At 37.2% G+C, this 144,179-nt stretch overlaps 1 protein-coding gene across 8 annotated transcripts; it reads right to left on the bottom strand.

The window, feature by feature from the left end:
• Positions 1-16,291: 16,291 nt before the first annotated feature.
• Positions 16,292-102,256, bottom strand: LOC131030418 (dehydrodolichyl diphosphate synthase CPT3). 8 transcript variants are annotated; one of them, XM_059209227.1, is made up of 5 exons: positions 101,167-102,256; positions 97,438-98,114; positions 33,168-33,242; positions 32,707-32,838; positions 16,292-16,861 (listed from the first exon to the last, which is right to left on the bottom strand). In XM_059209227.1, exons 1-2 carry the CDS (start codon positions 101,960-101,962, stop codon positions 98,020-98,022), a joined length of 891 nt encoding a protein of 296 aa, XP_059065210.1. In that variant the 5' UTR covers positions 101,963-102,256; the 3' UTR covers positions 16,292-16,861; positions 32,707-32,838; positions 33,168-33,242; positions 97,438-98,019. The 8 variants fall into 8 exon arrangements, with proteins under 8 accessions (XP_059065210.1, XP_059065212.1, XP_059065216.1 ...); XM_059209230.1 differs by lacking the exon at positions 16,292-16,861 and adding an exon at positions 31,208-31,623; XM_059209231.1 differs by lacking the exon at positions 16,292-16,861 and adding an exon at positions 31,697-31,712.
• Positions 102,257-144,179: the final 41,923 nt, after the last annotated feature.

A 144,179-nucleotide genomic window follows, 5' to 3' on the forward strand; every position in this document is an offset into this window, starting at 1 on the left:
GATGTTCAATTGGAATTTTCTTCATGTTAGGATATGTTAAAATGAGGGGGAGTTATATTTATACACAACTTACACCTTTTCGGGTTGAAATTTTGAATAAGGTTGACATCAGGGAGAACTTTCACTCTCCACATTTTGTCAACCACTACATATTCAAATTTGGGCCCAAAAAGGTTGGACTAGCATGCTAGGCATCATAGTCTTGGCTTTTCGAGCCAATTGTAGGGAAGTTAAGTAGCGAAACAACTTCCTACAATAACCTTGAGAGGATGGTAATGCAAGAATTTTACATATCGTTAAAACAGTTACAAAAACTTAACAAAAATAAACATAATATCATGAATACCACAACACAATAACACAGTGATTGGGGAAAACCCTTTCGAAAGAAAAACCCCACACTCCAAAAGCAGCTCAATATATTATTCAGCAATCAATAACAGATTAAAATATACTTAAAAATAAATCTCTTCATAGGAGTACCACTAATCAAAGAATCAAAGGTAACTCAATAGCCATAACTCTTACATACAACCTCTATCTCATGCACCTCATATATAGGAGATACAATTCAAGAAATCGTCAAACGGTATTACAAAACCATGGGCTAAAACCACCCAATAAAGTAGAGTCAACCTTATCTCCATTCTAGATGCCCTATGACGTGTCAAAACACACATCACCACATGTTTCTCCCTTTTACAACTCATTTATGTGTCCGGTGTAATTTTATATTTCCTATTATAGGAGTCCAAACTTCTGGAGGCCATAACTTGTGAAGCGGGTCTCCAATTGATAAATTGTTTGATACGTCGAAAAGCTTGTGAAGTAATATATCACCTTGTAACCTACTATGCTAATTACACCCACTTTTCAAGGCATTTCAGAAGGTCTAAAGTCCTCAAAATTTAATTTAAACCTTTCATCACACCCTTCGAAAATAAATACTTTAATATCTTCAAAACTAGCTGTGATCTTGTGACGAAAATTTACCGACATTCTTATCTAGCCAATCTGAAGCTTTCAGGGGAATTTTGCAACATTTCATGCTCAAACGAAAACTTACTATAAATAGTAACCTCATGTAAATGCAAGGTTGAGACACCATTTTCCCAACAAAAACCAAGGCCAATGAGGATGGAATTATTCTAGGCTTCTATAATTCTATCAATGGCTTGAGCACAATCAGTCATGAATTAGGGGCATGAGGGACAACCACCAAAGTGAGCCAAAATTGAGAGTGAAATTGTAGAGGGATAAAAGTTATGACACTATGTACATTGTTTCCCAAATTATATGCATTGTTTCTTAGGTCAAATGCATCATTTAAAGTTTTAGAAATGTCAAATAATAGATTGTATACCTACCAATATACATTAAAATGTATCATTCTATACATATACTTCTCAAAACATAAAATTATTAAGAAAAAGGATTAATTTCAAGGATGTGGGTGCCACCAAGTGTGATAGAATGAGAGTGATAAAAACTAAAAGTATAAAATAAGAACAACGTAATGAAAGTACCAAATTTCACATTCAATCAATCACTTTAGTAGAGCATGAGATTAATGCATTAAACATTAAAATAACCAATGTTACATTCACCAAACCTCATATCACTCCATCATTCTTAAATATGCTTTAATAATTTGATATATATTGGGTTCTTAATTCATCATTGTGGTGATGATGTTCATTGGATACAAAATTGATAGGATTTGGATTCTTTATGAATGTTACCTAATTGATTATAGATAGGTTTAATTTATTGATTTTGAAGAGATTTGATGAATGGATAGGATTGAATCTAGGAACCTAGATTTGATACATGATTTGGCAGACTGGCGAGGATATTAAGTTTCCATGATATTTTCTTTCCTTTAGGATTATTAGTCTTGTGTAAATATTCTTACACAAATAGATTAATATTAAGTGCCTAAGTAAAATTAATACTATGTACAATAAATAACTATGCAAAAGAACCTTGCTAATAATAGCCATTTTAGTGTTAAATTTGATGAATTATAATGCACATGTTTATTAAACTTGGCCTTATCTATAAGGTTTTACCTTGCTAGCCCATATAATATGTGTTAATCCTATACATCACATATTTTCCCACCCTTTTCAAAATTGCATAAATGACATGTGTCCTAAATAAAAATGTGGCCATGATTTCATCCACTTAATTTGTGTTTCTTTTTCACAATTTTGAAGCTCACACACATTCAAAATTAGATAGTCACATGATACTTTGCACCTAAAATATTTCAAATTAGCAACTGGGATGGAATAGTTAAAGGAAAATCCCTATCCCAAAATTAATATTTGCAATTGATCAAATATGAAAGCATATTTAAGTCAACTTTCAAAAAACTTAGTTTTCCTTAGACCGATTGACACCATAATTGACAATTTTAACACCAATGCAATGAATATCTTATTCAAAATTGAAATACTAGTAAATAACAATAAATATCAATAGTGGTATTACCTCATTTTGTTGTATATATACATAAGCATAATGAGCAACCTGCGTATAAAACTAAAAAAAATAATACACTTGATTTCACAAATAGACATATAAATTTGAGAAAATATGAACTCTAGTTTATATTAAAAAGATGAATTATAAAAGGACCAAAACAAATATCAAAATAAAATTTCTTTATTGTTACCTTGGCTCATGGTGAATGTTACAAATGAATTTAAGTATACCAAATCAAAGCTTATTTGGAATGGAACATTGCATGGCATTTGTAAATCAATTTTAATCATTCAAAAATATTTCACAACATTCATTTAGAGCATTTAGACTAAAGCGGTTTAAATTAGCAATAAAGATTTTTGTCTCACCCTAATGTACTCAAAATATTTTCATGTAGATTGTGGAATCATGAATAAGAGGCTTGTCTTAGTTTAGGAAACTATCACACTTCAATCTTAACAAAGGAAGTTCTTAAAGATGCTCTTTAACATTGGTTTCACCACAATCTAACCGTCACAATAAAGATAAAAGATTTGAGAACAAGCAACCATCTAATAGATATGGATGTCTTTTATTAGATATGATTGTGGAAAAGCTAGATATAATCACAACTATAATCAAATTTGAACATTTACAATGTAAAATCTAAAAATTCATATATTTTAAAATTTAACATTTTTAATTTGAAATTTAATTTAAAAATCAATCTTATGATATATCTCTAATGTAAACCAACTACACCAACTATTGCCATTATGATAACTACATACTCTCTAACACCATATTTAATTTATCATTTATTATACTCCATACCCAAAACTAATTAACATAAACCCTAATTAAAAACGAAATATTTAAGCTTTATCCATACCTAAGTTACATATTCTTCTTTAGTTCATTGATGGCGATATTATGGAATAATAACAAGTCCAGTGTGAACGCAATTCGGAGCACTCATTGACCAATATGAAGTCATCGGGAAGCAAATTCATTGAACCAACTTTTCTTCTTCCACCCCAAACATCATCATCATTATCAATGGACAAAATTCATTTTCACTTCTTTTTTTTTTTCTGCAACTTGTTTCCAGCTAAAAATGTTGAATATAAAGCCGCGTATTGGTAAAGCAGTAAACATCAAGGAGACCGACAGCCACTTCATAATTTTGTTTTAATTAAATGTAGCCCGTTTCCGGGAATCCACGTTTGAGTATTGAATACGTTTTCATTCACTATTTAATAGAGATGGGTAGAAAATTGTATTTCACAGATGGATACCGTGATATTTAAGTAAACTCATATTTATAAAAATAGTTTTCTTATCACTTGACTTTTAATCTTGTTGATCAATAAATACTTATGAAAGGAACTGCTAAATTGAATACAGGACAAGAGTTGTTGAGTGTAGAAATCTTTTTCTTATATTATTGTTCAAATTTGTTCTAAAATAGATATTTACTTAAGCACAATAAATTTCTATTTAAATATATAAAAGAATATATATGTCAAAGTGTATGTACTATTTATTTGAATCAGAAGGTGAAATGGAACAGAAAATTGTTCTAAATATACTCAACTTATAACCACCTTCTTCCAACCTAGTAATATAATTATTTTTATTATTAAATTAAATGACTTTTAAGGAAATCAAATGTAACAAACTTTTTGTTAAATACACAAGAGAAACCATGTTGAACTCATCTGGTATAATATGAGGTATATAAATTCGATAAGAGTGGAAAATATTTAGAATCTAAGTTCATCCTTTTGACCAGATTAGTTTAGAATAAATAAAAAATGAGTAAATGTTAAAAAGAAGAGTCCAGAATTCTTATATTGAGTGTGAAGTGGAGAATGGTGAGTTTGGAAGTCGTGGAGAATAAGGCTTTTTGTCGCTTTAACCTCAAAATATCTATGGACTTGTCAATAGTCTTAAGAATCTTATATTGTGGGCTACGAAAATAATATTTAAGATTATGACACCTTCTCTTGTCTTCTGTGCTTAGCTGCCTCTGCTTGGATGTATCCTACATTGTTATATGCCAAAAATAAATCTGTCTGGTTTTGAAAAAATATATAACAAAGATAAATATATTTTCATCGAAAAAGTTTACTTATTATATATGCAAATTAAATATATATATTTTAATTTTATAAAAAATTAAATAAGTTTATTCATTAGAAAAATATTTTGAATGTCAATTGGAATAGAATAATATAATAATATAAAACATTGTCTATCTATTATAGATTATATATTTTGTGTACCTATGTTTTCATTAAATGTATAAAATAGTAACAACATACTACATATTATTAAGTCACATATAAAATAATAACACATACATATTATAAGATGTTGGAATAATATATGCTTTTTTACTTTGGCTGTGAATAAAACATTTTAAATCTTACCAATAATTCTATAACCATACTTGATGTTTATGTTTATGCATTCTTATCTTTCCATTTATTTTCAGGAATAATTCATATTCTATAAATTCTCTTTTTTATTTTTTCAAGATTCTTTGAAGAATTCACTTTGTCAAATGTAAAATTAATTCTTTTAATAATTACGAAATAACAAATATTCTCTCTAATAATGATTAGAATTATTCTTGCTTTTCTCATGTAATGTTTTTTATAAGCCCACTACAATTGCTATGAGATGGTTCCTATTATTATTCTCACTTTATCAATTATGCATTTAGGTAGGATAGTGATATTTAAGGTCGAAAAAATATTATTTAGGTATAAAAGATGATTATTATATAATATAAATAACATTTCCAAAAGATTAAAAAATATATATTAATATTATAATTAATATTTTTTTTACATAAAAAATATTATATTTTTTTGTATATAGTTTAATATAATTGTTAGGATAATGTTAAAAAAAATTGGTTTTTATTTAATTATTTATTTATTAAAGTTAAAAATTAAATTTTTATAAGATATTTTGATGAATATATTGATGTTGATTGAATTGAATTTTTTAAATATAATTCATAAAGTTAGGTTTGTGTATTTATCATTAATGTTTGTAATAATAATGACATGATAATATAATATGTTTAATTATTAAAAAAAAATTATGAAATGATTAACCATTGGATATAGATATCTTTGTAACAATAAATTGATGGTGTAATTGAAGGAGGTTATTATATAAGATGAAACTTTTAGAAAAGAAATAGTTTGATAGAGACATATACAAACAAATAAGGTGTGTTTTTTTTTAAAAAAATGATTATTCTTTCTCTATAGCGTAATCATATTGTTTGATTTTGATTTGTAAAATCTCTTTAACTATTGCTATTTTAGGCTCTTGAAAATTAGATCTTGTTAATTTTTTTGCATAATTATTCTATGTGCATATTATGTAGCAAGTTAATTTCACAAATATCTAGCCATTTATTTCTTTACATTAAGCTAATTATGTCTTAATCATAAAATAGTACAAATAGTAACAATGGATGGTATAATTGTACAAATAAAATTGTTGTTAGCATTATATAACTATTAAAATTAAATATATTTTGATTGTAAATTAGAATAAATTAGTACAAATTGTGCTACATACTATTAAATTAAAATTTTTATATAAAATAATAACTTATAATTGAAAATTCTATATATTTTTTGTTTTTATTGTAGATAAATAAAATTAAATATTATCAATAATTGTATAACTATTCTCATTGTTTTTAAAAATACATATCTATATTTTTATTTATTTTAATATGTAATTCATTTTCCATAAATTATTCTCAAAATTATTTTTATCTTTGAAAATTATCTGAAAGATTCCAAAGGAGAATTAATTCTTTTAATAATTGCCAATAACAAATATTCTCTATAATGCTTAGAATTTTTAAAATTCTTTGAAAGCTTTGAAAATTAAATTTGATTCTTTTAATAATTGATAGATAACAATTATTCTCTATAATAACACTTAGAATTATATGATAATGAGGTCTTAAAATGAAATGAACTTTTATAGAGCTCCAAGTTAAATTATTACATTTCTTTTTTCCTAAGTGTTTTTATAGGCCCATTATAATTGGTATGAGTAGGTTCCTAATACTATTCGAACTTGACAAATCATGCATTTAGGAAGGATGTTGATATTTAAGGTGAGAAAATATTTTATTAATATTTTAATTAAAAATGTTTTTTTTTCAAGATAGAAAAATAAAGTATTTTATTAAAAAAAAATTAAAAGACATTTATTTTATATGAGTGTTATAACAACTCTAAAAATAACTTATATTATTTATTTATTGAATGAAAAATTTAACATTTTCATGGGTGTATTGAAGATTGAATTGATTTATTTTTAACAAAGTGTAAAATAAAAATTAGCTTTGTATATTTATTATTAATGTTAGTAATAATGATGATATGATTATATGAATTAATATGTTTAATTATTATAATTATATTTTTAACAAATGATTAATTATTAGATATCTTTATGTGCGGAGTGAAATATTGATGATGTAGTTGAAGGAGACTATCATGAAAGACAAAATTGTTAGAAAAAAATAGTTTGATAGAGACATATATAGACAAATGTAGTATATTTTTCATTAATCATTATTCTTTCTATATAGAATAAATATATTGTTTGATTTTATCTCAAGTCTAATTCTTACAATTTTGAATTAGTTAAAAAAACAAGTATTGTTTGATTTTATCTCAAGTCTAATTCTCACAATTTTGAATTAGTTTAAAACACAAGTTTGTAAACCTTTTATAACTATAGTTTTTTCACACTCTTGTAGATCTTGTAATATTTTTTTTGCATAATTACTTTATATTCATACTTATGCAAATAGACTATTGATTTCTTTTTTACTTTTAAAAATTGATTATAATTTTTGATAATTAAAGCTGCAAAACAAGGGTGTCGACCCTGTATAAAAATAACCCATAGGCAACTTTTAAAAAATAGGCAACAAACCAAGGGTGCGACCCTACACTAACTCGGGTCGAACAAGTCATTAACAATAGGACCCAAGACCACTATTAGCGAAACAAAGCCCAAACAAATCCTCAACAACACACTAGCAAGACATCTAGGAACCTAACTCAAGAGCGGGAAGAACACCCACAACTCGAGGAAGAGTTTGGGGTGGGGGGGAGGAGGAGGAGGGAGGGGGGTAAATAATTACCTTCCTGCCTCTAACAAACAACAGTCCAGACAATACTACTATTAGGAACTACATTGAAATCAAGGAGGAAAATCCCCTTAGAGGGCCTGTCAGCATTTGGAGCAAACTGTTGACTAATAGGTTGTTGCAGAACATGAACAACAGGAGTAAAAATTATTTAATGCTACATGTATAATAATGCATCTCGCTTCTAAATTAATTTTGATTTTGATTTGTCATATTTTGTAAAAGAACAACTGGTATTTAATTAGAGGGGTAGATTTGATTTAAGCCTAGAAAAATTTACAGAACCCAACATTGTGTAACTCTTATGGAATCTCTATTACTCCTATCAAAATATTAAAAAAAAAAGATAGTTTCATATATATCTTGTGGGAGTCAAATGAAATCATCCAAATATGTCATTTTGAATTTTATTTTCATGTGGAGTTACTTGTAATGCTTATAGAATTTACTTACATAGGGCAACAACTTAAAACCCTGGATTTTGAAAGACCCTACCCACTAAATTACTGAAGCACCTTTATTTTCTAGTTGATCACCCTTTTTAATTATTGTTCTTGAATCAACAACTTTTTAGGAATTATTGTAAAACTATCTCCCAAAAGACCTCTTGGGCTCAAATCCTTCTTTTTAATTTTATTTCTTGCAGATGGTGAGCATAAAGAAAGTTACAACATATGCAAATAACTAGAAGTACGACCCTCAAGACCACCCTAATAACATTAATCTCCCCACAAACCACTTCCATATGCCTCACATATGAATAAATCGTGCTTCCATCAAAATTAGTCCTACCCACCAAAAGGTAGTCCTCAATATCTTTGATTTTCTTCTCTCTAATGAGCACCTTTTTTTTCTTGAGGTAGACAAAGTTCATTTTTTTCCTTTTACAAAAATATTTCTAATAAAATTGAAACTCTAGGTTAACGTAGATGATGTGGAAATACAAATTTATGTAAAACAATGAGAATATATTCTTTTAAAATAATATATAAAATAATTATTATAATAACTCGATATGTGTATTTAAAGGTAAACAATTAGGGTCACTAACCAAATCAGGGAAATACATAAACTAAATGGGATTCTCTATTTGGACAAGGAAAGCATCAAAAGGAAAGTTGTGGTATTTTTCTAAGACCTTTATTCTAATACAACATTATTGATTGAGATAACAATAAAAATCCTCAACAATACACTAGCAAGACATCTAGGAACCTAACTCAAGAGTGGGAAGAACACCCACAACTCGAGGAAGAGTTTGGGGTTGGGCGAGGGGGGAGGAGGAGGGAGGGGGGTAAATAATTACCTTCTCGCCTCTGACAAACAACAGTTCATCCAATACTACTGTTAGGAACTACATTAAAATCAAGGAGGAAAATCCCCTTAGAGGGCCTGTCAACATTTGGAGCAAATTGTTGACTAATAGGTTGTTGCAGATTATGAACAACAGGAGTAAAAATTATTTAATGCTACATGTATAATAATGCATCTCGCTTCTAGATTAATTTTGATTTTTATTTGTCAGATTTTGTGAAAGAATAACTGGTATTTAACTAAAGGGGTAGATTTTATTTAAGCCTAGAAAAATTTACAGAATCCAACTTTGTGTAACTCTTCCAAAATCTCTATTACTCCTATCAAAATATTAAAAAAAAGGATAGTTTCATATATATCTTGTGGGAGTCAAATGAAATCATCCAAATATTTCATTTTGAATTTTCTTTTCATGTGGAGTTACTTGCAATGCTTATAGAATTGACTAACATAGGGGAACAACTTAAAACCCTAGAGTTTGAAAGACCCTACCCACTAAATTACTGAAGCAACTTTATTTTCTAGTTGATCACCCTTTTTAATTATTGTTCTTGAATCAACAGCTTTTTAAGGATGATTGTAAACATGTCTCCAAAAAGACCTCTTGGGCTCAAATCCTTCTTTTTAATTTCATTTCTTGTAGATGGTGAGCATAAAGAAAGTTACAACATATGAAAATAACTAGAAGTGTACGACCCTCAAGACCACCCTAATAACATTAATCTCCCCAAAAACCACTTCCATATGCCTCACATATGAATAAATCGTGTTTCCATCAAAATTAGTCCTACCCACCAAAAGGTAGTTCTCAATATCTTTGATTTCCTTCTCTCTAATGGGCACCTCTTTTTTTTCTTGAGGTAGACAAAGTTCATTTTTTTTCTTTTACAAAAATATTTCTAATAAAATTGAAACTCTAGGTTAACGTAGATGATGTGGAAATACAAATTTATGTAAAACAATGAGAATATATTTCTTTAAAATAATATATAAAATAATTATCATATTAACTCAATATGTGTATTTAAAGGTAAACAATTAGGGTCACTACCCAATTCAAGGAAATACGTAAACTAAATGGGATTCTCTATTTCGACAAGGAAAGCATCAGAAGGAGAGTTGTGGCATTTTTCCAAGACCTTTATTCTAATACAACACTATTGATTTAGATAACAAAACTTATTTGTTGGATTTAATCTTTTATATTGTCTCAAATCATGATAATGAGGCCTTAATAGCCCCAATTATATGGAGGATAATTTTTTTTAAATTCCTAAGCTTTTGAAGGAAATAAGGCATTGGGTCTAGATGGTTTCCCATATTCTTTCTTCTAATTATTTGGGATATTTCTTCCCGAGATACTATGGAGGTTGGGAAAAGGTTTCTCTCTTCTAGAAAAAATCATTAACAAACTCAACAATATTATATTGGTTTTAGTTCTCAAAAAAATGGTACCTCCAAATTCTAAGCATATAATTTTATGCAACTATGTACAATATTTTTTTAAGAACCCTTACTTGAAGCTTGCAAACTATTCTTCATGATCTCATCTCCCAAAAACAAAGTAGCCTTGTGAACATATGAGAAATTCTAGATTATTTTATCACCATTCATTGATGGTATGATGAAAGAATAAGTATCTGGTAGAATACTGAGAGGGGGGGTGAATCAGTATACTGAAAAACTAATACAAACTTTCCAATCTCAAATTCAAACTCACAAAGTAAACTTTCACTTATCAAGATCAATACTCAACATCAACCTGTTAACTGTTATAACAACTTAACAATAAACAACTTCAATCTTGTAAACATCAAAATGTTTAATCATATCTCAACATATTCAATCTCTCAATGCTTCCAATTATCATGCCTTGTCAGAATAGTTAAGTAGTCAATCAAATCAACAAATAAGATCATAACCACAAAAACATTCACCACTTGACACAAATGTTTATACGTGGAAAACCCAAATAGGTAAAAACCACGGTGAGATGAGACTCACAAGGATAGCTATTTGAACTATTCTGAAGTTCGCCCTATTAGGAGCCAAGCCTGTTAAAGCTTTTACAATATGTCATGTTAAGAATTGATTCTGTTAGGAATCACCCAGTTAAGGGATTTACAAAATGCCTTGATGAAAAGCAAAATACCCTATTAGGAGTAACCTCGGTAGAGGGTTTGAGAATCCAAGCTAATGGACCACCTTGTTAGAGGATTTAATAAGTAACTAAGCTTGTTAGAGCTTACCCTGTTAGGGGATTTCAATTTTGCTGTAATTGTTAGAAAACAACAGGTTTTCTTGATCTGTCTGAATAGCACTACATTTTCTTGATCAAATCCTTTTAAGCTTCAATCTGCCTTTACACAAACTGCAGATCCATTCTCCAGTTAGGCAACCACACACTCAACTAGTTTTCAGCCAACACTTTGCCAACACTCTTACAAACAACTTCATCGACCTTAAATACAAACAACACTGGTTAAAGGTCGAAACCTTGTTAAAGGTTACCTCACTAGAGGATTTAAAGAACTCAATGAACTTGAGTCACCTGGTTAGAGGATTTGCAACAAGCATGTTAAAGCTACCTGGTCAAGGGATTTTCCTTCTGTTGAAATGGTTAGAAGTCAACAGGAAAGCTCTGATCTGATAACAACACTACTTGCTAGGGCAGATCCTTTTCAGCTCCTCTCCTCTACAATCACACTCTGCAGATTCCACACTCTGGTTTGGCGAGTATCTCAACATGAAGACACAAACACATCATTTGCCAACCCCATCAATAACAAACATCATCGACCTTATAGACAACAATTAGGTTGGTAGCATAAACCCTAAACCCTAAACATTTTAGGTTTACAAATATAAGCGATCCAATCTTGAACTTTAAATCCATTACATAGAATGAAACAATCTAAAATAGATCTCCAGACATTTTGCATCGTCCAATCTTCAGCACATCTGGAAAACAGTAACCCATCACGCGCTTCTTCATACACCGCTCATAACATCACGCATTCCCGAGATAGGCATTCAATGCATTCAATCTTCACCGCAAGATCCTCAAGGAAATTCTTCACGTGCACACAGCTAACGTGGCATCCTGATCCTTACCCTTATTATTCACAAAACACCATCAGTTGCACCGCACAGGTCATATCGGTAACCCTAGAGCTGAACAGAGACTACCAACCGGCAGTCACACTTAGTGAACCCTGACACCTGTCCACTCCATCCCGGTTGACCATGACTGCTTCCAATCTTCATACTGGTGCATATCGGTTCACCTGCTTGAGCATATATTGACATCAATCACAACATACATTGTCATCGCTTCATCAGATGCCAACAATATCTTGCAATGTTTTCTGAAAAAAAATGTTTCATTTGACAAGTACACTCACACCAAGCACTAGCTACCATCCACAAACTGGTGGTCAAATAGAAATAGTGAATAAGTGGATTGGGGAGTACTTAAAGAATTATGTTTCAAATCATCAAACTACATGGATCAAGTGGTTGCACTTGGGTGAATATGCTACTATACCTAATATCACATGTTTATTGGTATGTCACATTTTAGAGCTTTATATAGTTATGATGCACTTCCTTTTGTTGATTTATTTCTCTTGAAAAGTAAAGTACCTACAACATGTGATTTGATAGATCAAAGACAATAAATATTAAGGACACTAAAAGATGATTTGCATCAAGCACGTAATTAGTAGAAAACTTATGTTGATCGAAAAATAACACAAAAAAGTTTTGAGGTGGGTGATTTGGATTTTTGAGATTGCAACCATGTAGGGAGACTTCTATTCACAAGGGTGGAACCGAGAAGCTCAAACCTCAATACTATGGACCCTACAAAATTGTGGCCTATTAGTTGGAGCTTCCACGAAATAGAAAGATTCATAATGTTTTTCATGTCTTGCTTAAAGAAAGTTGTTGGTCAACCTATTGCGCCTTTAGGGGATTTTCCACCCTTAGATGATGAGGGTAAGTTGATCTTAATTCTTAAAGATGTGATGGATACCCGAGTCAAAAAATTTAAAAACCAAGAGCATCACTAAATATTTAATCAAATGGAAGAATCTACTAATTGATGATTCCATTTGGGAAGGACCTAAGATACTTGAGCATCCCAACTTGTGTTGCTTGAGGACAAACAATTTTTAAAAAGGCAACCTTGTCGTGTCTCATTTCTAATTAATTTAATTTTCTGGATAAATTGCTTAATTCAAATAAAATAATATATTTCTTGTAAGACCGTTAGGTTTGACCTTGTTTTTTTATTAAAATAAGAAGCAAAACATGGGTGTTGGCCTTGTAAATAAATAGCGCATAGGCGGCAAAAACAGGCAACAAAACAAGGGTGCTAACCCTATACAAGATCAGGTCAAATAGACCAATAACAAAGTCAAAGGACCATTGAAAAAGGCATACCAAACCAATTACAACACAATAGAAAAAAGCTATGAACCCAACTCAAGAGTGGGGAGAAACAACCCCAACCCGACACAGAGTTTGGGAGGGGGAGGACTTACCTTTACACCTATGACAAACAACAGTCCAGGTAATAATATTGTTAGGGACATCATTATTAGGAAGATAAAGTGAGGGAAACCCCTCAGAGAAACCGTTCACACCTGGAGAAAACTGTTGTTGTAAAATAGCAGACTCACCAAGAGAAAACATATGTTGTAGAATAGGAGCAACAAGCGAAGAAACCACAAGGCCAAAGGGGGTTACACCAGTAGCATCCAAGGGGCCAACGAAGGCCACAACAACAGTAAGAGGCACAACCTCATCCTAGGAAGAGTCCACATTAGCATCCAAAGAATCATCAGAATCAAGAGCCATGATAGTCAAATGATCAATGCTAGCATCCTTCCACCAAGCAACAACACCTTTATGCCGAGAGAGCAAACAATCTACTAGTAGAGAAACATCTATGACAACGAAAGGGGAAGCCCACGTAATCTAGCTATTAAGTCCATGACCTATCCCCAACCATAAGAACTACATCCCCAAGGAGAGACATAGAGATGTCAATGTCAATTAAGGTGCAAACAAAAGTAGAATGACTCATGGAGGACGTGGGATCATCCACCTTCAAGAAGTGGCCAATAGAGCTACCAATGCCCTCATTAAAAGAATGTTCCCAAAAATGAAGAAGATTGGAAAGGCGAACCCACACCGGACACACATTAAGTGGTTTCATAAGAGGGTTAAAATAAGTTGTCCAGGGTTTGACAAAAAGGGAGTTGACTCCCCAAACCCATAGCTTGCTCAACAACAGGTCACGATCCTCAAAAGAAACAAAGGAAGCAATAAAAAAAATCCGAGCACAAGGGAAGAGATCAATGCAACTAGAAACCAAAGGTTTCCAAGAATCACTCACCCTACAATGAAGATCATGAAGGGTAGGCCAAAGCCCCACAAATCTGCACACAAACCCACAGTGTTGGTAGAAGGCAACATTCTCCACCACATCTTGACCACAAACCACCACAGGGGAAGTCTTGGTACAAGGAAGATGGTGAGATTTCCTCCTAGAAGGAAGAGCGGAAACATATATGGCGATACGGGCGAAGCTCCACTCACCAGAAGACCTAGGAGGGATGCTAGCACTCGGATTAACCCTATCAAGACCACCAACATCAGAGGCAATGCCAAACCCACCAGTAGTTGCATGTGGAGGCAGTGAACCCTGAAGAAGGCCAGAGGCATCTACAGTAACACTAGGAGACCCAACATTAACCTTGTGCAGGCCCACAACAAGGAGTTGAGGTGCAAAAGGGCACGACACACTTCGAAATCACCCTAACACCAGGGAGTTGAGACACATAAGGGTCATCCCCAAGAACAACATAAGCAATTTTTGAAAACTGTTGAGTGGGAAAAGGCACAATAGCAAGCATCACTTGCAACAACAAGTAGCACTTACGTAATACCCTTCTTAGATTTGACCTTGTTATGTAACTTGTGATTTTTAAATTTTGGACCCAAGCACCCATTTAGAATTAGGCCAACAGTTTTGAAGAGTTGTTTTGATTTGTTTTTTCTCCAAAATGAGGCATGAGTCTTTGGGTGCCCATGTTTGGGTTGCAACATACAAAAATTAAGCATTTTCATTGGGGAAATTATCTCATCTTGTGGTAATTTATCTAATAAAGCACTTTGTGTTCAAGTTACTTCTATGGACAAAAACCCATAATTGAAGTCAATGGACAAAAACTCATTGGTTGCAAATATCAAAGAAATAAACCCCTTTGGTACATGAAGGTTATCTCATTCAGATGTTACAATAGAGCTTCAAGAAGTAATTCAATTCAGCTAATTTAGTTTTATGTGTATTTTCAAGTTTAGAAGTGGTATTTGTGTTGCCAATTTACTATAGGGTTTGTTGTCATCTCATGATATTGTAATGTTATAACAGTCCTATTTGATACAAAAAGTCATATTTACATCATTATATTAAGTTGTGAACACTTAAGATCATTTGGTGCAATTTCAATGTTGACTAATTGCTAATTTGCATAGCAAATTTTCTAAGTTGTATAGAATTTGTGAAGTTTGATTGATGCAAGTTTTATGTCAAACTACTTGCTCAAACATTGGTGAAATTGATGAAATTTGTAGATATTTCAATTTATGTTAAAAGTAATTACTTATGTATTGAATATCAAAATTTGCATCAGAACTTGTTGGCGTCTATTAACTCATTTAAATTGGTAAGATATTTCATTGGGGGATATAACAAGTCTCCCCTCTAGTAGACAGATCTCTCATATGTGTGAATTTGAATATCTTTTCAGATTTTTTTTTAATGTAGAGACTGTTAAATGACTATCAAAGTGCAAATATATAAAAATTGAAATCCTAGTCATTACAATTGAGTCCCAAAGAAAATCTAGCGAAAATTCCCAGAGAAAAGGCAAATAATGTACGGACCCGAAAATTACATGATAGATACTGTTTGAGTTTACAGATCAGCTCATAGTTCATAAGCTCGACCTTTATATTTACCTGAAATTTGCACTATCTGAATAGTTCTTTTGTAGAATGCCCATGTTTCCTTTAAAGTTGAGTACTGCCAATTTTTGTGCACTTAGCTACAAGTATGCCATAATTTCTTTGTTTCAAATTAAGAGCTCTTCCATGTATTTTAAATTAAGTGGGAACAAAACCAGGGATGCTTAAACTAGCATCTGCTATTAACAAACGATTGTTTGTATCGGTTACATGTATGTAACCATAGAAAACCCAAATTTAATCCTTCAACCTCATGAGGATTCCTTAATATCCAATAGAGCCAATTATTTTGTAAACTGGATACAAAATGCGTTATCTCACATGCTACTCCAGCTAAACTACAGCATCCAACACACCTGCTTTCTTTGTCATGAACAGCACATTAGAGAAAATTTAACAATGTGAAGCCACCTCATAGTAGGTGCGCCAAAAAGCAGTGATTCCAGAGTTTTCTAGGCCCAATGTACAACATCAATGACCAATAACACTGTCTTAATTCAACACACAATGTAATGAACTCTCTCTCCCTCTCTCTAATCAACCGCGGCTTCCTTTTATTTCTAGCAATTTAATAGCTCTTTTTATGCTTTTCCCAGGGTTTACTTTCTTTGGAAAATGTTTTTAATCTGGAGTACATTTACCATAGTTAAAAAAATAGGAATGTTAGAGGATATATCAGCTACAGGAGAAGACACTGTTCCTTTGCCTCCAGGGCTTGTGCTTAAAACCTACTTAAATTGATCGCAAATTTAGTCTAGAGTCTATTTTGAATAGAAATTCCGCGTGAAGCAATGGTTGTGGATTTTTGTTGCAGTCTCTTCCTTGATTTGATAACTGTAAACAATGTGAAGATAAATGAGTATAAAATAAGCAAACAGGTCACTTAGAAACCAAATAAGTGTAAATAGAAGCTATGCATGTGTAAATATTAATCTAAGAGTCTAATATTAAACATTCTGTTTTTGGTAGTTTTTGATAGTTTTGTTTTTCAGCTGGTAGTTTAACTAATTCACTATTCTGTAAATAAACTAGTAAATCTTCGTTTCAATATACAATAATTTACCATTCTATTCTGTTTCATGATGGTTTACAGATCACATAGAAACCGAATAAGTGTAAATAGAAGATATGCATGTGTAAGTATTAAACTTAGAGTCTAATACTAAGCATTCTGTTCTTGGTAGTTTTGTTTTATTTGTGATAGTTTAACTTCAGCACTATTCTATTAAATAAACTTGTATATCTTTTTGCCTTTCTATTCTGGTTTTCCAATTCTATTTTTCAAATTCTATCCTTAACAGTAATATCAAAGCACAGGCAATATAACCATTCAAATTTAAAGCTCTTTGATGCAGCATGCATTGCTCCTGTCTAACACAGCATTGATTTTGGCATTACCAAAGAATCTTTCGTTTTTGATATTACATTATAATACAATAAGAGTTGGCCCTTGCACACACCCAAAAAAAAAAACTTAGCAACTAAAGAAGAATCAGTTCAAACAAGAATATTTGATGCTTCTCGAGACAAAAAAATCCAAAAATTGGTGAAATCAGAAATAATATCCAAGAAATCAAAGGATACGAAGAAGAATTTAGAAAGAACTTGGGAAAAACAAAGAAAGAAATGAGAAAACAACCAGTTTGAAGAGATCAAATGTGACGAATTGTAAAACCTGTCATCCATGGCATTTGTGGATAGGGATAAATTAAAACATGGAGATGTGTTTCATGTTTCGGTGATGGCAGTGACAAAAGATTATTTTGCAGCATGTGTTAGAATAGTGTGATTTAATTTCAATCCCTTTAAGTGGATAAGAGATAATATTATTGAAACGTTGTAGAAATGGAGGATGGGAGAAATAAGGATGCAAAATTAAGTGTTAATGTAAACTAGCAACTCCAACTAGTGGAAGAGCTAAAAGAATATACAAATCATTCAAAATCTAAGTTAAATAATAATGCATGGAAAACTCTTCTCTTTATAATGAAGGAATGAGTTCTATTTATAGAGAAAATGGGCAAATGAAGGGTTGAGATTGAATTGTTTGAGGAAGGGTTAGGATGGCTTGAGGAAGTGTTGATCCTCAATCCATGTGCTCTCTTTTAAGCCAATCACATATTGACAAGTGTCAACAAGGGAAGGCTTGAGAGGAGAGGGAGATAAAGCATTAAATGCTTGAAGACTTGAAGGAAGCCATCAAAGGCTTAAGAGGACTCTAGAAGGAAGTCATTAAAGGCTTGAAGAGTTCGAAGGAAGCCATTAAAGGCTTAAGAAGACTTTAAAAGGAAACCATTAAAGGCTTAAAGACTTTAAAGGAAGCCATTAAAGGCTTGAAGGTTCTAGAAGGAAACCATTAAAAGCTTGAAGACTTTAAAGGAAGTCATTTAAAAGGCTGAGTTGATAGGTTTTGGGATAACCTTTGGTTTAGGAATGTGCAAACCATTAAAGGGTGATTAGGCTAATAATAGGGGTTTAGACATGATTAGAAGGAGGTTAACTTGCAACTTGCATTGTTTAGAAGATGCAAGTGGGTGAGAGATTATAGGAATTTAAATAAATATTTATTTATTCAAATGTGAAAAATGGGATTTAAATAAATGTTAATTTATTTAAATACGAGAGGGGGGTTAATTAAACAAATATGTTTTATTTATTTAATTAATTGTCAGAATATGGTTAAGTGAATTAAATTAAATTAATTGAATAATTTATTTAATTAATAAAATAACATAGTTAGGATGAATTAATTAAATATTAATTTAATTAATTTTCGAAAAAGGAGAAAGGATTAATTAAATGTGAATTTAATTAACAGTTGGATAAATGGTAATTAAAAAAATATAAAATTCATTTAATTAGGTGGACAAAAATAGGTGTCTATAATTATTTAAATATTTTTCAGATGATTTGGAATATTAACTGTAATGGCATACATGAAGGAAGTGGAGCATGATGGTCCCAGTTATAAGTTAAAATAATGGAATTTACACCACTTTCTCAATTCTAGGCATCAACAACATTTTTGCATTTAGCAATAGGGTCCCATGTCGATTGTTGGAGATGGCTATTCTTGGGAGGTATGCCCATGTGATGTAGTGTGAGCCAAAGAGGTATGCTCATGTCAAGTGGGGCATGGATTTTACATGAAATTATAGTTTTGGTAATTCATTGTTTTGAGAAATCATTTGTAGTTTTCCTCTTCTATTTTTCTATATATTTGAAGCATGATATAGTAGTTTTATGGGTTATTTGCACATACATAGGTGTTATTAGAATAAAGTCTGACTAAAAAGAGAAGTGTGTCGCATATATATATTTTTTTTAGAAAATTAAAATATACGTGAGCTTCCCTTTGGTAGTGGAGTTTTTTCTTACAAGAGTCTCTCTATGTGCATTTGGTGTTATGTGTCATAATTCAATAGTTTGCTGATTTTTATTTATGGATATATACTCTCACATAATCTCATAATGATTAATCCACTGTTGCATTGAAAAAAATCAGATTTGCAATTCTCTTTGTAGAGATTTCATTTGTAATGGTTTAACTTGTTTTAACGACATTCAATATAGTGGAAGCTTTCAATTAGAGTGGTTTTGCAAATTTGTGAAGTGTTTGGAAACCATGGCCTCCACCTCCCCTTGAAAGATTTGATAGGTTCGATGGAATTGAATACAAGCTTTGGAAGTTGAAGTGGAACTGTAAAGTGGAAAAATCGAACCCTAGTCGTTCTCCCCTCCCTAACTCTGAGGAGAGAGAAAGGGAGAGTCACTAGGGTTGATGGTTTTCACTTAGGAGAGACTTTACATTCAAAAGAGGGGTTGAAACCCACAAGATCCAATCCCACGCAATGCAAGATTGGATTCTAAATGAGTTTCAAGGGTTAAGACATCAAGGATACCCTCTTTTGTAAAGAAATGTAGATAGAAAGATTGAACTAGGAATGCATGAAAAGTGAGAAAGATTCGCTTATAAACAGAGATAGGAATGTAGGATGAAGCTGCGGACCTGGAATTAGTAGTAAAATGTCGAGACGGTGCTGTTCTGCAAATTTGAGTGAAAGTTGACGGGACGATGGCACCCGGCGTGCACACGGTCCTCCGAAAAATCCGCGAAACGAAAGTGGATCTGTTCGTCTCTGCACAAGGATTCCAGATCTTCAATTACAGCCGCGTACCTACAACCTACACACAGAAAAGAGAGGACGATTGGGGGGTTAGGGATGAGGGGTTTGCCTTTAGGTCAAACCTCGGTTTTGGAATTAACCAAGAAATGAGAATGTTGTAAATGTAAATGTTTGTAATGTAAACAAGTACTGATACCTTGTTGTAAGAATGTTTGTATTCTTACATGCGAAGGTGTAATGTATGTAGTATGTAATGTGTTGTAAGTGATCTCCTCTTCAATGGTTGAATCCTTGTCTTGAATGCAACACTTAGCCTTGAATGGAGACTTAGAATGATCAATTGCTTGAAGGAATGCTTGAATGCTTGAATGCTTGAATGTTTGAATATTGCTTTCGCCCCTTTTCCATCTATGTCCTCCTCCCTTTTTGAGAGAGGAAATGTAGTTTATATACTTGTCAATTAGGGCTGATAGACTGATTTTCCCGACCTTAGGCCGACCTAGGAAGATTATTTTCCAATTTGCAAACTTAAAGACCCGAAGCCCCATAAGAGACTGGGCCCAAAATAGGGCCAGGGACCAGGGCGCTGGGCGCCATGGTCCCACCTCCAGGGGCAGCAGGGTGCAAGGAGGATCAGGCCAGGGTGCTGAAAAATGCAGTTTTTGGTGTCATGAACAAGTTTCGGGGTCTCCATTCAGGGTCTGTGTTGCATCGCCATCGTGAAGACCCAAATGCAGTCAAAATTGCAAGTGTCGCAATTTTAGGACACTACATTTAGCCCCCACTTTAGCGGGAGTATAAGCGTATGCTCATACTTCCGGTAAAGTACAAGGAAACAACATTGAAAAACTTTCACCACGTCAAGGAGGCAAGATACACCAAGCCCCCAGTGGACTAAAGATCTTACGACTTTGATTGACAAAGTAAAAGGGAAGATCACGAGGGAGAACCATGACTATCAGTAGTAAGGTTCCCTCACTATGAGTCATGCAAGAAAGATATCAAAAATTTTCAAGGCAAAGCTAAATTTGTCAAGAAATTTTCAAGTATCTTGAAGAGATATGAACGGGATGTATGCCCCCCTACGTTAAAGCGATCGCACACGCCTCACCGGGGGTGATTGCTTTAAGGTAGTGATACATATAAGGAATGAGAAAGGAGCACGTTATCACAAGGATTTAGCCCCCAAGTGTGAGATAAGCCCAAGGATAATAGACACAAAACACAAAGCACAAGGTGACTTCGCTTTCCTCGGGGTCAGTATGCTGTATGATAATTCATGTATATCATATGTATGTATGCATAATTGTTCTTCATTCCCCAATCAAGGAAGGTCACCTAGAAGAAGGGAACACATGTGTCTTTTGAGTCAACATGAGAGAGACCAAAAGAGATCTCAATGTTTTGCATCGTCCTCAAGTAGACAACACTAAGGACAACAAATAGAAGAATAAGAATAACACATAGAAGAAGTAACAAAAGAGAGGAGGAGAGAGTCTGCTATGCTAATGAAACTAGTCTAGCACGTCATCTACCCCCCGATCTTGCTGATCAATATTTCGGGAAGGTAGGAAACACGCTAGAGGAGGAACATCCAACACAGCAGATGGAGCTATCACAAGATCGAAACAAGGGCTATGTTCATGTTCCGAGCCACATTGTTCTTGTCTAGGAGCTAGGATAAGTGCTTTAGAAAATGCGTTAGATAAATGGTTATCAACATCAACATATTCATATTCACTATCAGAATGAACAGGAGTAACATTTGCATCATGAATAACATTTTCATCTATATCATCATCAAGATTTATAAAAATAGGATCCTTAACTCGCACAGGATCAAGGCCATCATGCATCTTATGTTTAGGAGATTTCGGCTCAATCGTCGGCTGAGGAGAAAATGGAATAATACTAACTGAAGGTGTTTTTGGGGATTGCAAAGTTTGAGAAGCAGCTGCCTGAGCTCTAAGACGACGCTTTCGTCGACATTCACGTGCAGAACGATTTCGTCTAGTCTTAGTAGGAAGTTGCGAAGATTGAGGAGGAGGAATGTTCTCATCCTTATCACTTGGGTGTTTAGGTTGTGGTCTCTTAGGTTGAACAATAGGAGAAGAGGGAGGTCTCTTCTCTCCATAAGAGGAAGGAGGAGGAACTGCTCCATATAAGGGAGGAATATTTGGTTTAGGAAGGAGACCAAGCCCATCATGACGAGGAGGTATAGGTCTACTTTTAGAAAATTTATTAGATATAGGCATAGTCACATCCATAGGGATGGGTTGGGAATCTTCTTGAGGAAAGACATTGGTTTTATCTTTCAAAGGAAGAACTTCCTTCTCAAGAACGATAGGAATATCAAGTTTGGGTGTTCTAGGTTCACTTAGAGATAGGATCATATCTTTTTTCCACTTTTGATAAGATTTGAAAAGATGATCACTTCGCGAAGGAAGAGATTGGAATTGTTTAGGCCAAAAGTAATCAATAGGAACGCTAGAAGTTCTTTTAGCTGGTTTAAAGAGACTATGATTGACAGTAACAACTTCACCATTATGGGGAAATTTCAAACACTTGTGGATAGGAGAAGCAATAGCTTTCATGGAAGATAGCCAAGGATAGCCTAGCTTCACACGAAATTGTTCAGATGATGGAATAATAGCAAAGTCCACATCAAGGGATTTGTTATGGACCTCAATAGGTAATGTAATAGAACCAATTGCAGGAGAAGAAAATGCATCAAATAGTTTCACAACCACATTTGTTTCATCATAGATCACTTGATTCAATTGCAAAGTAAAAAGAAATTCTTCAGTAATGACATTAATCATACAAGAAGGATCAATAAGCACTCCACGGCAAGGTGTATTCTTGACTTTTGCAACTACATATAAAGGACCATCAGGTGCCCTGATAGTTTCACTGGAATCAAATGTGATGGAAGGTTCTTTAGGGATTTTCTGCTGCTCCACAAAGTTAATCACATTAGGAGTCATAGACACAAGATCATCAAGTGAGACAGAAGAATTAGTAGTATCAATCGCATTAGAGGTATGAGAAGGCAATGGATCAGTAAAAATCTGAAGATTTTGGTTAGGAGGAGCTACAGATTTGTTGCCTTTATCATTCACACCAGAAACAGAGATAGTATTATTATCAATCAAATCTTGAATTTTACCCTTTAAAGCAAAACATTTTTCAGTATCATGCCCAAGATGACGATGAAATTGACAAAAAGATTTGTTATCAAAATAGGGTGAATTAATCTTTGCAGGGTCTATTTGCCTTATAGGAGGAAGAGTAAGCACATTTTGTTCCAATAACTTATTCATAATACTATGCAATGATTCATTCAAAGGAGTGAACTTTCTTTATTTCTTGAAAAACTTAGAAATAGGAGGCACACCTGATGCCGCATTCACATTGTTGTTGATGATGTTTTCATTGAATTTAATGGACTCTCTGTTCGGTTTAAACTTCCCAAATGGTTGTTGACTACTATCACCCTTATCACTCGGAGCCATAGGATTTGTTTGTTCCATTTGACTCAAAGTCAGTTGATAATTGTGAAGAGTTGCGCACAACTGGTGGAAAGAAGTAAACTCAGAAAACAAGAGTTTTTCTCTAATATCTTTTTGTAAATTAGAAATAAAGATTCTTCGAATATCATTGTCAGGCACTGGAAAAGAAATTTGAGCATACAAATGCTTATATCTACCAATGAAATCAGTCACTTTTTTTTTAACACCTTGTTTACAATGCATTAAATCAATCAAAGTAACTTTAGGACTTATATTGTTTTGAAATTGTTGAATAAAAGCATTGGCAAGTTGTTCGAAAGAAGTAATAGAATAGGAAGGCAACGAGCAATACCATTGTAGGGCTTTATCTCTTAATGTTCTAGTAAACAGTTTTGCAAGCAACCTTTGGTCATAAGCAAAATCGGTACATATTGTTTGAAAGGTCTTAACATGTGTTAGAGGATCACCCTTACCATTATAAAGCTCCAAATGCGGAATTTCAACATGTTTAGGGGGGATAGCTCGAACAATGTCAGGAGAAAGTGGGCTCGCAACATCAAATGTGGGCACACTAAACTTAGATTGATTCATAGAGGCAATTTGTTGCTGTAAAGAAGAGACGGTTTGTGCAAGATTGTTAATGGTCGCTTCAGTCGAAGAGTTCATATTAGACGTGTTAGATTGTGATGGAGGTATTATGTTGTTGAAAGAAGGTATTGATTGAGAGTAAGGTGGTGGGACACTATGATAGTTAGTCATAGGAGATTATTGGAAAGGAGGAATACTACAAGGAGGAATGGAATGGTTAAACGAATTGCCCCCTTGCGTCATGTTCATTTGTGGTGATATAATAGGAACACTCATTGAAGGAATGAATGAAGAAGTTGGATTGAATGAAGGCAGAGGGTTGATTGAAGAAGAGGGATTGCCCCCATGACTGGTGATCATAGGGGGAATATCTTGTGTTGAAGTAGTCATTATGTTTGATGTAAAAGTAGGTATACTAGCAATAGAAGTTGTCAAAGAAATAGAATGATTACCTTGAGTAGGAGGTTGTGTATAACCTAAGGTTTTGGCACAACTTTTCATAGGCATCACATTCGAATCCACAATGTGTGCAATACCACGCAAAATATCAATTCCATTCTTATCACTTTGAACCATACGTTTTAGACCCTCAATTAATGAAAGAGCTTCGCTATCGGGGTTTTCTTGAGACATCCATTGTCGAAAATCATCAAATTGGTTATCCAATTTCGAAAGTTGTTCTACAGAAACCTCATGGAGAGCTTCTTCATCATTAAGAGGATTAGAGGAATTACCCATGTCCTCGTTAAAAAGGCCATTCAAATTAGGTTCCATCTCCTCGGTAATTACACCTTGGAAAGACTTAATTCTAAGGCTTCGTCTAACGGGAATAGTGTAAGTAGGGCTTATTGTTGTAAAACTCATGCACTAAAGAGAGAGAAGATTTTGAATTTTAGAGGTAGCAAATTTCAATAAAATCAGCCAATCTCCTAGATTTAAGCTGTTAAATACAATCAGGACAATTTCCCGAAATTTCGGAAAAAATGTTCGGGACCGTGGCGAACGGAGTGCACACGGTCCTCACAACTTTTTTCGAAATTTTCAGGGATGAAAGTTATGATGATTTTAAAGCTACTCTGAAAAAATTGAGTGATTTTACGATCTGTAGATAGGCCAAATTAAAGTTGCAATCTCAAAATTGAACCCTACCAAGATTGTTAAAAAATGCAAAATTTGAATTTTGAAAAAGAGAGGGAAACTGAAATTTTGAATTTTATGATTTTAGAGAGAATACTGAAAGCAATGCAGGCTTTGAAATTTAAAAGTTGACTCGATTTCATGCAAAATTCGAATTTGAAAGTGGAAATCAAGGTTGTTGCAATTAAACACTTAATTTCAAAAGTCACAAACTGCAAAAATTTGAATAAAGCACTGAAATTTTGAATGAATGCCAACACACTTTTCAGATTTAGGACTGTAAGAAACACAATTTTGATAGGAATTTTAATTTCAACGATTTTTGAATGATTAAAAACCTCAATCCAAGCAATCGCTAGACCAACTTTGACTTTAATTTTGAAAGTGTTAAAATTGATAAAATCAGCCAAAATTCTAGATTTTAGCAGAAAAATACAGTAAGATCTAGCTCTCGAAATTTCAGAAAAAATGTCGGGGACGATGGCGCTCGGGGTGCACACGGTCCTCGCAACTTTTTTCCAAATTTTCAGGGATGAAAGATATTGTGATTTTATTGCGGAATCCAAAGTTACAGCCGATTTGGAGGTGTTTTGATCAGTGAAACTATCAGTCAAAGGTTGAATCAAGGAGGTTTTAAAAATTAGGGTTTTGACACTTAACCACTTAATTTTCAAAATTAAAGCACAAATATGAATTGACAATTTATAATAGAAGGGTAGATCTGAAACCAGCATTAACAATTAAACATTTCACAAGTTTAATTACTAAAAAGAAAATTTTAGGGTTTTTGTGCAATTAGCCTCTAAAATTTGCAAAAGATCAAACATGGAAATGTAATCAAGGAAACAAAATTTTCAGATCTAACCATGAATAATCAGAATGAGGATGTTCACGTCGGGTTCACCAAAATGTAAAGCGGAAAAATCGAACCCTAGTCGTTCTCCCCTCCCCAACTCTGAGGAGAGAGAAAGGGAGAGTCACTAGGGTTGATGGTTTTCACTTAGGAGAGACTTTACATTCAAAAGAGGGGTTGAAACCCACAAGATCCAATCCCACGCAATGCAAGATTGGATTCTAAATGAGTTTCAAGGGTTAAGACATCAAAGATACCCTCTTTTGTAAAGAAATATAGATAGAAAGATTGAACTAGGAATGCATGAAAAGTGAGAAAAATTCGCTTATAAACAGAGATAGGAATGTAGGATGAAGCTGCGGACCTGGAATTAGCAGTAAAATGTCGAGACGGTGCTGTTCTGCAAATTTGAGCGAAAGTTGACGGGACAATGGCGCCCGACGTGCACACGGTCCTCCGAAAAATCCGCGAAACGAAGGTGGATCTGTTCGTCTTACACAAGGATTCCAGATCTTCAATTACAGCCGCGTACCTGCAACCTACACACAGAAAAGAGAGGACGATTGGGGGGTTAGGGATGAAGGGTTTGCCTTTAGGTCAAACCCCGATTTTGGAATTAACCAAGAAATGAGAATGCTGTAAATGTAAATGTTTGTAATGTAAACAAGTACTGATACCTTGTTGTAAGAATGTTTGTATTCTTACATGCGAAGGTGTAATGTATATAGTATGTAATGTGTTGTAAGTGATCTCCTCTTCAATGGTTGAATCCTTGTCTTGAATGCAACACTTAGCCTTGAATGGAGACTTAGAATGATCAATTGCTTGAAGGAATGCTTGAATGCTTGAATGCTTGAATGTTTGAATATTGCTTTCGCCCCTTTTCCATCTATGTCCTCCTCCCTTTTTGAGAGAGGAAATGTAGTTTATATACTTGTCAATTAGGGCTGATAGACTGATTTTCCCGACCTTAGGCCGACCTAGGAAGATTATTTTCCAATTTGCAAACTTAAAGACCTGAAGCCCCATAAGAGACTGGGCCCAAAATAGGGCCAGGGACCAGGGCGCTGGGCGCCATGGTCCCACCTCCAGGGGTAGTAGGGTGCAAGGAGGATCAGGCCAGGGTGCTGAAAAATGCAGTTTTTGGTGTCATGAACAAGTTTCGAGGTCTCCATTCAAGTTCTGTGTTGCATCGCCATCGTGAAGACCCAAATGCAGTCAAAATTGCAAGTGTCGCAATTTTAGGACGCTACAGGAACATCTATTGGAAGAGAGAGATCCATGAAAAATTGTTGAAATAAAAGCTAGGCCCAATGCAATGTCTAATGATGATTAGAAAAGGTCGAACAAGAAGGCACAAGAAACCATCTAGTTGTGTCTTCCAAATTCCTTCCTCTTGAAAGTCTCAAAGGAAAACACCACATTTGCATTACAGAAGAGAATAGGTGATATTTATCAAACCAAAAGTCTAACAAATAAATTGTATTTTAAAAGATGTTTCTAGTCATTGGAAGTCTTTTTAGGCCAATCTAGAAATACTTGCTTGATAAGCTGCATCAGAAGGTTAATCATCGGACTCATCATTGGCTATCCACTGCTGCGAGGGTGACTCTTCTTCAATCTGTGATCCAGGCTCTTCCTATTTACACGATTTTTGTTCAAGCGGCTCCTGTGTATTTTCTCAAGGAATTTGATGCGCCAATTCCTTTGGAGTGGATGTTTGCACGCTTCTAAGTGGAGTTTAGTTAAGTTGGAGTCTGTGTCTCGAGCAAAGAAAGAGAGTGGCCTTGGTCTTCATTTGGAAGTTTTGAATGGGCAAGTTCTTGCAACTAAATCATATTGGGGATGGTGTACCAATCCGAATCAAGTTTGGGCTCACATTCTCACCCATAAGTATTTAAAAGGAGTTGACATTTTGGATGTTCCTTATTTTCCTTTGGAGGGAAGGGGTTCTACAATTTGGCACTCTAAAAATAGGAGCTCAGGTTATTAAGAATAGGCTTTTTTAACTTGCAACAACTACTTAAAAGCTCTTTTTTGGCTTGATTCTTGGGATGGTCATCCTCTTATTCTTTCCACATATCTGCACTTGCAGCCACTCTATGATACTTTTACTGCAGCTAGTTGGACTACGTTCGTGAATTATAAGACTATTTAGAATATAGGACTGGCTATTGGTTATAGATGGAAAGATTCTTGTGAATGGCCACCCAGTGGGTCGGAGGGGGCTAGCAATGAGTTGACTCAGATTCTTGCTTCTCATGAGTGCAACTCCTTGGTGGGGCAGGATATTTTGGCCTGGGTGGAGACTCATCTAGTAAGTACTATGTTTATTTGGGGTACTTGGACCTTGTTAGATAGCTATTTGGAGGATTAGAAGTGCCTTGGTAGAAATAGGTGTGGAACAAGTTTTCTTGGCCCAAGTGCAACTTTTTATGTGGTTGGTGGTTCAGGATCGATGTCTTACTCGAGACAATTTATGCAAACGAGGCTTCATTGGTCCCTCTATGTGTGTTCTGTGTCGTAATAGTGATAAGTGTGTCTCTCATCTATTCTTTCAATGCTCTTTCTCTACGGAAATTTGGCACTTTTGGTGGAGCATTTGGCATCAGGCTTGTTGGCATGTCTCCTCTTTGGCTATGTTTTGGGTCCACTAGGGTAAGCCCCCTGTTAAGACCTCATTTCTTCAAGTCATCTGAGTTCTTGGACCCACTCTCATTATCAAGCATATTTGGTTGGAGAGGAATCGAAGGATTTTTCATGATGCTAGGATGGTTGTTCAACACTTGTTGAAAATTATTCACTCTCTTTGAGAGACTGTCTCGACAAACTAACTTTATTGGCAATGTCGATCCTGGAGATGTTGATATCTACACTTGGTTAAATTTTACTCTTCAAGGAAATGAACCTTCTCTTGGAGGAAGAAATGGTAGGTAGGTCATGAGGAATACATACAGACATCCTTTGTGAAAGATAAATCGAGAAGGTGGGTCGACCCCTCAAAGGAGTTTTGGAAATTAATACTAATAGCTTTTCTCAGGGAATCCTAGTCATGTTGGTATTGACAAAGTAGGGCTTGATAGCGTTGGAGATGTTCAGTTTCTTTTTTCTATTTACAAGGGTCTTCATACGAATAATTACATGGAGGCTCTCGCCATTTTCTATGTTGTAGAGTGATGTATTCTTGGTTGGATTAAGATTATTTGTGAATCCAATTCTTAGGTGGTGGTAACTTTGCTAAACAAGTAGCAGCTTGATGATGTCAATTGGCACTTAGCTTTGGTTATTAGATAAATTCTTAGGTTGTGTGGCTCTTTGGAATCTTTTACTTTTATTTACATTCCTAGGGAGTGGAATGCAGTAGTAGATTGTCTGGCCCAATGGGCTTCTGATCGAATGCAAGGTTGGAATCTTGTAGATAGGGGGCAATTATTTTTAGAATTGTCTCACATGTTGGATCATTTAATGGATACAGACAGTGTTGTATAGTGTTCTTTTCTCTATCGGACGGTTGGCTCTTCTTGTCTTGTACTTCTCTTGTTTTGAATAAATTTTTACCCTTTTAGTTCATTTTTATTTATTGTTGTGTTTCATTATGATAGAATGATTTAATTATGTGTAAATTTTGTAATAATAACAATCTACACTAAAACTAAAATAAGTCAATATATATTTGAAAAAAAAAATTTAAAATTTAAAAATAGCATATAAATATATAATATCTAAAGTAATAAAATAAAACAATTGTAATAATATAAATAAATATAGTATAATAATTTTTAAATAAAAATTTGAGTTTGTGTCCATATATAAACAAAATAATTCTAAAGTAAAATAAAATTACTTAAATAATTTAGGTTTCAAACCTACAACTATTGTCTTTATCTTTCAAGCTCAACTATCCTCTATACAACCAAAGGGCTAAGAAATATTTTTATTTTATTTGAAAGAATTATTTTGGCGCTTGCAGGATTTTTCATGTTTTCATATCAACAGATTTCACAAGTTAATTTTTTCTTTAAATAAAATATTAATATAAATATTTTTAAAATAGTTAAAAAATAATAATATCTTCCTAACTATACATAAAAAATTAAAATACAATTGATATGTACCATAAATAAATAAAATAATAAGATTAATCTTATTTAAATAAAATAAGATTGATATTTATGTATTCTTTTAGGAAGATATATTTAAAATATATATTGATAAATTGAAATAATTAAATTAACAGTACTATATTTTAATTCTATATATATATGTCAAAAGTTTTAAATTGCATGTTTAGAGTTAAGTATTTCAAATGTTCAATAAATTTGCCAAATTATTGCAGATTTTTTCCCCAAATTTTTACCAAAGTACCATGTTTTTAAAATTTTTGGACGTGCCAAATTATTGCCCAGTCCAAGTTTTTCAACTATGACACTAAGTACTTCTACATTAGCAAGGAAAGTAAGGTTGACCATTATCATCGTTAGGTGATGTCTTGATGTAACTTGTAATCCTCTTTGTTACACAATAAGCATGTCTACTATGATGAAACGTACAAAAAGATTGTCAATATCTTTGGAGAGCCATAATGGACACTATGAAGATTGAATGAAATATAAGGATATTTCATTAATGATCTCGGAGATAAAACAGAACTAAGAATATAAGTCTTGATTGCATGTTTTCATAGAATAGGGAACTATAAAAATTCATTACATATATTCCAATAAAGTAAAAAACTTATATGGCAAAACAAGTCTTTGTTCTCTGTTTTCTCTAAAGTGCATTATTTTAACAGAAAAGATAATCTAGATAGATATTTCAACAACTGATTATCAATAATATCTAGCAACAGTTTGTCAAATATTCCCAGCCACTCTTCTTTAAATAACAGTCTTTTTATCTGAACATCACATGAGGATTGCAACACAACAGCACTGGCATGCACAAGGGGGTTCCAACTAATGACAATATGATTGCAAAGCTGTAGAAATCATATTTCCATGGATGAGGTAAAATCATTATAACAAATTGCATGCAAAGATGGAAAAGACTGAGAACCTTTGGTTGGTAAAATTTTGAGTCAGTTATATATGTAAAAAATTATTCTAGAAATAAATGTTGCATGCAGTATGTTGGGTTGTGGAGTGATTAAGATGGAACCTCACCATGCAAACAGGCTAGGTTCAAACTGTAGTAGGTATTGTAACAAGCAATTCCTAAAGAAAATGTGCTGTATTAAGTTGTCCTTTGGTTGCATCCAAACGACAACTTTTTTCAAAGTGTGATGCCAATAAAATTTCAACCTGGAGCTAGACGACGAACTTGTAAAAATTGTGCACCTCCTCCTTTATGTATCTCAATATGCAGGGCCATTAGGTATGTCTAACAATGAACGAATAATAAATAGGTTAATGAAAAATTTATTCATGTTCCTAAATACATATCTCAATATGCAGGGCCATTAGGTATGTCTAACAATGAACGAATAATAAATAGGTCAATGAAAAATTTATTGATGTTCAATCTAAATACAATAGACAGTTTTTGAGTAGATCCTCCACACAATAGGACAACAAAGATGGTTTTTGTAAATCAAAAATTCTGAAATTTCAGCTAACTGTTGAAAATATTATTTATTAGCCTAGTAGCTTTCCTAAACAATATGTTCCTACTAATATAAATTAATGCACTTTCAATTCAAAGGAAACTAGAACATGTCATATTGCCAATTCAATACTCGTATAAAAGAAGCAAACAACCCAGGAAACAAGCATTCATCATTTCTACTTATAAAACTATGGTCCTTTATGAGGCACTAACTGTCCTTCGATTTTATTATTTATTTAGGAGAAAGGCAGTTACTTTCATTTGAAATGGATCATTTTACTCGTAAATGTGAATCTACACCAAATGACGAAACTGGGGTCCATGATGAGGCACGTGGATCAATTACCATTTCTAGAGCAGAAGATCTAACATTTAAATTGGCATACAATACACCATAAGTAAATACTAAAAATACACCAATTGACCAAACAAGGATTCACAATGAGGAACTTGTCTGTATTTCATTCTGTTTATAATTTATTTTTCTCTCTGAAGTAGAGATTTAACACTTCTTTTGAGGCAGATCACTTCATTGTCACTGAAATTTGGAATTATAAACTATTAAATTTGAATATTTTGTGGATACTCAACTTGTGTGAAATTTTCAGTCATGCCGACGGCCAATATAAGTGAATATAGGGGCTTACCCAATAAAATATATATCACTTTTCAGACATCATGACCAATTATTTCCAGCATTTTGAAGAGAAGACATGAAAGGAATTGCATCATATACTTCAATTCTCAGAATATGATATAATCTTCCAGGCATTAAGCACAAAACTACTTTTGCAAATTCTAAGGCAATATATGAATTCATAGAAATGGGAGAAAAGCATAATGAAGGTAAGCAATCACCTCAGGTGAAAAGAGAAACTTTAATACACCAGCGAAAATGCCATATCCATCACCATAATTCATGTCTTCAAATGGAAAATCATCAGTTAAACTACAGCCATCCACATAAAGCCACCGTCCATCATCCATTTCCTGAAATTCGACAATGCATTATTCCCTTTGTGTTATAAGAAGATCCAATACAATCCATGAGAAAACAACATTGAAGTTTCTTCTTTTCAAATAAACCATTTACAACTTGCATATAGTTATACTCCCAATGTTAGAGTAACCATCCTCTGAAATCGTCTAAGATAAATTTCAGTATATATGATCCCACTGGGAGTATATGGAAGTTGTAAATGGTTTGCTTAAAAAGAAGACACTTCAATTTTTTATGAGTGTATTCCTAAAGGTACATTAAGCGTTCTCTAAAATTGTCTTAAGACAAATTTCATTATATGTAATCCCATGGACTATACCCCTTTGTCATTGCTATCCAAAGTGCAGCTGCCGTATTACGACTTCCACTACCTAGATTTTCTCCTGTTGAAACCCTATTAGCAAGATGAATAGAGAAGTGACGTTTAGCAGCGCAACATTGATAGACACATGCATAAGCAACTTATTGAAATCTGAAAATCAATTAAGAGAGGAACAAAGTTTACACTAAATAATATTCATTACAATACCAGTTTGTATTTGAAGCAACATTTACTTGTGTCATACTGATCTACACTCTAAACATAGGTGGATTGAAAAGGATCCATTTATTCAAGTGCTTGGTTAAGAGGTCCAAATCTTGGGGTTTAAAATTTGAAAAAAACATAAGGTAAATAGAAATCATCTTTTAACTTTATATTTCTGGATTAAATAAAGCTTGAGGAACTTTATATACAGCAAGACACTAATTAAATGGCTAAGCCTTCTGCAACTAAATGACAGTTCAAAAACTAAAGTCTGTGCAGAGGATCAACAGAAACTGATGCCTAGAAAAGCATTTATCACAATGTTGGCTCTGCATGTTGACTAGAATCATATTCCTCAGCTGTTGTGCGCTAGTACAGAGTAAATGCCAAGCTTGCAGATAAGAGTTCAGTGAAGCAATTTATACTTTCTTAAACTTCAAAATCTACAATTAGGCAGAACTTTTACAAGGAGCCATGTGTAGCATCAGCCCCTTCTGCCTCATTTAAGCATACTGATATAGTTCCTCCAGTAAAGTTGGACAGACAAAGGCACCTATTTCACCAGAAATGCTACAGGAAGAAAGTGAAACAGTAATTTGGCTTCAAAAGGCCATTTGGGCTATTTCAGAGCATCGATACTATTGTTTTCAAAACACACATGCCCTGATTTGAAAAACTATTGAAATGGAAAGATGAGGTTGATAAGCGCAATTACTCACTGAATCATGTTTGTCAATGAAATGGAATTTGAATAGTAACAATGCTTTGAGATCCAGAACCCTGATTTTCCTGATTGGCTCAATTTCTTGTGTGGATATTGCTTATTCCCTCTTTTTCAAGGGGTTTTGACCATGTTCATTTCACATTCACACCTAATGTTGTTCTATATTTTCTAAATCTTTTCCAAACCCTAGTTCATTTGATTAAGAGTTTTCAAGGTAAAAACAAAAGTGAAGGATTGATAGAGGTCCAATAGCCAGAAAAATTAGTAAGGTCAAGAAAAAGATTAGGGTCTTCAAGTAGGTCAAAGGTAGTTTGAGAAAACCTTTACCAAAAGAATGGCAAATAAATAAGAGTAGTTTTCTAATAGAAGTCTCTATCTCAATCATTGTGTCTGTTTATTTTTCCAAGCATGAATTGGTGTGTATCCAGATTTCAACAAAAGAAGTCAATGACAATTCAAGGAAAATGGCTTGAGTAGTTCAACCTGGCCGCAAAAAGATTGAAGAAATTCTAGAGGACATTGCTATCAGTTTGAGAAGACTTGTGTTTAATAACAAGAGTAGTGTTGGTCATCAGTGTGTTGCTACAGATGTTTTAGATAACAAAGAAAATGGTGTTGTTATAGCTGCTCACCCATCTGTTCCCCAAGCACTCATTCTTCCTTCAAACATCATACTTCATGCATGTAATCGCTGGTAGCTGCAAAATCCCTATTTTCGAAGACAATAAGTTTCCACACACAAGACCTAAGGGGAGGGAATCTAATTTTTACTTAAATTTTAGGAAAGTTAAAATTTTAATTACATTCCAAGAAGAAGAAAGCAACCAATCCAGTGACCACCCAGTGACCACCCATGAAACATCATGGTTAGCATAGATCAAAACACATCAAGCACTTGTGTTATCTCATGTTCCATTATCAATGAACATACAATTCATGGAAATTCCTAATCCACATCTTCCTTGGTGTAATCAAATTGATCTTCTAGCTCTTATGCATCACAATGAACTCCTTCATGGTTCAAGAAACAAATTCCTTATTTTTTGGGCAGTGCTTCACAACACCCAAATAAAAATTTATTAGCTTTTTTTTTCGTGAGGGGTGAGGAAAGCAAGAGAACGTGGCAATTTTTTATTTTCCTATAATTTTAAAAAAATAAAAAGTTCATACATTAAAGCTATTGATGTAAGACAAGACTTCAGACATCAGGGCTTATTGATGTAATGGTCTGCAGAATATATATTATATTATTTTTGATTCAGTAATTTCCTTTACCAAGCTAAGCTTTTCCATCCAATACAGTAGGGGTGCACTTCAGTTGGTCCATTAGGTGTATGAAACACCCAATGAGATAAATATATAAAGGATAGACAAAAATATGCCTAGGGATGTTTTTACCACTTGAACCCATCTTCACCTGGTACATCGGGCATATGAAACACCCAATGGTATAAATATACAAAGTATAAGCTAAAAATATGCCTAGGGATGTTTTTACCACTTGAGCCCATCCCCATTCAGCCTTAATGATGTTCTTATAGTATGTGTTTGTGTGTGTGTGTTTTATCACATTAGAGCCATAGCTTAGATAGTATGACAGTATTTAATAAGTAGGTTTGGATTAAGGGTTTGGCTGATTGCATTTGAAAACGAAATTGTAACAATTTCTAATCCTTGTTAGTCATTCAATATACCATGCATTCTCTCATCTAAAAATTTGGATCTGATTGTCCTTGATAACCAGTCTTGGCAAAATCAATGTGCTTATATAAGTAGTGTTATCAAGTTGATCAAACTATTTCCTGCATAACCCCATAAGAGAAAAGCATGCATACAAGCTTATAGATGAAACATGATGCAAGGATCTATTGTGACGTTTTCACAACATCGCCCCATTGCAAATGGGGACCCCCTTCTTTTTAGGCACTTTCGGTCTTTTGGCTTTGTTTTTTGGGTCTTTTCGCAGCAATCTCTCCAGTCTCTTTGCTTTGCAAGTGTTTGGGGGGTTGAATTGGTCAACTCTGCTTTTTGTTTGAGTGATTTTGGTGATGTCTAGGGCCTGTTTTGACAATTTTAGGGTTTTTGCCTATAGTCCTAGATTTAGGGGTTTCTGCTAGGGTTTTGGAAAAACTGAACATGGAACTAGAATCAGGAACCTTCGAGGAGCCTCCCACTAAAATTTGAGCAAAAACAGAGCAAATTTCTATTTTTAGAAAGTTCCTATTTTTTGGGGATTTTACGGAGCCCCGGAATGTCTTCATTTTACCAAAAATCAAACTTACTATTTTTAGCAATTTCTATTTTTAGTAAGTTCCAATTTATAGTAAGTCATTCCTGTGTCCTGTTTTGGGGTCTAACGCTGACGTTCTAAAAGTTTCTATTTTTGGAAAGTTTATTTCAAGCAAGACCATTCAAGCAAGCAATGAAGATCAAGCATTCATGACTACTTCTAAATCCAGAAGGTTTAAAAAGCAGATAGAATCAATCAAAATTGGCTAAGTATTGGAAGCCCATTCCTGAAGTGCAAGGCTCGAGAAATTTGTCTTTGTCTGCGAAATCACCTCAAATCTATATATGGTAGCCTGATCCGAAAGAAGCTCAGAAATTCACCAAAGTCAGGAAGAAGAAAAGAAATCATGAATTCCTCCACACATGGAAAAATCTGCCCTACTCCTCGGGAGGGCGCCAAAGAGGAGTGGTCAAGGAAGGATAGAAAAGTTGCGGATTCCTTCGCTTAGGTAGATTTGCGCCCCAGCAACTAGGAGGGCGCCAAAACAAGGGAGACAAGGAAAAGATTGCAAAACAAGTGAATTCCTTCCCCAACGAAAAATGTCGCCTAGGAATGATGGAGGGCACCAAAGTGGAGTGGTCAGGGAGGAATTAAAAGATTCATGAATTCCTCCACCTATGTAAAAATCCGCCCATGAGTGAGTTAAGGCGCCAAAATGAAGAATACAAGGAAAATGTAAAAAATCATGAATTCCTCCCTCCTTGAGGAATTGCGCCCTAGGCAAGGAAGAATGTTGAAATGGCTAAGTCAAAGAGAATCAAGGAAAGGATGAAATTCCAAGACAAGGAATTCCATGCCTAAGGTGGAAAACTGAAAATTTGTCTAGGGCATGAAAATTCCGAGGCAAGGAAGGAATCGAAGATGAACAAAACGAGAAAATTCCCCTCGGAAAAAATTTTGAAAAATCCATTTTTGGGCATCAAATCACATCCAAATTTCAAAATTCTTTCAGATCTGGATTCATGGGATAATTTACTCTTTCTTGGATCCTGGAACCTAGAACCCTATTTTTGAAAAAGTTCCTAAAACATAGGAGATGGTGGCAAATCATTAAAAATCTCCTCCAGAGCAAGGAAAGTTCAAGAAACTTCAAGAAAATTCTTCATGGATCAAATTCTTCTCTCCTGAAGTTTTCTCTCTCCAAGGTTTTCTCGCCAAGTGGCAGCCGAGTCAACGCACACTGAATTAATGAAGCATCTCTTTGCATGCAGCCTTCACATTTATGGCATTATGGCAGATTCATTCTGTATGCAACCGTCACGTTCAGGAGATGATGGTGCAATTATGGCATCAAGGGCGATTTTTGCACGAGGGTACATTCATTGCATAGTGGTCACTTTTTGAATGCAATGGTTAATTAATGCTTTATGGGTGCCATTTTTGGAAAGATTGTAAATTGTAATTAATTGTATATGGGCTTGATGGGGTATTTATTACTGATTCCCACCTTGTTGCATCTTGAGTGGGGAATCTTCTAGGGTGAAACCCTAATTAGGGTTTTACATGTAATCATGGCCTGAGGCCTATATAAAGGGGTGACCCCCACATTTGTAAAGGAGGGAGATTTGTATGAAATTGTTGCGATAAGTTTTGAGATAATAACAGTGAAAAATCATTCTCTGATGGTGTCCACTTAAGTTATTTTTTCAAGACTTGCATGGTTTCACCTTCCTCACTTGGAGTAGAATTTTATTTTCTCAGTTGTTAGATAAAGTGCTTTGATTTCAATGGAGAATGTAATGGTGTCTCATGAATTTCCATGGTTCATACTTTTTGCACCTTGTTGATTGTAAGTTGCAATGTAAAGTTAGCCTGAGCCACTAAACCTGTGCTAAATTCAGTTGTGGACAGTCATTTGGATTACGCCGTTTTGGGTATTCAAACGCACTTTATCGATTTGAAAATCCTTCAACGACCTTAGAAGAATGCACCGGTTCTTGCGGAGTTGTAGTTAAACTTGGCGAAGCAAAGCTTGGTTTATTTGGAATTTGTCCACCAGAGCACTATCCATTGATATCATTGCACTTAGGAGTAGATTTAGATCCTCTAACCCTTCCCCCTTTAATTTCAGTCCATTCCAGTTCAGTCCATTTGAAGCAGAAGCATCACAGAATTGCCACATCTAATTATGAAGTTCCAGCCACAACAAAAAGTGAAAGAACGACCGAAATGTAAGGCTCATTGGATTACCAGCAATCCCATCAGCCAACTGAGTCACCTCCGTTGCACGAAGGAACTGTTATCACAAAAGTTTGCACCCTTGCTGAGCTATCAACTCAACAACCTTGTGAAACATGGAAACAACCCCGAGGTGTGGGACCCTGCGCAAGGGGGTTGAATCTCTGGAGAAGGTCGGCTTCCTTCTCTATCTAGGTGCAGGTGTTGAACCAACTCAACACTTCAAAACTTACTACTACGCCTATCCTAACGACTTGCGGAGGAAAGGGAAGAGAGAATTGCTTAAAATGAAATGAGGCGATGCACCAAGAAGAGATGGTTCCTCTCCCTACCGAAATGACACAAGCAATTAACTGAAACACCCTGGAAATGCACAAACTTCAATTGCATAAGTGGCCCAAAAGCATGTATGGAGGTTAGAATTTGCTAAGTGTCAAGAGGGGAGAAGGATTCCCACAAGTCACACTCAGAAAACAAGTTAACACAACACATATGGAGAGAAAAAGCCACAAGATATGCACCTATGATGAAGGTAAGAAAGCATACACAACATACATAAGTTGAAAAAAGGCAAGAATGGTGATCTTTAATTAATTCAAGGCCAAAAGCCAATCTTACAGTTGCAGAAATGCAAAAGATTACAAGTCTTCAAGAGAAGAGAAGAGCATAAGAAAGCTCAAGGCAGCAGGGAGAGAACCCTTTACAATGAGGCGTAACAGCCTTATATAGAAAAATAGGTTACAATGGTGATCATGACTCCTGCATGTCAGTCTGGAGGTGCAGGGAAGTGCATGCACTTGACTTGTACATGCAAGCAACCTAGCCATACCCACAAAGGGCAATCCTGTGAAGGTGGATTGACTAACCTTCCAAAGTCAGGCATGACATAAGTCACCAAGCATGGTCCCGTACCTCCCTTGATGGAAATCTTGCCAAAAACATTAAATGCACCCCTGTGGCTCCACAAAAAAAGTGCACAAGTCACCAAAGTTGTCGGAGCATTTAAAGCTTTGAGTGTCGATCACGCCATCCGGAAGTGTTGCAAGTCACCGTAGTTGGGGAACTTCGGAGACTGGGGTCACCGTAGTTGGGAAGACTTAGGAACCTGGGAACCTGGGGGTTCCGGGCTAGAGGAACTAGGAACTTCGGAACCTGGGGGTTCCGGAGTTCCGGGGTAGAAGGACAAGGAACTCCGGAACCTTGACTAACCTTCCAAAGTCAGGCATGACATAAGTCACCAAGCATGGCCCCGTACCTCCCTTGATGGAAATCTTGCCAAAAACATTAAATGCACCCCTGTGGCTCCACAAAAAAAGTGCATAAGTCACCAAAGTTGTCGAAGCATTTAAAGCTTTGAGTGTCGATCACGCCATCCGGAAGTGTTGCAAGTCACCGTAGTTGGGGAACTTCGGAGACCGGGGTCACCGTAGTTGGGAAGACTTAGGAAACTGGGACCCTAGGGGTTCCGGGCTAGAGGAACTAGGAACTTCGGAACCTGGGGGTTTTGGAGTTCCGGGGTAGAAGGACAAGGAACTCCGGAGTTCTGGGGTAGAAGGACAAGGAACTTCGGAACTTGGGGGTTCCGGGGTGGAAGGACAAGGAACTTCGGAACCTAGGGGTTCCGGAGTTCCGAGGTTGAAGGACAAGGAACTTCGGAACCTGGGGGTTCCGAGGTGGAAGGACAAGGAACTTCGGAACTTGGGGGTTCCAGAGTTCTGGGGTTGAAGACTAAGGAACTTCGGAACCTGGGAGTTCCGGGGTTGAAGGACAAGGAACTTCGAAACCTGGGGGTTCCGGGGTGGAAGGACAAGGAACTCCAAAACCTGGGGGTTCCGGAGTTACAGGGTTGAAAACTAAGGAACTTCGGAACCTGGGGGTTCTGGGGTTAAGGAGCAAGAAAGAAAGAGGCTAAGGCAAAGAAACTCGAAACCTCAGGGTTCCGGAGTTCCGAAGAAGAGAAAGAGAGAGCCAAGGAACTTCCGACAAGGCAACACTTCCAACCATGATTTCACTTGTTTTCTCCTTGATCAACTAGGCAGCACTGGTCCATGGAACATATCTCTGATCGGTTCTCACTGATGGACCAAGGGTGTCATAAAATGACAACATTTTTGACGATTTATGCGGGATGCTTTCCTACTAAGCATGAAGTCCAGAAGCCTTAAGCATCCATTGGGAACTGAGTCATGGAAAACCCAAACATGTGTGTGCCATCACTTGGAGGAAAAACTGAAAACTAGAGCAGACACCCTCTTAAGGAGAATGCAGCATCTGCATAAGCACTTATGAAAGCAAAACAACCTCTAGTCTAATATTTACATAGTCATCAACATCCTCTTTAGAAGCAAGGCTTGAGATGAATCCCATTCACTGGAATTGGAAGAACTTCGCCATCAAGCTTGGAGAGATGAAATGCATTGGCCTCCTTGCAACTAGTAATGACATATGGACCACTCCAGATAGCATCAAACTTGGAGTGTCGCCCACCTTTGGCTCTGTCTGCATCCCACTTGAGAACTCGATCTCCCTCTTTGAAGACCCTATTAGTAGCCTTTTTGTCAAAAACATTCTTAACCTGCTCTTGATGAGTCTTAAGTGTATGCATAAACTGACTTCTTACCTCCTCCAGCTCCATCAGCTCAGCTAGTCTGACTGTCATGGCATCATTCTCTATTAATTCCAGCTGATATGCTAGTTCAAGAGAGGGTAACTCTAGGGAAGTTGGGAGTCTTGCTTCCTTCCCATATACTAGCATGAAAGGGGAGTTACGAATCGTCCTCTTGGGTGTGATCCTATTAGCCCATAAGGCTGTCCTCAACTTAGTGTGCCATGCCCTCTGTTTGTCTTCAATTGTCCTTTTAATTATCCTAATGAGGTTCTTGTTGGAAGATTCAGCCAAGTCGTTACCCTGAGGGTAATAATTGGATGATGTCTTCAAGTATACACCATGCTTAACTGCCCAAGAACTGATTTGGGTTCCAACAAATGCCCTAGCATTGTCCAATATGATGGTGGAGGGGATACCGAATCTTGTCACAATTCCCTCAAGGAATTCTAATACTAAGGCCTGATGAGGTTCTTGTTGGAAGATTCAACCAAGCCGTTACCTTGAGGGTAATAATTGGATGATGTCTTCAAGTATACACCATGCTTAACTGCCCAAGAACTGATTTAGGTTCCAACAAATGCCCTAGCATTGTCCGATATGATGGTGGAGGGGATATCGAATCTTGTCACAATTCCCTCAAGGAATTCTAATACTGAGGCCTCAGTAGCATCCCTCAATGCAACTGCCTCTGTCCACCTAGTGAAGTAATCTGTTGCGGCCAAGATCCACTTATGGCGAGCACTAGAAGGTGGGTTTATCATGCCAATGAAGTCTAAACCCCATTGGGCGAATGGTTGATCTGCTTGGATGGGATGAAGGGATAGGGCAGCTAGTCTTTGCTTCCCAGAGAAGAGAGCACACTTCTTGCAATTCTTCACCCATCTATGTGAGTCATTGAATAAGAATGGCCAGTAATAACCAGCCCTCATTATTTTGAGGGCCATAGTCCTTGCAGAGAAGTGGCCCCCCAAAGAGCCATCATGAAATTCCTCTAACAATTTGCTGACTTGGTTTTCCTCGATGCACCTTAGTAAGACTCCATTGGAGTCTTTTCGAAAAAGAGTGCCATTCACTAAGACATAGGGAATGGACTGCAACCTGAAATGTCTTCTTTTGGTCCAGTCCAGACCTTGGGGGTTATCTACCTTCCATTAAGAAGGTGGTCATGTCACTTACCCAACTGAATTGAGTGTTGTTGTCAATTGGTTGATCCTCTTGTAACACAAGGGCAACCTTTGAAGTGGTCTCAGGAGATGAGACAAGTTGTTCACATAGGCCCCTGCCTCTTACAAGCTTTGTGATCTTGATGTTGATGTCATACTCCATGACCTTGGTTATCCACCCAGCCCTCTTCTCATTGATATCCTTGTTTAGAAGGAAATCCTTGACACTTGCATGCGGAACTAAGAGCTGGATCCTGTTGATGGACAACATGTGCCTGAACTTTTTTAATGCCCTTACAACAGTGAGGACTTGCTTCTCTACATAGCTATATCTAAGTTCATAGTCCTTTAGCCCCTCACTAAAGAAAGCAATAGGTTGCTCCAACTTGTCATCGTTCAGCTATGTTAGGACAGCTAAAATGTTGGATTCTCCTCTGAAGGTATAGAGGATAAAATCCCTTTCATAATTAGGATTGACGAGGGTAGGGGCCTGAGCAATTGCTTGTTTGATCTCTTCAAAACCAGCCCTTCCTTCCTTGGTCCAACTGAAAACCAAGTTTTTCTTCAACATGGAAGTGAGGGGTTTTACCATGGTGGCAAGGTTGGAAATGAACCTCCTCACAAAGTTGATCCTACCAACGAAACTTTGCAATCCTTTCTTGTGACTGGGGAGTGGAAGAGAAAGAATAGCCTCCACTCGCTCTGGATCAACGGTCAAACCCTCCTTGGATACGATGTGTCCTAGCAATCTTCCTTGATCAGTAGCAAATACACACTTGCTAGGGTTTAAGGACACACCATACTCCCTGCATTTCATGAACACTTGCTCAAGATAACCAAGATGGTCAGCTGCATGTTTCGAATAAACAGTTATGTCATCAAGGTATACAAGCACAAACCTTGCTAATACACCCTTGAAGGCCATGTCCATTGCTCTTTGGAGCGTGGCACCTGCATTGGTTAGCCGAAAGGGCATTTTACAATAAGCATAGGTGCCCCACTTAGTAGTAAATGCAGTTTTGTATTGGTCTGATTCCTAGACCAAGATCTGATTGTAGCCTGAATACCCATCCAAGAATGAAAATCTTTCTGAGCCACTGACCTTTTGGAGAATCTGCTCCATAGAGGGAAGGGGATAGTGATCTTTAAGGGAGGCTCTATTGAGATCCCTAAAGTCTACACATAGTCTGATCTCCTCATTCTTCTTCCTTACAGGGACAAGGTTGGCCACCCAGGAGGAGTGCTTGATAGGGAAGATGATATTGGCTTCTATGAGCTTGGTCAACTCCTTCCTCATTAGTGGCTCAATTTTGGGATTTATTGGCCTTTGCTTTTGTCTTACTGGCTTTGCATCCAGGTTTAGTTCTATGGTATGCTGGGCTAAGCTAGAATCAAAACCCTTCAAGTCTTCATAGGTCCAAGCAACTATGTCATCATATTGTTGGCAAAGCTCAACGAAGGCCTCTTGCTCGGTTGAGGAAGACACCTTGCCCAAGTTCAAGGACCTACCCTCAGCAACAACAACTGGCTTGTAATCACCCCTCTTTGCAGCCAAGTTCATCCTCTTCTTCAACTGATCATCTGAGTTGAAAATGCCCTCTAAGGTAACTAGACCTTTCAGCAACTTGTTGGAGTTGAGCTGCATGATTTGATCTCCATACTGGTCTTGCAGCTTGGACTGATTTGATCTCCATACTGGTCTTGCAGCTTGGACTGATTTTTAGCAAAAAACTCTGCTTCATTTTGCAAGAAGTTGACGATTTGTTGATCGCTTTCAAACACTTGCCAATTCACTTGATTGTCCGGGACAGCAGGCCTCACAACAAGTTTGATGTGTTGCTCTTCCTCTCGTGCAACATGCGTTGGTATGTCGAACTGAGCACCAACTGCTGCAAGCCTATCAACATGCTTGTTCTGACCCCTAGGAATGCTCTGGATATTGAAGGCCTCAAATCCTTCAATCAAATCCCAAACCCTGTGTTTGTATGATTTGAGTAGGTTGTTCTTTGCTACGCTTTGGGTTCGTTCTGACCCCTAGGAATGCTCTGGATATTGAAGGCCTCAAATCCTTCAATCAAATCCCAAACCCTGTGTTTGTATGATTTGAGTAGGTTGTTCTTTGCTACGCTTTGGGTTCGGATGTGATTAACAACCAACTCACTATCTCCAAATACTTGCAGAGATCTGATTTTTCTTCTTTGCGCAAGTTGGAGACCTTGGATCAAGGCTTCATACTCAGCGACATTGTTAGTGCAACCAAATTGAAGCCTAAAAGAGAAAAAATATTTCTCCTGCTCAGGAGAAACAAGCATTACCCCGACGCCTGCACCATTCTTGTTTCTTGAACCATCAAAAAACATGCTCCATAACCCCTCTGAATCTCCTTGCGTCTTGATTAGGTTAGGGATAGGAGTATCCTCTTCATGGATACAATAGGTGCCAAGCCCAGTCTCTTCAGTCTCAGCTAATGGATCAAACTGAAAAGCATTGGCCCATTCGTCCAATAGGCAATCAGGGACCTCCTACAAGAGAGTAGCAGGCTCACGGACAGCACACTCCTCCCCCTCTTCATGCAAAGTACAATTCATGTTTATAGGGCTAGGGGTGTAGGGCTCAATGTGGTTTTGGGCAATGGGCTCTGCCCTTATGGTGACCTTGGTACCATACCTTGTTCGAAATAACATGTGGGACCAATCAGAAGACAAGTACCCACCTATCTTGGCGATGAAGTCTCTAAACAGGCAGATGGCAAAGAAGGGAGGGAGGTAGATGATTGATACGTCTTGCAAGACAGTGCAACCAGGGCATGCATGCAAGGTTAACTTCACATTTTTTACCACCCCTATTGTCTTAATAGAAGTGCCATCTAACTGGACCACCCCTTTGGTCACGGGTTCATATTCTATGCCAAGAAGATCAGCTACCTTCTTAGGCATGACTAAGCTACTAGCTCTTGAATCTATCATGCAGTTGTGAACCAAGTTGTCTCCTATGATTAAGGAGAGATAGAAAGGGGGAGGCTTGCTGATCTTGCTTGAATCCTCTTCCTCCTTGGGCTGCACCAAGCTGGTGGAGGCTGCCTTTTCGCTGACTGCTGCCTCACCACCTAACTGATTGATATCCTTTAATGCCTCTTTAAGCAAATCCCTTTGGGATGGGATTGAAAGGGCCTCCCACATAGTGACATTGAGGTTGGCCGCCTTCATTTGATCAACTATGCTAAAAGGGATACCAGCTGGTTTTAGAGGCCCCTTTGAGACTACAAGGTCTACTTTTGCTCTTTGGACGACTCGGACCTCTTCATGCCTCTTGTTCCCTTGCATGGTACTTTGGCTTGTATCATGGATGGCTACATTGGGTATTGGAGCTTGGACTGATGTTGAAGGTGAGGTAGCCTCCATGGCTCTCTTCTTTGACCTTGCATACTGCAGCATGGACTCACCATTTGCTTGGTTCAAACCACAGAATTCTGCCTCCTATTAATTGACAAAGGTAGAATCCCCTTGTAAGTGAGCCTGGGGACCAACACTAGGCTGATTTGGTTCATATTGTTGGCCAGAAGTGGTTGGCTCATCTTGCACCACTAAGGTTTGGGCAAACCCTCCATTTTGACATAAACCTTGGTTGTGTGGCTGATTACATGGTTGACACCAATTTTGCTCTTGGGCAAGGTTATTTTGCATTGGAACCATCGCCTTTGAGTTGCTTGTGTTTGTGGGGTTCACACTATTCAAAGGCCTGGCATTGCTCCATTGGTTTTGCCCTTGAAAGGGTGGCCTGTTTTGCTGATAATTCTGACCTTGTGCTTGGTAAGGTCTGTTATACCGAGTTTGCTGTTTTTTTAGTGCCACCAATTCATTGCCAAAGTTTTGTAATAGACCCTTGACCTCATGGAGCTCACTAGAGGACGTAGATGGGGTGGACGATTGACTTGCGGGTGCCATGGGAATAGGAGCCAAGGTTAGTTGTTGAGTAGGAGCTTCTGGGAAGAGAGGCATTGGAGGCCTTGGAGCTATCTTCCCAACCTGGATCAAACAATTTTCTGCTCTTATGGCTATGTCATATGCACCCGGTAAAGAGGCTCCACCCATCGATTGTACCATGACAGCTATATCGCTGTTGAGAGCTCTAAGATAATACAAGAAGGCATGATTTGGGGATGGCTTCACTAGAGCAGGAATCCTATTCCATGTCTTATGGAATCTGAAGTTGAAGTCTCCCATGAACTCGTGGGGTGCCCTCTTGATCGTAGTTAACTGCTCCACAAGTGATAGGTGATCACTTTTGTCTTCAAAGTGGTTGCACAATTTCTCCCCCAATTCGTCCCAATTGTGGATGGAGCTAGACGGCAACCCTCTATACCACTGCAAGGCTTTGCCTTTCAAAGATGTGGCCCAGAGTCTGACAGCAACATCATCTTGAGTGACGTTATGGACGAAGCAGATGTTTGCAATGTCTTGAATGTGCTCAATGGGTGTAGTAGCTGTTTCACCATTGAAGTATGGTATACTCTTCAATGCAGCCACTGGCATGTCATTCCATTGAGTCAAAACAAGGGGACTCCCCCCATTGGAAGTAACAAAGACTTGATTTCTTGCCATGTGAAACAATGGTCTATTGATATGAGTGGTGGGAGCCCTTGATAGAAAAGGTCTTGTAAATGGAGGAGTAGAACGAGACCTGGGAGATGGAGTGTTTACAACCTCGTCACCCCTGACTGGTGATAATGAAGGTCTACCTCTCCTCCTTCTAGAGCCTGCAGATGGAAGCTCTATGAATTGGAACTTACCTCTAGAAGACGCCCTTGTATGAATTTTGGGCATGAAATCTGCAACCGCCCTCGGGAGCTCGGAGATCCGGAGTTGCGAAGTATGACTGTTTCGGCACCTTGGGAGCTTGAATATCCGGGGTGAGGAAGTTTGGGAGCTCGGAACCTTGGGGTTCCGAGATTCTGGACCTAAGCACCTCGGAACCTAGGGGTTCCGGGATTCCGGAGTAAGATGGCCTCACTGACTTCGGAAACTGGGGGTTCTGGGGTTCCGAAGTAAGCAGAGTTACGATGACTTGGGAACCTGGGGGTTCCGAGGTCCCAGAGTTACGAACCTTGTGTGAGCACGAACTGGTCCTTGAGCAGAGTCGCCAAGTGCTTGAGAGATGACTGCCTCTAAAGGCCAAAATACTAAGAATAGCACTAAATCCTTAGCATGTGAATTGAATAAGTCCCACCGGGCGTGCCAAAAACTGTTATCACAAAAGCTTGCACCCTTGCTGAGCTATCAACTCAGCAACCTTGTGAAACATGGAAACAACCCCGAGGTGTGGGACCCTACGCAAGGGGGTTGAATCTCCGGAGAAGGTCGGCTTCCTTCTCTATCTAGGTGCAGGTGTTGAACCAACTCAACACTTCAAAACTTACTACTACGCTTATCCTAACGACTTGCAGAGGAAAGGGAAGAGAGAATTGCTTAAAATGAAAAGAGGTGATGCACCAAGAAGAGATGGTTCCTCTCCCTACCGAAATGACACAAGCAATTAACTGAAACACCCTGGAAATGCACAAACTTCAATTGCATAAGTGGCCCAAAAGCATGTATGGAGGTTAGAATTTGCTAAGTGTCAAGAGGGGAGAAGGATTCCCACAAGTCACACTCAGAAAACAAGTTAACACAGCACATATGGAGAGAAAAAGCCACAAGACATGCACCTATGATGAAGGTAAGAAAGCATACACGACATACATAAGTTGAAAAAAGGCAAGAATGGTGATCTTTAATTAATTCAAGGCCAAAAGCCAATCTTACAATTGCAGAAATGCAAAAGATTACAAGTCTTCAAGAGAAGAGAAGAGCATAAGAAAGCTCAAGGCAGCACGGAGAGAACCCTTTACAATGAGGCGTAACAGCCTTATATAGAAAATAGGTTACAATGGTGATCATGACCCCTGCATGTCAATCTAGAGGTGCAGGGAAGTGCATGCACTTGACTTGTACATGCAAGCAACCTAGCCATACCCACAAAGGGCAATCCTGTGAAGGTGGATTGACTAACCTTCCAAAGTCAGGCATGACATAAGTCACCAAGCATGGCCCCGTACCTCCCTTCATGGAAATCTTGCCAAAAACATTAAATGCACCCCTGTGGCTCCACAAAAAAAGTGCGTAAGTCACCAAAGCTGTCGGAGCATTTAAAGCTTTGAGTGTCGATCACGCCATCCGGAAGTGTTGCAAGTCACCGTAGTTGGGGAAATTCGGAGACCGGGGTCACCGTAGTTGGGAAGACTTAGGAACCTGGGAACCTGGGGGTTCTGGGCTAGAGGAACTAGGAACTCGGAACCTGGGGGTTCCGGAGTTCCGGGGTAGAAGGACAAGGAACTTCGGAACCTGGGGGTTCCAGGGTGGAAGGACAAGGAACTTCCGAACCTGGGGGTTCCAGGGTTGAAGACTAAGGAACTTCGGAACCTGGGGGTTCCGGGGTGGAAGTACAAGGAACTTCGGAACCTAGGGGTTCCGGGGTAGAAGGACAAGGAACTTCAAGGTTGAAAACTAAGGAACTTCAGAACCTGGGGGTTCCAGGGTTGAAGACTAAGGAACTTCGGAACCTGGGGGTTCCAGGGTGGAAGGACAAGGAACTTCGAAACCTGGGGGTTCTGGAGTTCCAGGGTTGAGGACTAAGGAACTTCGGAACCCCCAACTTGGGGGTTTCGGGGTTCCGGAGCAGGAAAGAAAGAGTCTAAGGCAAAGAAACTCGGAACCTCGGGGTTCCGGAGTTCCGGAGAAGAGAAAGAGAGGGCCAAGGAACTTCCGACAAGGCAACACTTCGAACCATGATTTCACTACTTTTCTCCTTGATCAACTGGGCAGCGCTGGTCCATGGAACATATCCTTGATCGGTTCTCACTGATGGACAAAGGGTGTCATAAAATGACAACAGGAACCTTGGAGTTAGCCGTTTGAACTTTCCGCAATCTTAGCATAGGGGTTCCGGAGTTTCGGGGTAGAAGGACAAGGAACTTCGGAACCTGGGGGTTCCAGGGTGGAAGGACAAGGAACTTCCGAACCTGGGGGTTCCGGGGTTGAAGACTAAGGAACTTCGGAACCTGGGGGTTCTAAGGTTCCGGGGTTGAAGACTAAGGAACTTCGGAACCTGGGGGTTCCAGGGTGGAAGTACAAGGAACTTCGGAACCTAGGGGTTCCGGGGTGGAAGGACAAGGAACTTCGAGGTTGAAGACTAAGGAACTTCGGAACCTGGGGGTTCCGGGGTTGAAGACTAAGGAACTTCGGAACCTGGGGGTTCCAGGGTGGAAGGACAAGGAACTTCGAAACCTGGGGGTTCTGGAGTTCCAGGGTTGAAGACTAAGGAACTTCGGAACCCCCAACCTGGGGGTTTCGGGGTTCCGGAGCAGGAAAGAAAGAGTCTAAGGCAAAGAAACTCGGAACCTCGGGGTTCCGGAGTTCCGGAGAAGAGAAAGAGAGGGCCAAGGAACTTCCGACAAAGCAACACTTCGAACCATGATTTCACTACTTTTCTCCTTGATCAACTGGGCAGCGCTGGTCCATAGAACATATCTTTGATCGGTTCTCACTGATGGACCAAGGGTGTCATAAAATGACAACAGGAACCTTGGAGTTAGCCGTTTGAACTTTCCGCAATCTTAGCATACGGTTAAACTTTGTTCAAGAGAGAGTGAAGTGACAATTGGTAACTTTATTTTGTGTTCAACATAACAGAATTGGCACTAGAAGGAGGGCAAGTACGCGAATTCCAAATTCTATCATTTCAAATTTGTGGAGCTTATTTCAATCCATTTTTTTTACCCTCCTCCGCTCTCAACAGAATTGGCGCTAGGAGGTGAGTACGTGAATTCCAAATTCTATCATTTCAAATTTGTGGAGCTTATTTCAAGCCATTTTTAACCCTCCTCCACACTCAACAGAATTGGCGCTAGAAGGAGGGCATGAACATCAAATCGTTCATTTTCACAAGTGAAAAACTTGAAGTTGGTCGGAACCAGTATGAGCTTTTAAGTGTCAAATCAGAGATATGTTAGATCTCCTATATGTCAAAAATCAAAAAAAGATTTCTCAATGGAGCAGTTTCACCAAAATGAGCAGGAAGTTGATATCCTTCAACTTTGGTGGAGATTAAATGTGCAATTACATCCACAGTGTTTGTCTGAATTCGCATTAAGAAATAGTTGTAGAATTCATAACACTGGCGGACACAATGAGATGCATTGTTCACCATTTTTGTCAAGGATGGAATTAGCCTTGCAAGGCAAAGTTTCCTTTTCAAAAGTACATGAGCCAGTTGTACCAGTAAAAGTGGACCCTGAAGCTTCAATTGGTGAAAGTGAATTTTTCATGAGGTTCAAGGAGATGGTTCAGAAAGGCTTAAGTATTGAGAAAGACTTGTGCGTAGAGGGAATCTTGCTCCCATGTTGGTGTAGGATCCACAATACCACTCATTCTGAAGTCACATGTCCATCATGCAGGGAGGCTATTCACCAAGCTAAGGTGCAAGCGGAGTTGGAAGAATCATCAAAGATGTACACTATAGAAAAGTGGTGGAATGCTCATCTTCAACCAATTGACTTGGCATCAAATGAAGAAGGTATTACTACAGCATCTTGTAGTCAAGGAAGCACAATTGAGCTGGGCAATCAACACAATTCAATCAAGAGCAAATTTGCGTACCTTATGCCGAGGAAAGGAACACCCGTTGAGGCGAAGGTTGAGGAAGCGATGGGAGATGTTCAAACAAATGCAAGCAATGATTCCACAACCAAGCGAGAAGAGATGCTCCTTGATAAAGAAGTTCGTCCGTGCATGCTCCAAATGGAAGAAACGATAAGCAGCTCGAGGTGGGGAGGAATATGTGACAGTCAGTGGGCCGCTGAGATGGAAGTGGAGTATGAAATGGAAGTCGGGTCGGTGCTTGAACCTCTACTCAAGATCCAAGAAGAATTGTTAAAACAAATTGAGATACGTGAGATGCCGATCGAGGAACAAGTTGTCGTGATAGAAGTGGAGAATGAAGAGCAATTTGGGTTGGGGCTCAACTCGTTATCAAATATTCAAAAGGAGTTAGCTGGAGAAATGTCCTATATTTCCAAGTTCCCATTCAAATCTAGCTCACACCACGGTTTGCTCACCATTGAGTGTGTTCCCAATCTGCATATTTCAGATGCAAGTGGGATGATACATCACCAGCTCCAACCTCCTAATGAAGCAGTGGATGACATGCAAGAATTCTTGCCCATGCTCGAAAACCACCAAGTTGTCTCTTTCCTTGCTCCTGAATTTGAATGTTATGAATTTGATTATGGAAACTTGGGAAGAACTTTATGAATTTGGTTATGGAAGTTTGGGAAGAACTTGTTTATGGATTGATCATGGTCTCGATGAGTTGCCACAGTTGATAATCTTTCCTGAAGTTTTGCTTGGGTTTAAGATTTGTATTGTGAAAGATTACTTTTCTGAGTTTAAAGATAAATTTGCAAGGCTTCGAACCATGACTAATGCCCTTACTCCTACGCATCCTGAGAAATCATGTTAGGAGTTGTATATATTTAGGTCTTGTGAGTATTGTCCGTTCGAAATTTTTGTTTTTATTAGATTAGGTTTACTTTTTGTTTGTTTGTTTGTTCGTTCCCCCTATGGGTTTTGGCTTTCCTTTGGTTTGTTTTCCTTTTGTTTGCTTTGGGTTTTGGTTTCCGTTTTGGGTTTTCGGCCTTGGTGGTAGTTTCCCTCGAGCTTGTCCACTCGTGTGGTTTTGCTTAGGTCTAGGGTTTTGGGTGGCCTAAAGTGTTTGAAGTCTTTGTTTGTGAGTGGGATGATGATGTTGTTTCGACTATGTTTTCCACGGTATCTGGACCTTTGCTCCGAGTCATTCTGATCTCTTAGAAGAGGTTGTGGTGAGTGAAAACTTCACATCTTGCTTCAGCGCCACTGGAACTTCCAAACCCAAAGTAGGCTTCACTACCTACGAGCCAAAGGAATTGACGGAGATAAAATGAAATATCAAAAGAAAGGAAAGAAAAGATGAAAAAATGAAAAAGAAATATCAAAATATTGGCTTTGTATTGAAAATGTAGCTAGGTCGTATCCCTTGATTGGGCCAACCTAGCTTGGTAAATTTTAATGTGGCCTTCGGCCTTAAAACTTATTGTGTATGGGCCTATTTGGGATATTGTGTAACTTGTAAATTCAATAGGTCAGGACCTATTAATATGTAACTTGTAAAGTGTTATTGGTCAAGTCCTAATCAATGTAACTTGTGATATTGGTCTAACCCTATAATGGCGAATGTAACTTGTGGTTATAAATGGGTCTGACCCTATAATGTAACTTGTGAATTTGTAATTTGGCGCCAAAGCTGGCCTAGGCATAAGGGCTAAGGGCATGTATATAAAGGAAGTGACTTGAGGTCACAAGTGATATAACATAAGCGAATATCATCTACCTTAATGTGATCTGTTCTGCTCCAAAAGATCAGCGAACTACATTCTAAAGTCAGCGAAATTGTCTTCAAGCTGGACGAACATCTTCCTAGGTCTGTCGAACCTGCTCCTAGGTCTGCCAAGCCTGCCCCAAGGCTGCCGAACCTGCTCTAGCGTTGCTGAACTTACTTCAAGTTGTGCTACATTTCTTCTAGGGCAAGCGAACTCCCTCACATGATCTACAATCAACAATCTGGGCAATTGTTCAAATCTAACCTGAACTGTGATTCAGATAAGTTCTTTGTATGCCCTAGAAGGGCAGTATTGTAATCTGTTGCTATACCTAATCTAATCAAATCTGAGATCTTTGGTTGTTGGGTTTTTCCTCCAAGAGGGAGGTTTTCCTAGGGTACATGTGTGTTATGTGTATGATTTACTTTGCATTCTGATTTTCTGTTCTATACTACTAATCTGATCACTAAAAAAACTAACATGGTATCAAAGCGAGGTTCATATTAGCATAATCAGATTAACAGATTCGTGAAGTATATCGGAAGTTTTTGGAGGTGTTTGAGAGGCTTAATGACTGGTGGTTCAGTTCTCATGTAGTTGGTCGTACCCTCATCCTGGCCATATCTTTATGATGATTATGTCATTACTTCCTACAAGTTTGGAAACAAATCAGAAAGGAGGAAGATTGAAGGGGCCCTACTATTCTGGCAGGCCATAATAGTCAGTAGGTAAGGACGGGTGAACATGGTGAGAATCGCTGCCTTTAATCATAAATGTTTATATGGCTCCTTGAGTTTACATGTAGTTTCCAGTCACATGCAAGGTGAACATCTGATGTTTCATTGAATTTAATTAAGTTTGTTATTGGCTGACCTAGCTCTTTGGCCAGATTGAGTTAACAGATCTGCTCTTTCATAAAATAGCCCTTACCAAGTTGATATGTCCTTATTCAATAATTTTCTGTGTTTTTTTGGTAAGCTATAATTTGGTATAGTATTTCCCAACATTGGCATGATACTTGGTTTGTGCAAGTTGACAATGTTGCAAATTAGTATCAAGGTTACTTTTATTATTTCAGTCCATTGTGTTGACAGCTTTGAGTGATCCTTGTGTGCAACTCCTACATGTCGTCACTGAGTTGAAGATAGATGATAAGTGATGGCGAGGCCTGAAGGCCACGCAGTCATCATCAGATGCTTCATTATGACCTAAGTGGATGGTAATTTCATTGCTAAGCGAAATTAGGAAAGAATGTTGAGGACTAAGTTATAAGAAAAGTATTTTTTGAATTTTTTCATGCTGTTATCAATTCATTGGATAGTGAATCATGTATGATAGTCTTGAACTATTAGTAACCTCTCGTAAATGCTTTCAGGACGGACTGAGGAGCATAAAGATGATGATTGTATTCAAGAGAGGAAGGTTTTGAGACATCCTATGAGGAAGCATCACAAGCTGAAGACTAAGAGACATAACTTAGTTGGTGATACTACGATCAGGTTCAGATTCAGAGGGAGCTTGTTGTATTCAGCTTCAGAGGGAGCTTGTTTGTTGTTTCAGTTTCAGAGGAAGCTATATCCTTGGTTAAGGCAATCTTCCGGGAGAAGGTTGAGGTGAAAGCCCTCGTTCCACTCTCTGCAAGTAGGCATGGTGGTATTGCATTCTTCTCTGAGAGAAGTCTGAGGTTAGAGCCCTTGTTCCACCCTCTGCGGGGTGCAAGGTGGGATCACCCTCTACGGAGTGCAAGGTGGGACCACCTTTGCGGAGTGCAAGGTGGTAGTTTCTTTGAGGTGTAAGACCTCTTCCACCCTCTACGAGCAATGCAAGGTGGATCCATCCTCTGCGGTTGTGCATGATGGGTATCATGGAAAGAGTCCATGATGTACTTAGGATTCATCTTCTGCAAGTATGCATGATGAATATCATGGAAGGAGTCCATGATGTCTATTGAATTCATCCTGTATGAAAATGCATGGTGGATATCATGGAAAGAGTCCATGAAGCATGGTCATGATGTAACTTAATTAATCAAGGGATCCTCCCTAGCTAAGAGGGAGTGTTGAAAATATAGCTAGGTCGTATCCCTTGATTGGGCCGACCTAGCTTGGTACCTTCGGCCTTAAAATTTATTGCGTATGGGCCTATTTGGGATATTGTGTAACTTGTAAATTCCATTAGGTCAGGACCTATTAATATGTAACTTGTAAAGTGTTATTGGTCAGGTCCTAAACGATGTAACTTGTGATATTGATCTGACCCTATAATGGCAAATGGAACTTGTGGTTATAAATGGGTCTGACCCTATAATGTAACTTGTGAATTTGTAATTTGGCGCCAAAGCTAGCCTAGGCATAAGGGCTAAGGGCATGTATATAAAGGAAGTGACTTGAGGTCACAAGTGATATAACATAAGCGAATATCATCTACCTTAATGTGATCTGTTCTGCTCCAAAAGATCAGCGAACTACATTCTAAAGTCAGCGAAATTGTCTTCTAGCTGGACGAACATCTTCCTAGGTCTATCGAACCTGCTCCTAGGTCTGCCGAGCCTGCCCCAAGGCTGCCGAACCTGCTCTAGCGTTGCTGAACTTACTTCAAGTTGTGCTACATTTGTTCTAGGGCAAGCGAACTCCCTCACATGATCTACAATCAACAATCTGGGCAATTGTTCAAATCTAACCTGAACTGTGATTCAGATAAGTTCTTTGTATGCCCTAGAAGGGCAGTATTGTAATCTGTTGCTATACCTAATCTAATCAAATCTGAGATCTTTGGTTGCTGGGTTTTTCCTCCAAGAGGGAGGTTTTCCCAGGGTACATGTGTGTTATGTGTATGATTTACTTTGCATTCTGATTTTTTGTTCCATACTGCTAATCTGATCACTAAAAAAACTAACATTTGGGAATATGCGGATAACTCCACCGGGGCTATGGACGCTTGGTTGGCAGTGGAGCAATATTCGTGGAATTCTAGAGACAACCTCGTCGGAGCTATGGACGCTTGACTGGCAGCGAGGCAATGTCCCGAAATGCGATTTGTTCTGCTCCAAAAGATCAACGAACTACATTCTGAATTCAACGAAATTGTCTTCTAGCTGGGCGAACATCTTCCTAGGTCTGCCAAACCTACTCCTAGGTCTGTCGAGCCTACCCCAAGGTTGTGGAACCTGCTCCAACGCTGCTGAACTTACTTCAAGTTGTGCTACATCTGTTCTAGGGCAAGCGAACTCCCTCACATGATCTGCAATCAACAATCTGGGCGAATGTTCAAATCTGACCTGAACTGTGATTCAAATAAGTTCTTTGTATGCCCTAGAAGGGTAGTATTGTAATCTGCTGCTATACCTAATCTAATCAGATCTGATATCTTTGGTTGCTGGGTTTTTCCTCCAAGAAGGAGGTTTTCCCAGGGTACATGTGTGTTATGTGTATGATTTACTTTGCATTCTGATTTTTTGTTCCATACTGCTAATCTGATCACTAAAAAAACTAACATTTGGGAATATGCGGATAACTCCACCGGGGCTATGGACGCTTGGTTGGCAGTGGAGCAATATTCGTGGAATTCTAAAGACAACCTCGTCAGAGCTATGGACGCTTGACTGGCAGCGAGGCAATGTCTCGGATACTATTGAAGTATGGATACCTTTTAGCCTGCCATGACTAATTCTAGGAGTCTAGATGGTCTTGTGAGATGGAATTAATGCATATGCACACACTTATGCAGTCCCAAGATGAATGTGCTTTGATTTGGGTTCTCACCCTAAAGTGTTTTTCAACACTTCTCCCATGGATTAGAATTTTATCTTTGAAATGTTTAGGAACATTTATTCGGGTGGGGGCTAGATGTTGTGAATTTTTCACAACATCACCGCATTGCAAATGGGGACCCCCTTCTTTTTAGGCCCTTTCGGTCTTTTGGCTTTGTTTTTTGGGTCTTTCGCAACAGTCTCTCCAGTCTCTTGGCTTTCCAAGTGTTTGAAGGGTTGAATTGGTCAAGTCTGCTTTTCGTTTGAGTGATTTTGGTGAAGTTCAGGCCATGTTTCGTCAATTTTAGGGTTTATGCCTTTAGTCCTAGATTTTAGGGGTTTCTGATAGGGTTTTGGAAAAACTAATCATGGAAATAGAATCAGGACCCTTTGCGGAGCGTCCTAGTAAAATTTGAGCGAAAACGGAGCAACTTTCTATTTTTAGAAAGTTCCTATTTTTTAGGGATTTTACTGAGCCTCGGAATGTCTTCATTTTACCAAAAATATTTATAGTAAGTCATTCTTGTGTCCTGTTTTGTGCTCTAACGCTGACATGCTAAAAGTTTCTATTTTTGGAAAGGTTATTTCTGGCAGGACCATTCAAGCAGGCAATGAAGATCAAGCATTCACAACTACTTCTAAATCCAGAAGGTTTGAAAAGCAGATAGAATCAATCAAAATTAGCTAAGTATTGGAAGCCCATTCCTGAAGTGGAAAGCTCGAGAAATTTGTTTATGTTCGGGAAATGACCTCAAATCCATATATGGTAGCCTGATCCGGAAGAAGCTCAGAAATTGACTTAAATCAGGAAGAAGAAAGGAAATCATGAATTCCTCCATACATGGAAAAATCCGCCCTACTTCTCAGGAGGGCGCCAAAGTTTGAAAAGCATTCACAACTACTTCTAAATCCAGAAGGTTTGAAAAGCAAATAGAATCAATCAAAATTAGCTAAGTATTGGAAGCCCATTCCTGAAGTGAAAAGCTCGAGAAAGGAAAGCATTCACAACTACTTCTAAATCCATATATGGTAGCCTGATCCGGAAGAAGCTCAGAAATTGACTTAAATCAGGAAGAAGAAAGGAAATCACGAATTCCTCCCTACATGGAAAAATCCGCCCTACTCCTCAGGAGGGCGCCAAAGTGGAGTGGTCAAGGAAGGATAGAAAAGTTGCGAATTCCATGGCTTAGGTAGATTTGCAGCCCAGCAACTAGCAGGGTGCCAAAACAAGGGAGACAAGAAAAAGATTGCAAAACAAGTGAATTCCTTCCCCAGTGACAAATGCCGCCTAGGAATGATGGAGGGCACCAAAGTGGAGTGGTCAAGGAAGAATTGAAAGAATCATAAATTCCTCCACCTATGTAAAAATCCGCCCATGAGTGAGTTAAGGCGCCAAAATGAAGAATACATGGAAAATGTAAAAAATCATGAATTCCTCCCTCCTTGAGGAATTGTGCCATGGCCAAGGAAGAATGTTGAAATAGCTAAAGTCAAAGAGAATCAAGGAAATGATGAAATTCCAAGACAGAGAATTCCATGCCTAAGGTGGAAAACTGAAAATTTGTTAAAGGCATGAAAATTCCAAGGGAATGAAGGAATCGAAGATGAACAAAACAAGAAAATTCCCCTCGGGAAAAATTTTGAAAAATCCATTTTTGGGCATCAAATCACATCCCATTTTCAAAATTCTTTCAGTTTTGGATTCGTGGGATAATTTTCTCTCTCTTGGAACCTACAACCCTATTTTTGGAAAGTTCCTTAAAAATAGGAGATTGTGGAAAATCATTAAAAATCTCTTCCAAAACAAGGAAAGTTCAAGAAACTTCAAGAAAATTCATGGATCAAATTCTTCTCTCCTGAAGTTTTCTCTCTCCAAGGTTTTCTTGCCAAGTAGCAACCAAGTCAACGCACACTGAATTAATGAAGCATCTCTTTGCATGCAGCTATCACATTTATGGCATTATGGCATATTCCTTGTGCATGCAGCGGTCACGTTCAGGAGATGGTGGTGCATTTATGGCATCATGGGTGATTTTTGCATGACGGTACATTCATTGAATAGTAGGTACTTTTTGAATGTAATGGTTAATTAATGCTTTATGGGTGCCATTTTTGGAAGGATTGTAATTAATTGTATATGGGCTTTATGGGGTATTTATTGCTGATTCCCACCTTGTTGCATCTTGAGTGGAGAATCTTCTAGGGTGAAACCCTAATCAGGTTTTGCATTGTAATCATGGCCTGAGGCCTATATAAAGGGGTGACCCCCCTCATTTGTAAAGGAGGGAGATTTGTATGAAATTGTTGCGATAATTTTTGAGATGATAACAACGAAACATTGTTCTTTGATGGTGTCCACTTAAGTTATTTTTTCAAGACTTGCATGGTTTCACCTTCCTCACTTAGAGTAGAATTTTATTTTCTTAGTTGTTAGATAAAGTGCTTTGGTTTCAATGGAGAATGTAATGGTGTCTGATGAATTTCCATGCTTAACACTTTTTGCATCTTGTTGATTGTAAGTTGCAGTGTAAAGTTAGCTTGAGCCACTAAACATTTGCTAGGTTCGGTTGTGGACAGTCATTTGGATTGCGCCGTTTTGGGTATTCAAATGCACTTTCTCGATTTGAAAATCCTTCAACAACGTTAGAAGATTGCACCGGTTCTTGCGGAGTTGTAGTTAAACTTGGCAAAGCAGAGCTTGGTTTATTTGGAATTTGTCCACCAGAGCACTATCCATTGATATCACTGCCCTTAGGAGTAGATTTAGATCCTCTAACCCTTTCCTCTTTAATTTCAGTCCATTTCAAGCAAAAGCATTGCAGAATTGCCACATCTGATGATGAAGTTCCAGCCACAACAAAGAAGTGAAAGAACGATCGAAATGTAAGGCCCCTTGGATTACCAACAATCACATCAGCCAACTGAGTCACCTCCGTTGCACGTAGGAACCTTAGAGTTAGCCGTTTGAACTTTCCACAACCTTAGCATACAGTTAAACTTTGATCAAGAGAGAGCGAAGTGACCATTGGTAACTTTATTCTATGTTCGACACTGTCATAAAAAACACGTCAACAGAATTGGCGCAAGGAGAGCAAGTACGCGAATTCCAAATTCTATCAAAATGAAAAGAAATATCAAAATATTGGCTTTGGGAATATTCGGATAACTCCACCGAGGCTATGGACGCCTGGCTGGCAGTGGAGCAATATTCATGGAATTCTAGAGACAACCTTGTCGAAGCTATGGACGCTTGACTGGTAGCGAGGCAATGTACGGGATGCTATGCAAGTATGGATACCTTTTAGCCTACCATGACTAATTCTAAGAGTCTCGATGGTCTTGCGAGATGAAATTAATGCATATGCACACACTTATGCAATCCTAAGATGAATGTGCTTTGATTTGGGTTCTCACCCTAAAGTGTTTTTCAACACTTCTCCCGTGGATTGGAATTTTATCTTTGAAATGTTTAGAAACATTTATTCAGGTGGGGGTTAGATGTTGTGACATTTTCACAACATGGCCTCATTGCAAATGACGACCCCCTTCTTTTTAGGCCCTTTCCGTCTTTTGGCTTTGTTTTTTGGGTCTTTTCATAGCAGTTTGTACAGTCTCTTTGATTTGCAAGTGTTTGGGGGATTGAATTGGGTGAGTCTGCTTTTCTTTTGAGTGATTTTGGTGAAGTTCGGGGCATGTTTCGTCAATTTTAGGGTTTTTGCCTTTAGTCCTAGATTATAGGGGTTTTTGCTAGGGTTTTGAAAAAATTGAGCATGAAACTAGAATCAGGACCCTTTGAGGAGCCTCCTAGTAAAATTCGAGCGAAAACGGAGTTCCTATTTTTTAGGGATGTTACGGAGCCCCGGAATGTCTTCATTTTACCAAAAATCAAACTTACTATTTTTAGTAATTTCTATTTCTAGTAAGTCATTCTTGTCTCCTGTTTTGGGGTCTAACGCTGACATTCTAATAGTTTATATTTTTGGAAAGTTTATTTCTAACAAGACCATTCAAGCAAGCAATGAAGATCAAGTATTCACGACTACTTCTAAAGCCAAAAGGTTTGAAAAGCAGATAGAATCAATCAAAATTGGCTAACTATTGGAAGCCCATTCCTGAAGTGGAAAGCTCGAGAAATTTGTCGAAGTACAAGAAATCACCTCAAATCCATATATGGTAGCCTGATCCGCAAGAAGCTTAGAAATTCACGAAGAAGAAAGGAAGTCATGAATTCCTCCACACATGGAAAAATCCGCCCTACTCCTCAGGAGGGCGCCAAACTGGAGTGGTCAAGGAAGGATAGAAAAGTTGTGAATTCCTTGGCTTAGGTAGATTTGCGCTCTAGCAACTATGATGGCACCAAAACAAGGGAGACAAGGCAAAGATTGCAAAACAAGTGAATTCCTTCCCCAATGACAAATGTTGCCTAGGAATGGTGGAGGGCGCCAAAGTCGAGTGGTTAGGGAAGAATTGAAATAATCATGAATTCCTCCACCTATGTAAAAATCTGCCCATGAGTGAGTTAAGGTGCCAAAATGAAGAATACATGGAAAATGTAAAAAATCATGAATTCCTCCCTCCTTGAGGAATTGCGCCCTGGCCAAGGAAGAATGTTGAACTGGCTAAGTCAAAAGAGAATCAAGGAAATGATGAAATTCCAAGACATGGGGAATTCCATGCCTAAGGTGGAAAACTGAAAATTTGTCTAAGGCATGAAAATTCCAAGGCAAGGAAGGAATCGAAGATGAACAAAATGAGAAAATTCCCCTTGGGATAAATTTTGAAAAATCCATTTTTGGGCATCAAATCACATCCAAATTTCAAAATTCTTTCAAATTTGGATTCGTGGGATAATTTTCTATCTCCTGGAACCTAGAACCCTATTTTTGGAAAGTTCCTAAAAAATAGAAGATGGTGGAAAATCATTAAAAATATCCTCCAGAGCAAGGAAAGTTCGAGAGAAACTTCAAGAAAATTCTTCATGGATCAAATTCTTCTCTCCTAGAGTTTTCTCTCTCCAAGGTTTGCTCGCCAAGTGGCAGCCGACTCAATGCATGCTAAATTAATGAAGCATCTCTTTGCATGCAGCCATCAAATTTATAGCACTATGGCAGATTCCTTCTACATGCAGATGTCACATTCAAGAGATGATGGTGCATTTATGGCATCATGGGTGACTTTTGCATGAGGGTACATTCATTGCATAGTGGGCACTTTTTGAATGTAATGGTTAATTGATGCTTTATGGGTGCCATTTTTGGAAGGATTGTAATTAATTGTATATGGGCTTTACAGGGTGTTTATTGTTGATTCCCACCTTGTTGCATCCTGAGTGGAGAATCTTCTAGGGTGAAACCCTAATTAGGGTTGTGTATGTGATCATGCCCTGAGGCCTATATAGAGGGGTGACCCCCCTCATTTGTAAAGGAGGGAGATTTGTATGAAATTGTTGCGATAAGTTTTGAGATAATAACAGTGAAACATTGTTCTATGATGGTGTCCACTTAAGTTATTTTTTCAAGACTTGCATGGTTTCACCTTCCTCACTTAGAGTAGAATTTTATTTTCTCAGTTGTTAAATAAAGTGCTTTGATTTCAATGGAGAATGTAATGGTGTCTGATGAATTTCCATGGTTCATACTTTTTGCATCTTGCTGCTTGTAAGTTGTAGTGTAAAGTTAGCCTAAGGCACTAAACTTGTGCTAAGTTCGGTTGTGGACAGTCATTTGGATTGTGTTGTTTTGGGTATTCAAATGCACTTTCTCGATTTGACAATCCTTCAACAACCTCAGAAGATTGCACCGGTTCTTGTGGAGTTGTAGTTAAACTTGGCGAAACAGAGCTTGGTTTGTTTGGAATTTGTCCACCAGAGCTCTATCCATTGATATCACTGCCCTTAGGAGTAGATTTAGATCCTCTAACCCTTTCCCCTTTAATTTCAGTTTATTCTAGTTCAGTCCATTTGAAGCAGAAGCATCGCAGAATTGCCACATCTGATGATGGAGTTCCAGCCACAACAAAGAAGTGAAAGAACGATCGAAATGTAAGGCCCCTTGGATTACCAGCAATCACATCAACCAATTGAGCCACCTCCGTTGCACAAAGGAACCTTGGAGTTGGCCGTTTGAACTTTCCACAATCTTAGCATACGGTTAAACTTTGATCAAGAGAGAATGAAGTAACCATTGGTAACTTTATTCTGTGTTCGACGCTGTCATAAAAAACAAGTCAACAGGGTCAAAAACATAACACAAAATTACACAAAATATACCCTCGGAAAACCCTCAAAAGGGAAAAACCCAACCTCCACAAGCATCCACACTCAATGTTTTATTCAACAATGAAACAGTACAATACACTTAAAAGAGTCTCCACGAATAATTCTAAAGCATCAAGCTCCTCCAATCTAAACTCCACGTGTCCAAACTTATAACCTCACATCCCATGCCATGCTTAACATATGCACTCAAAAAGAGAGCTCAATACAATGATGGCCAAGCCAAACAACCAACCAGCCAATTTCAACCACTAAACATGTGATTGCTTTCATATCTTCACACACAAAACAATCAAAGTGGTAAGGTAAAACTATGTGCCATAAAACCATGAGTACACAAAACCATCAATCCCACATTTTGTAATGTCCCCATTTTTTAGGTAAAAATAATAATAATAAAAGAAATGCTCAAAAGGCTATGAAATAGAGATTTCTGAATTTGACATTGTAATGGTGAAAAAGGTGAATGATGGAGATATCAAGAGGAAAGTTTTTCTTCCCTTTGATGAGAGATGAAAGTTTCACTGTGGATTTCCCTTCAAACACTTTATCCACATTACATTTAAAAGGGGGGAAATTCAATAAATCCAATTTTTTGAAAAAGAGATTGAATACTAAGTGAACTGATAATGAGATAGAAATGACAAGCTAACCCCTCTTTTAGAATGGAAAATGATTGAATTATGTGTTGTAAGACTAAGTGTAAAAGTAGCAAAGAACTGATTACAACTCGAGATAGAAGCCTGAGATGAAACTGTGCACCTGGATCTAGCTATAATATGTCGAGATGAAGCCACCCTGCGATTTTGAGGAAAAGTTGTTGGGATCGTGCTAAAAGTGCACACAGTCCTCCGAAAAATCCACGAAACGAAAAGATTTTTTCTGCCTCTGCAAATGGAGTCTGAATCTGCAAACACAGCCGCGCACCTAAAACCTACACACAGAAAAGAGAGGAAAAGCGGTTGGGATTGGGGGTTTGCCTTCAGCTCAAACCCCAGTTTTAGAATTAGTCAAATGATGAAAGAAAGTACTTGCAAGTAAATGTAAATGAAAGACTGAAATGTAGTTCACCTCAAAGGAGGTTGTAGATAGAATGTAGATGGATTTGCTTGTATTGAATTGAATGTTGAAAGGGATCTCCTCTTCAATGGTTGAATCCTTGACTTGGATGTAACACCTAGCCTTGAAGGGAGACTTGACAATGCTCAATACTAGAAAGGAATGCTTGAATACTTGAATGCTCTTGAATGCATGATCTCGTGTATTCCCACTTATCCCACTTTTTTGCAAATGGGAGGGCAAATGTGACTTATATACTCGTCAATTAGGGTTAATTAACTGATTTTTTGTCACGAGCCGACACAGGGAAAGTTTTCCCACTTTATGCAAAGTCCAATGCAAAGATAGGACAGAGGGGGCCCCGAAATAGGGCAGGGACAAGGGTGCCACGCCCCTATCCTAGGGACAAGGGCGCCTGTCCTGCCCTTGTCTCAGGACAGGAAGCAAGTTCAAGCAGTACAGAGGGCAGAAAAAGTGCAATTTCCAGGGATGAGCAAGTCTCGGGTCTCCGATCAGGCTTGGGGATTCAAATCGCCAATGTGAAGACCCTAATGTGGTCACAAATTGCAAGGGTCGCAATTTTATGACACTACATTTAGCCCCCACTTTAGCGGGACTATAAGCGTACGCCAATACTGTCGGTAAAGTACAAGGAAACAAGATTGAAAGACTTCTACCACGTCAAGGAGGCAAGATGCACTAAGCCCCCAGTGGACTAAGGATCTTACAACATTGATTGACAAAGTAAAAGGTAAGATCAAGAAGGGCAAACCATGATTGCAAATAGAAAGCTTCCCCTCAATATGAGTCATGAAAAGCAAAGATACCAAAATTATGAAGCAAAGCCAAGTTCACTAAATAACTTTGAGTATCAAGAAGGAAAATATGAGCAGAGTGTATGCCCCCCCCCCCCGTTAAAGCGATCGGGCACGCCTTATTGGGAGCGATTTTTTTAAAGTAGGATACACTCAAGAGAGATAGAAGAGAGGGGGCACATTATCGCAAGGATTTAGCCCCCAAGCGAGGAATAAACCCAAGGATAATGAACACAAAACACAAGGTAGTTTCACTTTCCTCGGGGTCAGTATGTTGTATGATAACTCATGTATATCATATGTATGTGCATATAATAATCGTCATTCCCCAAGGAAAGGACACTACCTTGGAAGAAAGGAAATAGAGGATGTATTTCAAGCCAACATGAAAAGAGACCAAAGGAGATCTCAATGCTTTGCATCGTCCTCAAGTAGACCTTAAGGGAAAAATAGAAGAACAAGGATACACATAGAAGAATAGTCACAAAGAGCAAGAGAGGAGAGAAGGAGAAGATCTATAGTGCTAATATTGCTAATCTAGCACGACATCTGCCTCCCGATCTTGCTGATCACTATTTTGGGAAGGCGAGCAACACGCCAGAGGAGCGACATCGAGCACAGCAAATGGAGCTAACACAAGATCCAAACAAGGACTATGCTCATGAGCTAAATCACTTTGTTCGATTCTAGGAGCTAGGATTAGGGTTTTTGAAAATTCAGTTGATAAATGTTTGTCCACATCAACATATTCATAGTCACTATCAGAAGCATTAGGAGTTGAATTGCCATCATGAATAACATTTTCACTCATTTCTTCATCAAGATTTATAGAAAGAGGAGCATGAACACAAATAGGAGTAAAACCATCACATGTTCTTTGCAACTTATGATTTGGAGATGTAGGTTCAGCATCTTGCTTAGGAGAAAAGGGAATCATATCAACTTCATCTTGGGAGATTGAATGGTTTGAGGAACAACTTCACGAGCTCAAGCACGACGCCTTCGTCAGTGGTCTCTTGCACAATGATTTCGTCAAGTCTTAGCAAAACACTAAAAAGGAGGAATATTTATGAAAAGAGGAACAATCTCCTCTTTGATAGTTGAAGGTTTCGGTTGAGGTCTTTTAGGTTGGACAAGAGGAGAGGCGGGCCTCTTCTCTCTATAAGAGCAAGGAGGTGGAACTACGCCATATAAAGGAGGAATATTAGGTGTAGGAAGGAGACTGGGTCCATCATGAGGAGGTGGTACAAGTCTAACCTTAAGAGGAATGTTGTTGGTCTTGTTAGGAGAAGGCATAGATACATCCATAGGAATAGGTTGAGGATCTTCCTTAGGAGGAAGATTAGTTCTATTCGTTAGGGGAAGAACTTCATCTTCAAGAATGACAGGAATGTCAAGTGTTGGGGATCTAGGTTGACTCAAGGATAAAATCATATGTCTTCCATTTTTTATAAGATTGGAAAAGAGCATTGCTCCTTTGTGGAAGAGATTGAAATTGCTTAGGCCAAAAGAGATCAATAGGAACACCTGGGCTTCTTTCAGATGTTCGAAATAAGTTGTGGTTAACAGTTATGATTTCTCCAATGTGGGGAAATTTCAAACATTTAAATTGGAGAAGCAATAGCCTTCATGGAAGATAGCCAAGGGTAGCCCAACTTCACACGGAATTGCTCGGAAAAAGGAATGATAACAAAGTTGACATCCATAGATTTAGTGTGAACTTCAACAGGAAGGGTGATAGAACCAATGGTAGAACAAGAGAAGCCATCGAATAACTTCACAAGCACATTAGTGTCATCATAGATCGATTTATGCAATCGTAAAGTGAAAAGATACTCCTCAGTGATGACATTAACCATGCAAGAGGGATCAACAAGAGCACCATGGCAAGGTATGTCCTTAACCTTCGCAACTATGTATAAAGGGCTATCAGGTGCTCTAATGGTCTCGCTAGGGTCAAATGTAATACAAGGGTCCTTAGGTGACTCTTGTTTCTCTACCATGTTCACCAAATTCGAAGTTGTGGTCATAAGATCAGAAGGAGAGAAAGAGGTATGTTCAGTCTCAATCACGTTAGAGGTATGAAAAGGCAAAGGATCAGTAAAAATCTTAAGATTTTGATTAGGAGGAGCTACTAATTTGTTTCCCTTATCATTCACACCTGCCACGGATATAATATTATTATCAATCAAATCTTGAATCTTACTTTTCAATGCAAAACATTTCTCAGTATCATGACCAAGCTGACAATGAAATTGACAAAAGGAATTGCTATCAAAATAAGGGGATGCAAGCTTAGATGGGTCAACTAGTTTGATAACATTTCTTTGTAACAACTGAGACATAATACTATGTAAAGATTCATTCAAAGAAGTAAATTGTCTTTCTCTTTTAAAGAATTTAGAAATAGGAGGCACACCTGTTGTAACATTCACATTGTTGTTGTTGATTGTATCATTGAAATTGATGAAGCTTTTTGTTGGTTTGAATTCACAAACGGTTGTTGAACACTCTCCCCCTTATCCCTCGGAGCCATAGGAGTAGATTGTTCCATTTGACTCACAACCAGTTGATAATTGTGGAGTGTTGTGCACAACCGCGGAAAGGAAGTAAATGCAGACAAAAGAAGCTTTTCCTTGATATCTTTTTGCAAATTAGAAATGAAAATTCTTTGAATATCATTATTAGGTACAGGAAAAGAAATTTAAGCACACAAATGCTTATATCTACCAATGAAATCAATCACTTTTTCTTTAACACCTTGTTTACAATGCATTAAATCAGTCGAAGAGATTGAAAGACCAATGTTGTTTTGAAATTGTTGAATGAAAGCATTTGCTAATTGTTGAAAAGAAGTGATAGAATAAGAAGGCAAAGAGCAATACCATTGTAAAGCCTTATCTCTTAGTGTTCTAGTAAACAGTTTTGCAAGCAATCTTTGATCATAAGCAAAATCAGTACACAAGGTTTGAAATGTTTTAACCTGTGTGAGAGGATCACATTTTCCATTGTAGAGTTCCAATTGAGGGACCTCAACATGCTTAGGTTGGACAGCTTTAACAATATCAAGAGAAAGTGGGCTCGTAACATCGAATGTGGGCACACTAAACTTGGATTGACTCATGGAAGCAATTTGTTGTTGTAAAGAAGACACAGTTTGAGCAAGATTGTTAATGGTCGCTTCAGTAGAAGAATTGATGTTAGACATGGTTGATTGAGAAGGTGGTGTGATGTTATTGAAGGAAGGCATTGATTGAGAATAAGGTGGTGGGACATTATGATAAGTAGGCATAGGTGATGATTGAGTAGGAAAAGGGACACTTAAAGGAGGAATAAAATTGTTGAATGAATTGCCCCCTTGTGTCACATTGATTGGTTGAGGGATAATAGGAATACTTATGGAAGACATAGGTAAAGATGGAGGATTAAATGAAGAAGAGGGATTGCCCCCATGACCAATGGTTGTAGGAATGACATTTTGAGTTGATGTAGCCATGATGTTTGAAGTGAAAGTAGGAATACTAGCCATTGGAGTGGTCAAAGGAATAGAAGAATTGATTTGATTTGAAGGTTGTGAATAACCTAAATTCTCAGCACAACTCTTTATAGGCATGACATTAGAATCAACAATATGAGCAATGCCACGCAATATATCAATTCCATTCTTATCACTTTGCATCTTGCGTTTAAGGCCTTCAATTAATGGAAGAGTTTCACTATTAGGGTGTTCTTGGGACATCCATTGTTAAAAGTTATCAAATTGATTGTCCAATTTTGAAAGTTGATCTATGGAAACTCTAGTCAAAGCTTCTTCGTGTTCGTCATGGGATTCATCAATTGGATAGATAGCGACATGATTAGGATGGGAAGAATTAGCATTATCCTCATTAAAGAAGTCACCCAAATTATGCTCCATCTCCTTGGTAATTAAACCTTGGGAAGCCTTAATTCTAATGCTTCGTCTAATGGGGATAGTGTAGTTAGGACTAATAGTGGTGAAACTCATGCACGAGGAGGAAAATTTGAAATTTTGAATGTCAATTATAGGAACAAAGTGCACAAAAATTGAATAATGCAAAATTTGAGAAAATAATGATTAAACAATTTGAACTTTGTTGAAAGAAGAAAATGACACAATTTCCAAAAATAATTTTATGATAAATGAAAAGAAATTGGAATTTGAAATTGGGACCAATGGGATACCTCTTAATTTTCAAATTGACAAAATCAGAAATTTTAAAATCAAGGCAGATTATAATTAACCACTTAATTTTTAAATAAAATCTTGAAATTTGAAATGTTGAATTGTGAAGGTATTTTTGATTTTGGAGGGATCAAAAATCGACAAAATCAGCCAATTTTTTGGATTTAAGTTATTAAATACGGTCATAACAATCTCCCAAAATTTTGGGAAAAAAGCCAGGGACCGTGTTAAAAGTGCACACGGTCCAACCAACTTTTTATGAAGTTTTCAGGGATGAAAGTTACGATGATTTTAAAGCTAACCCCCAAAAATTGGCGGATTTTACGATCTCTAGATAGGCGAAATGAAGGTTTGAATGTGAAAATAGGACCCTATTAGGGTTTTGAAAAAAAAAAAAAATTGAATTGCAAATTTGAAAAAGGTCAAACCTAATGGATAGGGACACCTTAAAAAAATGTTTATAAAAATTGAAATTGACTGAAATTGATTGAAATTTGCACAAAATCCAATTAAATTTTAAAATTAAGGTTTTAGGACCCAACCACTTCATTTTTGAAATTTTGAATTTTGAAAAAGGAGGGAAATTGAAATTTTGAATTGTAGGACAGAAGATAAATCTAAAAACAATCACAAATCTGAAAATTAAATGGGAATTCAAGTTTTGCACAACTTCAAGATGATTTTTGAAAATTAGAGTTTTGACAATTAATCTCTTAATTTTGTGAATTTGATTTGACAAACACAACAATTTTCATATCTAAGACAATAACAAGCAATTTTTACACAACACAAATTCAATTTTAATTTTAAAAACTAGGGTTTTGAATGAATTAACAACTAAATTTGCAGAATAATTAAACTTGTAAATGAAAAATATGCAATGATTTTCAGAATAAAGCATGTAAGACGTTGGGTTCACCAAAATGTAATGGTGAAAAAGGTGAATGATGGAGAGATCAAGAGGAAAGTTTTTCTTCCCTCAAAGGACAGATGAAAGTTTTACTGCGAATTTCCCTTCAAACACTTTATCCACATTACATTTAAAAGAGGGGGGAAATTCAATAGATCCAATTTCTTGGAAAAGAGATTGAATACTAAATGAACTGATTCCCAGGAGAGGTTGAGGATCAGCGTCCCGAGAACTTTGAGGGACAGGGTCCCAAGATAGGGTAAAGACTCACATTTGTAAACTTTGAGGGAACCTATTGTATTTGGTATCTAAGCGCTTTGGTAACATTCACATCCTCTTTTTCCTTAAAACTGAAGTAGTACCACCAAAGTTTGACACTTGCATTAAGAATTATGGATGTATGATAGATGAGCAAGTTAGTTATTAATAAATTAATTGATTGCACCATGGAATATCACTAATTTGATTCATGTTAAGCTAGAATTGTCTCCTAATCAATTTAGTTTAAGTCATAAGTACATTGAAATAGGTTAATTATGGTTAAAACAGGCCTAAACCTAGTAGGGGACATTACAATGGTATCAAAGCCTTGATATTGCCATTCTATAGGGTAAGGCTAAAACAATGAATACATTCTAGTCAATAGAAGATCTATCAACACGTTTATTCACGTATATGCTTCATGGATTAAGTGAATTTATATGTATACTTCATGTGCTATGTATATTCTCATATATGCTTCATGTTTTATGTGTCTTCAGCATATCCACTCCATAAGCGCATTTCTCGTATATGCTTGTACCTTATGTGTATGCACTACTTCATTGTTTACATATATGATATGTGGATGACTCATGCCTTATGCATATCCATGTGTATTTGTTTATCCATGCTTCATAATTGACATGTTGGATTTCTGCCTAATGTGTTTTCCACGTGTGTTTTTCTCATGTATACCTTGGAAGTGTACTTATGTGCATGATTCATGCCTTACATGTATTCCTCTATATACTTCATGATTCATGCCTTTCGTGTATTCATATGTATGATTCATGCTCTACATAGCTGCTTCATGCCTTATGTGCTTTACTTCATGGTTTTACGTACATCCATGTGTGTTGCTTCTCGCCTTACATGTATTCATTACTTCATGCCTTATGTATACTCATGGCTTTGCTTCTTGCCTTACATGTGTCCATGATTTCATGCCTTATGTGTACACTTCATGTCTTATGGTGATTATGTGTGTTACTTCATGCCTCACATGTATATTGCATGCACTAAGTGAATTCATGTGTATACTTCATGCTTAATGTGTTACGTGTATTCATGTGTACTCTTCATATGTATTCATACCTTATGTGTATACTATATGTTTTACGAAGATGCTTCTTACTTTATGTGTTTCGTGCTTAACACCTTATGCATATTCATGTGTATGACTCACGTCTTATGTATTCATGTATATGCGTCATACTTGATATATTAGATTCATACATAAAGTGCTTACTCCGTATGTGTTTCATATGTATGCTTTGCGCCTCTATGTAATATATACGCTTCATACCTTATGTGTATTTATGGGTATTGCTTCATGCATTACTTATGTTTATTTTTCAATACTTGCGTTGCATGTATTCATGCAATTGCTTTATGCTTTCCATGTGTTTATGACCATGCTTCATGTGTATCCATGGATGTGCTTGTATCTCATGGGATTACTTCATGATGTATACCTTATAACCTGAATAGGCTTTGCATTATGTGTTTTTAATAAAGTTATTCCATTAGTGTTCTTATAAATACCTTAATAGCCATATTCTTGCATTGAAATTAAAATGGGGTGCATGTTTTAGACTATCAAGACACTTCTTTCTACAAATAAATTGGTAAAACATTAGTCAAAAACATAGACATTGTTGAACATAATCAATGCCATGAAAATCTATAAGCTGTATGCCCGAGGATAGAAAGGAAGGATGTGTGAAGAAAAAAAAAGCTCAAACACCAAGAAGTGATAATGTAAGAACTTGATGATCATAGTAAGTTTGCTTATAAATTGTCATGAAATGCAAAAAGAAATATGTTGAGAATGTTGTCAAACAAAGATAATAATAGCCATTTACAATATATTCTTGACAAACAATAGCAAGAGGACAATAGTCATAAAATCGTGTAAGGAGCAGCCCATAACTACAGTACACGTTCACAAACCCTAGATAGTAAATTGTACTCCCACTGTAAATGATAGTGTCAAACTTATGATATTAAGACTATGACCGTGTGGCAAATACTTTAATAACTCTTCAAGGAAGTCATGGTAGAATAGAGTTGAATATAACCAAGATACTGAAAGAAACATTGTTAGTGTAGAATCTTCAATTCATAGTTATATTAGAGTAACACGGCAGAAGCTGATTACAAGGAGGAATTGAGGATTACAAAATCCAAAGGTTGATTTGATAAAATTAAAACGGACATTGCTTGCAACAAGCAATCTTGGGCAGGGTGGACTGTAATGTCCCCATTTTTTAGGTAATAATAATAATAATAATAAAAGAAATCCTCAAAAGGGTATGAAATAGAGATTTCTGAATTTGACATATTCAGATTTATCAGGGCTTCTGCAGGTATAATATTATATCCCATGAATATTCCATTATAACTTCAACTGATTTATTTGAGAACATTATATCCTAAGACATCACTGCAGTTTAACTATGAATGAGTGATATTTTATATTGCCAGCCATACACCTCTAAAAGGGAAAGAGGGGACAACTTCTGACAATATCCGACACAAACTTGTTTGTCTGATGTAATACCCCCACATAAATACTTATTCGAATTAATAATGTTAAATTGTATTATATATGTGCCCATCATATAATTAGTCATTACCATTAAAAATATGAAAGCAATCACTTCTGTCAAAATTAAATAACTAAACATTACTATTAGAATACAAGGGCACCGTTTTATGATGAAAGGGCATCATTCCAACAGCAAATCGAATCGTTATGGAAAGGCACTTAAACAATGATTAGTACGAGTTAGAAAGAAACATTACAATTGCGGTGAAAGGGTGTGACCCCCTTTGAAGGGATAACCACGTCTAAAGTATTCTCTCCTCAAAAGGAGCATAAAGGTATAAAGTAGAGAAGACTCAATAGGAAAATTAGGCATGGAGGAAGTTAAGAAAAAGGAGGTATATAAAAAAATATATAAAACAAATAATACCAATAAAATCATATCGGAACTGATATTAAGTTGCAGGCAGTAACATTCTTGTTCTGGGTAGTATGCATGGTATGCGCTTAATATGTATGCTTAATATATGAAGTCTGCTGATGTTTTTATAGAGGATTTATTAGTATTAATAATTATAATTATTATAATATATTTCTGGAAATTACTCTACAGTAATATATTATAATAACACCTGAAAATAAATAAATAAATATATAATATATATTTATAATGTCTTAATCAGATAAATAACAATACTATATAGTAAATTAGAAAGAGCTTATAAACAGTAAGAAGAATTTGTTTATATATAATTCTTGTTAAACTGCCAGAATTTAAGAAGTTGGGAATTGAGATGTTTCCAAAGAGGGGCAGTCTAAATCCAGGCAATAGGGTGATTCCCAAGAGAGGGTGGGGATCAACGTCCCGAGAACCTTGAGAGACAGGGTCCCAAGATAGGGTAAGGCCTTGCATCTGTAAACTTTGAGGGAACCTATTGTATTTGGTATCTAAGCACTTTGGTAACATTCACATCCTCTTTTTCCTTAAAACTGAAGTAGTACCAAAGTTTGGCACTTGCATTAAGAATTATGGATGTATGATAGATGAGCAAGTTACTTATTAATAAATTAATTGATTGCACTATGGAATATCACTGATTTGATTCATGTTAAGCTATAATTGTCTCCTAATCAATTTAGTTTAAGTCATAAGTACATTGAAGGGCACATTACACATTTACTTTTTGGTACTAAGTTTTCCCATGTGCAACCTACACATAAAATATCTAACCAATGTCACAAACAACTTTACAAGTGGACCCAAATAAATATTTAATGTGGTTAAAAACAACTCCTAAAGATGCATCACAAATAAATATTTATTTTACATAATTAAAATAATTATTTCTTGTGCAAGGTGAGAATGGCAGGAATAGCTCGACTTTTGATACAATATTAAACTATGAACGATATGGCTCAACTTTCCTTTCGTCACGGCTCTAGGCCGAGAAAGTAGTGGGTTTGTGTTGTGAGGTATTCACACATCGCCCCATCGCAAATGGGGACCCCCACTCTTTTTTGCTTTCTAGGATAGTGTTAGAGTTCTTAGCTATTAGCCTTTGCATCAAAGAAGTATAGATGGACAGGAAGCCAAGAATCAGGAGGATAGCCTTGTGTGAGGTGTGAAATAAGTGAGTTTGTTAACCTTCAATAACATCCAGATCACATGAGAAGCTATGGTGAATTTGATTTGTTACTTCAACAATTTGCATGGTCTTTACTTCTCAATTTCCTTTCATGTTGATTAGATTAAATGGAAGAATTTGTTGAATGTATTTGTGTGGAATCCGTTTAGTCCATACCACTAGCCTCTTGTTGATTGTAAGTGTGCCTTGTGTGGTCAACTGGAATGAAACGAGCTTAACTTCAAATTGTTATGCGTCCATTGTTTATGCTTTAACTTGAATGGTGATCAATGTTCGATGATAATGATTTGAATATCTTTGAGTTATCCCTTATAAGATTGCACTGAGCTTGTGTCAAATTGTTCAAGTTGATGGTGAGACCTCGCCCAGCAGGATTCCATCTAATCATTCACCCATATTCTTACATTCTAGGCTTTAAGATAGAGTTTCTCAACCTTTCATCTTTTGTCTTCTTTTTCAAAGTCAAGCTAGTTTAGGACAAAAAACATCACAATATTGCAACATCAGATGATCAAGTTCCAGCAATTCAAGCATTCAACAATTCAACATAAGTCCCCTTGTGATACCAACAATCACATCAACCAACTGTGCTTATCCACACATCAAGACCTGGCATTTATGAACCTTGGAGTTGTCTCAAGTGATCCTTAAGCCAATCTTCAGCATTTGAGAAGCTTTGTTCAAGAGAGGATAAGATACTTTTGAGTATTTTATTCTATGCTCGCATGTGCATAAAAACACATCAACAATTTGGATTAAAGGTGAATTGGTGCATTTAGCATTCTATAGTGTCAGTTGGCCCATTAATGGGCTTTCTCGAGTGGATCCGAAAAAGAAGTTGGGAAAAGGAGAAATAAGGATAGGAGTGGTATGGTAGAAGCCAGAGAATGGTTGGGTGAAGGTGAACTTTGACGGGGTGTCAAAGGGTAATCTGGGGCCTTCAAGGGCTAGATTTGTTGCTTGAGATTGGAATGGGGACATCTTGGCCATTAGGGCTAGGAGATTAGTGGACGGTACGAATAATGAAACAAAGGTGCAGGCAGTGTTGTGGGGGGTGAGGATGGTGCAACAACTATCAATTTCTTGTTTACATCTGGAGGGTGATTCACAAATAATTGTTAAATGTGATTATAAAAGGTGAGGTGGCTTCATGGAAAATCAATAAATACATTCAATTAATTAAAAAGGAATTGGAGACCTTTAATTCTTTTCAAAAATCTCAATTATTGAGAGAAGGCAATGAGTTGGCCAATGTACTTTCCAAATCGGCCACATCATTGCATGAGGTGGGTGAGGAAGGTGTGTGGGAGGATTTCCGAGGTGTGGAGTTGGTCAATGGGTGAGTCGTACACCGCCGAGTGAGTAACATTTAATGATTATTAATTGTGGATTTGACTAGGGGTGAGGTGGTGCATTAAATGCAAGGGTGGGCGGTTGTTTTGCATTTCCCAAGTAGAGGTGTCCAGAGGAAGCATTTGAGATTGCGACAGGGGGGTGATTGGGAGAGTAACAGCTAGTGAGCATGGAGGCAAACTTTTCGCTCATTCCATTAAACAACTCACCTTTTTTGGAAAGATCTCTAAGAAAAGGCTCGGGGACATATTCAAGTTTGATGATCCCACCTTTTTGCAAATTATAGAAGTCCTACTTGGTGAGAGTATCTACAATCGGAGTTCTACTACAGAACAAATGTTGACATTATCTCCATGGTAGTTGCGTGGGGGTTGTGTTGATGTGTTTTTTAGACACATCAAACAGAATAAAATACCAAAGTATTCTATCCTCTCTTGATCAAAATCTTCTTGGATGCTAAATTGAATGATCAACCAAGATGACTCCAAGGTTTCTATAGTTAGGTCTTGACATGCGGATAGCTCAATTGATTGATGTGATTGTTGGTAATCCAAAGGGACTTACGTTGAATACTTCAATGTTGAACGTTTAGATGTTGTTGGAACTTAGATTCTAACTACTTGCTTGGAAAATAAAATGGCAAAAGGATAGGGTTTAAGAATTCTGATCTAATCCTAAGAATGTAAGAGCGATGGACAATCTTTGGTGAAACTCCAACTAAGCCTTGCTTTGACATGCAAAGCAACAATTCCACAAAGCTTAGTGTGATCTTCTAAGGAAAGCAAAAATGATGTTCAAATCACTATCAACAGCAAGGATACCATCAAGGCAATGCATATCAAAGTGTGAATAGCAATTGAAGTTAAGCTTATTCAAGAATTCCAGTTGACCACACAAGGCAAAGTTACAATCAGCAAATTGCTAGTGGTATGTATATATGGATTTCACCATTGATCATGCACAAAGTTCTTTCATTCATCTAAACATTATGAAAATGAATTGAGAAGTAGAGACCATGCAACTTGTTGAAATAACATATTAAATCCACCATAGCTTCAATGAAATCATATGCTCTTTACAACAAAGTCTTAGCAACAATTTTTTGCCTTCTCCTAATCTAACTGCTATTCTATGAACTATTATCTATTACTCTATTATTACTCTACTCTTGTTAACCCGCCATTCCCCTTAACAAATGAGAGATTTGAGCCTATTATAGTGCTCTCAATACAATTCAATGGCTCAGATTACAAGATGGAAACCCTAATTAGGGTTTGTTAAAACAACTCCCTCTGACCAATGAGAAAATTACACTTAGGTTCAATATTGAATGTAAACCAATGAAATATGAGGGTAGGTAGCTCAAAGTTTGTGCCTCCATATGATGAGTTAGGTGCATTGCATCTAGACATGCTGACGCGGAGACTCTTCATTGGTGGAGTGGTGACTAGGATGCCACCTTAGTTTGCACTTGTAGACTTGATAGATCAACACATAGTGTTTAAACAATATCTCTTGATACTCAACATTATTCAATTTGCTGAATGTGATGATGGTGGTTGATCTTCCCTATTTCATGATCTTCGACCTCATGTTGTGGAATCCTTGGTTTCTCATTACCTCCTTGTAGTGTGAACCTTGCCTTGATGTTCGTGACTTTTGAAGTTGATCCTTGATATTTGATGAACCCCTTGAATTTGATGAACTCCTCACAATGTCGATCTGCCTTGGTATGATTGTATGATCTTTCCTTTATATTTTGGGTTCTGACTTCTTCACGTTGTATCAAACCTGCAAGAACAAGGAAAAATACAATTGAGGAGCAATACTTGAAAACCCTTAAAGAATGTATATATAAAAACCCTTGCTCAATCATTACTAATCCTGGAAGTGACTATCTTAGGTCTGATTTGTGAATTAGGCTTGCATCTCTGATTTTTAAGTTATTTCTGGTCTAATGTTATGTGAATTTTTACAGGAATCTGCCCTGATTTCTTAAACATCACACTAGAAGAGGTCCTCATGGACACGAACATATTCCAAGAAGAGATTCTGGCAAAGGAATCATCACAGAGCTCACACTGTGGAAACTTTCCCTTTAAAGAGCAGGAAAAGAAACAAGAAAAGAACCAAGTAGTTTTCTACCAAGGGAAGGATGAACCTGCTCCATTTCTGTTGTCAGTAAGAATATTGGGCAAAATGTTGCAAAATTGCCTAGTAAACTCTGGTGCCTCCAGCAATGTAATGCCACTAGCCGTTTGTCAAAAGTTAGGACTTGTTCTGGCAAGGGCTAATAAGAAAGTCACCCAATTAGATAAGACTGAGGTACCTGTGATGGGAGAGCTCAGCAATATTCACATGCAGTTGGCAGCAGACCCAAGAGTGCAAAGTTATATTGATATCTCTGTCGTAGACATCCCGGATGGATATGGCATGTTGCTGAGTAGGGATTGGTCCAGAAGACTGAATGGGTACATTTCCACTGACTTCTCTCACATGTGATTACCATGGAAAGGGGTCCCAAATCAAATCAAAATTGAAAGCACCCCAAGGCTCAGGTTGATGATCACAAAATATGGAGAAAATAATGAAATATTGTTTCTCGAAACAGACCTAGGGTCGTATACACCTAGGGTAAATGAAGTTCTGACACTACAGGCCTCCTCCATAGGGGAAGCAAATGGAAACAAATCCGACTTCACATTAATTAATGATCTAGATAAAGAAGAAAAGTTGTTCAAAAGTTTCAAGGAATTCATATGGACAAATGTATGTCAAAGGGTAGAGATGAGGAGTAAGATTCATGAGCTACTGCTAACCAATTGGTGTCGGGTTCACGATACATCTCATTCAGAATTCACTTGTAAAGAATGCTACAAAGCAATCAAGGAAGTTCGTCAAATGCTCCAGCAGTTTGCAGACCCTGGAAACGATACCGAGAGTAGGCAAGTTCGTCAAAGGCATGAACCTCAGCAGAATATAGAGGTAAATATGGAAGAGGATCAACTGCAAGACCGCCGTAGGCGCACCTTTGAAATACAAGCTTCACCATCCTATCGTACAATCAAACAGGAGGTTGAAGGTGAGGTTAGTCAAATAATAGAAGAGCTCAACGGAAATATCATGGAAATGCAAGCTCTACCGCCTCCACAGGAAGAAAGGAAAGAACAAGTTGTAGTATGGTCTCAACATGAAGAAAATGCATGGATCCTAAGATTTGACGGATCCTATTCGAAGAAAGGGGCAAGAGCTGGTTTCAAATTAACCAGTCCTGATGGGGAGATGTTTCTCATAGCTCGTCGACTCCAGTTTCCTTGCACAAACAATGTAGCCGAATATGAGTCACTAGTTCAAGGATTATTGTTCGCCATAAGTAAAGGAGCTCAAATTGTACAAGCCTTCGGTGATTCAAAGATAGTGGTCAAGCAAGTGAGAAAGCAATATGCTTGCCATGACAAGAAGTTATCCCATTACCGTAACAAGGTCTGGGACCTCCTGGAATGTTGCCTTCAACATCCGGTCAGTAGGGCAAACAGATAACCAGATCGTGAACACGTTGGCTCAAGCAGCCAGTTCACTAGAACCCCTTGCTATAGAAAACATGGATCATTTGTCTATAGAGTTGTCACTAAATCCCTCAATTCCGAATAACATCACAAATTTTCAAGTGTTTGAAGACGATGGTCAAATCCAAGAATTTCTAACAAGCTCAGACATATTTATAGCTCAGATGATTGATGATGAGGAAACGGAAGAAGCAGAATTAGATGATGATGGCATTTTAAACTTGAAAACAAATTTTATCCCTAGAGGGATGATACAGTTAGAAAGAATGTATGATCAAGACCAAATCAATGAAATAAAAGGTCAAAAGACTGATGGTGACCAATTCGAGAAAGTCAATATGGGGACTAAAGACAATGCTAAAAACGTGTACATAGGTAAAATCTGTACACCAGAAGAAAGAGCAGGAATAATTCAAGCTTTAGAAGAATATTTTGATATCATAGCATGGAGTTATGAGGACCTAAGGACCTATGATACTTCTATCATTACCCACACAATCCCTCTCAAACAGGACACTAGGCCTTTCCGACAACACCAAAGGCCAGTCAACCCATTACTGGAACCTCTCATACACCAAGAAGTTAAAAAGTTGTTAACTGTGGGAATCATATTCCCAGTACGCCATTCAACATGGGTCGCCAACTTGGTCCCAGTCAGGAAGAAGAGCGGGGAATTTAGACTGTGTTGATTTCCGAAATTTGAACAAAGCCTCTGAAAAAGACAATTACCCCCTGCCTTCCCTTGATGAAGTTTTACAAATTGTGAATGGTTCACAGATGATGTCCTTTCTAGACGGATACTTAGATTACAATCAAGTACTTGTGGAGTATGAAGACAGATTGAAAACTGCGTTCACCACAAAATGGGGAATGTTTGCCTACAAAAGGATGCCTTTTGGGTTGATCAACGCTGGAGCCACATTCCAGAGGGCTATGGATATCGCCTTCAGAGAGCTGATTGGAAGGAGTATAATCATCTACATGGATGATCTTACTGTGTTCTCAAAAGAAAGAGGGAGTCACGTTAAAGACTTGAGGAAGATATTCTAGAGATGCCAAAGGTATGGGATTTCCTTAAATCTGAAGAAATGCATATTTGGGGTCACCGAAGGCAAGCTCTTAGGACACCTGATTACAGAGAAGGGTATATTAATTGATCCTGAGCATATTGATGCTATTTCAAGGATCAATTTGCCATCTAGCCAAAAGGAGCTAAGGTCTTTCTTTGGAAAGATTAATTTTGTTAGAAAATTTATCACCAGTTTTGCCGAGATAGTAAAGCCTTTAAATGAAATGTTGAAAAAGGGTGCAAAGATGGAATGGACACTGTCATCAAAGAGAGCATTTGAAGAAATCAAGTTGGCTATAGCTGACGCGCCGATTTTGGTCAGTCCAGACTACACTAAGCTATTCTACTCGTATTCCTTTGCATCTGAACATTCGTGTGCCGTAATACTCACGCAGCAGACAGAGGAGAAGGAAGAGCATCCTATAGCTTTTATGAGCTCACCCCTCAAGGATGCAGAGTTAAGATATCCAAGTGTTGAAAAGCAGGCTTATGCCTTGGTAAAGGCTATTAAGAAGTTTAGGCACTATATTTTAAGGAGTAAGATCTTCGCCATCGTGCCTGATGCTGCTGTGAAGACACTCCAGATGCAGAACGAGCTAGGAGAAAAGCGAGGAAAGTGGGTCGCCACCATCCAAGAGTATGATGTGGAATTACAACCAATGAAATTAGTCTAAGGGCAAGCCCTAACACAAACTATGGCAGTTGAAAGACCCGGACTAATACAGCAAACATATGTTTTGACTGATGTTTCTCAAAAGGAATGGTACTATGATATCATGTCGTATCTAACAGATACCCCGCCTCCATGAATTCGGCACAGAAACGAGCCTTCAGACTCAAGTGCTAGCGTTATATGCTCCAAGGACCAGTACTCTACAGAAAGAATCATGAAGGTATATACCTTCGATGTGTCAGATATGATGAAGCCAAAAGAATAATGGAACATTTCCACTCTAAGTTTGGAATAGACCACGAAGGGAGTCAAGCCACTGCTTTTCAGGTCCTAAGGGCAGGATATTATTGGCCTACTGTTTTTAAGGATGCCTATAAACATGTAAAGACATTGCACATTTGTCAAGTTGTCGCCATCAGAGAGAAGAACCCCGCAATGCCGTTGCAACCAATCACAAAAGTAAAACCATTCGCCATGTGGGGGGTAGATTTTATTGGAGCAATAAACCCACTGTCATCAGCACAACACAAATAGATTTTGACAGCAACCGATTATGGCACCCGGTGGTCTGAAGCCCAGGCATTAAAGAACTGTACAACGGATACAGTAATCAAGTTCCATGAAGAGAACATTATCACCAGATTTGGATGTCCTCATTCTCTAGTATGCGATAATGGCTCCGCCTTCACTTCTCTAAATTTTTCTAACTGGGCATTCGATTATGGCATCACTTTGAAATTCTCTTCAAACTATTACCCCCAAGGTAATGGACTGGCAAAGTCGACCAACAAAAATTTGCTTAAATTGATCAAGAAGTTGCTTGATAAGAACCCAAAAGATTGGCATACACAATCGAGGTTTGCTCTATGGGCAGACAAAACAAGAGCTAAGAAATCCTTGGGCACTTCCCCATACCATCTGGTCTACGGACAAGACCCCCAGTCTTCCCTATCCAACTAAGAATCCCAACTCTGAAGTTCATGCAAGAATTTCTAGATCCAGAAGAGAGAGTCCAAATCCGTCTCTCCCAACTGCTTTTTCTGGAGGAACAAAGAAATCAAGCCCTGCAGAAGTTTGCCAAGTACCAAGGGACAGTCAAAAGATGGTTTGATAGACGAGCCACCACGAAAGCCTTCAAAATCTCAGATTTGGTCCTATATTGGGATAAACCACATGAACGAAAAGGAGATCACGACAAGTTCGATTGCTTATGGAAAGGACCATACCAAATCGCCAAGATACTAGGGGAGAACGCTTTCAGGTTAAAGACCTTGATAGGTGATGACATTCCTTTGCCCGTTAACAGGCAATTCCTGAAACATTACTTCATGCCTTGAGTTCCATGGTGGAATTCGTTTGTACATAGTTAGAGTAGTTTTGCTTTGGTTGTGTGTTTTAGTTTAGGTGTGGTTTTGTTTTCTTAGAGTAGTTTGCTTTCGTTTTCGTCTCCTTAGTTTAGTTTGCTTTTGTTAGCTTAGTTGTTTTGCTTTTGCCTGCTTCCGCGTGCTTTAATTTAGTAATAAAAGAGGATTCTCATTGGCAAGAAGGTGATGTTGCTTAACATGCACACACTAGTTTGACCCTGCTAAGCGGTGTTTGGGGTATTCCTTTGATAAATATTCGTGAAGAACTTTTGAATTTTGGATTAATTGTTTCTAAAGTATATCACAGTTAGGATGAGCATTTGACTAGAAAGGGAATCATCAATTGTATCTCGACACTGAGTCCTTCAGTCATTATATCTTATACACTTAAAGAAATCCTTTGAGTCCTTTTGGTCTCCCACAGTGAAGTTATGACAAGAAAACATAAGAAAATTTGTCGAAAGTCTTACTTCAACGCCACTATAATGCTCAAGCCCATGGTAAGCTTCATTGCTTACAAGCCAAAGTGTGGAAATATGTGAAAAGAAAAGAAAAGGAATATCAAGAAGGAAGAAAGAAAAGAAAGAAAATCAAAATACTTGGCTGTTGGGTGTGCGGAAATCTCTATAGGTGTATCCCTCAAAATAAAGTATAAATCGCCAGAAGTAGAGCAATCTTTGTGAGATTATAGAGATAACCTCGTCGAGGCTATGGACGCTCGCTGGCAACAAGGCTCTATCCAAGGATGCTTTTGGAGTTAAGACAAAGCACTTAAAATTATGCGACTTGCCATGAGGGAACCAAAGAGTCATGATGATCTTAGGAGACGGGAATAAATGCATTTCGCATACACTTATAATTGAAGGATGAAAGATCTTAATACAATTTAGGATTCCTCTTTCCTTTTGAATGCCCTTCTGAACCGGTGGGTAAGTTAGCTATAATTAATTTTGATTCTAAAAGTTCAGAATGGGTTTTATCCTAGGAATATTCAAGAACATTCCTCTCATGGAGTCGCCAGATGTTGTGACCTTTTTCACACATCGCCCCATTGCAAATGGGGACCCTATCTTTTCTTGCTTTCTAGAGTTTTTGTTAGTATCCTATGACCTTTCACTTCAATTTTACCAAGCCTTGCCTAGTTTTGAGCAATTCAGGCCCTGACGATTGAAAGTTAGTTTTTGCAAATTATGTGATTCCAGAGTACAAACACCACCAGAGTGCTTAGACAGGCCGAAGGACGAAGATCGCAATTGATTTGGACAAATTCAAACAACTTTCTATTTTTAGAAAGTCTGCTTTTTTGCTTTTTCCTATTTTTTAGGAAGTTTCATTTTTGGCATTTTCAGCGTAATCCCCGGTATGGCTATTTTTAGAAAGTTTTCCCTATTTTTTAGGGATACCTTCTTTTTGCTTTTTTCAGGATGGGAATCTAGGGTTTGCATCTACACCACTGGCCAGCTTCGACCGGGACCTAAAATCTTCGAGTTTTGACCTAAAAAGATAGTTCCCTACATTTTAGGGGTTGCATCACTTCAGATGGGTTTGCCTAAATATAGATTTCAAATTTCAAGTTAATCTGGTTAATTTTGGTTAAGATGTGAAATGTTGAAATTTTCCAAAATTTTGTCTAAGTATGGCTAATGGATAAGGTTGAATGTCATGACAGGTGTAGAAAGTCCGCCATATGGAAGCCTCAGCAAAAGTTCGCCTTAGAAGGAAGGTGTGTGAAGGTAGAAGAGTCATCAACAAGCTCCGCCCTATACCTTGGGGTCACATCAAGAAAGTTTGCCATGTCTTGGATAAGTCATGAAGAGGGGTTCTCAAACTCCGCCATGCCTTGGAGAAGCCTTGGGAATGGTCTTAAAACTCCGCCCTATCCTAGCACCTTGGTGGCCAACACTCCAAAGTCCGCCATGAAGGCCAATACTCCAAAGTCCGCCATGAAGGAATGCCCTCCAAAGTCCGCCATGTGGGAGCCTTGTCAAAACTCCACCGTGTATAAGTCATAAAGGAATGCCCTCCAAAGTCTTCCATGTGGGAGCCTTGTCTAAACTCCGCCCTATCCATGAGACCCTCTAGAAGTCCGCCCAAGGAAGGAGGATAGCCAAGGAAGAGCCCATGAGGAGAGGTCTAGAAGTCCGCCATAGGTCAAGAAGACCAAGGAGAGGGATTATCAAAACTCCGCCATGCTTTGAAGAAGCCTTGGTGGCCAACACTTAAAACTCTGCCCTATCCTAGCTCCTTGGTGCCACCTCAAAAGTCCGCCCATGTTGGAATAGTCAACAAACTTCGCCCAAGATGCTAGGTCATGAAGGAAGAGCCATATGAAAAGTCCGCCCTAGGCCTCCAAGTCTTGATGAAAGGTCATCTAGAAGTCCGCCTTGGCAAGCAACAAGGTAGGAAGAGCCTCCAAAGTCCGCCCATGAGAAGAGCCATAGAAGTCCGCCCAAGGTAGGAAGAGCCTCCAAAGTCCGCCCAAGGGAGGCCTTCAAGGAAGTCCGCCACACAAGTTGGGGAGCCCAAAGGAGATAACATCAAAGTCCACCCATGAAAGAGATGCCTTCAAACTCCGCCTTGAGGAGCAAACATCAAAGTCCGCCCAAGGTGCAAAGTGTAATGTTGAAGACCCCTTAAAGTCCGCCATATAAAGGGTTAAGTTGAAAAGTCCGCCATGTGGAGGAAGATAAAACTCTGCCCTAGGCCTTCAAATGTTGGAGAGGTGCCATAGAAGTACGCCTTAGAGGTTGTCTCTTCAAACTCCGCCATGTTTGAGATGTATGAGCCTAAAGCCCTATGTGGAGACCTCTAAATCTCCGCCATACAAATGAAGAATACCAAAGAAGACCTCCAAAAGTCCGCCAAAGTTTGAAGGTGATGAAAGTGAGTCTTCAAAAGTCCACCTGCACATGAAAGTCAAACAAAATCAACAAATATGCAAGTGATGTCACAAAACTCCTCCAAGACTTCGAACTTAATTCCAAAATAGAAAGTTTTTTTGAAAGAGAATATTCGAAGATTGGTAAGGATTTCGAACCCAATTCCAAAATAGAAAGTTTTTGAAAGAGAATATTGGAAGATTAATAATTATTTCAACTTATAAGCCAAATTGGAAACTTTTGGAAGATATTTTCTTCAAAGTTAGAAACATGACAACACTTTCCTAAAGAATGAAGTTAGAATTAGAAGTATGGGTTGGAAGATTTTAAGGGTTTCTAATCAAGGATTTAATTTTATTTACAAATACTTCATTGCAAACTTCATTTCTACATCAACAAGTTTGAAGTTACTAAGGAGAGCTTAGTAAAGTATTTCAGTTTGAAGATCATCTGGAGAAAGTTTTGGATATTGCTGGAAGTTGAATAACTTTTTTGATAAAAGTTCCATAGATTTTTGGAGAAAGACAACTAGTACGAAGAAAAACTATTGAACCTTTTCTGAATTTTTTGAGTGTTCTTGAGAAAATTCTAGCCCTACTTCTATCCATTCGAAGGTGAAACAAAATTCATGATGCAGATTTATGAATTTTTTCTGAATATTTTCCAGAATTTAAATGAATTTTTGAAAATTTTGGAGAAAGAAAATCATTTTTTTTGGCTAAGTAAGAAAGTTTTTCAAAGTTATGACACTCAGTGTTGATTTACGACCACGACCATCCTTGAGATTGAAAGGTTTTTTTTCAAGAGAAATTTCAAGTTTTTATGGCTAAGTATAAGATGAAATTTTCTGCCACTTAGCCATTTCGCAGCCCCGTTATTTTTTTCGAAATTTTGCAAATTTTTTTCTAACTTAAATTTTCATTGTTTGTCTATAGGTCCTAGACATTATGAAATTTCAAGTTGTTGGTGTAAATAATTATTCATCATGGATATTATTACACTTTACTTAAGTTTACTTAGGAAATGCATTTCATAATAGTTTGGGTATGAGACACTTGGGTGTTTGTGCCACATTGGGATAGTGTGTGTAGGAGAAATTCCACCTTTTATGGTGTTGATCTTGTTGTTACACTCCACATTCAATGGGTGATCCACCTCATGTGGACTATTATATTATTTCTCCTACCTACCCACACCTATTTCCTACCTACCCTTGTTTCTTATTGAGCCACATGTCATGTTTGTGTGCTCACATATCCCTAGCCTTGCCTATATAAGCAAGCTCATCTACATTGTATGTAACTATTGAATTTGATTATTGATCATTTTCTATTGATGAGAATACAGTTTATTCTTGTCCCATATCATGTCTCTATTTTGTACATTTCATTGAGCTCTTGATCTTGGCAAAATCTCACACAAGTGGATAAAGATGCTCCTCAAGAGTCGAGGGTGACCTCAAAATGGAAGAACGTCAGCGACACCAACATCGGACACATCAATCTGAGGGAATTTAAGAAGCGAAAGTTTGGTCTGGACAACCTTGTGCCTACCACCATTGCGCAAAAGATGATGAAGAGTGGCATCGTGCATGCTGCTGGCTTCCTTCCCACCATGCAATGCAATGAACTAGTAGTTGAATGTGCCAAACATTACAACCCCTTCAATAAAGACATTGTTGCACCTAATGGAAGGGTATTGGCGAACATCAATGATGAGGCCATCAGAGAGGCCTTCAGGATCCCAGAGTATCACAACACAGTGTATATGACAAAGGACGAAGCTGACAGTCTGTATCAGGACCACCTGGAGGAATATGATGCCATAGTTAACCACTCCTGGCTAGACAAGCCAAGGAAGGGCGCCTCCAAACTTCAGAGGAAGAGCCTAGTGCGAGCATACTTCAAAGAGGACAATGGAGACATGATCGTCCTGCTCAATAGAATAATGGGAAACCCTCAGGGAGCTCCATTTGAACCCTGGATGTATTATTTCATTAATGAAATAATCAATGGAGTAAAAATGATAGACTGGGCCAGGATGATCAGCGACAACCTAGACAGTCAGCTGAGGAACCTAGAGACGAATAGGACTTTCTTCATGAGCTCTTACCTGTTTTATTCCTTGGCCAGGACCTACAGATACAGAGGTCTCACTTGCAAAGGAGAAGTAGGGAACAAGGAGAACCAGTTTCCAGTGTATGATTGTTATCCCCAGCTTCACATGGAAGAGAAATTCCATTTCAAAAGAGTGAATGATACCTTCCTTATGCACATCACTCGGACATTGCAAGGTGGGTTGCACCAGCGACTCTCTCAAGAGTCTATGGACTTCAACAATCGGTTCGGATATTGGTACATCCAATATCCAAAGTTCACTTACCTCCGAATTCAGGGATTCTTCGGACCTCCATACAAGCTTCTAGCTTACCCTACCAATAGAGTGGTGTTGCTCGAGGTTGTAAGACAATTGGAGGAGTATATAGTGATTCAAAGGGATAAGCAAAAGAAGGCAGGAACGTCCTCACTTACAATTGGAAATGGGCTAGAAACATGTCCATCAACACAAGCTACGGCGACTACTGAGAAGGAGCTAGCCTGGTATCCCCTCTATCAATACAAGGCGAGAAGGAATTTCGATTCATTCCACGGGATAAAGAAAGTCGAAGGAACGAAGTTTGAGCACAAACCTGACCTAGAAGATTATTGGGCTAACGTAGCCAATAGCTTTGAGATCAGGAAGAGATTCTGGTTGAGAATTCCTTTGAACATGGTGAGAGCAACAGAGGTATTCAAAGTTGTCGATCAAGTGGAGGAAAGCCTAGAGCTTCAGCAGCCAGGCTTTGAAAAGATGAAAAATGAACCCCTAGTTTTAATAGATTGGACAGAGGGAGAAAAGTCAGATCTAGCAGACCTCATGAGGTCGGTGGTTGAGTATTCGAGGTGGTGGACGTCTGAAAAGACAAGGCAGTTAAAGGCCAAAGGTGTGACCTTGACCTACGAATTGATGGGAGTAGATGATGCTCTGTCCGTCAATCCTTGTACCTCTGCCGGTGATGCCCGAAATCCAGAAAGTGTTGAGTCTCGAAAGAGGAAGGAGTTGTTTGGAAGCTCCACAAAGGTCACAGGGAAAAGGGTTGTAGGTGAAAGAAAGGAGTCCAGCGAAGGCCACTCCATCCTAAGTGTTGCTTCTATTGTGCCTGATCAGAATGCAATTGGGGAGCAAGAGATGAACATATGCATGATTGATGATGAAGTGAGAGTGCCTTCTCATCCGGTTAGGGAAGTGTTGTGACGTTTTCACACATCGCCCCATTGCAAATGGGGACCCATGTGTTTTTTTGTTTTTTTTGCTTTTTAGGGTTTGTTCTTTAGGTTTTTTAGGGTTTTGTCGGTTAGCCTTTGCATTTTGAGTGCTGTCGGGGTGATCACATGGATAGCAAGTCCGGCTTGAGTGAGGTCCTGATCCTGAAATTTGGCTAAGTCTGGAATGTCCTGATCCTGAAATTTGACTAAGTCTGGAAACTGAAAAAACCTCCAAAAACTAGAGTTTGCAATATAACTCCTGGAGGTCTGAAACCAATCTCAAACATCCTGAAAGTATATATGGAATATAACTTAAAGTATAAGTTCACTTATACTTAAATGTTATATTCCATAAAATTTATCCTGATAGAGAGTTCGAAAAGTCAAATTTCGCTCCTGTCCCTCCCAGGAGGACCAAGGCGAAGCGCTCCTGTCCCTCACCAAGGGACCAGAGCGAAAATACTTATTTGAGCCATTCCTGACCGTGTTTGGACGAATTGAGACATCAAAGGCATGGTGAAGGACGAAATGAGCATGATAGAGCATCCAGACTTGATCAAAAACAATGAAATGATGAAGTTTTTACCTAGAGTGTCAAATTCGCTCCTGTCCCTCACTGAAGGACCAGAGCGAAATTCTTCATAAGATACGATCTGGGCAAAGATCAAGCAAGTTTTATGTTTGAAGGTAAGAAAGGAGGTGAGTTGAACCCATTGAAGACAAATTGAAGATTATGAAACATCAACAAGGGTCCCAAATGCCCAAGTTCGCTCCTGTCCCTCAGGCAGGGACCAAAGCGATTTTTGTCTTAGACAAATTTCTTGCCAAGTTACAATGAATTCCAAGGCATGGATGAATGAAAGGGGACATTACGAGACCGTTGAAGATAAATTTGGAAGCTGGCGAAGTGTGATGGAGACTACAAGTACAAATTCGCTCCTGTCCCTCTCCAAGGGACCAGGGCGATATCTTAGTTATGTTGCCTTTTCCTCCAAATTCAAGACACTTCATGGCGAAGTACAAGGTGGCAAAGATGTTTTAAGGTGTCTCAATCCAGCACAAAGTTACGAAGATCACCAAAGTGAAAGATTTGCATCAAGACACCTAATTCGCTCCTGTCCCTCAGGAAGGGACCAGAGCGATATCTATTATATTTGCCAATTCATGCCAAGTCAAGGTTTTGCAAGGTGGTAAAAGGTCTAAGGCGTCCTTCGAAGGTGATATACCAAAGGCTTCAAACGTCAAACGATCACCAATTTGTATAAAGAGCCTATATCGCTCCTGTCCTTTGGACAAGGACCAAAGCGATTTTCATCAAAACACTCATGTCCCGTCAAAACCAAGACAAGGCAAGGATAGGCAAGGTCAAGGACGTCCTTTGGAAGGCAATGAACGAAGAACGAAGATCAAAAGTTTGCAAATTTGAGCCAGGACACTAGGATCGCTCCTGTCCCTCAGGAAGGGACCAGGGCGATATTTGCCAAAGCACTCATTTTCCTTCGGAGATCATGACAAAACAAACTTGCAAAGGGTTCAAAGCGTTGTTTGAAAGGTAATAAAGGAGAAGTTGATATCAAGGACGGAGAATTTCAAGTAAAAATTGATGGATCGCTCCTGTCCCTCTCCAAGGGACCAGGGCGATAATAGTCATGAGATGCATTCATTCGCACAAACAAGTCAATTAAGCTCAAAGATCCTAGCAAAAATGTCTAATTCAACGTGGAAATAAATACTTTGGACATCGAAATTGCAAGAATCAAGACCCAGTTGATGGATCGCTCCTGTCCCTCTCCAAGGGACCAGGGCGATGAGGTACGTATCTTTCCATCTTCAAAATATTTTGGCGCTCAAACACATTTTTGAATTTATTTAAATGCTAGAAAATTCGATAAGATTGAAAATTTAATTAAAAATAACATTTAAATATTGCATTTAAATATTAATTAATTTTTGCCTTGTAAAAAAAATCGAAGTTTATTAATTAAAAACGATGGCAAATTAATTAATTATTATAGAGCGCTTGGTATTTTATTGTTTTATGAAGGTCGGCCTTTCTTATTTATTAAAAAATCGTTTATAATTGCTTTATTTTTACAAAAGTCGGCCTAAAGAATGATGAGAGGTAAGCACTTATAAAGGAGGGTGGTGAAGATCATTATTTTCACATTGTTATTTTATCATCTCAAGTGCGATTTAAGGAAGACAAAGAGGTGCGAATTATATTCAAAAGGGGTGCGAACTTGAAAATTCTATTGGTACGAACTTGTCAAAGGCTTGAAGACCACGTCAAAAACTTGAAAGGTGGCGAAATTGCTATTTTGAAGGGAGATCACGTTGAAGACCATCTTATTTCAAATTTTGCCTAGTCGAATTCCTTTATTTTTAGAGTTAAGCTCTCAAGTAAGGTATGGCAAGATCTCTTGTTTTAATTTCGAATTTTGATCATCATTGCCTTAATTTTGAATTTTGAAAATTTGTTTTCCCTTAGCTCAGTCGTTTTTAGGAAATGATTAATAAAGGACTTATCATTAAGTTTCCTAAAATTTGCTCTCTAATTTATGTTATGTATTGCAAAATCATGTTACTAATTTTGAAATGTTGTGTAGGCATCAAATGGAGATCTCTTCAAGGAAAATCAAGCCGGATCAAGGACGGTCTTCGCCAGGACATGGGCGACCTCTTTCAATCCAGCGTTCCAAGTACATCATCATCTTGCAAATCAAGGACAAAAGGAGTTAGGACAAGAGTTAATTAAAGATAGCCTCTCAATGACATCAAATTGAATATCTAGCAAGCTACAAGTGTCAGATGAGGTGGCATCCTAGTCATCACTCCTCCAGTCAGTGTGGTCCACCTCAGCGTGTTCAGATTCAATGTACTTAACTCATGGAAGGTGGCACAAACTCCGATGTACCTACCCCGGCTATCCATTGGTCGATTTTTCTAGAAGGGACATGTGTCCAAGCAATACAATTTTATCATTGGTCAAGCATTAAATGTTATGTAATGGTTGTAACAAACCCTAATTAGGGTTTTCATTGTTGAATCTTGGCCATTGATCTTGAATTGATCTAAGCCATCAAATTGTATTGTGGGCACTATATAAGCCCAGGCATTTCATTTGTAAAGGCTAATTAGCAATAATTAGAGAGAGAGTTAGGAAATAGTTGAAAGTAGTTAGTAGATAGAGAGTAGAATAGGAGGACAAGGCAAGAAATTGTTGCCATTGATTGTAAACAAACTCCATTTTCATTGAAGTAATGGTGAAGTGTGTCGTTTCTTGCAATTTGCATGGTTTCTTGTTGAGTCTTCAATCTTAGATGGTAGATGATTAGATGAATGGAGGAAATGTGATTGATAGATGGTGGAATTCGTATATCCATACTACTAGCAGTTTGTTGATTGCAGACTCGCCTTGTGTAGTCAACTGGAATCGTTCAGCTTAAGCTCAATTTCAATTTGTCGCCTCTTCATTGATATGCATCAACTTGGATGGTATCTATGCCTGCGGTGATGATTTGAACATCATAAAGCTTCCCTTAGAAGATCGCACTAGCCTTGTGTAGATGTTCCATTGATGTCAAAACAAGACCTAGTTAGAGTTTCATCAAAAATCAAATCATTGCTCCTACATTCTTAGTATTAGGATTAAATCCTCTCTTCCCCCCCTTCCTTTTTCCTTTTTTTTTTTTTTTTAATCTAAGTTAGTGAGAGCTTGTGTTCTAGCAAAGTAGATCGGAAATTCAATCACCAAATGTAAGTCCCCTTGTGATTCCAGCAAATCACATCATACCACGGCGAGCTTATCCACATGTAGAGACCCTACCAAAAGAACATTGGAGTCATCCTAACTGATCCTTCATGCGAATCTTCAGCAGTTAGAGACTTTATTCAAGAGAGGATAAGATGCCTTTGGGTATTTTATTCTGTGTATGATCGTGTACAAAATACACGTCAACAGGAAGTAGTGGAAGAGGTCGTCCAAAGTCTAGACAAAGAGCAAGCTAAAGCGCCTACAATCTTCTTGGATGGCATACCAGCAAACCCAGAAGGGGCAAATGATGAGTTTGACCGGAATACTGTAGAGCAATCAACCATCCCAGATTGGTTGAGGGAAAGAATAAAGGCCAAGGTCCCCAAGGAGGCCTGTTCCGAAGAGGTCACTGCAGCATTTCTGGAGAGGGTGAATGAGCCCACTATAACTAAACCACCCAAGCCCGCCAGAAAGTTTTCTCTAATTCAGAGAGACAGTGCAGGGTTCAGGACAGTCCAGATAGCGGTGCCCAAAGAAGGAAAGACTAGGGACAATGTCGTCGCGGATGATTACAAGATCACCACCATAGAGCTGGGTAAGCCCACCCAGGACCAAGAGGTCCAGTATTTCGATGACTCTTGCAATGCTCTGAAGGCAAGTCTAGCCCATGAAAAAGAAAAGAGGAAGAAGGTTGAAGAAGAGAACCAACAGTGGAGAAAGTACGTTCTCCATCTTACCAGACCATTCAACCATGAGATCCCGATTACTCCGCCACAGCCTCTTCAGTAGGGATCGATGAAGGATTACGATGATATGAAGGGCTCGTACACTCAAGCAAAGGAGTGGATTTCAAACGCTTCAGCGCATGCTGACATACTGGTAGAGAATTTAGTATCGGCACATGAGTCAGCTTCTTCATTGATCAATTGCATCCAGGATCTAGCCACCAATTGGGAGGATGTGGATGAGATTCAGAATGAAATACTCCCACATCTGAAGGTTATCCGAGGCTTGTCGAAGAGAAGCCTAGTAGATGCAAATATCATACAGGCCGAAGACAGGTACGACTTCAACACATGGTACTATGCCTTGGTCACTTGGATTGAAGTTCTGAAGAAATCTGAGACCAAGTGCTTCGAGACAGAGGAAAGTGTTAGAGAGATCCTGAGCAAGGTATTTCATGTGGCGTCAGAGATCTAGAAGAAAGAAAGCATAAGGGAGAAACATTTGCAGACAGAAAACCTGAGAGCTAGGATTCAGTCAAGCTTCTTCAAGGATTCAGGGATGATTGACAAAGGCGATCTCTCAAAAATTAATTTTCTCTTTATCGATGAAAATTTCCTTGCCCAAGCCGTTGAATGGGAGAGCATTCTTGCCACCTGTACCGATGATGTGGACATCATCGACTTCCAGATTGGCAGTTTGCCAAGTGTCACCATGGAGGAGGTCAAGCTCATTGTGTCCAGATACGTTGAATCTTTGAAAGAAGAAAGTGGACACTCACCTCAGTGAGATTAGCAGTTGCGCCACGTGTCACTCTCTTATTCATTTGAGCTAATAGTATTTTGGGAAACCCTAATTAGGGTTTATGACTTTCAATCTTGGCCCTTGATCACTGTTTGATCTCGGCCATTCATTTATTTTGAAAAACTATATAAGGTTGCCTCCTCTCATTTTGAGAGTGTGAGGTTTTTGATGTATTGTTGCGTAAGGTCGTTTCCAAATAATATATTGCATGTGTGCTGCTTTGTAATCCCTATTGTTTGAATGATTTGCATGGTTTCAATTTCCTCAACACTTAGTTAAAATTAATTTAGATTTGCTTTCATTGTTGTTAATTTGAATGAAGGATTTGATAAGTGTCAATTGATGGTGTATCCCTGCTCACACTTTTGGTAGATGGATGATTTCCATTTTACGGTGTAAAGTTAGTCTGAGCCCATCCTTTGTGCATCCCAACATCTCGATCATAAGCACAACCCATTGAAGATTGCACCGGCTTTGTGTAGTTGTCCCTAGTGTGGCGAAGCAAAGTTTGGTTTCTTGAGAGCACCCAACTGACATCGTCTCCAAAGTTCGTAGGATTAGATTAGCCTTCTCAAACCCTATCCCCTTTTCCTTTTCTTTTGAAAGTCTAAATCCCCAGAAAATCCAAAAAAAAGAAGAACCTAAAATTGCTAAATCCATTTAAGTCCAGCCGTTCAAGGCAGTTGTTAAACGTAAGTCCCCTTGAGATTTTCAGCATACACTACCCAAGAAGCTATTCCACTAAAGTCGCTTGTCCACACATATAGACCTTGGAATCAGTAGTGATTTTTCAGGAGAGGATAGAATACCTTCGGGTATCCTATTCTAAATGTTTGGTAGATGATAAAACAGACACCAACAGGACTGTTGCAAATAGACCCAAAGAACCACAACCAAAAGACCAAGAAGACCTAAAAAGTAGGGGACCCCCGTTTGAAATGGAGCGATGTGTGAAAATGCCACAACAGGAACCCCCTCCTAGTTCAACTTACAACTAGATTGTGTAGCCTTCAACTACACTTATTAGAGCCTTTGGCTGCAATGAAGCTGTCAAAGGGGCCTTTTTGGCTCAATAATCATGTTCATAGGATTGAAATTAGAAATCACACAATCCTAACAACTTGATATTATACATTGCAATGGCATCTATAAAAACCATCAACTATAGGATCCTACGCCCATCCCTTCCTATATCAAGAGAACTTCTCTATGCTTACTGGATTTTTCAAGGAATCTGCAACATATCCTACATGTCAACCTTTTGCAACAAGACCTCATTATTTATCCTTTCTCAAACAAAATGGTAATAAATAGTAACATACTTGGTACAAGCATTGTACATATAGTTCTTCACCAAATAAATAGTACTCTAACTATTACAACTGATTCTAGCCAACTTGTTGGTGATATGAGTTGTAGGTCCCAAACGCCTAAGGCTCAAAGTCTCCCAAGTGCCAAGAGTGTCAAACTTAAGAAGAAAACCACAAAACCTATAATCAAGTTGGGCAATTAAAGACCAATTATTTAGGTGCGTAGAACCTCTTTCAGTTTTGGTTCTACAAAACCAAGGGGGGATCCCTAAGGTGCTAAGTTATATGATAGTAATAGGACTAAATAGTTACTTTGCCATAAACCATACCAACAGCATAGTGTAACCTTACTCTAGTTGTCACAATGTATCTATGTGCTGGTTTAGAAATACAAAGCTATTAACCTTTATATAGAAAGAAAGGCTTACTAGGTAGAGTGTTTAAAATATGGATGAACAACTGTTATTTATGTTATGTGCTCATACAAAGAAGGTAAAATAAACTAATACAGCACAATAAAAAAAGACGATTATGATTGATTTTTTTTAACGTGTTGAGGTGATGAATGTTGGTGTTGGAAATAAGTCACATCCGGACCGACGATGGACTGGTCCAAGAGGGTCCAGTAGCTCAGTGGTAGAGCACTCCAGCAGCATATGGAAGATCCTAGGTTTGAGTCCTAGCTAGTCCATGTCTCAACATGGTATCAGAGCCAGGTCCAGGCTAGGAGCCCCAAGCACACGAGAGGTGTGGCTTAAGGGGGGGTGTTGGTGTTGGAAATAAGCCACATCCGGACCGACGATGGACTGGTCCAAGAGGAGCCAGTAGCTCAATGGTAGAGCACTCCAGCAGCGTATGGAAGGTCCTAGGTTCGAGTCCTAGCTGGTCCATGTCTCAACAATGAAAAGTGGAGTCAATAGAAGATTAGTGCTAACTCCAAATGCGATCCACAACATCATGCTCATCATGGAGGTTCGTGATCTTTTTGGTAATCTCTTGTAACCCATCCATGAAAGCATCAACAACTAAGGTGCAAGATGCAATTGTTATCTTCAAAACCAATGCCAAAGAAAGATTAGTATAAGATAAAACATCACTCAATCCAAAGGATAAACTATCAAACATGTAGATGTCATGTTTAGATCCTTCTTTCTCCAGAGCTACATAATTAACAGGCTTGAAACCTCCTTTCCTTGTTGTACTAAAATTTCCAATAACTACAAAACCACATTTTGGTAACTTCTTAATGTCAAAGATGTTGAAGTCACCATAAACCATCAAGTCCCATTCAGTAACTTCATCTCCAACTACGTATAATAGGAATGCATTACAACTCATCAACTCAAATAATTTATGAAATGTCCCACTTGTTGACCAACTCCAATACTCAAGACAAAACTCGATGCAAGATTGATGCAACTCAAAGCAAGTACCAACAAGGAAATAACTCTCAACTAAAATCATCAAATTGCATACCCAAGTTACCTGCCTATTCCTTATGTAGATAGGAATGATGATGCCTCCTAGTGTCATCTCACTCCAATTGCAATCTTCATCCATCTCCTCATTTGCACATTTCATATCCAGTGGTCTCCCAAGAGGGTAACCAATCAACTCATAATGTGAACTTAGATCAACACCAAGCTGAAAACCACATTCCAACTCAAGTCCTAAATCTTCTTCCGGATCCCATACCTTGCTGTTTTCACCAAGTTTGATGCTACAACTAGGAGTTATTCCATCATCCAGCTCAAAAAGTGGATTGTCATATATCATATCAACACCCATTTCAAACAATGGGTTATCAATCTTGGACACCACAAATTGATTCCGGATCGATAGCAAAAAACACCATCACTTGCAGACTTGTAAGATCAGAATTTAAAAGCCTTCCTAAGTTCAGATGTACCTTCAAGAAACCCTGCTGTGGCAATTCCAACGTCCTCATACACCAAGAGCGATTCATACAAGAAATTCCAGTCAATTCTTTTACCCTCCAAACTGATCCAAATCTGTTAGGAACCCTTAAACGCCTCCAAAAGATGATTTTGCAGCTTTCAAACACAGGAAAATACATCACAAATTCCCATTTGCCAATGCTCAAGTTGGGTGCTGCCTGCAAGGGGTGACTTGAGGTAGAAGTATAAATTCCAAACCAAAACCCACATATTATAGATGCATTCTCATTGCCTAGCCATAAGAAAACCTTTGAGACAATACCAAAAATAATGTCTTAGTTTTAGTGATAAGATAAAAAGTGTGAATCTCAAGGTAGCTGGAATGATATAGGCAGCACTAGAAAATGTCTCCAAAAACTCTTGAAACTAGAACAGCACTCAGAAAACCATAAATTACAGCATAAACAGGAAACCCAAATCAAAATACCTTATAAATCTTCATCTTCATCAAACCCTTATCATCAAGCTCTTGTTGAACAATTTCCGAATCCATCAAAAGTGGGGATGGCGATCTTTCCCAAGCAGCATTGTATATCCTTTCGAGGATTCTCATCATACCTTCTCCTCCCATGCCCATTTCTTGACTTCATTTCATAGTACTCTGTAAAAGACAAGTCTCTTTGTATGGCAGCGCTTAGGCCATTGTACTCATCATGAAGTCTTGACATTTCATCTCCTTGAGTGGGTTGCTCTTCTTCCAGGGATGCCCCCCTTTCCATTCTAGGAATTTGACTCTATAGGTTCTTGAGTTTGGGTTAGCTGAAACTTTGTCACCGCTGGAGCTGCTCCCTTCGATACCATTCGAAACAGGCCTACCAGCACTCAATTACTGATTCGGCCTCTTAAGATTTAGACCATTTCAGTCATCATGTCCCTCATATTAGACTGAAACTCTTTGGTTCCCCTAATAATTCATGAGAGTTGTCTTCATCTCTGTCACCCATGGCTGCCTCTTTCTTCTTCTCCCTTTTGCTACTATGGAACGCCTTAATTCTCTATCACATTGAGCTCATAGATCTGCATTACCAACACAAGTTGGCAGGATGCCAAGGCTCTGATACCAATGAAATAAACCACACTCTTGCTCGTGTAATAAACCATGCACTGCCAAAAAAATCAAATTGAACAAAGCACAAATTTAACAGTAATGAATCGCAGTTACTGATACTTCAGAAAACAGTAATGAATCGCAGTTAATGATACTTCAGAAATGACAAAATATAAATTGCAATCTGGAATTATTGATATTGTTAATGAAAAGTACAAGCTCCCTAAGGTACCCAATTACAAAATACACCACAGGGCATCCATTGGAGAACCAATTTAGAACTCAGATCGCAACTTGGGAAAATAATTCTGTAGGATTGTAGATTCCAAAAAAAAATTCACTTTAACTCTTGATCTGTTCAGCACAGTGTGAACAAGTTTGCTCTGTATGTCTCTTTTCCTTTCAATACTCTATAGGTCAGTGTTATTAATACATGACTCCAGATGCATGGTGCATTATTCTCCTGGCAGATGCCCCATGGTAAGTGCTGATTTACACAAACTCTGGCACACTAAATTCCTGCCATTCTTAGTGTGCATTCCCCACAATATCCAGTTGAATTATACTCTGCTAAAGCTTCTGAGTTGAGGCAATGTTGCAATAAAATGGGATAGGGATGTTGTCCTACCCAAGTTGGCCCTCAGAGGTTGTCATCCTGCAAGGCCTGCACCAACACTGAATGCGCTTCACATCCCAAAAAATCATCCCTTCATTTGATTGAGCAAGCCACCTATATACCTGACCACGCTAGGTAACAACACAGGTCGGCCAAAAATGTGGAAGATGTCAGCCTTGGCACTAGGAAATTTCAAAATTTTGAAATTTATTTAATATTTTATTTATTATTTATTTATTTATGCAAATTATTATGGGAGTGTTTAAGAACATTGTTGTTGGAGTCGCTGAGATGACCCAGCTTAAGGTGAGGACATGACACAATTTATCACAGCATGTTAAATTTCACACCTCAAATGCCTTGGAGGATTAAGGTCTTTGTCCGTCCATGTGTTAAGCATTTTCTTTTGGGACTTTTCGTGCTACTGGTAAGTATTATATCTCATGCAATTTGCACCTACAGAAAGGGAATGTGAACTGTTTGACAGAATGCCTGAATAGACAGTGAGCTCATGGAATGCAATGATTGCAAGCTATGTGCAAAATGGTCATGGGGGCAGTGGACCATTGGATCAGTTACAAAAAATCATTGCACAAGAATATTATGGAGAATATCAACAGCAAAGGCCATCCTCAGAGAAATACACGACACTCATTTGAACATCAAATTTCAGCGAGGACCTCCTATTTTACTATAAAGTTTACATTTTAATGTTTGTAAGAAAATATTATCTAAGCCAGTTTTATGTTCTCACGGGGAGTTAAATGTAATTTATTTAAATTTGATTAAGGTTGGAAAACCACGAAAAGGAGAAGTGGTAGGGGTAGTTGAAAAGTTGAAAAAAATTAATGTTTTCGGGGGATACAATTTGGGAAAATGGAAAATATAGGGCCAAAAATGGGGCGATTTTGGCCATTTTGCTACAGCTATGTACAGGGATTGTTAAAGAGACTTTGTGCTCAGATATCTGGAAGAATAAGAAGAATATTGTTGAACTTTGTGTCACCTCATTCTTTGTGGGTTGCAAAGTTACTCTTAATGTCTAATTCATAATCTATTCATAATTGTTCCTTGTAATTTGTGGCTGCGAAGTATCAAATTTTCTTTCTTTTGTTAATATCACATGTAGAATTTGGAAGTGTTATCTATTCGATCCTGCATACCCTTTCCCTTCATTCTTTTCTCATTTGCGTTGAGCAATCCTGGATAGTTTTATGTATATGTTCTATCTGGGGTCTTTCTACTCTTCCCTTTTTATTCCCTTTCCTTTCTTCTGTTTTTTACTTTCTGGTTAAAAGTAGCTAAAACCCTAAAAATACCCCCAACATGCAAGGGAGCTGCTCCCTGCCAAATGCAAACAAAAATTGCACTTTCAATGGTGGTTTCTCCAACTGTTACAAGCACACTGTGCTACTCATTTGAGTCAAGCTAATTCCTAAAAGAATTGCAGCAGCAAGTTTACTTGCTACAGGACTTCAATGATATTTACTCAGGACTTGAGGTGCTTAATTTATGCAATCTTCTGAATCTATAATGTAAGCTAATATGCAATATGATGTTTGATATTCCATCCATGCTTCCAATGAAAGTATATTTTTGAAGGCTGAACTAGTTTGATTTCTGATTGGAATGGATACTGAATTTTAGTGTTGAAATAAAACTTGGTGCATCGGATGCCTATTTTACCTGTATTTAAATGTGAGTATACTATTTGTTATTTTTACATGTAAAGTGAGATCCTGGTTTTAAGTTGTGTTTCCAGTGAAAATGACCTCCCAATTTGGAACAATTATTAGTTGAAGGTTGAAAAAGCCTAGACAGTACGCATTGAGTTCTGACAGCTGCTTATTATTTGTTTTCAGCTGTTTCACAAACTGGCTATGGAATGATTGACTTTGCCAAATAAGTGCAGTTCCTGCCATTGCACCCCTTGCAGGATTGGGTTGTGACTTTTTAATTCTCCACATTTCCAAATTTGAAAGAGTTCTGTAGAATCCTCAAAGCTTCAATCTGAGTATTTATTGAGTTGGAATAGGCATACTAGAAATGCAGAGAACAGAATTAACAAACGGCTGAGTAGCTTGAGAAAATATGTTCTGGAAAATGAACCAAAAGCTTCGGGATATTGTAGTTTTATGCAGAGAACAGAATTAACAATCAATTGAGTAGCTTAAGAAAATAAGTTTTGGTAATGCACCAAAAGCTCCGGGATTTTTTAGTTTTAGCAAACCTCAGGCTTCTGGGCTTCCTCAAATTCTAAATAAATTGAGATTATCAGGGAACAAGGATATTATAAGAGGATTCGATTGTTTGTTTAGCTTTTCTTTCAATATTTATGCTTTTTCTTTGTAAAAGTGATTTTCTTTATTAGCCTCGTTCAACAAATGTCTTTCATTGGATGTGCTGCTTTCCTCATTCTAATTTCACCATATGGTTTCCTTCGAAATTACGTGATACTTTTCAATCTGAAGGAAAAGCCAAGATTTTCATACCTGTATGTCTGTGCTTGAGATAAGGGTAGGCCCTCTGGTAATCCAAAACCGCCCTAAACAAATGCCTGAAGGAAAATTCTGGCCACAGAACGCCGCAGGCGTGCAGATAACAAAAACCTAATTGCCATAGCAAAAAGTTGCTCAGCCTGGTTTCACCAGAAGTTCGAATCAAAAGATCAGGCTCCGGACAGCCAACTGTGTACAAATGCCCCTCAATATCATCTACTGAAACGCCCATTTCAAACCTCCGGCCGGCTCCTGCAACAGCCTGCGTTATTTCCTCTGTAGATGTATATGCAACGCATACATTCAAAATTGCTCTGTTATTGGTCATGGTGCGTGCCATGACTTTTTCGGCGGTTTGGCGGAGGATGGGGGGCAGAAGATCTAGTTTTCCAAGCAGCCGAACCCGGATGCCGAGCTGGTTTACTAGGCTTTCCTTCTCGAGGAGGGCTTGGAGCTTTTGTCGCATCAACTCCATGAGCGCTTCCACTTCCTCTGGCGATCTCTTGAAATTCTCGATGCTGAAGGCGTAGATCGTCACATATTTGACGCCGAATTCATAACAATGTTTAAGGCTTTGCATTAAGCTTTCTGCTCCGAATTCATGGCCACTTTTCTTCGCCATGTGCTGTTTCTGCGCGAATCTGCGATTGCCGTCCATTATTATTGCAATGTGAATGGGTATAGGACCGCCCATTATTATCCATAACATTATTTTTCGTATTCCACTCAACAGCCAAAGCCAAAATGAAGATAACCACCTCCAAGGAAATCCTTTGCCTGCGATTTCCATTCGTAATTCACAAATTCTATAATTTTCCCAATACTAGCAATTCACTCGACCAGACACTGCTGCTAAAAGAATTTTGAATTGCCCTACCCCAGTTGTGAAACACTAATCAACCCGAAGATGGGGCATTTCGACTTTCAGCTTTAAAGACGGACTCTCGAAGTCGTGTAATTTCCAGTGTCGTGGCTCTCGTCTCTAAAAATTCAGCTGCATTTCATATAATATATGAATGAAAGATACCAGTTTATGGGATTCAAGAACAGCACATGTTTTTTAAATACAGGTAGGAAAGTCTTATATAATTTCTAATATTTTTAAAGATTTGTTTTTGGATGATGAATTTTGATCAATAAATTTATTGTTTTGTTTAATTTTGTTTTTTCAAATAATGTATTTAAATTATCGATGAGTTATGAGAATGTTCTCATAACTCATATCAATGTCATTATAGATTGAGCATTCTAGGACAAGATATCATGTCTCTATTACTCTCATGTTACAAAATAGGCATATTCTCTTTTTCCATTTCTCTTTTAAGTATCATCCATCTATGTGTTTCACACTTCAAGTGATGAGAACTAGTACTTAATTGAATTGTCAACATTTTTGCTTTACATTTAATATCCGTTCTTATGTAGACTTTTTCCTCATGATCTTTTTTGGAATTAAATTATTTGATATGATTTACTTTTTTATGCTCATTATGTTTTATTCACATGTCATTCTTAAATTTTGTCCTCATTTCTTTATTACATGACAAAAAAGAGTAGAATGGCCAAGAAAAGCTCTTTTAGATGTGTTTCAAATCACAAACAAGGACATAAAGCTATACAATTATTATAGAAATATAAGGTTTATAGAGTAGAAAGCCATAAAGTTATTTTGTGTTTCAAAACACAATCAAGAATGTGAAGTTATGGAATTAGCATAGAATAGAAGATTTTGAATGTTAATGAAGTTAAAAGATGGTTTATCACATCATTTTAATGTTTTAAATTGTTGTTATTTAATTATTAGTTTCTATGAGGTTTTACTAATTGGCAATCTATGAACAAATGAAAGAGAAAAATTAAATTAGTTTCTTTAAAAAATTTAATGTGTTTTTTTTAATTCAGATATATAAATTGATTTATCTATAATTTAATTGGATACTAGTTATAAATAGTCTTATTAGGAAGACATAAGCTATTAGATTGATAATACATTTTAGTATTGATAGAATATTTCCACTATTGAATATGATTATAAAATAGGTAGTGGTGGAGCCAATTATTTTCATATCTTTTTTTACTCTATTCATTGAAATCAAAGCATTCTCCTTACTTGATATTAAATGAATCAATGATAGAGAAGAATTAAAATAGGCAGAATAGTTTTTGTAATCTATATTTTTTTATCAAATTTATTGTAAATTAAAAAAAAAAATTATGATTCCCGTTTTTCCTACTTGTCTTCTAGTCCATATGCTCACAGTCTCTATTTTAATATGAAATGACATTGAATGACACCAATAATACATTTTTCTATTTATAAAATTTTTTCACCATTCACTTTGACTATATAATAGGTAATAGTGGAGTCAATTATTTTTATCGCCCGGTCGTGGATTGCAACTTAAGGCGTGGGTATGCTCCCCATGGTCTTGAGTTCGAGTCCCTGGTTGTGTTAACTCTGTGTGTGTTGCTACCTTGTGAGCGGGTCGTACACACTGGGGGATTAATCTCGCTTCGGCGAGGACACCTCCAGATTCCACAATAGTGAATATAAAAAATAAAAAAATAAAAAAAATTATATCATCTTTTATTCAATTCATTAAAATAACTTCATTTTTTAATGTATATTATTTGTCAGATTTATTGTAAAATATAATTATTAGTTTATGTATGATTTTCATTTTCCCCTCTTGTCCTTCAATTTGCATACTCATGGTCTCTACTTTAATGTGAAATGACATTAAAAGAGACTTAATGATATATTAAGATATTCAATAGATTTATTATGATCTATTTATTTTGATTATTAGGAGGAGTCATGGTGTGTGTGATTGGATTGAGATCACAAGTCATCATGATTTATAGATTTTGATTTGATTAAAAAAAACTTTAAGATGATTATGATTCATATGCAATTTTACATTAAATCATTTTCTTTCATTGCAAAAGTTAGCATTTCTTTTCAACAATGTCAGATGTTTATTTACAAGACTTTCATACCTATGATAATCCCTTTGAGATGATTACCCTTTCAAGGAGACATATAGTAGGGAAGAACTTGATGAGGCTCTTAATGATTTCCTTTATCCTAAGCCTTCTAAACACTCTTTTTACCAAAAAATGATATACATAGTGATGATTTAGATAAGTTGGATGAAACTTTTGGTGATGCCATTCCTACCAAATCATCCTCTAAATTTGTAAAATCCAGTAACATGATGGTGAATAAGAATCTTCTTTATGAAGATCTACCTCGTATTCAATCTAAGAATCAACCATTTAGTAGTGATGATTTTTCTATGTTGGATGATGTTCTTGATGATTTCATCTCTACTAAATCTTCCTCAAATAATCCTAAAACATCCATGTGTAAAAGATTGATCAATATGATAAATCTGAATAGATGTGAACAAAATTTCCAAACACCTAATAAGCCCATGATTGTTGTTAAAGGTGGTAGTACTCCTCAAACCCCTCAGCCTCTTAATAAATCAATTATTTTGGTTAAAGGTATTTATAATCAAGATACTTTTTACACTCCTAATAAACTAATCATTACTATGAAAGGAGGTTATGCTACTAAAGCCCTTATGAATATGCCAAACAAATCACCCAAGAGGGTTGCAATGCAATTGCCTACACATATAACACAAGAAATAATAGGAAACCTATTACTCCTCCAGTTATTCCTTCCTCTCTTCATATTTCTCAACCAATGCTTCCACCAACACCTCATCTCTCACAACATCTTAGTAAGGAGTATGACCTCATTGGACAACTTAAAGCCACTCTTGCTAAGATATCCCTTTGGGATTTGATTTTGACTTTATCTACACATCATGGAATGTTACAAGATGCCTTAAAGAAGTTATATGTTCCACCTACTATGGCACCTAATAATATGACTTCCTTGATTGATTCTATGAAGGCACCTAAGGTTGAAATTGTGTTCTCTCAAAAGAAATTACCTCCTAAAGACATTCAAAAATAATATGACCTTGTTATGTTTGTGGATAATGGATCTATCCTTAATGTTGAGAGAATTTATTTGTTTCATAAGATTAATGTGGATACTTCTCTTATTCAACCTTATTCTCTTTCTATTTGTGGCTTTGACAATGTTGATAAAGCATGCTTAGCTACTATAACCTTGCCTATTAAGGTAGGACCTGTTATTTTACCCACACCTATCCAAGTCATGCTCGATAGTCTCACTTATAATATTCTCTTAGGATGACCTTGGGTTCATGCTATGCAAGTTGTTCCTTCAACTCTCCATCGCATATTCAAGTTCATTTATGAGAATGAAATGTATACTTTGGAAGCAAATACTAATTTACTAGCAAGCTTGCAAAATTTGTATGATTTTAAATCTCCTTTACATTCTTCTATGTATTCTCCTCTTCAAGTTGAAACACTAGGTCTCCTCCTAAATTACTTAAGAAAGACACTACTTTTCGATGGAATGAGGATTGTTAAAAATCTTTTGAAGATTTGAAACTATATTTGGGTAATCCTCCTATTTTACAACCTATTATTCCTAATCAACCCTTTCTTTTTTACAATGTTGCTTCTTCTCATGCTCTTGCATCTTTATTGTCACAACGTAATAGTGATGGTAAAGAATCTCCTACTTATTACATAAGTCATACTTTACTCGATTAGGAAGTTTGATATACTGCAATAGAAAAGCAATATCTTGCTCTTGTTCTTTGCAACCCATAAATTAAGATGTTATCTTTCAAATTTGGTCCTCTAAAACTAATCTCCCAGGACACTTAGCAAAATGGGTTGTGTTGTTAACCGAGTTTGACCTTAAGTTTATTTCTCAAAAAGCGATTAAAGGACAATATTTAATCGACCATTCAACTGATGCTCCTTCTCCCATTCGACCGATGCTCCTTCTCCTCTTACTTTACTTAACCAAGATTCATTTCTCAATGATCTTGTTCTTCCTTTAGATGACAACAAAATTTGGGAATTGTATTTTGATAGATCTAGGTGTTGAACTATCTCTAGCATTGGTGTCATATTGATACCGCCTTTAGGATACCGCCTTTAGGAAAAATGATCCCTTTATCCCATCAACTCAATTGCCTATGTACTAACAATTTTGTTGAATATGAATCCCTTTTTGCTAGTCTAAAAGTGGCTTTGTCCTTTAAAATTAAACATTTGCATATCTTTGAGGATTCATAATTGATTATAAGACAAGTTATGGGAACATATCAGGCTAGACAAAATAAATTTTCACAATACCATGACTTAGTTGTATCATTGTTGAAATAAATTGCTTCTTACACCATAGATTCTATCCCTCGAAAGGACAATCGACATGTGAAAGCAATGGCAAGCACAAATTCCCTTATATCCCTTGAAGATCCTTCTATGGATTATTTATCCACCATTCATAATCTTTCTTTATGATAACTCTAGTGAGGTTGCTTGTTGTTACAACTTAGACTTTGATGAATGGTACTCTAATATTATTCTATATTTGACTGGTGGTACTTTTCCTTATTCCACAAGTAAAAACACTAGATCTTGAATTTGTAAACTTGCTACATGATACATTGTCCTCTAAAATTTCCTTTATAGAAAGGGTTATAATGGTCTTCTTCTTCATTGTCTCAACAAATTATCCAAGATTCTCATTACCCTTGAAGAGGCACATTTAGATGCTTGTGGGGGGCATTTTGGTGGAGAATCTCTCGTCCAAAGATTGCTCTAAAAGGGATAATATTGGCAAACCATGGAAAAGATTCATTTGCCTTTGTCAAAAGGTGTCATCAATGTCAACAACATAACTTGATCCATGCTTCTACTCATGAACTTAGATCCCAAGTTGCTTATTTGCCATTTTCATTATGGGGTTTGGATCTTATTGGCAAAATATCCCCTCCTTATTCACAAGGAAATACTGATAGTTCTGATACTTAATGTAAGTATAGATTCCAATAGCTAACAAGATGAGAGGGGGAGGGGGGGGTGAATCATACAAACTTAAACTTCCATAAAAACAACAGATTCAACCTCGGTAACATATACTGCAACAACTTAACCAAAAGCTGCTAAACATGCAAACTCATAAACACATAATCATCATAACACTCATAACACTATATATTTAACATAGAAACCCAAATAGGGAAAAACCATTGTGGGATTTCGAACCCACTGAGAAATATACTCTTCTAGAGTATGCTCAGTTAAAAGCAAATCTTGTTAAAGATTACAAACACATTGCTAGATGTGACCTAGTTAAGGGATTTCCCTCAGATCTATTAGGATCTTCACTTTGTTAGAAGTGACCATGTCAAAGGATTTCAAACACTCATTTAGAATGTTACCTTGCTAGAGGGTTTACATATAAGACTGTTAAGTCCACTCATTTAAGAGATTTTTTGTCACTTACAAAATAACAGTAATACAAATCTATTTGCAACTTCACATCTAAAATGCTAAAGCAGATTCTTATTTGCTCAAAACAATCTAGTCATAGGACTTATCTTGTCCCTCTGTTGGGCTCTCTACTCTGTTATTCAAATAGGCCTTCAAGCTTTTGTGCTCGGTAATCACTATGTAGCATCCATGTGCATACACTTGCCCGCATACATTGTTTATTAACAATTCCTTATTTATAAACAATTGCTAACTACTTAATCTCCTTGATCACATTTCCCATGATCAATCTTCGCCATCAGATCTTCAAACTTGACCAGGTTCAATGTATCCTTCGATCTGAAAATGTTTTACCTTACCTCGGGACTTGTAGTCCTTTCTTGGAACTTGTATAAGGTTATTGCGGTTCAATCTATGCTGTAGATTTTCCTGTCGATTTTCCTTTGCCATAGATCCTTAACAAACTTCATGCACGGCATACCAATCATTTATACATCTCCAGCTAATCATTGTCCTTCATTAAATAATGCTTTTATCCACCCCATGTGCGCTATCATAATTCGGTTGCAACTCGGTAAATACTAAACTTTACTCGGTAGACATTCCGCCTTCATTAACCGATATCGATAACCTTAGGGTTTACCGACTAGGTTCCTTAGGGTTTACCGAATAGGTTCTTTGCTTAGTGACATAGCATAGTATTAACCTTACAATCAATAACATATGTAGAATATCGAAACAATGTAAACATCATGATCTGATCATTGTCTAACTCAGTAATAGTTGCCCATTGAATAACTTATTCCTCCCTTTATTCATCACATTCTTTCTGTGTCTTTTATCGACATCTTAATTCTCTTCTAATCAATCTTCTCAAGATATGGCAACATCATACTGAATCAGATAATCAATCTCTTGACATCAATGACAAAATAATGTTATAAAGATAGTTATCATCCTTCTTCAGTTATATCAATAATCTTCAACAACCTTCTCAATATCCTTACTGAATATCAACAATCTCCTGATATTGAATTGCTAACAATCTTTCCTACTATAATGCCAACAATCTCCCCCTTTGGCATTGATGGAAAAACCAACAATTAAATGGTAATATCAACAAGATATTCAAATTGATTTGGATTCAAATTTTTGTAAGACTTCCCCTGTTATCCTTGAGTTGTTAAAATCTTCTGAAGTCTTCTTCCTTTTCATTAGGTTTCTGAGTTGTTGACTTGCATTTAGTCTTCTTTGTTTCTTTTGCAATCTTCTCCCCCTGTCATTAGTATTCAGTTATTTCCATCATTTAGGGCTTCCATTCAGTTAACCATTTAGCTTTTCAACCATACCATTTATAGTCTTCTCCCCCTTTGACAACAATGCCAAAAAGTAAAAGAACTAAATCATGATTTCTTCCTTTGTGAAGTGATTTGCCTTGTTGTGTAACATCTCAGTCTCGGTCAGAGTAACTTAACTCTATTCATTTTTTCCTGCACAACTTTAAGTGACCTCCTAAAGTGCGTAAATCAGCATCAATCCACACATAATATTATGTAGATTCATTGAATTGATGCTTTCACCGAACTCAGTTAGTGAGTAGAAGATAGGGGTAGGACCCCTAACTTGCTTTTGAGATACTCAAAAGTGTCCCTTGGCAATTGCTTTGTGAAGATATCTACTAATTGCTCCTTTGAACTGATATATTCCAATACAACTTTCTTCTCTTGAACTTCTTCTCTAAGATAATGATACTTTATAGATATATGCTTCGTCTTAGAGTGCATCACTGGATTCTTTGAAATGTTAATGGCACTAGTATTATCACAGAATATAGTTACTGGCTCGATAACTTTCTCATTTATACCTTCCAATAGTTGTTTGATCCATGCTATATTGGTACAGTTCAATGTTGCAACAACGTATTCAGCTTCTGTTGTAGACTGTGAGATACATCCTTATTTCTTGCTAAGCCAACTCATTAGTCTTTCTCCTAAAAAGAAAGCTCCACCACTTGTGCTTTTCCTATCATCTATGTTGCCTGCCCAATCAACATCAGTATAAACTTTTAAATCAAAATTATTCCTCTTTTCATATACTAAGCCATAATCTTCAGTGCCTCTCAGGTATCTGAAAATTCTCTTGATTGCTGTCATATGTGTCTCCTTGGGATCTGCAGAGAATCTTGCTACAATACCTAATGCATGTGCTATATCCAGTCTACTATGCACAACATATTGCAATTTTCCAATCATAGATCGGTAAAGTGTCTCATCAATAGATGCAGATTCATCATTCTTTGATAATTTACAGTTAGTAGTCATAGGAGTACTTACTAGTTTAGGATCCTCCATTCCAAATTTCTTCAAGATTTCCTTTATGTACTTGGATTGAGTAATGAAAATCTCATCTTTCATTTGCAATATCTGTAAACCTATAAAATATTTTATCTCACCGATTAGTGACATCTCAAATTCTTTGCACATTTCATTTCCAAAATTCTTGCATAAGGAGTCATTACCACAAAATATAATGTTTGAGATCAGCATTCCATTGTCCTCATCTTTCTTCATGTACATATTGTTGTTTTCACTTGTCCTTATAAAACCAATCTTGGTCAAATAAGAGTGCAATCTTTCATACCATGCTCTAGGTGCCTGTTTCAAACCATATAAAGCTTTGTTCAGTTTGCATACCTGATCTTTACTCTTGTCTTCAACAAATCCTTCAGGTTGTTCAATGTAAACTTCTTCTTCTAGTATACCATTCAAAAATGTAGATTTGACATCCATTTGATATACCTTGAAATTTTTGAAAGCAGCTTATGCCAGCAATGTTCTTACTCCCTCAAGTCTAGCCACAGGTGCAAAAGTCTCACCATAATCTATTCCTTCTTCTTGAGCATAACCTTTGCAAACTAGTCTTGCTTTGTTGCGAATGACTTCACCTTTCTCATTTAGCTTGTTTCTAAAAATCCACTTGGTACCGATTACATTTTTGTCCTTTGGTCTTGGGATTAGTGTCCATGTGTCATTCTTCTTGATTTGATCAATCTCTTCTGTCATAGCATTTACCCAATCTTCACTGTTAAATGCCTCTTTCACTATTCTCGGTTCAAATTCAGATATCAAACATGTGTTCTGTCTCAGTTTGTTCCTTGTCATCACTGGATCATCCTTATCTCCTATAATCTGACTTGATGCATGATGTCTTCTGACATACTTGGCTAATATAGGCTCGGTAGGTTCTGTATGATCTTCTTCATCACTCGGTAACTGGACATTATCTTCATTTTCTTTAGCAGCTTTCTCGATAGGACTTCTCGGTTGAACATAAATGAATTCTTCATAATCTTCTAGTTCTTTGGAATTTCCTTCATCATTTCTTTCTTCAAATTCATCAATTTTCACATTTGCACTTTCTACTATTTTGTTAGATGATTTGATCAGACATTTAAATGCTTTACTTCTAGAAGAATAACCAAGAAATGTTCCTTCTTCACTTTTCTAATCAAACTTTCCATTTCTGTCATCTTTGTGAACATAGCATCTACTTCCAAAGATTTTAAAGTAACTTACATTAGGTTTCTTGTCATACCAGATCTCATAAGGTGTCTTCATCATTCCTTTCTTCAATTGAACTCAATTTAGGGTGTAAATTGCAGTGCTGATTGCTTCTCTCCAAAATGTTTGAGGTACCCTCTTTTCTATCATCAGGGTTCTTGCATAGTCCACAATTGATCTATTTCTTCTCTCGGCTATCCCATTTTGCTGAGGTGTTCTCGGTGCAGATACTTGCCTCTTTCTACCATGATCATTGCAGTAGAAGTTAAATTCATCAAAAGTGAATTCTCCTCCTCTATCAGATCTAAGACATTTCAGTTGTCTTCCTATTTCATTTTCAACTCTTGCCTTGTACCATTTAAACATTTGAAAAGCTTATGATTTCTCTTTTAAAAACATGACTGACATCATCCTTGAGTAATCATCCACAAATAATATGAAATATTTATCACCATAATAACTTTGAACTTTCATAGGACCACAAAGATCAATATGTACTAGATCTAAAATTCCTTTAGAAGTGTAAGACTTACTTGTAAGGCTTTATCTTGTCATCTTACCCATCTGGCATCCTCGGCACATAGCATTCTCAGGTTTTTCAAGACTCGGTAGACCTCTTACTCGGTGCTTCTTACTTATTTTGATCAGATTATCAAAATTTACATGACAAAACCTTTTACGCCATAACCAAATATCATCTATGTTTGCATAAAGACACTTGTTCCTAGTTGAGTCAAGATGAAATGTATTACCTTTTGTTTGTGTCCCGGTAGCGGCTAACTTTCCATGCTTGTCATGAACTTTGACAATTCCTTTCTGAAATTCTATTCGGTATCATGTATTGTTTAGCTATGCTACACTCAACAAATTGTATTTCAATCCTTCAACCTAGTATACATCATCACATTTAGCATTGCCAAGAAGTGTTATAGATCCTTTACCTTTCACCAGACATGGTGCATCATTACCAAATCTTATATAGCCTCCATCATAGTCTTCTAATTTAACAAACTTGTGTTTATCACCTGTCATATGATGTGAGCATCCATTGTCTATGATCCAAGAATCATTATTATTTATGTGAGATATTAGAGCTTTTTCTTCATACCTTTCTTCATCTGATCCATCCTTAATAGCCACATAAACAACTTCCTCAGTATCAGTTTCATCAGATGCATCATCGTTGGATTCCTCATTTGCTATTAGACATGTCTTTCTATCTCTCCTTCTGAAGTCTCGGTGTCCTCTGTATTGGTTATCTTTCTGCCTGTTATCTTGGTATTCTCTCTTTTCACTAGATTCCTTGTCAGGGCAGTTAGAAGCCATATGTCCTATCTTATTAGAATTGAAACATTTTAAAGGTAGCTTCCCTTTATACTTACCTTTCCTCTCGGTAACCTTCTGGCTAATAATGCTTCAAATTCTTCTTGCTTCTTGATTTCCTCATATAGTTTGTGCACTTTTTCCATGTTCTTGCGAAATCTTTCACTTGCTCCACTGTGATCTCCTTCAAAGTACTTACTCGTTCTATCATTGTAATCATCAGATTCACCAATATGAAAAGAACTGAATGCAGATTCTACTTTATTTACCGAAGACCCACTATTATCAAAATTACTTAACTCAAATGCATGTAGCTTACCAATAGTAGCATCCAAAGAAACTGCCATGTTAGGTACAGACCTCAATTCATTGATTGTAGAGACTCGAATAGCATAAGTTGGTAGAAGGGTTCTCAACAACTTACTTGTTATATCCTTTTCTTCAATAGTTCCACCTGCTCCTTTAATTTGATTGACAATCTCCTTTAGTCTTGTACTGTATTGGGTTATGTTCTCACCTTCATTCATTTTCATGGATTCAAGTTGTCCTCTTAGACTATCTACTTTTTCTCTTTGAACATGTTCATCACCTCCATACACAGATATGAGCTTAGTCCACATTGCTTTTGCATCATTACAACCTTCTAGATCATTAAACTCTGAGTCGATCAATGCCGATGTAATTTCAATCATAGCTTGAATATGTTCTTGTTTTGCCTTAATCTCTTCCAAGGTCATAGGGTTGGTGCTCGGTGCAATGTAATCATTTTCCAGATAATATGTTGCATATTCCCCAATTCCTGATAAATGCAGCTTCATCCTTTTTTGCCATGTGGAGAAACTTGACTTGTTCAGCTTTGGTGCATCCCTTTTATACATCTTCGGATCTTTGCCTCAAGTACCTTTAAACTTTTCTTCTGGAGTCCAAAGCTTTGATACCAATTGATAGTTCTGATACTTAATGTAAGTATAGATGCCAATAGCTAACAAGATGAGAGGGGGGGGGGGGGTGAATCATACAAACTTAAACTTCCATAAAAATAGCAGATTCAACCTTGGTAACATATACTTCAGCAACTTAACCAAAAGCTGCTAAACATGCAAACTTATAAACACATAATCATCATAACACTCATAACACCAGATTTAATGTGGAAACCCAAATAAGGAAAAACCACTGTGGGATTTCGGACCCACTAAGAAATGTACTCTTCTAAAGTATGCTCAGTTAAAAGCAAATCATGTTAAAGATTACAAACACATTGCTAGATGTGACCCGGTTAAGGGATTTCCCTCAGATCTGTTAGGATCTTCACTTTGTTAGAAGTGACCATGTCAAAGGATTTCAAACACTCATTTAGAATGTTATCTTGCTAGAGGGTTTACATATAAGACTGTTAAGTCCACTCGGTTAAGAGATTTTATGTCACTTACAAAATAACAATAATACAAATCTATCTGCAACTTCACATCTAAAATGCTAAAGCAGATTCTTATTTGCTCAAAACAATCTAGTCGTAGGACTTATCTTGTCCCTCTGCTAGGCTCTCTACTCTGTTATTCAAATAGGTCTTCAAGCTTCTGTGCTTGATAATCACTATGTAGCATCCTTGTGCATACACTTGCCCGCATACATTGTATATTAACAATTCCTTATTTATAAATAATTGATAATCACTTAATCTCCTTGATCACATTTCCCATGATCAATCTTCACCATCAAATCTTCAAACTTGACCAGGTTCAATGTATCCTTCGATCTGAAAACGTTTTACCTTACCTTGGGACTTGCAATCCTTTCTTGGAACTTGTATAAGGTTATTGCGGTTCAATCTATGCTGTAGATTTTCCTGTCGATTTTCCTTTGCCATAGATCCTTAACAAACTTCATGCACGGCATACCAATCATTTATACATCTCCAGCTAATCATTGTCCTTCATTAAATAATGCTTTTATCCATCCCATGCACGCTATCATAACTCGGTTGCAACTCAGTAAATACTAAACTTTACTCGATAGACATTCCGCCTTCATTAACCGATATCGATAACCTTAGGGTTTACCGACTAGGTTCCTTAGGGTTTACCGAATAGGTTCTTTGCTCGGTGACATAGTATAGTATTAACCCTTACAATCAATAACATATGTAGAATATCAAAACAATGTAAACATCATGATCTGATCATTGTCTAACTCAGTAATAGTTGCCCATTGAATAACTTATTCCTCCCTTTATTCATCACATTCTTTCTGTGTCTTTTATCGACATCTTAATTCTCTTCTAATCAATCTTCTCAAGATATGGAAACATCATACTAAATCAGATAATCAATCTCTTGACATCAATGACAAAATAATGTTATAAAGATAGTTATCATCCTTCTTCAGTTATATCAATAATCTTCAACAACCTTCTCAATATCCTTACTGAATATCAACAATCTCCTGATATTGAAATGCTAACAATCTTTCCTACTGTAATGCCAACACATACTTTATCATTACTACCACAAATTACTTTATGAAGTGGGTTGAGGCTATTCCTCTTTGATCCACTATAGCTAATATAATCTATCAATTTATTCTAGACAACATCATATCTTGATTTGGTATACCTTCCACTTTGATTTCAGACAATTATTCTTCATTTAAGAACAAATATGTGAAGAAGTTCCTTGAAAAATATCACATCCAACATCAATTTTATACTCCATACTATCTATAATCAAATGGTCAAGCCAAAGTCTCTAACTAGATTATCAAACAAATCCTTTGTAAGATTGTCAACAAGCATGGTGAGGATTGTCATACTTTATGAGCCTATAGAACTAGTGTTCATATAGCTATGGGTACAAATCCTTATAATATTGCTTATGACGTTGATGCAATTATGCCTTTGGAGACTTTAGAGATTCATTCATTGCGAATTTCTCTTAAGGGAATAATTGATGATGATTTTTATAGATAAAAACCCATCCAACAACATGAGATACTCAATGAATAATATATAAATGCTCTCAAACATATTCAAGTTTATTAAAAAGACTTTGTAGTGAAGTTATAATGATAAGTTTATCCAACACTTGTCCTCTACGGGTGACTTGGTGCTCTATGAGAATCAATTCAACATAAGTTTGAATTGGCTTGGACCATACATCATTATCAACATCTACAGATCAAGTGCTTACAAGATAACAGATATGGAAGATGCACCTCTCAAGGAACCCATAAATGTTATGCATCTTTGTAGATACTATGCTTAATTCTCTCCTTTTCTCTTTCCTTCCCTCTTTCATTATCTTCATTAAGTGATGTGCTATCATGTTTATCATTAAAGAATATTATATTAGATAGAATTGTTATTTGGTATACATTGCTTCATTCTCAACAAAATTAAGTTGTCTTGAATTCATTATGTAATTTCCTAGGAGGTTACATTTTTTTTATGTTATCTTATCATTCAATTTTTCTATGAATTATGTTAATTAGATCATGGTGTGTTTGGCTAAGACATATTTAACTATAACACATAGACATTTAATCCAACATAGGTACTTTACACCATTAATAAAGGCATTCGATTAAAACCTTAGGTTGTTTAGTTAAATCACACATGCATCAATTTAATCATGATGACATTGATTGATCAACCACATGAGCATTAAACTAGATATACATGTTCATTACCATACTTGTTAATTTTAATCAAAGCAATATGTATCATTGTAAATTATCTCTATACAATTCATCCTCGCCTAGCCCTCACCTTGGTGTTTCAGCCTCTAGTGCTCAATGTCCGCTTTGAAGCTGCTCATACCATCTTGAAATTTGCATTTTCAATTCCTGATCTAGCCACTATCCCATTTTGAGTCTTAATTGATAGGACCATTATGTCCCAAGCGTCCTAGTCCTTTAAATTAGGGCCCAAAATAGGACCTCATAATGGTCACTTGATTTTAAGAAATTTAGCTCTGTGTCAACGTGATTTGGAAATTCAAACATTTAATGCACAGTTAGGTGTAAAAGGAAGCCTAACCCCTCATTTCATAACTAGAAACTAGAAAGGAGTGGGGAAATCATAAGTGAGCGCTTAATTACACTCTATCAAGATCAATTTGAGTCTATATGAGCAAGCATTCAAGTATTCATCGAGCATTGAAGGAGAAGGTGAAGTCAAGATCAAGCATTCATGTTTAAGAATCCATGATCAACCTTCTATGAAGGCATTTCACACCTTTGCATAAATATTCAAGCAAACTTCATCAAGGTATCAAGTTCAAGCATTTTTAGATCAGACCTAGCCTTTCCCTCAAAAAGAAAGCATTCTATTTTAGTTCAATTCCATTTCAATTATCAATTCATTCAAGGTTAATCCCTAAATTAGGGTTTGACCTAAGGAAAACCTCCATCAACCAAACCTATTTCCTTCTTTTTATGTGTAAATAATTATCGCAAGAGCTACAAGTGAGGAATCAAACAGTGTAGATGATGAAAATCAAACAGAGGTTTTGTAGGTGCAAAAAGTGAAGGACCAGGACGATCAATTCCCTTGGTCCCAAGAATTTTTTATGACCTTTCGATAGTGGATTATGTGTGTCATCCTGATCCAGAATACATCCAATCTATCTTCTCTTGATATTTGGAGGACCAAGACAACCTGCTCCCCTTAAAACCTGGTAATTCAACCCAAATCTTTTGTCACAGGTTCTGATCCATTTTCCCTCCTCAAGTCTAGGTTTACAACTCTGTGTGACATTTAGAATATTTTTTTACTATTATTTTAGGTCAATTTTTCATTATTTGTCCTCGATATAGCATTGCAAGTCAACCCTAATTACAATTCAATTTAAACTCAAATAAGGGAAGAATTAACCTGATCTGAATTCAGTCCTTTCAGGATTGGATCAAGCAAGTTCAATTTTCTTCTCCTAATGTTTGGTGATCCCATGAAAATTGGTGGCTTTATCAACCCAAATAGTGAAACCCTAATTTTCAACACCAAACATTTTCGTGAACCCATCATAGATCATGCTTATTTCTAATTTTTTATGCTTAGATATGATTTATAGAAATTTAATTCAATTTATCTTTTATTCATGCACTTAAATTACATTAATTTAAAGGTTAATTTGTCAAAACCCTAGATATTGTGTAAAAATAGATTTATGGGTTACATAATTTTCCAATTACATGCTTAGATATAATTTTTATTACATATCATTTTCAGATTTAGAAGAATCTTGTGTTCAAATTCATAAACCAAATTGATTAATTCATTGATTAATCAATCTTTTTACACAAAAATTGCATTGTTTAATCATATGTATAGCTTGCATTATCAAAAAAATTGTGATTTCAAATCTTTGCATTCAATATTTCCTTCCTTGTGAATGAGTTTTGTTATCCTTAGTCCTGCATCCAATATTATAGTGAGAAGAAATTATAGACTTAGGGCTTCTTGAATTTTAAATACCAAGGCTATGGAGCTTGAGTTAAATAAGCTATTCCATGCGAGTGTTGGTACTTCATATAATCCAACACATGACATACCTAATATCATATATCCTCATTCACCTCACACTTATTGTAATGAAGATGATGCCTCACCAACTAGGGTTACTAGTGCTCAATTAGGGAAGCCTGACATGGAATTTGACAATCTTCAACAATGGATGGGCTAAGAACACCCAAATAGTGAGGCAATCTCCTTGATTGAAGGGTTGAAGAGAGTGGTTCAAAATGATAGGTTTGGTGTGGAAGTGTTTTGTGGCATTGCTCATATTGTTGATACCAATATTATGCATATCAAAAGTTTTGTTGAAGCCCTTAGTTATTCTCATCCTACTAGTAAAGTTTAGCATTCCATTCCCATGACTACAACCTTTCCTAGTGCTCCTACATATAGATCTTCTATCATGACTACCTCTACAAAAAATGCTAATCCTATACATGTTATTTGTGGGGAAAATCCTATTAATTCATACTCTTACATACCTCCTTCAGTGAGTCTTCCATTTGTTTCCCAACCATCTCCTATACCAACATATCACAATGTTCCCCTCCTTATTTTTAACCTTCGCTCACCTACAATAAAATCATTCCTCCATCACAATCCAATATATCCAATTCCAATCCATCCACCAAAGACACTATCAATAACCTAGTTCAAAATGTTCCATCTTTAAAACAACAATTGGCTTCTTTAACCCAGTCCAAGTTCAATGTTCCTACTTATAATGTAGCAAGCCCACTATCTGATGATATTGTCCATGTGACTACTCATAAGAATGTGGAACTCCCTCCATTAGAGCTATACAATGGAAAAGGTGACCCCTTGACTCATGTGAAGACACTCCAAACCTTGTGTAGTGATTTCTTTCATGATCAAAGACTCACAGAAAAAATATTTACCCAAACCTTTAGAGATAAAGCTTTGCAATGGTATGGTTATTTCCCTCCTTATTCCATCACTTATTTTCAACAATTGGCTAATGCTTACATTAAACAAATTCAAAATAACATTGGTCCTAAAATTACTTTGATTGATTTGATTCATTGTAATAAAAAAGTTAAAGAAAAAGTAACTTATTTTATTGGTAGATATAAACACTTGCATTCACAAATTGCTTATCATGTTCCTGACCATGATGTTTAGAGAATTTTCAATACCAATTTGCAAAATGGTATTGGAGATAAGCTTATATTTTCTAAATTTAGTTATTACACGCAGTTGTGCGCAATGCTTCATAACTATTAGCTTCAAGTGAGCCAATTTGAATCATCTCCTTTAGTGGCTTTGGTTGATAAGAATGACATAACTCAATAATCATTTCCAATTCAACAAAAAAACCAAAGGTTTCATCAAGATATATGATAACTCTTCTAACAACATCAACACTCAAGTGACAACCACAACATTAGGTGTGGCTCCTTTATCAAAATACTTAAGAAAATAATTAACTCCTCTTTCTAAGTCTTTGCATAGCATAATGTTGAGGTTAATTAATGCTAATATGGTGTAACTTCCTCCCATCAAGCCAATATATACCTCTAAACCTCTACCACATTCCTTTAACCATAAAACATTTTGCTAATACCATCATCAATAAGGACATATACTAAGAAGTGTTATAAGTTGAGGAATAAGATTCAAAACCTTATTGATAACAATGTTATGTCTATAGCTAGTGTTAATGATTAAAGGGAATAAATCCATAGCACCTCCTAATAAAAACCTCCAAATACTCACAAATCCTTTGCCTTCCCACTCTACCAATTTCATCGAGTCTGATTCACTTGCATTCTTTCCCGATGACTTAGGCATAAAGTCCAATAATGTTGTGAACCTCATTGAAAAACATAAACCTAAACTTGAATCGTGCATCACCTTTGATCCTAGTGAAACTATTCTTGCACCTGATAGACCACTATATATTACTACAAATATTAAAGGAAAACTCTCATGAGGGGTTCTCATTGATGTAACATGTATGGCGAATGTTTTAACTGAAGAACATCTTTTTACTCAAGAATAAAATGTAAGATACTAAAAATTAGGGTTTCATCATTTGGGTTGGTCGAGCCTCTAATTTTGATGGTATCACCAAAAACATTAAGGGAATTAAATTGAACTTGATTGATCCAATCTTAAAAGGATTGAATTCAAATCAAGTTAATTCTTCTCTTGTTAGAGTTGAAATTGAACTGTAATTAGGGTTGAATTGCAATTCTAGATCTAGGACAAATAATGAGAAACTGACATAAAATAACAATAACAAAATATTCTAGATTTCATGCAGAGCTATAAACCTAGATTTGAGAAGGGAATATGGATTAGAACCAATGTTGGAAGATTTGGGTTGAATTTGCGAAACTGAGGGGATCAGGTTGCCCTAGTCCTCCTAATATTAGGGGTATATAGCCTGGATATTTTTTGGATCAGGATGATGCACATATAGTCCGTTGTCAAAAGGTCATCAAAAAATTTTGGGATTGAGGGGAGGCGGCTATCCTGGTGCTTTGTTTTTTGCACCTTCAAAATATGTCTAATTGTCATTGTCTATACTACTTGATTCCTTGCTCGCAGCTCCTAAGACAATTCCCTACACATAGAAAGAAGGAAATAGGTTTAGTTGATAGTGGGTTTGCCTTTAGGTCAAACCTCGGTTTAGGAATTAACCTTGGATTGAATTCATAATTGAAATGTAATTGAAATTGAAATAAAATAGAATGCTTTCCTTTTGAGAGAAAGGCTAGATCTAGTCTGAAAATGGTTGAACTTGATACCTTGATGAAGTTTGTTTAAATCTTCATGCAAAGTTGTGAAATGTCTTCATAGAAGATTAATCATGGATGCTTGAGTATAAATGCTTGATCTTGACTTCAACTTCTCCTTCAATGCTTGCTCATACAGACTTGAATTGATCTTGCTAAGTTGTAATTGAGATCTCACTTAAATGATTTCCTTTCTCACTTCTTGTTACAACATGAGGGGAGTAGGCTTCCTTTTATACCTAACCATGCATTAAATGTTTGAGTTTTTAGAGCAAGCCGACATAAAGCCACATTTCTTACCCATATGAAGTGACTGTTGTGAGCTCCTAGTTTGGGTCCTAATTGGGAGGAACGAGGTGTCCATGGTGTCATGACCTTGTTAATCAAGACTCAAAATGGGACAGTGGTAGGATCAAGAGTTGAAAATGTAGATTTCAAGATGGTATGAGCAACTTCAAAGTAGATATTGAGCACTAGAGGCCATAACACCAAGGTGAGGGCTAGGCAAGGATGAAAATGAATAAGGATAGAATATGCAATGCTACATTTAACCCCCACTTTAGAGGGAGTATGAACCTATGCCCATACTCATGCTAAAGTACAAAGTCACATTGAAAAACTTTCATCAAGATACCAAAGAGACAAGACACGCCAAGCTCCTAGGGACTTAGGATCTTATCAATTTAATATCAAGATAAAAGGAGCAATACTTAACGAGGATAGAAAAACATGATTTTTATTGGCCTAGTAAGGCTTGTGCTTACTATGAGTCATGTAGATTTGAAATTTTTGCAAAAGATTACAAACCAAAAGGCTCATTTTTCAAGGTAATCTTAACATTGAATTAAATTAATTTTAAAATGGGTACTACATCGTGTACCAAACATGTCATGGTGTATGATCAAAATGTAAAAACCATGTCTTGTGGTGTGTGCATGAAGTGTAACATTGATTAGAGTGTATGCCCCAATGTTAAAGAGATTGTGCATGTCTTACCAAGAGCAATGGCTTTAAGGTAGCATACATGCATCCAAAAGACAAGCATGTTGCCACAATGATATTCCCCCAAGAAAAGACAAATCAAAGCACAATAATCACAAAACATATATGAAAAAGAACATAAGGGATCCACTAGCTAGGGTCAGTATGCACTTTCGATAGTAATGTAAATCAAGAGTGATTGTATTGAATTAACCTCATCCCCCAAAGGTAGTGGAAATACAAGCACAATGGAAGAAGAGCATGCAAGATTTAACAAATGTATTTTTAAGTGTAGCATCTTTAATTGTACTCCCTTACAATTTTGTCCGCATTTGGGCCCTCACCTTGGCATTCATGCTCCAAGGCCTGAATGTGACCTATTTTTGCTCTCGCTATGCATATTTGTCACCATTTTCAATGCACACATCATCCTGCTTCTTTATTTTGGTCTCTAATTGGGCAAGACCAAGGTGTAGCACCTTGGTCCCCTCAGGACTAGAGTGCCCAGCACCCTAGTCCTCCCAATTAGGACCCAACTTTGGGCTCCTTAAAAGTCATAAAATGTGAGTAGGAATTCCAACTTTGTGTCGGCTAATGGCTAAAAATTAAATTGTTTTTCAACGGGCAAGTATAAAAGGAGGTCTACCCCTCTCATTTAGCATCCATACACATGAAATTCAATTCAACATCAAGTATTCAAGTTCAAGCAAGCAAGCAATCCATCTTCTTTCAAGTATTAGAGTAGAGATAAAGTCAAGATTCAAGAATTGGAGTTGACATTCATGTTCTATGTTATTGAAGGCTACGTGAAACCCTAATTCTATGTGGAGACAAACAAAATTTCACAAGAAGGTATAATGTTTATGTTTCAGTCATTATTCAACATCTCCCTCAAAAGGAGAACATTTCCTTTATTACAATTTAATTAGATTTCATTTCTATTTCATGGTTAATTCCAAAACAGGGGTTTGACTTAGGCAAACCCCTACTTCTAACCTATTTCCCCTTCTTTTTGTGTGTAGGAAGTAGGTACAGAGCTATGATCTTCAGAATAAGCTTTATTTATAGAGACAAATGGATCCCCCATTAGAGTGCAAAAAGTGCGAAGGACCAGAGCGACCATCACATCGGTCCCGACAAATTAGGAGCTCCTTCTAGAGACAGATCTAAATCCTCTTACAATCCTTAGATCCAGGTTCATGGCTCAATTTGATGACTTTAGCTCAATGTTTATGCATTTTTACATTAATTTCCAACACATTTACCCTAATTTTAGTATTTTAACAATTTGACTCAAAAGAGGGCAATTCAATCCAAAACCTTGGTAAATCCAATAGAATTCTTAGCCCTTATCCTTGCTAGATTGTGGCTATATCTATTGGTTTTACCTTCCTCTTTAATCTAATGGTCCCTAAGTCATAAATTAGCAGTTTCTTCCATCTAATGGTGGAAACTCTAATTTTCCCCCATTACATTTTGGTGAACCCGACTCCTTACACCTGCAATTCAAGATTTATGTTCTCAGATCTGAGTGTTTATGCAATTTCAAATTTAAATTTACATTTGCAAGTTTAATTTTTTATTGAATTTTATAAATTTAGAGGTTAAATTCAAAAAAACCCTAGTTCTTTATTCTAAAATTGAGCTTGTGGTTTGTCTAACTTGGGTTTATAATTTCAGATCTGATTATTCATTTAATTTAAAATTCAAATTTTCCCTGCTAGATCTCATTTTCAAATTGAATTACATAAATTAAGTGGTTGAATTTACAAAAACCCTAATTTATAATTCTAAAATTTTCCATGTGGTTTGCATAAATTTTTTGAATTAATTTTCAGATCTGATCTTTGTGAATGTTATGCTATGATCTAGATGAATTTATCTTTCAAATTCACAAATCAAATTGCTTAATTAATTGGTTAATCAAACATTTTCACAAAAAACTGTATTGGTTAATCATAATTTTAAAATTCAAATTCAAATTTTCCTCCTTTGTGCATAAGTTTTACTACCATTACTCCTACCTATAATATTCCCATTAGAAGTTGTAGAATTAAGGGTTTCCAAGGTTTAATTACTAAGGATATGGAGCCTAATTTGGATAACTTGTTTCATGATAATATGGGTGGTTCTTCTATTCCAACAATTGATGTTATTTATCCCCATTCTTTACATGATTCTCATGATGAGGGCGAATCACTAACTAGGGTTTTCATTGACCAATTGGAGAAGATTGACAATGAATTTGAAAATCTTCAACAATGGATGAGTCAACAATACTCGAAAAGTGAGGCTATCCCATTGATTGAAGGATTAAAAAGAATGGTTCAAAGTGATAAAGTTGGCGTTGATTTATTATGTGGCCTTGGTCATATTGTTAACATCAATACCATGCCTTTGAAAAGTTGTGTTGAAGTTCTTGGTTACATTCAACCTCCTAGTCAAGTTAATCATTCTATTCCTATGACTGCTTCTATGACTAGCATGCCTACTTTTACATCTAACATCATGGATACTTCCACACAAAATGTTATTCCTACACATGTTAGACAAGGGGGAAACATTGATCAAAACTCTTTCATCCCTCCTTTCGCGAGTCTTCCATTTGTTACCCAAACATATCCCATACCTACATATCATAGTGTTCCACCTCCTTATTCTCAACATCCACCTTCATTCAAAAATGTTACTCCTCCATCCAAATCCAACATGTCTAATTTCAATCCATCCACATAAGTAACCATTGATAGCCTAGCTCAAATCATGTCATCCTTGCAACAACAAATAGCTTCCATGAACCAATCCAAGTTTAATGTGCCCACATTTGATGTAGGGGGCTCGTTATCTAATGAAATTGTTCATGTTGTCCCCCCTAAACACGTGGAAGTCCCTCAGTTGAATCTTTATAATGGAAAAGGTGATCCCATGAATCATGTGAAAACATTTCAAACTTTGTGTAGTGATTTTTCTTATGATCAAAGACTTTTGGCTATATTGTTTACTAGAACATTTAAAGATAAAGCTTTGAAATGGTATTTCTATTTGCCTCCTTATTCAATTACATAATCTCAACAATTAGCTAATGCTTTCATTCAACAATTTCACAATAATATTGGTCCTAAGATTACTTTGACTGATTTGATGCATTGTAAGCAAGGTGTTAAAGAAAAAGTGACTGATTTTATTGGTAGATATAAGCATTTGTATTCTCAAATTTCTTATCCTATGCCTGATCAAGATGTTCAAATATTTTTTATTTCTAATTTGCAAAAAGACATTAGGGATAAGCTTCCCTTTTCTAAGTTTACTTCTTTGCATAGTTGTGTGCAATACTTCATAACTATTAGCTTCGAGTGAGTCAATTTGAACAATCTCCTTCAAAGGATTTGGTTGATGAGAATGAAAGTTCTCAACAACCTTTTACGAAGTTTAAACAGAACAAGGGATTCATCAAGCTCAATAAACAACAATACGGTATCAACGACAACGACAAGTGTGTCTCCCTTATCCAAGTATTTTAGAAAGGAATTTACTCCTCTTTCTAAATCTTTACATAGCGTTATGAAATAATTATTACAAAAAAATATGTTGAAAATTTCTCCCATCAAACCAATTGACACAACCAAACCTTTGCCACCTTATTATGATGCCAAAGCCTTTTGCTAATATCATTGCCAACCTCGTCATGCACTAAAAAGTGTTATTCCCTAAATGGTAAGATTCGAGACCTTATTGATAACAATACCATATCTGTAGCTAGTGTGAATGATAAAGGAAACAAATTTGTAGCTCCTCCTAATCAAAACCTCCAAATATTTACCAATCCTTTGCCTTCTTGTTCTACTAATGTGATCAAATTTGAGCATCTTGCCTTTTCTCCTAATGATCTTGGCCTTGAGTCTAATAATTTGGTAAATCTTATTGATGAACCTACACCTCCTAAGGACCTATGTATTGCATTTGATCCTAGTGAGACTATTGAAGCACCTGATGGCCCACTATATATCACTGTGAGGATAAAAAACATGCTCTCACGAGGCGTACTCATTGATCCTACGTGTATGGTGAATGTGATAACTGAAGAATATCTTTATACCTTACAATTACATCAGGTAACATATGATAAATTTGATGTGGTGATTAAGATATTTGATGGTTTCTCTTGGCCCATTATTGGCACTATTATTCTTCCTGTTGAGGTTGGTACTAAATCTTTAGATGTCAATTTTTCTCTTATTCCTACATCAGATCAATTTCATGTGAATTTGGGACATCCTTGGCTCTCTTCCATGAAAGAGATCCCTTCTATCATTCATAAGTGTTTGAAATTCCCTCTTAATGACAAAATCATAACAATTAATCATAGCATGTACCAACCCACAATGAGGCATGGAGATGTTAATCTTAATTGATTTTGGTCTAAGCAATTTGAATCTCTTAAGACTCAAAGTGATGCTCTTTTTTAATCTTATCAAAGGTGGAAGAATGAGATGATCTTATCCTTAAGTAAGCCTAGAGATCCTAATCCCATTCCTCTTCTTCATGATAAACCTATTCCTCCTCCTCATGATGGACCTGGTTTCCTTCCTACACCATTTATTCCTCCTTTATATGTTGCAGTTTCACCTCTTACATATTATAAAGGGAAGCATTTGGAATCTCCCATCTTTCAACCTAAAAAACCTTCTCCCTTGCATCCTTCTTTAAAGGAAGAAAATAAACATGTGCCTATTGATCCTAAACCTTCACAACCTTCAAGTAAAACTAAAAGAAATCATTGTGTGAGAGAATGCCAATAGAGACATCGTGTTAGGGCTCATGAACTTGCCTCTCAACCCATTTCCTCCCCAAAGTCTCCAAATGTTGACACTATCCCATTTGTCTAGCCGTTTCCTAACCTTAGGGAGGAAGTTCAACCTAAATCTCTAAGACATAAAATTATTAAGAAAAATTATGGTTCATATTCTATTCCAATTAAAGATCCTATTTTTATTAATTTTGACAAAGATATGGATGAAAAGGATGTTCATGCTAACAATGTTGATTCAAGTGATGAATATGAATATGTTGATGTTGACAATGATTTATATAAACAATTTTCACAAGCATTAATCATAGCTCTTAGTAACAAAAAAAGTGATCCATCATTAGAGAAAGGTCCTTGTTTGGAACTTGTGGTAGCTCCATCTACCATGCTCAAAGTAGCTCCTCTTGCATATTGTCCACCTTCCCAAAAAAATGTTGAGAAAGATTGGGAGGAGAATGAACTGCTTGATTAGCTTCATTCATGTTGTAGATTCTCTCTCCCCCCTCTCTTGCTTGTCTGTAACCTTCTTCCATTTGTTTTCCCTAGTGTTGTCTACTTGAGGATGATGCAAAGTGTTGAGATCTCTTTTGGTCTTTCCCATGTTGACTCAAAAGACACATGTGCTCTTCTTCCGTTGTGGTTCTACTTTATTTGGAGGATGAGGACAATTCAATGCAAATAACTTCATGATATACATTATTTATCATAAGGGCATACTAACCCCAGAGTTAAGTAGAACCCTTTGTATGTTATGATCATTATCCTTTGATATATCCTCTCTTGGGGCATATCATTGTGATAATGTGCTTCTCTTTTGGATGAATGTATACTACCTTAAAGCTATTGCTCCCAATAAGGCGTGCACAATTGCTTTAACGTGAGGGTATACACTCTGCTCAATATTTTTCTCTCTTAATACTTAAGTTACTTTGTGAACTTAGCCTTTTGCTTTGTAATTTTGGTATTTTTGTTTTCATGACTCATGGTAAGTGAACCTTACTAGACTGGTAGTCATGGTTCTCTTCCTCTCTCTTTCTTTTCCTTTTATCTTGATCTTGAAGTAGTAAGATACCTAAAGTCCACTGGGGACTTGGTGCATCTTGTCTCCTTAGCATCTTGATAAAATCCTTTTAATGTGAACCTTTGTACTTTACCAAGAGTATGCTTAGTCTTACACTCCCACTAAAGTGGGGGCTAAATGTAGCATCCTAAATTGTACTCCCTTACAATTTTATCCACATTTGGGCCCTCACCTTGGCATTCATTCTTTGAGGCCTGAATGGAACCTATTTTTGCTCTTTTTATGCATATTTGTCACCATTTTCAATGCACACATCATCTTGCCCCTTTATTTTGGTCTTTGATTGGGCAGGACTAGGGCGTGGCACCCTGGCCCCCTCAGGACTAGAGTTCCTAACACCTTGCTCCTCCTAATTAGGACCCAAATTTGGGCCCCTTAAAATTGATAAAATGTGAGTGGAAATAATAGCTTTGTGTCGACTCATGTCAAAAAATTAAATTATTTTTCGACAGGTAAGTATAAAAGGAGGTCTACCCCTCTGATTTTAGCATCCACACACATGAAATTTAATTCAATATCAAGAAATCAAGCATTCAAGTTCAAGAAAGCAAGTAAACAGTCTTCTTTCAAGCATTAGAGAAGAGATAAAGTCAAGATTCAAACATTGGAGTTGACATTCATGTTCTATGTTATTGAAGGCTTTATAAAACCCTAATTCCATGTGGAGACAAACAAAATTTCAGAAGAAGGTATAACATTTGTGTTTCAGTCATTATTCAGCATCTCTCTTAAAAGGAGAACATTTCATTTACTATAGTTCAATCAGATTTTATTTCTATTTCTTGGTTAATTCCAAAACTGGGGTTTGACTTAGGCAAACCCCTATTTCCAGCCAATTTCCCCTTTTTTCTATGTAGGAAGCAGGTACAGAGCTGTGATATTCAAAATAAGCTTTATTTACAGAGAAAGATCGATCCCCCCATTAGAGTGTGAAATGTGTGGAGGACCAAAGCGTCAGTCACATTGATCGCAATAAATCAAGAGCTCCTTCTAGGGACAGATTTGAATCCTCTTACAATCCTCAGATCCAAGTTTGTGGCTCAATCTGATAATTATAGCTTATTGTTTATGTATTTTTACATCAATTTCCAACACATTTACCCTAATTTCAGCATTTTCACAATTCAACTCAAAAGAGGGCAATTCAATCCAAAACCCCTAGTAGATCCAATAGAATTCTCAACTCTTATCCTTGTTGGTTTGTGGCTAGATCTATTGGGTTTACATCCCTCTTTAATATAATGGTCCTTTTAAGTCATAAATTAGCGGTTTCTTCCATCTAATGGTGGAAACCCTAATTTTCTACCATTACATTAAGTCAACATGGAAGAGACCAAAAAGAGATCTCAACACTTTGCATCATCCCCAAGTAGACAACACAAAGGCACATTTACAAACAACAGTACATGTACAACATAACATTGATACCACGTATATAAGGTCTCAGATACAAATAGAGGAATGCCACAATAGATTCAACCTCTTTATTACCTTGCACCACAAGAGTAACAAGGGTCATCCAAATAACACCTAACATAAGATAAATACATATCAAGCAGCACAACATGGGGGAAGCACATTACGTACAAGAAAACACACATAAGAATCTACAACACAAATGAAGCTAATCAAGAAAATCATTGATCACCCAATCTTCATTAACATCATTTAGGGATGGTGGACAAGATGCAAGAGGAGCAACAATGCGCACAAAAGATGGATCTACTACAAGTTCTTAGAAACTAGGACCATTCTTTAATGATGTTTCACTTTGTTTGTCACTAGGAGAAAGGATTAATGTGCATGGTAGTTTCTCTTTCTGTACTATTGGCTCTATTAATCTTCCTATTGAGGTTCATACTAAGTGCTTAGATGTTACATTTGCTATTATTCCTACATTGGATCAATTTTTTGTGAATTTGGGACATCTTTGGCTCTCTTACATGAAATTTATTCCTTTTGCAATTCATAAGTGTTTGAAATTCCCTCACAATGGGAATATTTTCACAATTAATAATAATTTTTACCAAACCCACAGTGAAGTGTGTAAATTTCACCCTTGATTACTTTTGGCCTAAACAACCCAAATATTTAAATCATCGAGATGATATTCTTTTTATATCTTATAAAAAATGGAAGAATGACATGATATTGGCCCTAAGTAAACCTAGAGACCCTTTACCCATGGATATTTCTCCTCATCATCTTCGACCCAGTAGTCTTCCTACACCTTATATTCCTCCTATTTATGTTGTGCTCTCACCTCCCACATATTATAAAGGAAAACATCCATCATTTAGTATCTCTCAACCTAGAGAGGCTCATTTCATTCCTCCCCCTACAAGTGAATAAAATAAGCCTATGTTGATTGATCCTCAACCTTTGCAAGTCTCGAGTAAAACTAAAAGAAATTATTTTGCAAAGGAACGATGATAAAGATGTCATGTCAAGGCTCGTGAACTTTCTTCCCAAACCATTTTGTCCTTGAAGACACCAAATGTTGACTTAGTCCCATTTGTCCAACCTTCGCTTAACCTTAGGGAGGAAGTTCAACTCAAATCACCAAGATTAAAGATGGTTAGGAAAAATGATGGTTCAACTTTTTTTCGTGTTAGAGATCCTATTATGATTAATTTAGATGATGATATGGATGATAATAATAATGTTGTTCATGCTAACAATTTTGATCCCAATGATTCTGATGATATATATGAGCTTGTTGAGATTAATCATGAACTATCTTCACAATTTTGAAAAGCATTAATCCTATCTCCTAGTGACAAACAAAGTGAGACATCATTAGAGCATGGTCCTTATTTGGAACTTACAATAGCTCATCTACTATGCTCATTGTTGCTCCTCTTGCATCTTGTCCAACAATCCTAAATTATTTTAAGCAAGATTGGGCAATGGACGATTTTCTTGACTAGCTTCATTTCTGTTTATAGTGAAAATGGATAATAACAATATTGAAAGACTGAATAGATTCAACCACAAAACCCTAGCCTAACAACAACAAAGATCCACCATAACATATGAGAATTACCTAAGACAAATGCAAATCAACAAAATCACAAAGATTATACCATCACATGTCCAATAGGGTTTGATTCTCCATTCTTCCTATCTCCATTGATCTTGCTTGATATATTTGCTCTCAGATTTTGTGCGCACAAGAGCTCAACAAAGAACGAAAATGTGGTTGCAAGTAGGCTTGATCGCATATAAAAGTTTGAAAGCGTAGTTTTCTTAGGAGATTAGAATGTGTAGGAGTGCTTAGGAGTCGAATAGGGTTGATAATGAAGGAGAGTATCCTCTTATATAGAAGACACTATAAGAAATGAAGGGATAAGATTGAGAGGTGTAAAAGATAAATGGTCGGCTAGGATTAGAGGGTAGGTAAAAGAAATAAGAAAATAATGAGAGGGTAGGTAGTGTAGGAATTAAGAGATGAATGACATGTGTCATGGGTAGAAAAGGCTAATGAATTAATTAAATAAATAAATATTTAATTAATTAGTAGAAGAAGTGGGATCAATTAAATAAATTAAAATATTTATTTAATTTAGAAAAAGATAATTTAATATTTATTTAAATGAGAAATAAGGCCAGAAGAGGATACATGAATTAATTAAATAAATAAAGATTTATTTAATTAATAGAAGACTTAGGATAAAGTAATTAAATAAATTAAAATATTTATTTAATTAGACAGGACAATTTTAGGTGTCTACATTTTGCCCCTCTTTGAGACAATGCAGCTTGTCGCGTTGTTTCAAAGAAGATAAGATGAATTGATACAAAGTTGCCCCAAGATGGAAATGATATGCCCCCTCAAGAGATTGGATGAAAACATCTAAAAATATCACAGGCAATCTCTCGATAAGAAAGAAAGGCAAGAAAGGACTGACTAGATAGGATAGAGTGACAGAGTCACTAGATAAAGAAGACTGAATCAGAAGACTAGGGCTAGGGTAGTCTATAAGATAGACTACAAGGGAAAACATCCTCATTGTCATCCACACACCTAAGAGATTAGAGTACAAAGAGAGCAGAGAGAAGTCAACAACGATGGCATTGGTACACAGATTTGATCACGTTCGTCGATATCAGAGGCCAACAGATGCAGGAGAGCTGGTGAGTACCGCAGAACCTCCTTGTACCTTTGTTGCATTAATTGTTGTCATAAATGCATGCTAGGTAGGGAAATAAATACACACTAAATATGTTGAAAAAAATGTCAAGTGGGGGGAAAAATGCCAAGGTGCGTCTATGTTGGTGCCAGGCGCGTCTGGATAGGCTAGGCACGTCTATGTTTGTGTCAGGCGCGTCTACGATTTCAGTAGCGTTTGCGTTCAATGTGAGTGCGTCTGTCAAATGCAGGAATGTTTGTGAAGGATAGGCACATCTACGTAGAGCAGAGGCATGTCTGTGTGATTCAAGTGCATCTTTGTGATTCAGGCGCGTCTTTGTGATTCAGGCGCATCTATGCTGGGTAGGCGCGTTTATGTCTTCAAGGTTGAATCAACAGTTTGGTGATAAACATACATTGTCTATTGGATAAGTTGTTGAGAGGATACACTCAAGCAGGTCCTCTAGGGAAGACTAGGATAGCAGATAGGGATAGGAGTGATAATTCTATGATAGAACATACATTGCCAATTAGGAAAATACTCAAGAGGATACACTCAAGCAGAGGCCCTAGGATAGGATATAGCGAGGCACTTTATGATGAACAAGGAGTACCATAGAAATTGATAATTTTGTGATGGAACATACATTGTCAATTGGATTAGTCAAAAATTGACAATTTTGTGATAGAACATACGTTGCCAATTGGATAAGATACTCAAGAGGATACACTCAAGTAGGTGCCCTAAAAGATAAGATACAAGCAACACTTTGTGATGAACAGGGAATGCTACTAGGATAGAATGCCATATGATAGATATAAGCACTAGGATAAAAAGCAACACTTTGTGATGAACAGGGAGTATTGCTAGGATCGACACAGTTGATTTGCTTGACTACAAGAGGACCTACCTATGCTAGAGTCACGAGAGAGATACCCTTCGACTCAAGGATTATGAGTAGAATTGACATTCGAGGATAGAGCAGCAGTTGAGGCTATGAGATTGCGATACATTATGTATGTTCCTGAGTTTCAAGGGAACATGGAATTGTTGACTGCATTAGCTAAGAGATGGCATTCAAAGACATGCACGTTTCATTTGTGGATGGGTGAGATGATAGTCACCTTAGAGGATGTATACAAGATACTGAGGATATCGATTGTTGGGGAGTTAGTTCCTTATGATCGAGAGGGAGATAGGGATACATTGAGATGAGTGTTTCATGATCCAGGACTGGAGATGAGGGTAGGACATGTGGCTTGGGACACCATGACAGCTACATGATTGACTCTATTGATGGTGCTGGCAAGAGTTATCAGTGGGTTCCTCTGTCTGGATAAGGCGACATGAGGGTTGGCTGTGAGATGGGGGAGGACTCTGGAGACATTGGTGATTGAGCACATCGGGTTTGCATGGGGGCCATGTTTATTGGCACACTTGTATTATGAGCTGCATCAGTTTGTGTATCATGGATCAACAGGATTGGGGTGTGGAGTGACATTACTGTAAGTATGGGCATATGAGCATCTACTGGTTACACGACCGATACATTTTAGAGGTAGGGGACATGGGAGAAATTATGTACATTTGTATGATATGATTACTTCTCAGCCACAGATTTGGAGGCTAGAGTATTGGCGTCGAGTGATTGATGAGGTAGACAGTGTAGTATGGAGGCCTTACCGAGACTATGAGGAGTGGGAGGATGACATAATGGAGCTGCCATATGTGTTCAGGAGTAGGTATTTGATTGGGTGGACACCATATGTCATTGAGTGACAGTTGATAGATAGAGTGTGTAGGCAGTTCGGCAAGATACAATGGATGCCATGGGGTTCAAGGATGTATGTGCAGACAGTGAGAGATCAGGCTTATTTAGGTCTGTTATTGTCTTATGATTAGGCTGTGACACAGATGCTTGAGATAGTTCCCATGCCTTGGGATATTTGGGCAGATGTGGAGGATGCAGGGATGGATGTGGAGTACAACGCATATTGGGAAGAGCATCCATTTCCACGGCTGACGGATCCAGGGGAGCCGATAGAGGGTGATGGTGGAGATGATAGTGGGGATGGTGGAGGCAGAGGCCGATGGCGAAGGCGGGGGGCAGTAGCAAAGAGGAGAGCGACTCAGAGGAGAGATAGGCTCATGTAGTGAGGGGTAGAGGTGGATTTCCGTTACAGGTACCAGCAACACATGTTTCCAGACAGGTACAGGGACAACCATAGGGACAGGGTGAGGGGATGAGCTACTATCCTTGAGGGAGATCTACCAGGGACAAGCAGATGAGATCCAAGATCTGGAGAGGGATAGGGCTAGGCTTAGGAGATGGCTGAGGGACACTGAGCAGGAGAGGGATCAGGCTATTCAACGCTACATAGAGGTTGAGACAACACTGAGGGCAGGCAGGCAGGCATCATAGGACACGGGAGCCGGATACACCTATGATTTGCAGGCAGGGGAGGAGATAGCCTATTGGAGAGACCTGTAATATGGAGTGGTGCCACCAGATCAGTGGGCTAGGAGCTTCCAGAGACCGTTGCAGACTACGATGACCACTGGAGGGAGAGACAGGAGACAGGTGTCTAGTGGTGGGGTCATGGGTCCTCCACCACCACCAGATAGAGGGGGAAGGAGAGATGATCCAGAGGTAGGTCCTTCCAGGGCCCAGACTTTGTCGAGGCCAGCTAGCTCTGAGGGAGGGAGTTCATCATAGCCTTAGAGGGCTCCCTATGTATCAGTTTTGTACCATTTTTGTATGACGATGTAGCTTCGGGTGATTTTGTAGCCATATGTATTTTGACATCATTGTATCATGACACTTATGATTTTTGAGATATATATGAGATGATTCATCCTTGTGGCAACTATATGCATGTGTACCTATGTGATGCTTATGATATGGATGCAAATATGTACATGATGGAATGCAATGTATTTTTGTTCTTTTATGTTTCATATGTTATGCAAATGCAAATGTAAGTTTATGAAATGCAGATGAATATGATAATGCAAATAACTATTTACAGGATGAGAATGTAAAATGTGCTAACATGTATTGTGTGCAGGATATGATGCAATTGTGATATCTATATGTATATATGAAATGAGATATGCTAACATGTGATGATGCAGGTGCAATCTACATGAAATGCAAATATTTTTGGCGTGTCATTATACTCAGTCATGTGATAGCGGGCTACATGGACTCAGGAAGGATGATGGAGGTCAATCAAGAAAGGGGGATGGAAGATAGAAGATATGGAAGTGAAAGAGATTCTTGTTCTATTATCATCATTGAGCTTTATTATGGCAAATAGGTTATGACAATCTAGGTATATGTTTGACCCAGAAAGTCATTGTACCCATTTGCATGGAGATTAGATAGTCACAAACAAAGAATGCCCCAGTTCACACTAGACTCACAATGTCCTCACATCTTTGGAAAAGTCATAGCATTACTAAGTGACAATCCACAGACAACAAAGAAAAATAGGCGACGATACCCCATCCTTGCCTTTCTAGTCAAAGACATCCTAGAGATAAAATCTCTAGTCAGAGACATCCTAGAAAAGCTAAAAGACATGTCACCAAAAGATAAAATCAAAAGAAAACCAAGACTCGACACCAACATCCACTGTAGTCCTCAAGTTTAGTGTCTCTTGTCACTTGTATAAGTCTATTTGATTGTGGTCACAATGTTTACTTTCACAAAAGGATAGATAGCACCGAACCATAATGTTGTCTGAGACTGTTGAAAGATTTGATTTGTTGAAGCCCATTGTTGCTACTATCTCTCATCTGAAACTAACTGAATCCATGAAACTAATACTTTATTGCGGAGAAGACAAAACTTTATTGCGGATCGGTGATGCAAGTGTTTCTTTAATGCGGATTGTGTGTGGATAGACTGAAGAAAACTAGAAGAAACTGTACTCCTCAGAATGTGTGATGCTCTTAGTTCCACACCCATCACTAGAGTTAGGATTTACCTTAGCCACAGATAGGAGCTGATTTATTATGAATGGAAAGGGTGAAAAGGAAGGTTTATTATGAATGGCTAACCACTCTTAGGTAGATCAATAAAAGCCATGATGGGAATGGGTAAGTTTATTATGGATGGATAGGTTGTGAATGTGTGAAAAGTGAAAGGATAAGATTGAGTCCTAAAGGAGGGAGGAGAAATGTCTCTACAAATGGCGTCGGTAACCTGGTTTTCACCATGGTACTTGCCTAGGACGCCACCAAAGTGGTTTTCATCATTGGACGAATTTATTTCTCTTTACTTTTTTTTATTTTAAAAAAAAAAAATTGTGTCACAAGGTGCCTATTTGCCAGGTTTTCACCAAGTAACGGTTTTTTATTTTTATGATTTTTTTGTATTTTTGAATTAGGATATTCTGAAGAGTTATGTGTAAAACCCGTGAAGGTGCATGTTGTTGATAGGATCTTCCAAAGTTCACCATTTGGGGTTGAAAGCTGATAGGCATCAGATCCATAGACCGCTGTGATGATATAAGGACCAAGCCAATTCGGTTCAAACTTTCCCTTCTTCTCCCTATCTTGCTAAATTTTGGGGTTTTCCTTAAGAACTAAGTCAGCCACCTCAAATGTGTGAGGCTTTACCTTATGATTGTAGCTGCTACGTTCCTTGACTAAATGATGTGTAGCTCGAGTGACTTTCTTCCTTGATAAAGAAACTGAGATAGAATTACTAATGTGTGGACTACACAAGCCCATATGCATGTCACTTAAAGAAGTTTGGGCATCCCTGATAACAAAGTCCTTTGAGGAAGTTCCATTAAAGGTCCATGATGCATCGCCAGAAGGGAAAGGATGTGCAGAATAAGTGGATGAGTTATGAAGGTTTATGACTGCGAAAAGAAGTAAAAGTAGGATGGCATGATGGAGACTTATGATCAACAAGTATGCTTTTTGGCTTAAAATTGTAGAACTTTTTCCCCCAGTTATTTTGATATTAGGGGAGATCAACTCTTGTTCTTTTTCCTTCATAGGCTTTTTATGCTTGACTTTGATTTTTGTAGATTCCAATAGCTTTTGATTTTGAATTGGACTGAAGGCCTTTTCTTTATTTTTGATTTTTAGATAATTTTTTTTTCAAAACTTGATTTTTCATCCCCAATAAGTAAGGGCTTTTGTGATTCTTGTTGATCCAAGTCTAGGAGAAGAGTGGAAATGGAATGAATGGATGAAATGGTAAGGCTATGTGAGTTCTCAAGAGGGTTGGTGATACACTAAATAGATTCTTCACTAGAACCACTCTTAGGACTATTGATATCAAGAGCTACTTGCACCACTAGAGGAAATTTGCATTCAGACTTAGTAGCCACAACACTAGGTGGTTCACACCCAATTCCTTGATATTGCAAATTGTTTGTAGGTTGTTCTTGTCGACTGAATACCTTCAACTGAATACCTTTGGAGATAGTGGGAGTTGATCAACATGAAAGATATACTCACCACATACCATGTCTTTAATCTTGAACTTTTCTTTGATCTCTGCTTGTTTTGATGTAGAAGCTTTCAATGATTCTGGATCCACATAGGCTGATGAAGGAATAGCTTGTCGATTGACTGGGTTCATTATTTCTGATCTAGCTCACAAATTGTTGTCATATATGAATGGGTTTGGATTAGATTTGATGGTCACTTCAACTCCATTGTGTGGGAACTTGATACATCGATGATATGTTGAGGGAACAACTCTCATTTCGTGAATCCATGGGTGTCCCAAGAGTATGTTGTATGTGAGATCTAGATCAAGGACTTGGCATACCACATCCTTCATAACTGGCCCAAATCTAAGAGGTAAGGTGACTGTTCCTTTGGATGAATGCTCTTCATCATCATATGCTTTTATGGTGATTGCATGTGTAGAATTCACAGCCTTTTCAGAATATCACAATTCCTTAAGAGTATTCAATGTACAAATGTTTAGACCTGCTCCTCCATCTATCAGGACTTGTTTTATTTGATGTTTTTATAGGAAGGATTCAATGTGTAAAGGTGCATTATGTGGGTGGATTATGGAGGCATTGTCAGCTTTGATGAATGTAAGAGAATGTGGAACGGAAAGGTATCCCACCATGGCTTGAAACTAGTCCATGTTCAAATCAGTGGGGACATAAGTTTCTCTCAAAGTTTTATCAAGGATGGCTTTATGTGCGGGGGATATGTGTAAAAGCTCAAGGATGGAGATAAGTGCAGGCGTCCTCCCTAACTATTCTACCAGATTGTACTCAAGTTTGGTTGTTGAGGAAGCGATGGTTTTAGCTAGAGCACCTTGCAGGGTGACTTTACCTCGACAAGTTGTGACATTACATTCATAGGTAGATTCAGAAGAAGGTCCAATGCCTTTTAGGACAAATTTGGGTCTTTGGGTAGAATTTTCAGGTGTTTTGTCCTTTATGATAATGGTAGAGACATGATTGTCCATCGAAATGTGATTAAAAGTTGAAACATAGTTATAGGATGCTTTGGTATAGTTGGCTTGCTCATTTGTGGCTTTGGCTTTTCCCTTGTCATGTTTAGGGAATGGTTCTTTAAATATCTCATGTTCTTGATTGGATGAATGTCCTTCGATCTTGATGTCACCTCTATCAATAAGATCTTGTATCATGTTCTTTAAACGATGACAATTTCTTGTTTTATGTCCCTTGCTCTTGTGATATTCACATTATTCATCATCATTCCACCAATTTGGTTTGACCTTTGGCTCATATGGAGGATTGTCTGGAATTGTTATTATCTTGTTTGCCACTAGCTTCTTGAAAGCTGATTCAAGTGGTTCTCCCAATGGGGTATACTTCCTTCGTGGTTTTGAAGTTGCTTGAGTGTTTACTTGTTTGTTTGTAGAACTTGATCCAGAAAGAATGATTTTGGGTCTCACAGTGTTAGCATTGACAATGCCATCATTTACAATGTTCTTGTTCTTGTTCCAAAATCGTGGCTTGTATTTTCCTTTAAAGTCCTCTTTATTTTCTTTGAATATTTTGATGATGCCTTGCTCAATTAGGACCTTCTCTGTTGCTAATCCTTTCTCAATGAAATCCTTGAAAGTGGACAAACAAGCTTTCCTCAAGTCATAACCAATTTCTCTATTGACATTCTGGGTGAACATCTCTACCATTTGTTTTTGTGGAATTTCACAATAGCATCTGTTGGCTAAATTCCTCCATCTTTGTAGGAATGATGAAAATGACTCCCCATCTTTTTGTTTGGTGTTGCATAATGTGGTAAATGATATGTCTATCTCTATGTTGTATGAGAAATGTTGGATAAAAGCTTCTGCTAGATCACCCCATGACTTAATTCCAGGTGGAAGTTGGGAGAACCATTCCATAGCTTGATCACCTAAGCTTTGTGGGAACAATCTCATCAAGTATGTTTCTTTTGCTGCTAACTCAATGCAAGCTGTGAAAAACTATCTTATATGTGCCTTAGGGTCTCCTTTGCTTCTATACTTATCAAACTTAGGTGTTATGAAAAGTGTAGGAAAAGGAGGCATTGGAATGCTTTTGTCAAATGGATAGGGACACATGTCTCTCATTGTGTAAGCTGGCTTTGGTGTATTTATGTCCTCCTTTCTTTTTTAAGTCCTTTTTTTGTTGTTCCAAATTGGTCTTAGGTGGAGACCGACTTCCTAGACCATATCCCATGCCTGAGCCACCAGGTGGAGGAGGAAGATACTGCATATATGGATGGTATTGATCATAAACATGCTCATATGAAGGAGGTCTATAATGATACTGTGTATGGGGACCACTTGGTACAGAGTCATAATGAGGAATGTAATATTTGGTTTGTCCATGCATACCATATTCTACAGGCATGTCATGAGTTTGTTCTTGTGTAGTGCCCCCAAATTTGACACGTGGTTTCCTTGTGTCCAAATTTTGAGCATGCCTTTGGATATCCAATTGTTTTGGAGGTTGGTCCTTAGCATTAGTATGTGACTGAGTGTATTTATCTACATAATACTTCCATAAAGGTCTACGTAGATAGAGTTGTTCATGAGATGTTCTTTCATGAGTATCATAGGCTTGACCATGTGTATTTGGGACCTCAAGTTTTTGAAACAAGGATGATGGTGACTTAGGCATGAAACGTGGTCCTGTAGTACCTCCACTATTAGGTCTCCTTGGATCCATGTTGACTTTACTTTCTTTAGTAGGTTGAGTTTCCACTATTTGGGACATGTCAAAATCATGAGGTATCTTAGTTCCACTTTGTGTGGTGCAGGAGCACCTAGTTGAGCAAAACTCCCATTTTTTTAGTATTTAATGCTTTAATGTTTGTAAAGTCTTGTGTTAGGTTAATTGTGTTGTTTTATGTTGTTTTGGGTCAGGTTTAGTGGTTTTGATCTCATTTTGGGCTCAAGAGATCAAATTGTGCCTTTCAGGCTGTGAGTTGACAATTTTTGGCTAAATAGTGCAAAATTGCCAAAAAGGTCTTCTAATGCTTTCTTGAGCATTGGAACATGTTTGCTATATGTTTTTAAATATTTCTTAGGTGGTTAGAAGTGTTGAATTAGTAATGTTGTCAAAAATGCACTTTTGAGCCAAAAAAAAAAAAGTTGTCATTTTTGCATTTTTTTCTTGGAAAAGGGAGTTATAAAAGCTTAAATTCTGTACAAGGCTTGATAACTACTTGGTATCACTATAAAAATACCTTCCTTGGCCTTGGACAAGGTTGGAGAATGTAAATACTAAGTTTTGCTAATGAGAAAATAACAAAATTCTGGGTTTTACCTTGTTTTTTCTTCTTTTTGAGTGCAATCCATACTGTACCTATACAAATTCATACTGTACCTTTTGTAAAGTGGAAATGTAGATGTTAACTATCCTTCCATGTAATTGAAGGTGGTTTAAATAAATTGTTTCAGTTTTGACTGTTTGCTGCCCTATCAAGGGTTTGGAGTTCCAAAGTGCATCAACTTGGTTGATCCAGGTTTGGGATCCCTCCAATGGATTCTTCCAAGTTGGTATGCTTGTATATATTGTATAAATATTCCATTTTATTCTAGAGTTGTGCTTACAAGAAGGTTTTGAGTGAATACTAGACAAGTTAAGTGAGTAATTTGTCTAGTAGATTGAAATAAGAAGCCAAAATGTTGTTCTCAAAGTCTACTTGAGTCTACAACATGGTATAATGGTCTGCACCTTCCCTATGAAGGTTTTGAAACAAGTTGGAGCTCCAAGAGAGGCCGTTTTACCTTAAAAAGTTTGAGGAAGTATGACAGGACAACGAGTTCCCTGTTTTTGAAGAATTAAGTAATGTTGGTGTTGTAGCCTCGTAAAATTGTGACACTTGCAATTTTGACTGCATTTGGGTCTTCACGATGGTGGTGCAACGTTGAACCTGAATGGAGACCCCGAAACCTGCTTGCGACATCAAAAACTGCATATTTCTGCACCTTGGCCTGATCCTCCTTGCACCCTGCTGTCCCAGGAGGTGGGACCATGGTGCCCAGCGCCCTGGTCCTTCAGGACCCTGGCGCCTAGCGCCCTAGTCCCTCAAGACCATGGTGCCCAGCGCCCTGGTCCCTGGCCCTATTTTGGGCCCGGTCTCTTGTTGGGCATCGGGTCTTCAAGTTTGCAATTTGGAAAATGATGTTCCTGGGTCGGCCTAAGGTTGGAAAAATCAATCTCCTAACCCTAATTGACAAGTATATAAACTACATTTCCCCTTTCAGAAAAGGGGGAGGAAAAACATATGTGGGCAAGAGGTGGAAGCGATAGGCAAACATTCAAACATTCAAGCATTCAAGCATTCCTTCAAGCAATTGAGCATTCTAAGTCTCCATTCAAGGCTAGGTGTTGCATTCAAGACAAGGATTCAACCATTGAAGAGGAGATCATTTACAACATACAACATACAACATCATTACACCTTCGCATGTAAGAATACAAACATTCTTACAACAAGGTATCAGTACTTGATTACATTACAAACATTTACATTTACAACATTCTCATTTCTTGGTTAATTCCAAAACCGGGGTTTGACCTAAAGGCAAACCCCTAATCCCTAACCCCCCAATTGTCCTTTCTTTTCTGTGTGTAGGTTGCAGGTACGCGGCTGTAATTGAAGATCTGGAATCCTAGTGCAGAGACGAACAGATCCCCCTTCGTTTCGCGGATTTTTCGGAGGACCGTGTGCACTCCAGGCGCCATCGTCCCAATCAACTTTTGCTCAAATTTGTAGGACAACATCGTCTCGACATTTTACTGCTAATTTCAGGTCCGTAGCTTCATCCCGTGTCCCTATCTCCGTCTACAAGCGAATCTGTCTTACTTTACATGCATTCCTAGTTCAATCCTTCTATCTACATTCTTTACAAAAGAGGGTATCCTTGCTATCACAACCCTTGAAACTCATTTAGAATTCAGTCTTGCATTGTGTGAGATTGGATCTTGTGGGTTTCAACCCCTCTTTTGAATGTAAAGTCTCTCCTAAGTGAAAACTGTCAACCCTAGTGACCTCCTTTCTCTCTCCTTGGAGTGGGGGAACACCTAGGGTTCGATTTTCCGCTTTACATTTTGGTGAACCCGACGTGAACATCCTAATTCTGATTATTCATGATTAGATCTAAAAAATTGGATTCCTTAATTACATTTCCATGTTTGATCTTTTGCAAATTTTAGAGGTTAATTGCATAAAAACCCTAAATTTCCTTTTTAGTAATTGAGCTTGTGAAATGTTTAATTGTTAATGCTTGTTTCAGATCTACTCTTCTATTGCAAATTGTCAAATCATATTTGTGCTTTAATTCTGAAAATTAAGTGGTTAAGTGTCAAAACCCTAATTTTTAAAACCCTCTTGATTCAACCTTTAACCAATGATTTCACTGATCAAAACACCTCCAAATCGGCTGTAACTTTGGATTCCGCAACAAAATCACAATATCTCTCATCCCTGAAAATTTTGAAAAAAGCTGCGAGGACCGTGTGCACCCCGAGCGCCATCGTTCTGGACATTTTTTCTGAAATTTCGGGAGCTAGATCTTACTATATTTTTCTGCTAAAATCTAGAATCTTGGCTAATTTCATTAAATATAACACTTTCAAAATTAAAGTCAAAGTTGGTCTAGTGATTGCTTGGATTAGGGCTTATAATCATTCAAAAATTGTTGAAATTGAAATTTGTGTTAAAATTGTGTTTTTTTACAGTCCTAAATCTGAAAAGTGTGTTGTTCATTCGAAATTTCAGTGCTTTATTCAAATTCTTGCAGTTTGTGACTTTTGAAATTAAGTGTTTAATTGCAACAACTTTGATTTCTGCTTTCAAATTTGAATTTTGCATGAAATCGAGTCAACTTTTAAATTTCAAAGCTTGCATTGCTTTCAGTATTCCCTCTAAAATCATAAAATTCAAAATTTCAGTTTCCCTCTCTTTTTCAAGATTCAAATTTTGCATTTTTCAACAATCTTGGTAGGGTTCAATTTTGAGATTGCAACTTTAATTTGGCCTATCTACAAATCGTAAAATCACTCAATTTTTTCAGATTAGCTTTAAAATCACCATAACTTTCATCTCTGAAAATTTCGAAAAAAGTTGCGAGGACCGTGTGCACTCCGTTCGCCACGGTCCCCGACATTTTTTCTGAAATTTCGGGAGATTGTCCTGATTGCATTTAACAGCTTAAATCTAGGAGATTGGCTGATTTTATTGAAATTTGATACCTCTAAATTCAACATCTTCTCTCTCTCTTTAGTGCATGAGTTTTACAACAATAAGCCCTACTTACACTATTCCTGTTAGACGAAGCCTTAGAATTAAGTCTTTCTAGGGTTTAATTACCGAGGAGATGGAACCTAATTTGAATGGCCTTTTTACCGAGGACATGGGTAATTCCTCTAATCCTCTTAATGATGAAGAAGCTCTCCATGAGGTTTCTGTGGAACAACTTTCGAAATTGGATAACCAATTTGATGATTTTCAACAATGGATGTCTCAAGAATACCCCGATAGTGAAGCTCTTTCATTGATTAAGGGTCTAAAACGTATGGTTCAAAGTGATAAGAATGGAATTGATATTTTGCATGGTATTGCACACATTGTGGATTCGAATGTGATGCCTATGAAGAGTTGTGCCGAAGCTTTAGGTTATACACAACCTCCTACTCAAGACAATCATTCTATTCCTTTGACAACTTCTATTGCTAGTATACCTACCTTTACATCAAACATAATGACTACTTCAATACAAAACATTCCACCTATGATCACCAGTCATGGGGGCAATCCCTCTTCTTCAATCAACCCTCTTCCTTCATTCAATCCGACTTCCTCATTCATTCCTTCAATGAGTGTTCCTATTACATCTCCACAAATGAACATGACGCAAGGGGGCAATTCATTCAACCCTTCCATTCCTCCTTGTAGTGTTCCTCCTTTCCAATCATCTCCTATGACTAACTATC

This window comes from Cryptomeria japonica, chromosome 7, assembly GCF_030272615.1.
Source record: "Cryptomeria japonica chromosome 7, Sugi_1.0, whole genome shotgun sequence".
Taxonomy (NCBI): domain Eukaryota; kingdom Viridiplantae; phylum Streptophyta; class Pinopsida; order Cupressales; family Cupressaceae; genus Cryptomeria; species Cryptomeria japonica.

What these genes read in the sequence shown, in the direction of transcription:
- LOC131030418 (XM_059209229.1), bottom strand. Translation starts at nt 101,962, where the DNA reads ATGGAAATCGCAGGCAAAGGATTTCCTTGGAGGTGGTTATCTTCATTT. An exon ending in TCTCAAGCACAGACATACAG is followed by an intron (nt 98,115 to 101,166) that starts GTATGAAAATCT and finishes TTTTTTTGGCAG; the next exon opens with TGCATGGTTTATTACACGAG.